Source organism: Trachemys scripta, chromosome 6 (assembly GCF_013100865.1).
Source record: "Trachemys scripta elegans isolate TJP31775 chromosome 6, CAS_Tse_1.0, whole genome shotgun sequence".
In the NCBI taxonomy this organism is placed as follows: Eukaryota; Metazoa; Chordata; order Testudines; family Emydidae; genus Trachemys; species Trachemys scripta.
In genome coordinates this window covers 10202623-10305833 of record NC_048303.1, presented here as the reverse complement: position 1 = coordinate 10305833, position 103211 = coordinate 10202623, and the positions used below count along the sequence as shown (strand labels likewise).

Sequence of the window (103211 nt, the reverse complement as noted above, 5' to 3'; positions counted from 1 at the left end):
AGTGTCTGCCAGCCGGAGACGTAGAGGCAATCCCCGGGGGGGCATTGGGAGCGCACAGCGGGGGGGGTGACAGCTTAGGGGGAAGTAGAGGCAATCCCCGGGGGGGCATTGGGAGCACACAGCGGGGAGTGACAGCTTAGGGGAAGCGGAGGCAAACCCCGGGGGTGGGGGGGAGCTGGAGGGGATAGCACAGGGGGGGGCAGAAGCGAACACGGGGGGAGGGAAGGCACGGGGAAGCCCGTGGGCGCACTGCGAGGAAGAGGTCAGAGGGCACTGGGGGCGCGCAGGGAGGAGGGGCCATGAGGCGGGGGGGGGATGGAGTATCCCGGCCGGGCGGACTCGGGCCGGACATGCCCCTCTCTGTGGGGGCAGCGCCCGCGCGGTGACCGTTACCCGTCTGAGCTTCTCCTCCATCCCGGCCTCCGCCGCCGCTTGGCGGATTGCGCCGCGTTGAATCCCGTCTCCTCCCGCCGCCTTCCCGTCATCCTCCGCGCACCGCTTCAGCCGGCACTGAGGGGACGAGGCGCACACAGATGACCTCAGTGCCGCGGCGCTTGCTGGGAGTTGTAGTTCGCAGCGGGTGTCCTTCTCTCAGACCCCGCCCCCTCCCTAAACCACGCCCAGAAGGGACTGACAGGCTGGTGGCCGCGCCCCTTGCCCTAGAGACGGCACACAAGGGGTCTGGGCTGTGTGACCCTCTGTCTGCAACGAGGGGCCTCGCCTTGCTCAGCCTGGGGCAAGAAGAATGTTGCAGAATTCACACCAAAAAAACATGTCACCTTACAGTACAGTAACCAAGTCCACAGTGGGCACCTGTCACTGTGATGATGTGGAGACACAGAGTTGTGAAATCTGTCACCATGTCAGGACATGGGTCCTCCGACCCCTCCGACCCCCCCAAAAACCCTCTGTTGTATCACGATGTATTGATGCTGTCAGGAAACCCATCACCATGTCCTGGCGTGGTGACATGGTGTCCCAAAATCTTGTGATTGTACCATAGTGTCATTGTCAGGAAAACCCATCATCATGTCTTATCCCAGTGGCACAGTGTCACTGTGTTGTCATGTCCTGCTGTGATGATATACTTTTGTTCTGAGATTAGGACATAGTGCAGTTAAAAACTTACCGTGTTAAAAATGTTGTTTAAAATGTTACCATGTAATGCCACTGCCACTTCCACGCAGTCTTAAAAAATAACCACTATGCTGTTATATGTGATGATTTAATTCCATAAAGAAATCATGTTGTGCAAAGATTACAAGAAAAAAGGAACTGTGATATCACTATGTATGCACACAAAGTAGTAAGATTGCTAAAACATGTTATCAGGTCACAATAAAATGGAAGGTTTCAGAGTAAAATGGAACAATGTCTTGAAAAATGTCATCATAATATAGGATTTGGACATCTTGAAGAAAATAGCATCACACCATGATATGATGATGCACATCTCCTCAGTAACACTAGCTGCTATGAACACATCAAACCCATCCTCCTCTCCCTGCACTGCCTTCCCATAGACTATCAAATGAAGTTCAAGGTCTTGCTCCTTCTCTTCAAGATGCTCAATGGCCTGGCTCAGGGTATCTGAAAGATCACGTAAAGTTCTGAGATGAGGACTGTTGTCAGAAACTTTGCTCCTCTGGTACAGAGAAACTTGACAGTGGAAAAGCTCATCTATGCAAGACACAAAGCTTTCTCTGAGGCTTGCCCAAGACTGTGGAATGAATGCCCCCAGCAATTAAAGACCATCATAAACCTCGCCACCTTCTGCTCTAGGTGCAAGGAGCATTTATTTGACCTTGCCTTCCCAACAAATGTATAACAACTTGTATATTTGTTATCAAAAAACATTTCCTAAACAAAACAGTCCACCGCATATACTTCTCCCCCTGAAGGGAGGATGAGACAACAAACCCATCACAGATGTTAGTCATGTGGCTTAATGCACTACTGGAAGGCACTCAGATACTACCTTGGTGGGTACAGTAAAGAACCTGAACAGAATACATTAGAATAGCATGTTTTACGGGTTTGGATATAATTTTATGACGGTAAAAAGATCTTTCACTATGCAGAATCGCCCCAGTAAAATCACGACAATCCCTTTAAAATTCCAGACAGGTGGCCACCCTGGTTTACTATCATACAGATAGATCATAGGTAGGGCTCCGGGTCTGTAAGTGGTTGTGGAAGTCATGAATTCCGTGACTTTCCATGATCTCTGTGACTTCTCAGCAGTCCCACAGCCAACTGCACCAGTGCTGCTTGGGTGGCCAGAGGCATCTGGGCCTGGGGACCGCCAAAGCCATAGGTGCCGACTTCCCCTCTTTTCTGTGGGTGCTCAACCCTCACCTCTGCCCCCGCCCCCCCTCCCCCCCTTCCATGAGGCTCCGCCCCTGCCTCACCCCTTCTCCGCCCCCATTCCAACCCCTTCCCCAAAGTCCCCGTCCCAACTCCGCTCCCTCCCTGCCCCATTCCAACTTCTTCCCCAAATCCCTGCCCCGGCCCTGCCTCTTCCCCTGCTCCTCCACTGAGCGCTCCACGTTCCTGCTCCTCCCCCACTCCTGGAGTGTGAAAACAGCTGTTTGGCAGCAGCCAGGCGGGCGGGAAGCGCTGGGAGGTAGGCGGAGGAGCAGGGACGCAGCATGCCCGGGGGGGAGGGGAGGAGAAGGAGGTGCAGTGGGGGGGGGAGGGGAGCTTGGGTGCCGGTGGGTGCCCCCCAAAGCAGCATTTCCCCCCACCCCCTCCCAGCTAAGATTTAGTCTGGGGTATATAGTAAAAGTCATTTTTGAATTTTAGTTTATTGCCTGTGACCTGTCCATGACTTTTACTAAAAATACCCATGACTAAATCGTAGCCTTAATCATAGGTACTGAGTAGGATAATAGATAGAAAGATAATACTTTGCTTTTCTGTTTAGAAGTCCTAAATCCTACGCTTTCAAAATGCATGAGTCAGGCCACCAAAAAAACCCATGAGATATCTTAAAAATACTGTGATTTAAAAATAATACATTTGGGGGGTTTTGTTTTGTTTTATGGTGTCTGAATCTTTAGGGTATGCCTTTCCAAGCTTTTCTCCGCAAACACAAGGGCTAGAAACTTACATTTTAAAAAAAATGGCATTTGAAATAATCATAGGACTCCTGTAATTAGGACTTAAAGAAAAAACACCCAATATTTTGAGATTCACGTTAAAATTGCAAGAGTAGGCATCACAAATCAGATTCTCATGTTTATTCTCAAAGTAGCTTTTGATGTTCTCTATTTCCCCTTTTCAGACTTTAGGAAGATCTTGTAGGTTTTTGCTTTTAGTTTTATTTAACATTTTTGGGTATGGAGAGAAAGTTTTCGCAGCATGCCAGTCTAATCCCTAGGGACTCATTTCATAGCCCAGACTTTCTCAGTTTAAAATGTGTATCTTTTGCTATCTTCATGCTGGACTTGGCAAATTTCATTGTCAAATAAAAGTGCAGCTGTGTAGCTGGACCATAGAGAGGCATGATGTAGCTGATATAGATCTGGATCTTTAGTTGCATCTTGTATATTGCCTGGGGTGGCCACTGCTGCATCCCCAGAATATAGGGTGACCAGATGAGATGAAGAAAATATCGGGACACGGGGGGGGAGGCAAAAAAAAAAAAGCCGAGTGCTGCCGGCCAGCTGAGCAAATTAAAAAAAAAGAGTGATCCCGGCGACGCAAAATATCGGGACAAAAATTGTGTCCCGACCAGAGATCGATCGGGACGCGGGACAAACAGTTCAAAATCGGGATGGTCCAGATTTTATTGGGATGTCTGGTCACCCTACCAGAATACCAGGCATTCCAGTACTTCTGGGAATGGCATAAGCCCACACTTGCCAGCTTGACCCTGATCCTGCCAGTGTGACCTTCCACACACTTGACCTCACATGTACTATGCAGGACCCCATTTTGAAGAGCATTTCCTACGACTCCCATGGACATGACCTTGCATGCACAAAGCATGCAAGTCACAGTGGTGGGAGGCTAAGTGGCGCTAGGGTGACCAGACATCCTGATATTATTAGGACCGTCCTGATATTAGTGGCTTTGTCTTACATATGCAACTATTTCCCCCCCGCCTCCCAAAAAGTTTCCCAATTTTTCACACTTGCTATCTGGTCACCGAGTGCTCTTCAGAATGGTGCCCCTCGTCCGTGATACCAGACAAAACCACGTCCAGTTTTGTCTCAGTACTAGAAAGGGACAAAACCATGGAAAAAGAGGACTGGTCGGCTTAAAACCAGATGAATGACCTGCCTAAAATTGCAGGCAATTTATGTAAAGACATTTCCACACAATACACAGTGGTTTTGCCATACAATTGTCACATTCCCCATGACAAAGAAGTACCTTCACCTGGTGCAACGGAGGAAGCCTTGATGGCCAAGTTTCTACAGAATTGCCAATGCCAAGCTTTCAAAAATCATTAGGCCCTGAAACATCATCAGATTGACTTAAAATTCAGAAAACTTTTTCTTTGCCTCCAACTTTTAGAATCTTTAGGGTGCTCTACGGGCTTTCAAGCTTTTTTTCCACAACCACAAGGGTCTAGAAACGATATAATGTGTGTGCACGCACACATATATAGTGTGTTTGTGTGTATGTACATACATATATCTAGTCTGTGTGTGCGTGCACATGTGAACGTGTGTATATGTATGGTGTGCTGTGTATATATATATAAATTAAAGCAGAGCTTCTTACAGAATCACATGACTCCAGGATCTGGAGTTCCAAGAAAACCACCAAACACTGGGATATTATTGTGAGAACTAGTGACACTGAGTAACAGTGCGGCATGGCCACTATCATGTTGGCTATGGGACAGGGTGGCAGGGGCCACAAGTTAGCCCTGCCCTCTGCCAGCCTGGACTGGCCCCACCCCTTGGATGCAGCCCTTTGCCTGCCTGGGGGAGGGGCAGCTGCCTCTGCTTCTGATGGGCGGGGCCATTTCAAGGGCAACTGACAATTTTTTTTTTTACAATTTCAAATTGTATTTTTTTTACAGGAAATGCCCTCAAAATGGTGAGAAACCCCCGAAATTGTGAAATGAAAAGTGTAAGATATCCCCCTGGGGCGGAGGGGCTGCAAGAACTACTTCCGGGTCAGGGCCTGTGCTTGCCCCGCCGCGGCGGGGTGGGGGCGTGACCTTCCCGCAGAAGGGGCGGAGCGGAAGCGGCCATTTTGTGCGGAGTGTGCAAGGCGCCGGCGGCAGCAGCAGGAGACACCCCCCGCTCGCCCCTCAGCCCAGCAAGATGCTCTCGGTCCGCGTGGCTGCCGCCCTCGCCCGCGCGCTGCCCCGGCAGGCCGGCCTGGTGAGAACGCGCTGGGCGCGGGGGGAGCCGGGCGCACCCGCCGCTGCCGCCATCTTGGAGTCCGGGCCTGGGGTGACATTGAGTGGGGCCCGCGGGGCTGCCTCCTCCCCGTAGCTGGAGCCGGACCCCCGCCATCGTCCTCCTCTGGCTGGGTGCTGCGGGGGGCTCGGCTCCAGCTAGGGCAGGCCCAACCCGGGTCTCTGGGGGGGGAGGAGACAGACTGGGGGCCAAGCGCGGGGCTGAGCTCCGGGCTGGGGTATCCCTGGCACCCTCCTACCCCGGAGCAGGCCACTTGGAAGCCTTGGGATCTCGGTGGGGGGTTGGGGTGGGAGTGCAGGGGTCTCTGAGGCTACTCAGCCCCAGGCAGTGACCCTGGTGAAGGTGAGTGTGGGAAGCCACCAAAGCCCCCGTCTTATTGGCCTGGCATTTGCTTGTGTTAACTTTTGTTTTTAGACAGTCCTCTGGAAGCCTTAGTGCTGCTTTCTGTTTTGTGCAGTTCGCCTTTGTGGCACTAGCTTTTTTGTTGTCGTCTTTTACCCGAACTCATGTTAATTGATCTCACTTATGAGGGTGAGAACTTCAGGAGGACACTCTCTGCTTAAATTGATTCCTTTTTTTTAAAAAAAATCCCAGTTTCTGATAGTGCCCTTCTTAAAATCCCTTTTTGAAAAAAAATCAAACCATCTTGTGGCTTAAAACCCGTTACAGAAAGTAATTAAACCCAAAGTGCTGTGAGTGGTAATCACCTTGAAAGCACTTCTGGAAGGTGCTCATATGCTACTGTGTTAAGGACAGTATAGAATCCGAATGTAAAATGCATTAAGTAAACTAAAAATAGGAACTCTTCACTAGCTACTTTTGATTATACTAATCTTGGGCCTGATCCTTCAAACTGTGTAGGAGGCCTTCTGTTGAAGTTAGTGGGGCTCTGCAGGGGGTATCGCCAGGAAGCAACTTGTGAAATTGAGGAATTAGGTGTTGGGTTTCTCTCTGGAAATTTTGTTCATGCAGATGGCTTTCAAGGTGGTGGTGTCCTTTAAAATATTGTGTTCCTCTTGCATGTTTTTACGCAGTCACTAGAAACCCAACATAAATTACTGACTCTTTAAACAAAATACTTTTTGTTGTTAGGTTTCCAGAAATGCCCTGGGTGCAACATTTGTTGCTACAAGGAACATCCATGCCTCCAAAACTAGTCTTCAAAAAGTTGGTGAGTCCAAAGAAACTTCTGAACATAAGACACATGCTGTTCATGCAAATTTGAATTTGCTAACCAAATGGAAATATTCACAGCAGATAGAAAGATGACCTTGCAAAATAAGTTCAACATTTCAGTTTGTAAATGTCTCCCATCTCCTTGTTTTGTGGAGATTTGTTTATATCAAATGGTCTTTTAGAGGTGTCATAGATATTAATATGTACCTTAGTTATTTTGTTTGAATTACTTGGTCAGTTGTCAATGGTATGCTCAAACTAGAGGGAATGGTATAGTAGTCTTAAGCATCAGATATAGGGTACCTAGACCACCTGGAACTGAAGGTTGAATTTAGCCCTTCTAAAAGAGATAAAGGGAGTACTATGCAGAAGAGCTTTAAAGTCTTAAGCCCCAGTTTCTTGTTGGTTCAGTATTCGTGCTAAAATCATGGCTTTCTCAAGAAGTGCTTGGGTTTGACCCTGTGTCCTTGGCCATAGTTTCCCTGTCCCTCCAGCAGTATGCTTTGTCTGCTTGGCTGTATTTTTCAGTGCTGCTGTATACGACTAGTCAAATGGTTTAAGACCTTTCAGGCTGAATGACATTTTATAAAATGTAAATGTCTTAACAGCATGGGCCTAGCTTGTCTGCCCTGCTGGTACAAGCTTTTGACCTTAGTTTGGCAGTGTATCATAACCAAGTTCTAATGGAGTAAGATACAGCTCGTTAGATTAACCATAAATTAAAACAAAGAACTAAGTAGACTAGATTAATCCAGTCTGTTTAGTTCTTTGTTTTAATTTTCCCTTGCTTTGCAATAATGAAAATAAACTGTTCAGTTTCTTCAGTTGTACTTCCATATGCTAATGCAGCACACTACTACAGTCTTTGAGTTGTGCGTTTTAGGAGAATGTTCACTTAAACTATCTGCCTTTTATGGGAACACTTCTCTGGCTTTTTTTATAAAACCTTGTTTCTGCATTTACAGAATTTTAATATTTACCTAATCCATGTGAATGCTATACTAGTCTAGCCACAGCAGAACTAAGTTTAGATTCTGCAACTGTATTAGACTAGATGCCCCCAAATGGAGCCCCATAGCATTTTGTCACTACCTATCCAGCTTCTAACCCCTCAATGGGTCCAAATCTAATGCTTTCATCCTTTTTGGAGAATTAAGCGGTTGTATCTTAATACACTTCAGCGAGCATCACTCCTGAATTCATCATGCTGCCTGACAGAGGCACTGTGTTGTTACGGTAACAGAAAATTCCCATTTAGATATGGGAGCAGTTATGGCTACCATGGGCTGTTTCTCCCCAGCAAGCTGTCGTTTTAAAGAACAGTTGTGCCTAAAATCTTGCATTATGCCTGGTTTAACTTGTATTTTCTTGAATTAACGCTACTAAATTCGTACAACTGCTTTAACAAGGTACTGTTCCAGTTTAAAATTATTTGTTCTTACCAGGCACTGCTGAGGTATCCTCTATTCTTGAGGAACGTATTCTGGGAACTGACACCTCCGTTGAGCTAGAAGAGACTGGGCGTGTGCTGTCAATTGGTGATGGTATTGCCCGTGTCTACGGCCTAAGGAATGTTCAAGCAGAAGAAATGGTCGAGTTCTCTTCTGGACTAAAGGTAAACTTGATACAACTAAAACTTTGTTTCAGTCTGAGGGTTTCTATGATGCTAAAAGTATCATTGGAACTTCTCTGAGATTCTGCTTGATAGCATACTATGTTCAGAAGCACTTATCCTCTACTTCGTATGGGAGTGCAGGGAATATTTTGAGTAACATTTGTTGTGGAGACCAGAATTTAAATTGCAATCGGAACAATAATGTTATGGTTTTTAGTGTTGGTATTTAGTCTCCCTTAGATGTATCACTATCTTGCTTTTTTATTTCTTCACATTTTCAATTACCAGATAAGCCTTAAGATGGAAACTAAACAGAACAGGTGAACTTGTGAGGGTCTGAAGGAGGGGCTTCCCTAGCTTCAGAGAATGTTCTTTAGTTCAGTGAAGGAACTTAAAGTAAAAAATTACCACAGCTGAATACAGTGCACAGTAATTAGCTGGATTCAGGAGTCAACAGTCCAATAGGAGCAAAGCAGTGAGCTGAGCATATTTTTCTGCTCCTCACAACACCTGTGAGTGCTTGGTTAGTAATTCCTAGTGTCTAGTAATTTCTGAGTGACTTTCGTTTTCTATATGACTTGCCTCCAAAATAATGGGAGGGCCCTTGAACTTGATACTAGAAGCCCATGGCTACTCTGTTTCAGGGAGTGAGGTGGTTCTTTTAATTTTGGCAAACCCCCTTCTCAAAGACTACACTTTCCAGGAAAAGAGTTCATTCAGTATGTGCACCAAAACTTTCTAAAGGGGGTGTTATTTACCCCTTTGAACTGAAGTTTCAGTTGTCATAGTGCTGATAAATTTCCCTCAAGGCAAATTATCAGTACATCTCAGAGCTAACAGTCTGTCACTTTTTTGCTATTCTTAATCCAGAATTGCTTGCTTAAGAACATAAGAATGGTCTGACCCAGCATGACCAATGCTGCATCTAGCCCAGTATCCTGCCTTCCGATTATGGCCGGTGCCAAGGGTTCAGAGTGAATGAATAGAGCAGGGCAATTATCCAATGATGCATCCCCTGTTGTCAAGCTCCAGATTTTGGCAGACAGAGGTTTAGAAGCAGTCAGAACATGGGGTTGCATCCCTGACCATAATGGCTAATTTCTTTTTTTAAACCCACTTATACTTTTGGCCTTTCTAATATTTCCCCCCCCCCCCCCCAAGGAGCTCTACAGGTTGACTGTGCGTTGTGTGAGGAAGCACCTTGATTTTTTTTAAACCTGCTGCCTATTAATTTCACCAGGTGACTTTTGGTTCTTGTGTTATGTGAAAAGGAGTAAATAACACTTGCTTTTCCCATAACATCCATCATTTCATAGACTTTTTTTATCATATTCTGCCTTAGTCATCTCTCTTCTAAGCTGAACAGTCCCATTTTCTTTAATCCTTCCTTTTATAGGAGTTGTCCTATATCCTAATCATTTTTGTTGCCCTTCTCTACCTTTTCCAATTCTAATATCTTTTTTAGAGATCGGGTGACAAGAATGGATTTATATAACGGCATTATATTTTCTGTCTTAGTCCTTATCCCTTTCCTAATGGTTCCTAACATTCTCTTAGCGTTATTGACCGCTGCTGCGCATTGAGCAAATGTTTTCAGAGAACTATCTACAATGACTGAGATCTTTCCTCTGTGGTAAGGGCTAACTTAGACCCCATCCATTTTATATGTATAGTTGAGGTGGCTTTCCAATATGCATAACTTTGTATTGTCTTAATGATTTGTCGCTTATTTAAAACATGCCTCTAGAGTTCCCTCTCCTTCTAGAAACAGCCTGACTAGAGATGCACAGCCTCAGTCTACCTGCTGTGGCAACTTCATCTATGGAGAACTCAAATGTTTTTAAGCCTCTTATCGTTCAGAATACCTTCATTTTTTTTCTAATTCTCTTAATATCTGGTTAAATTGTTGCAAGAACTAACTGAATTCCTGCCTGCATCATGTTGTTCCATAACGGCATCACCTCTGTTTTAGGGTATGTCCCTGAACTTGGAACCTGACAATGTTGGTGTTGTCGTGTTTGGTAACGACAGACTGATTAAGGAAGGGGACATTGTGAAGAGGACTGGTGCCATTGTGGATGTTCCAGTTGGTGATGAGCTCTTGGGCCGTGTCGTAGATGCGCTGGGTAATGCCATTGATGGAAAGGTAAATGTAGCAAACAAATATTTGTTTGCCTCTTAAATTATATAGTGACACATGCTTTGTGCAGAGCTACAAAACCTTTCTTTGCTTTCAAGGGTCCACTTGGTTCTAAGATACGTAGGAGAGTTGGTCTAAAGGCTCCTGGGATCATTCCCAGAATCTCTGTGCGTGAGCCTATGCAAACTGGCATCAAGGCTGTGGATAGTTTAGTACCTATTGGCCGTGGCCAACGTGAATTGATCATTGGTGACAGACAGACTGGGTAAGCAATCCGTGTCTTCTGAAGCGTACTGTTTAATGTCTAAGCTGCTAAGGAGCTGTTTCTTTATGGAAGAAAAGGTTGAATATACAAAGTTAATCTGTACATGTGGAGGGAAGAAAACAAAGTAACTTGGACAAATTAGCCCATCTGAGTTCTCACTTTCTACTACTTTGCAGCAAAACTTCAATTGCTATTGACACAATCATCAACCAAAAACGATTTAATGATGGAACTGATGAGAAAAAGAAACTATACTGTATATATGTCGCAATTGGTCAGAAGAGATCTACTGTTGCTCAGCTGGTGAAGAGGCTTACTGATGCAGGTATAAAGAGTTGGAGAAAACACTGCAATTCTCTAAAGTGACTTTCCAATTCAGCTTTTACACTAATACTATTCCTTCTGTACATTTAATAATGGGTTAACTGGTTCAACTTGATTAACTGGTGCAAATGAGTTAAATGTCATGGAAGTGCACAAATCTCCTTAAGAGCAAACTGTCTGCTGAATCTCTGATGCACAAGAAAAGAACCAGCTTGATTTCAGATCCCAATTTGTGTTTTGCAGTACTTCCAGTTGGCAGAAAAAGCACATTCTGTTGACAGGTGTTCTTTGGAAGTTGCTGAGGCAAGCATGGAACCTGACAGTGCTCTTGTCTGGGTAGCTTTTCAGAGTAGAACTACACCATTGATTTTAATTTCTAGCCAGCCCTTCTTTGGCAGTAGGCTTGTAACTATACCTGAAAAATGCTGTGCATTGTACACACTTCATAAAGTAGATACATTTCCTGTGTCTACACTTCATGTGCAGATGAGTTTGCACAAAATAAATGGGGCATTTTAAGAGTAATGATAGCAGGTGAGGCTGAAGGAAAGACCTTACTTGTAGTCTCATGGTTAGTAACTACAAATGTTCCCGGTCAAAAAGAAGGTTTTCCTTTGCTTACCTCTATTTTGAATTCAATAGTCTTTCACTGCTATTTGAAAATACCCAACACTGACCATGGAGCTGTATTGCTTTGCTTCATGGGCAAGTGGTGTCAACTTCTGGCAGGGGGAAAAAAGGTTGAACTCTGCTGTGATACGTTCTCATGCTAATGTGCTGTAGTCCCATGGAGCAAAGGGCAGTGATATAACTCTGCAGAAGCTGAGAAATTGTTGCCTTGGAGTCACCTGAAGAAGGAGCCTTAAGCTTATGTATATTTAAGCAGATAATGTAATACTATAGCAACAGCTTCATTTAAATTTAAACTATAAATGTATCTCCTTAGAGGGAGACCAAAACAGTGACTGAATTAGTGACAGACTTCATAGCTATTCTAATGGGTTTTTGTGGGATTTTATTTTCCTCTGTCCAGGGAAAAGTAAGCTTTTTTTACGAGATGTAGGCCAAAGATTGTTTTGCTTGCTGATCTGTGCATCTTAATTTAAGATTGGTAATTGTACTAAAGATTACAGTACATGTGAACATTTATCAGATGCAGTCCTTAAAGAAACGTATCCCGATACAAATTTTTCTGCAGCAAATTCCCTAACTGGGGAGTCAGTAACTGAATTGTCCTCCTTGTATTTGCCAAACAATTACTGTTCTAGTAATATGACCTCAGATGTCAATTTTTATATCCAACTGGGGTATGTAATCCAAGAGGAAGAGTCTAAAGGGGTTTTTAAACAAAATAACATTTATCAATAACTGTCTCAAACTCTTTTCAGATGCAATGAAGTACACTATTGTGGTTTCTGCAACAGCGTCGGATGCTGCTCCTCTTCAGTATCTGGCTCCTTATTCTGGTTGCTCCATGGGAGAGTATTTCCGAGACAATGGGAAACATGCTCTGATCATTTATGACGACTTATCCAAACAGGTAAAACGAAATATTCACTATTTCAAGAAACTGTGACATAGCCTTGAACTTAACACTGGAATTTAAACAGATGTACGATTTAGACTTGTCATTAAAAATAAGTTTCTAAACCTTTTTTCTTTATTTTTATACAGGCTGTTGCCTACCGTCAGATGTCTCTGCTGCTGAGACGTCCACCTGGTCGTGAGGCCTACCCTGGGGATGTGTTCTACCTACACTCTCGTCTCTTGGAGAGAGCAGCCAAAATGAATGACTCCTTTGGAGGTGGCTCCCTGACTGCCCTTCCTGTCATTGAGACTCAGGCCGGTGATGTGTCAGCCTACATTCCAACTAATGTAATCTCAATCACTGATGGACAGGTAGGATTTAAGGATCTATTCCTTGTGTGCTGGTGTAACTGGGTGATCTAATAAGTAATCAACGGTCACTATTAAAGTGCATAAAGTCTGTTAGTATCTCAGTAGAAACTCCAGAAATCTGTCTTCACAGATCTTTTTGGAAACTGAACTGTTCTACAAAGGCATCCGTCCAGCCATCAATGTTGGGCTGTCTGTTTCCCGCGTGGGTTCTGCTGCCCAGACCAGAGCCATGAAGCAGGTGAGCATAAAAGAACTTAAATGTTACTAGAACACTTACTGCTTAAAAACAAGGACCGTTAGGTCCTGTCCTATACTCCTTTTCACTTCCTTTTGCTAACATTTAAGATCATAGCTTGAAAAGTAACTGCACATTAAAACTGACTTCACTATTTATTTACATAAAGCCAGTTGTAAATAACTGTAAACGCTCAAAGAATAAACCTCAAGAAACGGACCTCAGCATTCTGATTTTGTAAATATTGGTGGAGTTATAGAAATCCCCCTCTCAATTTAGACATGAAATCCATTCGAAGTATCCAGACCTGAAGGTATTATCTCTGATCAGACTTGTGGTAATCTGTTTAATTGAAATATGAAGGTGGTTAATGTTAACTTTAGCTTTAATGTAAATTGCACAGTTATTCTCCACTGAAGAGTTTACTTCAGGATGCAACACAGCTCCACTACCTGAACTTCTGCTTACCCTCTCTCTCTCTCTCTCTCTCTCTCTCTCTCTCTCCTTCTTGATAGCCTGATTTCTTTTCTTCTCATCCTTACACCATTATGGTGCTCTTTATGCTTAAAAGTGAATTTAATATCCATCATATGGACCTGAAATGAGCTCGTGTTGCTCTGATAGCTTTCTAAGGAAAATAAGTTAGAGGATTTTAGCTGCTTGCAAAATGTGGCATATAACCAAACACAATAATTTTTCTTGTATTTTAGGTGGCCGGTACCATGAAGCTGGAATTGGCTCAGTATCGTGAAGTAGCTGCTTTTGCTCAATTTGGATCTGATCTAGATGCTGCTACTCAACAGCTGCTGAATCGTGGTGTGCGTCTGACTGAGCTTCTCAAACAAGGACAGTATTGTGAGTTCCCCGTCTTTATACAACACTTAACTAGCTGGGGAAGAAACAAGTCTGGGTCTATAGCAAGGTCGGACCGGCTGCAGCCAATGTGAAACGCTTCAGTCCTTTCGGGTGACTTCTGGTTCTGATATGGTGTTGCTAGGCCACTAGAACTTTCTGACTACTAATTATCAGGTCAGCTTCTGTGAGTAGAGCTACAGTAACTTGTTCACAACTACTCAGGTTTGTTATGTGCAGAATACACAGAATGCAGTCTTCATTATTTTTGAATCCTCTTCTCACAAATGTGCAGGAGTCCTTGCAAAGCTCACTGTATAACACTGAGCTATGTTCTGAGGCGAGAAATACAGATTGGCTAACACTACACTTTTCTGTGCAGCCCCCATGGCTATTGAGGAACAGGTTGCAGTCATCTATGCTGGTGTAAGAGGTTACTTGGACAAACTGGAGCCCAGCAAAATCACCAAATTTGAGAGTGCTTTCCTAGCCCATGTTCTGAGCCAGCAACAGACCCTTCTAGCCACAATCAGGTATGTGTCTTCAGTGTTCCCACTTTTATTTTAAAGGTGATGTATGCGTAAATACTCCAAACATAAAGACTAAGATTCTTATTGGTACGTAACAGGGAAGTCCTGAGCATTGAAATTGGATTTTTAATTGTGTAAGTAGTCGCCGTTAAACATATTAATCCCTTCCTTCTCTATTTGAAGGATAGCAATGGAGGGCACATGGCCTGGTCTTTAAAGCATATCTGAAGCATATTAGATTATATTGAAGTAAAGGTCACTGGCAACAAACAGAACCTCATTTAACCTAGATACTGAATTTGTGCCAGAAGTGTACTTTCATTCGCACCACAACTGAAGTCTTACTGATGTTTCCACAAAATATTACCTTCAGCAGTATACCTTAACCTTGCATTCCTGTTCACTCATTTGCTAGCCTGCCACAGACCTCCCACTTAATAGTTAGCAAGATTCTAGATAGCTGTTTTTTGTTTTGTGTCAAGAGGGAGGGGTTAGGGAATGATCTATTATTGGATCTGAAGTGTAATTCATGCCTGTCTTTTTCTAACAGGACTGATGGGAAGATCTCTGAACAAACAGATGCCAAGCTGAAAGAAGTAGTCACAAACTTCCTGGCTACTTTTGAAGCATAAACACTTAACTGTTCTAACATGCCACACTATTGGTCACTGAATTCTAGGGCTCTAACTCCATTCTTCAGAAGTTTAAAGTATGTGTGACTTGACTGTACAGATATCTCATTGAGAATAAAAGGTTCCATGTAAAAAAGTTCTAGACACTCAGTATAAACTGACACCTTTCTATCCAGGTATTCTAGGTGTGTATACAGAAACTACTAAAGCAACACAAATTTAAAAATATAACTCATAAAACTCCCTGAAACTTTCCCCACTCATTGAAGTGCTGTTTATAATCCTGAAAAGAATGTGGAAAATATCATAAGGCTAAAAATTGTCAATATTTAGATCAAATTTTGCTTAGTGTAAAAGTATTTTTCCAGGGATGGCAACGAGAATCTAAAGTCTTAAAAGCTAAACTGGGTCCTTCCTGGCTCACTTATCAATAGAAATAGATTCTGTAGCTGAAATGAGCTCAGATCCATGATGGGCTGGTGGCAGGTGCCCAGATCATAATGACCAGTACTGGAAACCACTTAAATCACACTTTGTCCTATAGCTGTACTGGCTCTGCCGCATAAAGTATCTGCTCGATGCATGTATTTGGAACCTGGTGAAGCATGCATTGAGTTAGGACTGTCTAGGAATCTTGAATATGAAGCTGTCGGTCTCCTGATCATCATCCCACTTTACAATCCTACCTTCTCCCACCCAGTAACCAAAAGCCTGTATAAATGGAGTTTGTAGCAAGTCATGAACTTGAATTGAGGCTGAGAATTTTATCAGCATCCCTATCTAACACTTTTTGGGACACTTCCTAGAACAAAGGGTTTCTGAATATAGAATATCAGGGTTGGAAGGGACCTCAGGAGGTCATCTAGTCCAGCCCCCTGCTCAAAGCAGGACCAACCCCAAAATATGTTCAATTCGCTAATGCAGAAAACTCAAGAGGGTAAAGGACCATTCTAAAACTCATGCATATGAAAGGCCCAGGAACTACTTATCCCCACTAAACACTGAAACACTAATTTCAGTTTGGGGGGGCAGGGTGTTTAGTAATTTTAACTGTCTCTTACACAAGGGAACTGCGTTTACTGTAAACTTGCGATTTCATAGTTGCTTTCAGCTGTGGCACTAACGGTTTCTACTGCTTGAGGTACAATACACACAGCATGTGCCAGTAGCTGGTTGCAGCTTCAAATCTGTATCATGTAATCTCTTCCACTTTTGTAAGAGTTGCTGTTTGAATCATGTCAAAACTAACAGCAAGCAGAGGAAGCAACCAGTAATAAGACTGAGATGATCTTAAGGGTGCTGTACCTGTCTTGTTGCACTATATCCACTCGGGAGTTCTGTGGGTAATGAAGAAACATGTCCTCCCACAGATTCTCTTGCCTTTCCAGCAGAAAAATGCTTCCCGTGGGGAAGCAAAGAGAAGCTGCCCTAATGCTTACTCACCCCTCCCTGGCAGCATGGGTAAGTCATGTTGTGGGGGCGGGAATGCCTAGGCTGCCGAGCAGCTGGGTCTGGGTCAGATCAACCCCCAGAAACTCCCCTAGCTCCAGGAAGCTCTGCACTATGGGTTGGGGTCCAAGGCTCAGCAGAGGGGTTGGGGGTGGGGGAGGGGAGGAGTCCAGGTGCACAGGGGTTGGACAGATGGGGGCAGCAGCTCAGTGGACAGTAACCCCTCCCCCCACTTGTCCCATTACTCCTCAGCCACAAGGGGAGCAGTCACTGTATGGGGAGCTGTTCTCTCCCCCCCCCCCCCCATCTACCCAACCCCGTGCACCTAGGCCCCACCCAGCTGTGCTCTGACTCCCAGCTGAGCGCTGCCCCACCCCCCACTGACCCTCTACCCACCCTTACCTGGACTCTGCTGCAGAGTCCCATTCCCCCTGCATCCAGAACCCCTTCACCCCAACAAGCTCCTGTGCACCCAAATCTTCCCTGTTCCCAGACCCCCCACTGACCTGCTTGTACCCATATTATGCCACACAGTATCCTGGTACTTCTGGGGGAATTCTGCACCAAAAAACTAAACTCTATACAATATTTTAAAACTCTGCTTATTTTTATTTTTCAGAACACCACCCTATAAATTGCACCATTTTCAACTATTTTGAAATTACAAAAGTATTTGGAAATGGTGTGATTTAGAGGGTGGTCTGACAAAATTTGCAGAATTTTAAAATATTGTATGCATAATTCCCTGAGGAGTAAACAACCGTCAACACTTTTCTCCAGGCATTGGTTCTGGATCACTGAGCAGCCTCGAGCTTTAATTTACAGTAGTATTTTAAGTGCCTCAATAGGCAGATAAATTACACTAAGCACCTACAGAAGCAGGTGAGTACGCAAGCTGACTACTGTAAATTCCACTAGAGGTCTGGATACTGACGTACTTAAATACGTTATGTAAAGTGCTACGTAACAGCAGTCCAACTCTTACTAATATGTGATTGTGGAACAAATTGCAGTAGAAGCAATCAGAGTTCCCTCTAACTTTCATCCATGTGCAGAATGAATTATGGCCATAACAAGGTCATGTGGATATGCCCCACCAGTAGAAACAAACCTAGATCTATATTTAAAAAGTTACTGTAGGGATAATTACTCCAGCTAGGACAGGTTAGGCATTTTAGAACTCACTACTCAGAATTAAATTTAAGCAAAAGAGATATAAAACTTATGAAAGGCATAGACCAGTCAAAAAACTAAATGTACTTTGAAAAGTGTCAAGTAACAACAACAATACAAGCTTGTGGTGGCAGGTGACTGTGAAAGACAATGTGTAGCTGAGAGAGATTGTGTGAGAGATTGACATATGCTGCCCATTTAAGTAGTTTTGCACTCAGCAGTCTGAAGCCTGCTTGTTTAGACACCGCAACAGATGTCAGCAAGCTCCCTCTCTCCTGAGTCCTGTCATGTCCCTTCCCCCTCTCCTGCTCTGTAGAGATGGGGTAGAGCGGTGAAGGGAGGGGGACACTGACATCAATGCCCCCCTTCTCCATTCCCCTCCACACACACACTGCACAGCAAGCAGGAGGCTCCCGGGAGCAGCTGGCTAGGGGCTCTAAGGCAGAGGGCAGGAGCAGCATGGCAGTGCAGGGAGGGACACCTGAAGTGCAAGGCACTTGGTAGCCTGCTAGGTGGCCGCCTGGCCACGCAGGTTAGTGGGAACTTAGGAAGCAATACTCTATTAAAATGGTTACATAAAATTACCACCTGTTTAAAATAGGATGGCTATAACGCACAATGCTCTCAAAGCAGCGTATCAATATGTAACTTTCAGGTATACTGTGCTTTCCTTGCATGTTATAAAAATGTAAGGGTCAACTACCAGTAACATCTTAGTCCATATTCTTCAAACTCTGGGCAAAAATATAACTGACCTAAAACTCTCAAAAGCAAGTATTTATTAACCATCAGGAATTTAATTTGTACTGCTGAAATAAATCATCCTACAAAAGAACCCTATTACACTTCAGACAAAACTACAGCCTTTAGCATCTTCATAAATAAAATTAAAAAAAAAAGAGCTCTTAAGTTCCTCATAGTTTGGTGAGTCCAATATTCTCAAGAATTTGCACCATAATATTCAACTGCTTCATCCTTTTGCACCACTAATTCATTGTAAAAGTTCTGTGTGGAGCAATACTCCACTATCTCAGCATGCTGGGATTCATGGCTGAAAGCTCTTAGAAGTGGAAAGGTGTGACTATTTATCTTGGTGAAGTAGTAACACAAACTACTAGGATTCTGTAGTCTGTTTTCGCTGTCAACTATCTTGTATGTTAGCATAATATAAATGTTTTGTCTACTGCAGGAAAATGCATTGGGACTGAATGTTCCCTAGGTTCTCACTGCACAGCAAGTGTCAATACCTGCCAGATGTAGCACGTGTCTTCAAAGTGCTTCACAAACATTAATCAATACAATATTCCTGAAAGACAAGTAGGTAATATCCCCTTTTATACAGTGTCTGAGGCTCATCTTAATTGAACAGATTTGCCCCAGTGCTAGGGTTAGGGTGTTCCTAGCTCCCAGATCTGTTCTCAGACTGCCAGACTTTATCCAGTTTCCACATTCTACAGAGACTAGTTGCAGAGCAAGTTGTTAGGGGGCTTATTTCTTCACCCTCTCACTTACTTGGTCCTTCTCGCATGAACAGAGAGCAACAATACCTGAAATCCGAAGGTGCAAACAATTCAATGTTTATTGGGGAGAACTTCCAGCAAGGATGATTGCAGTTTCCTTCTTCAGTGTACCCCATCCCAGCTCTGACACCAAGAGCATTGGCTGTGTCCCTGTCATGGTTGCCTGTTGATCTTTTACTCCAAAAATTTCAGTGGAATAGAGCAGACCTCTGTTATACTTTGTCCCAAACAAAATAAAACTTAATAAAAAACAAATCCAGAAACATTTTACGTAAGTATTTAAAGTACCCTTTATTAAAACTTTAGAAAAATAAAAGTGTGGAAAGGTGGGGGGAGCAGAGGGTGAAGAGGTGGAAAGAAACCAATTAAGCCTGCTAGGTCAGTTTAAAGTATAGGCTACCAGCAGCAAATTAAGTAAACTGAGAAAAGAAGAAAAGGATATAGTTAGCTCTGAACCAAGAGTAGGCTTCCTGGGTTGAAACAACCTGGGGGGAAGGGTTCCCAACTTTCATCCTGGCTCTGGGAGAAGAGTGGGGGTTGTTACCTGCTCCTGCAAACCCGGCCATTTTTCACTTTGAAACCTTTTCTTTTTTCCTCCACTCCCCCAGGTCCAAGTCCCAGCTCCGGTCTCTAAAGGTGGTCTGTTAACTCTGCTTTTGACTCTAAACCCTGTTGTGCCAGATTATCTTTAACCACCCCTTACTAATTTACCACCCTTCAGCAGCCCTTGCTGAAACAGCACCAAACTTGAAAGATTACTGGCAGCTTTCCATAATGCTGCCCTTACTTCAAACCTCTCACAAGTGGACTGAAGTGCCTCCTTTCCCTGGAAGGCATTTAGTTTCAATGGGCAGGGACCTTTTTTCACTACCCATATACCAAAGTAGGGTGGGCTCCTTAGCCAACCCCCGTCCCTCAGGGTCCCCAAACACTTCCTCCATTTCCTTTTTAATTTTATCCCAGGCTGACCCCTGCACCTGGTATGGGCCCTGGTTCTTATCCATTTATCCAAAAAATCCTTTGCCCTGGCTTGCCAGAACCTGCAACTACCATCATGAGAGTTTGCTATACCCCCTCCAAGCAGCTGCGCGGACTGTTGGGGAGGGGGACTTACAGGCTGCCACTCACCTATCCGATGCGATGTATCCGAGTCACGGCACCAAGATGTTAGGGGGTTTATTTCTTCACCCTCTCGCTTCCCTGGTCCTTGCATGAACAGAGAGCAACAATACTGGAAGTCCAAAGGTGCAAACAATTCAATGTTTATTGGGGTTAACTTCCAGCAAGCATGATTCCAGTTTCCTTCCTCAGTGTCCCCCTTCCCAGCTCTGACACCACAGAGCCTTGCCTGTCTCCCTGTTCCCATTCCCCCCCTTAGCAAAACATAATTTCAATTTCCCCATTCCCCCTCCCCTTACTTCCTGATTGACTGCGGACTATATAGTAAAAATTGAGTTTTGCTTAGCTATACCTTAACCAATCATTTTACTAAAATTTAACTAACCAATCCTAACATATTGTAACATGATTATTTAACCAATTATATCCCACCACCTTAATTGGTTTACACCCAGCAAAATTAATTATACAGCAGACAGAAACAATTACAGAACCAGACACAGATTATACAGACAAACTATAGGAAAGTGACGACTACAGTGATAGAACAATACAAAAATGAGGATTTCACATCCCAGCTATTAATAAGTAAGTTCTTGCCAGAGAGGATGCTATTAAACTAAGTTTCCTTTTACCTCTAGGCTCTTCCCTTTCTCTGGAGGTGATAAAAATATCAGGACAGGATTGTATTCCTAACAGCCCAAGAGCACCTGATTTCAATGTAACTAGTTTGGAATGTAAGGATGTAACCGTACATTTCCCAGTTTACGGCTGCCTTTGCTGCTTAGCCTTAGCCCAAGAACAAGGCCTCAGACTGTCACAGTACGAGAAGGCCCTTACACCGGCAGACAGTGATTTTAATTCTTTCTTTTATACCTCTATAACTAGCTAAGTAATAAAAATACACCTAAATTCTTAAAGTATAGGCCTTTGCAGACAGGCCTGAATATCTATATCCTAACACAATTTGTTACTGTAGGGTCTGTAGCTGTGACAGGATTTATTGACATTTTTTCACTAGGATCATTGGTGTATGTTGAGGTGTGTGCATCTCGTATATACAGTCTGGTGCACTGGTTCTCAACCTATTTACTATTGTGGGCCACATATGCATCTCTCTGTGTTACATGGGCTGCGTCCACACAATATATATACTACCTGTATGGCCCTGAGGATGTTACATGGGCCGCAGCTGTGTGCTGATTGGGCCGTGGGTTGAGAACCACTGGTCAGGTATATAGTAAGACTGGGGGCTAAGGTAAGAATTTTACCCCCTCTTAAATTCTAATGTTGTCCAAAGGCATGCCAATGGTAGACAAGTGTAAATTCTGTTTCCTCGTGATGATGAAGTAGGCACTAAGAGGCACACAAAAAATATAAGTTAGGACTTCCAAAAGGTTAGCTGGAAAGTGAAGTGACATGCTTTGACCAGAGGATGGTGCTAGATGATTAACAATGCTGTTATCAGGAGGAGTACTGGGCCTGGAGAAACTCTTTGGGCTTGTCTATACTTACGCACTGGTTCGGCGGCAGGCAATCGAACTTCTGGGTTCAATTTATTGCGTCTTGTCTGGACGCGATAAATCGAACCCAGAAGTGCTCCCCGTCGACTCCGTAATCCTGCTTAGCGCGAGGAGTACGCGGAGTCGACGGGGGAGCCTGCCTGCCACGTCTGGACCGCAGTAAGTTCGAACTAAGGTACGTCGACTTCAGCTATGTTATTCACGTAGCTGAAGTTGCATACCTTAGTTCGAATTGGGGGGTTAGTGTAGACCAGACCTTAGAAACAGGATTGCTGAACACAATGTGGTGACAGTTTTGATTCACAAATTGAGGATTCTCTCTCTTGTCTACACAGGGTGTTCATGCTCTCTCCGGATACTGGTATATAATCTTGAGCACCTATTGCATAAGGGGTGCTAGCAGACATACAAAAACTAAGGAACACATCTGAGAGGTTATCCATAAAGTCCTGTACAAGTATTAGACAAGACTCAACCCTAGGAATCAAATAGTGCTGAAGAGCAAACTATTTTTTATCTCTGCAGTGGACTAGATTTCACTGCACGGCAGGAATCTTGAGAAGTGCCCCAGAGGAGCCTGCCGGAACCTCCCCAGCTGTGTAAGACCTTGAACGCTGTCCAACTACCACTCTGAAAGGGGTAGTAACTGCTGTCAATAAGGTTGCAAAGCCATTTTCGTTACAAACTGCTGTTGTATTCAGCACAGTTCTCAAGAACAAAGTATAAAAGTACTCCGCAAATGCACTGTTCACCAAATGGTGTCATCTTGGTTACAACCGAGCAGCTTTGTTTCAGTAAAGGGGAAGATAAACAGGCTTTCAGCCCTCCTCTGTGTGAACATGCATTTGTTAGCCCACCGGGGTTTATCTCAGACTTGGTTGACATGTTTTTAGGAGCCCCTTGTTAAAGTATGGGCAGCACATCACGGCCAAGTTCAAGACCTTGGCAGGGACAAGAGGAACTGTCAGGAATAGGTCATCTGAACACAATGCAATGACTCTAATCTCATGAAAATTGTTAATGGCTTTGATTCATTGATGACCAACTAAGCACCATGAGCCTTCTCCCTTCCTTGTAGGGGAGAACTGATTTCTGAAATACCCAGCTGGAATTTCATATTGTTGCTGATGATGACAGAGGTGAATTAGTCCTCAAACTTACCGTAGTTGCACAACAGAGCATACCTTACCCATCACTGCCTACAAACTTGCTTAGTTTGGCTAATTTCATTCTGCCTGCTGAAATTCCCCTGCCGTTCCAATGGGCAGTGGTGGTCTTCAGTTTCTGTCCTTGACTGTTGTGCTGTGGGTAAACAGCTGTCACATTCCACTCGAGAGGTGGCTGCATCTCACTAGTGGGTGGAGTGATTCTCTGCAATGAATGGCATGCTATACATCTGCTATTTTTATTAAACCTAGTTAACTGTGCTCTTTCTGGAGTTAGTGGCCTAAAAAAGGATTGTGTGGCAATTCAAAGCTCTGCTTCTTAATATAAGCTTTGCTTTCCTCAGTTTCTCCATATGGAATTGCCCTTGGACCACACTGGAATCCCAGGTGCCTATGGTTATCAATTCCCCCAATGCTGTGGCATTTGTGTCCTCTCTAAGGTTAAGGATTGAAAGAATGACGACTGGAAACTTATTGGAGAAGAAGTGGAGGTCTCAGCACAGTCAACACTATAGAGAAGAATGAGCAGAAGTGACACATCGTAGACACAAGATCCAGAGGAGACAGAAATGGAAAAGACCCAGCAGGTCATAAAGTTCATCCACTCTGCAAAGGCAGGACGTGTGCATTCCATTCATGCCATGACATCCAGTCAGTATTTCCTTCATGAGCCTCGCCCTGTATCTCTACAGGACGTCAGGTGCTCCGAGAAGCTGCTTTTGGCTCTCGCCTGCATCCCGGCTTGTAGAACCAGAACCCAAGTCTGTTGGCATCTTTTTAGTCGTCTGTGAAAGGGGAGGAAGAGAGGACTAGATCTTAGCTAATGCTTTGGAACATGCCAAATGGAGGTTTTGATTAGATGACCCCCGTTTTCTCAGTTAAACCAGCAACATGAAATGTCATGCTAATTAGCAAGACCCACCTTGGGTCAGAAATTCAGGCTGCTTTAGAGCATGTTGACCACAAAGGACGATGGTTTCAAATTGGGTTTGGATAGCATTTAAATCGATTTTTTTGATTGCTTCATACAATTAGTCTTCTGTTTATGTTGTGACTTTCACCCCGAAGTGGATCTAGAGTCATAGACTTTAAGAGCAGAAGGGACCATTATGATCATCTAGTCTGACCTCCTGCAGGACGCAGGCCACAGAATCTCACCCACCCACTCCTGTAATAAACCCCTAACCTATGTCTGAGCTATTGAAGTCCTCAAATCATGGTTTAAAGACTTCAAGGTGCAGAGAATCCTCCAGCAAGTGCCCCGTGCCCCATGCTGCAGAGGAAGACGAAAACCCCCCAGGGCCTCTGCCAATCTGCCCTGGAGGAAAATTCCTTCCTGACCCCAAATATGGCGATCAGCTAAACCCTGAGCATGTGGGCAAGACTCAGCAGCCAGACACCCAAGAAAGAATTCTCTGTAGTAACTCAGATCCCACCTCATCTAACATCCCATCACAGGCCATTGGGCTTATTTACCACTAATAGTCAAAGATCAATTAATTGCCAAAATTAGGCTATCCCATCATACCATCCCCTCCATAAACGTATCAAGCTTAGTCTTGAAGCCAGATATGTCTTTTGCCCCCACTGCTCCCCTTGGAAGGCTGTTCCAGAACTTCACTCCTCTGATAGTTAGAAACCTTTGTCTAGATCTTTACAAACTTAAATGTGGGCGCACACATCACTTCATTTGTGCTCTTCGGCGCTGTCGTTTCCAGAGAGCAACACTCAGCAGTGTAGGGTGCAGTAGTGGTAGGGAAGAAGAGCACTCAGCAACTGGGGGGCAATGCAGGTGGGTAACTTCCATTGGCTTCAAAGGGAGGCACTGTGCAGGGGGGCCTCGGCCCTATGTGTATTAAGGGGGATTAAGGGCAGCTTTTGAGACTGAAAGTCAGTTCTGAACCAACATAGGTGGGGCACTTAGACATCTTTGTGGAGTCTGAAATCCTGCTAAGTGCTGAGCAGAGCTAATTAACCCACCCCCAACCATGCCCGACACAGCTGGCTAGGAGGTGTCTGCTCGGCCCCTGACCGTGCTGGGCACATTGTAACGGACTATTTCACTAAAACAGTAACAGATAAGAGCAACATAGGGAGGACAATAGAGACCCAGCTCCAATGGATTCCCATGTGAAGTGATAGAGTAAAGCCGAGGGGCAGTTCCTGTACCAAAATCTGGATGTCCATGATGGAAATCACTGCTGGCTGTAGAGGGCTGTTACACACACACACATATAAATGTGGTGCCTCTTTTAAAAGCAATGTAGAGAATTCTCCATTTCCCGGACACACTGAGAATCCGTCAGTGGAGCTCAGCCCGGCTCTGAAGTCAAGGGGAAAGACATTTTGCAACCAGATAGCTGCTTCCCTTCTAAAAGAGGACTTTGAATTCACAACCCAGTGCAAGGAAACAGGTGGCACAAATGCCTGGAGCATGAGGTGTATTTGTTGCTTTCATCAGCCTCACCCACTAACATTCAAGTTTCTGGCGGGCCTGCAGATATGATCATTATTTATTTGTATTGCGGTAGCACTCAGGAGTCTCAGTCATGAACCTGGATCCTGCTGTGCTAGGAGCTGCACAAACACAAGACAAAGACAATCCTTGCCTCAAAGAGCTTACAGTCAAAGTCTGAGGGATGATCCCTTATTGGGAGGATTTTTAAGACTCGTTTTTATTGTTGTATGTTCAGTGCCACTCACAAAAGAAACAGAGATCTGAACAACATTCTCAATTCCCTGACATAAATATACCTTGAGGGGGAAAAAACCTGATGGTCAGTATAGATTTGCTATATGTTGTATTTCCTTGCTCAATAATAATCAGTGGTTTGCACTTCTATGGAGTCGTTCATCTGAGGCTCTCTCAGCAATTCACAAACAATAAGCAAGCCTCACAATGCCCCTTTTAGGTATAAAAGGATACATAGAGGTCACTTTACCCACAATGGAAATGCAGCCACCTTTGGGGTGGAACATGGTGGCAACCACATTATTTTATCGTATCGTTTAACCTGGTTTCTTATGTAAATAAGTAAACCCCCTTAAAATACCACCTCTATTAAGAATGTACTGGTTATGCTCATGAAGAAAATAATTGTATGCCTGAGCATTTTCCATTGTATCTAATTACTGTCAGTCGCAAAAGCAATGTGTCTGGTGTATTCCACCCCCTTCCAATTAATTAGTTATATAGCACCCAAAATATACTAGAAACTTTACAGACCAATATACAAACAAGGCCCCTTCCCCAAAGTGTTTACAATCTTTGGCCGTGAGTCTGCATTCTCATCTTTCTGAGCAGATCCTTGTGCCTGAAGATATCTGCATAGAAGTCACTAAGTCAAGAGTCATCCCTCCCTTGGTGCAGGTGGGAATGATATTGTGGAAGTGGCTGAGTGGTGAAGTTAGCGCACAGCTATAGTGGACAGGTGAAACTATCTCCCAGAAGTCAATGGCAAAATTAATTGACTTCAAGAGGGCCAGGATTTCACACCCATATTTTTTGTTGTAGAGGGTTTTTTTATTTTAACTTGATTCTCAGATATTCATTTCCATGCCGAGTGATGGAGGCAAGTGCCTGCACCTAGTAACTCTATATGCATCCGAAGAAGTGGGCTGTAGTCCACGAAATCTTATGCTCTAATAAATTTGTTAGTCTCTAAGGTGCCACAAGTACTCCTGTTCTTTTTGCGGATACAGACTAACACGGCTGCTACTCTGAAACTAGTAACTTCTGTAAATTTCACTGATTTTTTTTTAAATCAGTGAAAATAGTGAATGGCAGTGGAATGGAGTTATTTCAAGATTGACTGTATGTTATTGATAAAAGTTCCCCACACAGATCTTCAATTTACTTTAATTTTATTTAACATAATTATTTTAGAAACATTAACAAATGCACTCTCCTGTGCAACAGCTTGTTTTAGCTGAGGAAAACGAGCATATAGTGATTAAGAGACTTGCACAAAGCCACAGAGATAATCAGTGTCAGAGCTGGAGCAGTTCTCAGCTCCCCATCCTGGGATCAGCTGACCAGACCAGGGTTTCTTGCCATAAACAGCACTGATTATAATAATTTAGAGACATAACAGTATTTCAGGATTGATAAATCTGGGGAAACAAAGCACAGAAAAGAAAAAGGGACAGTGAATCTTTAAAAATATGAGAAGTGGAAGTTTGCAGTAGCTAAGAATCGTAATTGCAAAACTAGGAAGGGACCGGATTGAGATTGCTTCATATGCACTAGCTGTTACAGTGACTTGAATCTCCCAATGGGGAAGGCATCTCTGTGACCTCACTTTGTCTTTTGCTAGCAAAAGACACATCAGCCCAGACTGGTTCCAGGTTGGCAGCATGAACGTTCTGTTTTGGGATACACAGGCCACCTTTTCTAGTTAACCTTTTTGTTGCCAGGCTGGCCAGAAACCTCACATCCAGCTGAAATGTCAGGGTTTGTTTGTTTTTGAGCTGCAGGGATTCTAAAGAGATGATCTTTTAAAGAGGATTAAAAGGCTTCTAAAATGACTTTGTCCCATTAGATTGAACATCTCCTTTTCATAGGGTTTCTTCATTTTCATTTGTCTATTCCCAAGCTTGCTTTTACCTTAACTTGCCCACTCAATAGGTTTCATAATGCCATAACAGAGTTTATTGTTAAACTTGGATCTTCCAGTTAGTGAGTTATACAGCACAGCCCACTCACTGCCTCCCACACTCACTACCTCCTTGAGGGTTGTATTAGTGCACTGTGATGGCTAGATGAATTTCAAGGCAAGGATTGTCTGTTGGGGGATTCAGGCACTATTGTACTATAAATATTTACTTATGCTATTACCAATGTGTGATGTTCCCCTCTGGTGTTATCTGGACCGGTGATCTGCTAGGTCACTCCAATCCTTGACTCTGGGAGCCAGCCTTACCCTGCTCTGCTGTGAGAACCCCCACTCCTGGGCTGTTCCCACACAGCCTCTGGCATGTGAGCTGCTTGGATTGTGCAACCGAATGATATTAGCCAATATCTCTGGTCCCAGACACAACCCTTGCAATGTCCAGTTATGCCTGCTGGACGCTGCAAGCTTATATGAGTTATATGAGTTTGTCAGTTTAACAAAGAAATTGAGGCTTGTTATCCCAAGGGGAGTCTCTGACACACAAGATTTCAAAAAGATTTTTTTAAATGGCAAACAAAAATGATAGTGCTATTTTTTTGCAAATATTTTGATTGAAAAAGAACTGTTTTTCAATTTCAAAAAAAAGTGTCATGAAAAATGTCAAGCTGGTCCATCCGCAAAGCACTTTGTGGGGATTGCTTACCAGGCTGGGACCCGGCAGGGTTCTGAAGGTGCAGAGAGTACCTGGTAGATGAAGACAGGCATGTGCTTTGGGGAGCGTGACAACAGAAAGGGGGAAAAGCAATGAAATTCCAGTCCATGTTGGTATGAATGTCTCTTGACTGATAGTTTTTTCCGCATCCCTATTAGCACATTTCCGTTCAGTGACACTCCTTGCAGATGGCTCAACAGGGACCGTGAGTTGTGCAGTTAGTTTCCACGCAGAAGCAATGCACGATCCTGGCTCTGTTTAACAGTAAATAGCCAAGGGCCATTTCCCTGGCAGGTGGATGTAGCTGAAACAAGAAGAAGCACTGTCAAGGTGGGAAGCTGAGCAGAAAGGCTAAAGAAAAGGCAGGGGCCTGTCCTACATGGTGAAAAAGAGGCCGTGTATTTCCCCATCGGTGGTAGCAATAGTGGAAGCTTCGTAGGGTAGTCAAAGTACGGTTAGATAACCCAATGCTAAAAACACCTGTGGTCTGTCTGGACTACAGCTTCTCCCAGGGTGACCACTAGTAGAGCTGCAGCATTGGAGGATTACAGGTGTGAATTTTGACTATGCAGATACAGCTAAGTCGGTAGTTAGGAATTGCCACCCAAAGTCAGGCCAATGGCCCAGCTAGTCTCCAGCAGTAGCCATTGCTGCTGCTTCAGAACAAGGCAAAGTCCCCCAAAATGCTCCTAATTTTGCAAGACTCGCCCGTGGATATTTTGACCAAGAATCTCAATGCACTTTTGATGCATTGATTAAAGCTCTCAGACAGACGGTATCAAAGTATTATTATCCTCATCTGATAGATAGGTCAGCTAAGGTTACGTGACTTGGCCAGGGTGAAACAGTAAGCCAATGGTAGCCTAGAGGCAGGGTGACCAGACTTTCTGATATCCGGGGCTTTGTCTTATATATGTAACTATACTCACCCTCCGCCTCCCCCAAAAAAGTATCCCAATTTTTCACACTTGCTATCTGGTCACCCTACTAGAGGTAGGAATAGAACCCAGGAGTCCTGATTTTCTATCTCTAGTACTACCCTGCCTCCTTAACAGAGAATATGGTGGTAACTGTTCCATATTAATAGTCTGACCTAGGTCCCCCTAACAAAGGGGTGAATACCCACTGCTACACCCTTCAGAGGAGTCTTCATATTCCCCCCCCCCATGCTGGTTCTGCTCCAGTGCCATTCATTTTAATGGTGGTTGGATCAGGGCCTAACAGAGGATAAGCAATTTTTGCTTGAAACTGCAAGTAGTAAACAGTGTAGCAATGTACAGGAAGTTGACCAGAAAATACACTATTACAGTAGTAATCCTCCCCACCAGCACAGACCACATGGCCCAGTGATTTGAGCACTAGCCAATGACTTGGGTTCAATTCCCTGCTCTGCCACAGACTTCCTGTATGACCTTAGGGCAAATCACTTAATCTCTCTATGCCTCAGTTCCATGGGGACAGTAATAGTTACCTGCCTCCCGGGGATGTTCTGAAGATAAATACATTGTAAAGTGCTTTGAGGTCTAGTGATAACACATGCTATATCAGAGCTATGTAATATTACTGTAGGATCACGATTGCTTGACTAGAAAAATATGTTTAGCTCAGAAATACAATATGATCTGGAGAGTAGATGTTGCAGCATGTACTGCATAAGCAAATTCTGATCTGTCGGGCTCTCTAGTGTTCTGAGACAGTTAAAGAAAATGAACACTCTTGTCATATTGATCTCAGATGGAAAAATGACATACAGTAGGTGGGTGAGCTGGGTTAGCCTCACGACACAACGTGCTCCAGAAAGGGCCACAAATCCACATGGTGTCCCTGTGCAATGGATGTAGCATTTGGAGTTGGAGCTGGCTGCCGGAGGTCATGTCTGAGGTGTGCCTACACCAGGCATTTAAACTGAAGGACAAAGTTGGCACAAAAACAAATTGGTACAAACTGGCCATGAATCAATTTAGGCTGAATTTAGAAGAGGGTGTCTAACATGAGAGGAGTGAGATTCTGGATCAGCCTCCCAATAGGAGTAGTGGGGGGCAAACAACCTAACTAGTTTTAAAATGAAACGTGATACATTTTTGAGTGGGATTATATGACAGGATTGTCTGCAGTGGCAGAGGACTGGACTTGATGACCCAGAAGGTCCTGTCTAGGGTGACCATATTTTCCCAAAGGGAAAAAGGGACACCACACTGGGCTGGCCTAAGGCCTGCCCCCCTGCCTCCCGTGAGCCCCCCCTCCAGCCCTCCCTGCCTCCTGCCTGTGCAGGGCTGGCCCGAGGCCCCCTTCTATCCCCTGCTCGCTTGGGAACAGCCGAGTCCCCCCTACACTCTGGATGCGGGGCTGACCCAAGACCCCATTGCCAGTCTGCACAAGGCTGGCCTGGCCCGAGCCGCTCTCTCGAACCCTCCCTCCAGTGCAGGTCTGGCATTGCTGCTTTCCCCCTCTCCCCCCCACATGGTCAGTTGGCAAGAGCAAAAGGGACAAATGACCAGTTTTGCCAAAAAAGTCAGGATGGCTAGGACAGGGCTTAAAAAAAAGGACTGTCCTGGCCAAAATGGGACATATGGTCACCCTAGTCCTGTCCTATGTCCCTATGCAGCCACATGGCTCTCTATTAGTATTGCATCTGAGCAGGCTCTGATGAAAGTTATTTGAACTACAGATTCAGTTACCTTTGCTCCTCCAGGAGGTGCACACCTACTGCTTGGGGGGTGGGAGGGAGAGTTGAGAGGAAGCAGCATGGTCCTGCCCCTTTGGGGTACTGCATACTCATCAGAGTGTACAGAGGAAGCAGTCCTTGCACTCAGGGACTGCAGTGTGTCTGGCTCTTACATGGGCTGCACAAGGACAGGAAGGTTCACCCATCCGCCCCATGTGCACAAGGGCCAGGCCCAGATCAGCTACTAAATGAAAGACATTGTCTCGTGCACTGAGGGCCTGTGACACCTGGGGCTCCCCATCACTGACTCTCTCTGTGGCCTGAGGATAACACGGCTTCCACGCCTCACAGAGGTGGTGAGGATGAATTAGCTGGGTTTGTGAAAGCACAGAGCTGCTCCATGGTGAGCGCTGAAGCTACTTCTCTGTAGCTACCCCGTGCCCAAATATCTCCTTCCCCCACCAGCTTTCCCAAGAATTAACCAATTCCCTTGGGATGTCACCGGTGCCCCTCATTTTCCAGGAAGCTGGGGATGCCAGACAAACAGTAAGTACTGATTTTGGTCAAATAAGTTCAAAGTCTGCAATGTTGGAGGTGGGAAAAGGGTTATTTATTGACTGAAAACAAACTAGAAATGCTAATGAACCAATAATAGCCCAGAGATTAACTTGAGGAACCACAAAGCCAGGGCTTTCAGCAGGGGACAGCTCTGACCCTGAGGCTGAGCTGTGACCAGCTGGCTCTCTACCCATTCCTAGCTTCCCGAGTGCTCAGTAAATAGCCTGCTTTCAAAGTAGCAGCTGTGTTAGTCTGTATCCGCAAAAAGAACAGGAGTACTTGTGGCACCTTAGAGACTAACAAATTTATTTCAGCATAAGCTTTCGTGGGTTACAGCCCACTTCTTCAGATGCATGGAGTGGAACACACAGACAGAAGATATTTATACATACAGAGAACATGAAAAGGTGGAAGTACGCATACCAATTGTAAGAGGCCAATCAATTGAGATGAGCTACCAGTAGCAGCAGAAGAAAAAACTTTGACGTGATAATCGAGATGACCCATAGAAGGTGTGAGGAGAACTTAACATGGGGGAAAAAAAATTCAATTAGTGTAATGAACCAACCATTCCCAGTCTCTGTTTAGGCCTAAGTTAATTGTGTCTAATTTGCATATTAATTCGAGTTCAGCAGTCTCTCTTTGGAGTCTGTTTTTGAAGTTTTTTTGTTGCAAAACTGACACCTTCAAGTCTGTCACTGAGTGATTAGAGAGGTTGAAGTGTTCTCCCACTGGTTTTTGAATGTTATGATTCCTGATGTCAGATTTGTGTCCATTAATTCTTTTGCGTAGAGACTGTCCAGTTTGGCCAATATACATGGCAGAGGAGCATTGCTGGCACATGATGGCATATATCACGTTGGTAGATGTGCAGGTGAAGGAGCCCCTGATGGTATGGCTGATGTGATTAGGTCCTATGATGGTGTCACTTGAATAGATATGTGGACAGAACTGGCATCGGGCTTTGTTGCAAGGATAGGTTCCTGGGTTAGTGTTTTTGTTGTATGGTGTGCGGTTGCTGGTGAGTATTTGCTTAAGGTTGGGAGGCTGTCTGTAAGCGAGGACTGGTCTGTCTCCCAATATCTGTGAGAGTGAGGGATCATCTTTCAGGATAGGTTGTAGATCTTTGATGATGCGCTGGAGAGGTTTCAGTTGGGGGCTGAAGGTGGCGGCTAGTGGCGTTCTGTTATTTTCTTTGTTGGGCCTGTCCTGTAGTAGGTGGTTTCTGGGTACTCTTCTGGCTCTGTCAATCTGGTTTTTTACTTCAGCAGGTGGGTACTGTAGTTTTAAGAATGCTTGATAGAGATCTTGTAGGTGTTTGTCTCTGTCTGAGGGATTGGAGCAAATGTGGTTGTATCTTAGAGCTTGGATGTAGACAATGGATTGTGTGGTGTGTCTGTTCTTTTTAGTAAATAGCCTGTTAAACAAGGTCCTACCCAATAGCTACATACTCTTGGGGAGGGGCATCATTTCAGGAAAATTGAGGGAGCAGTCGGGGGAGTTTGCTTATCTAATGACCGCTTCCAAAGTTGATGAATGGAGTGAAAGCATGGAGCGTACAGACCTATGAAAAGTTGGGGAGTGAGGGGGCTAGGGGGAAGCTGCCCCTCTTGCCCCATAGCAAATGACATGCCTGCTTTTGGGAGGCTAATGGGGTGGGGGTGGAGAAAGGGGCCTCACCTGTCTCCCTGGGAACTCTGCCCTCAGGGACTCTTGGACTGAGGCACAACAACAACCGAGTCCCACATCTCTGCTTTAAACTAGACCCCCTGGGGAATTGGTAATACATTCTACCCAAGCATTTCAGCCCTGACAGAGGATGGGTGCGTGCGTGTGTGTGCAGAGGACCAGGAGAAGCACAGGGGGACATGGTTGGGACGAGGAGGGGAACCGTGTGATAAATTATAAAGCCAGAAGGGACCATTCAGTCATCTAATCTGACCTCCTTTAAATCACAAGCCAGAGAATTTCACCCAGTTACTCCAGTCCTGAGCCCAAGAACTGGTAAGGCGGAGGTTACTGGAGGGTGATGGATAAATACATGCCAAAAGGTAGCCGTTCTAAAATATTTGTAAGGAAAGTGTCATTTTGGGCAGGACAGGGGCAAGGGGGAGGCTGTGGATTGTTAGCTGGATTCCATTGATTGACTTCAGTGGGATTAGTGGATGCTCAGCCCTTCTGAAAATCAGGTTTCAACCCACAGCCTCCCTCTCCCTCCATCCCCATCCTGCCCAAAATGACACTTCCCTTACAAATACTGAACTTAAAAATCAAGCCAAGCTGAGCAGCTATGTAATGTAGGCTCCTCTGTCCTTATCTGCACATGTAAGTAAAGAACACTTTCAACTGGTGACCCTTTTTTTCACAACTACCTTTCACACTCAGTTGTTACAAAAAACAATACAGGCTGGAGCTTCTTACCCACATATGGGCCAGAATGTGCAAACCAGGTGCCTCAACAGAAGTGGGGCCTCATCTGCAGAGGTGCTGAGCCCCCCACCCAGTTCCCCTGGACTTCCGTGGGATTTGTGGATCCCTTCACTTCTGAAAAATCAGGTTTCTTTACTTATGTAAAGATTCTCATTGACTTCAATGGCTTCGGATCAAGTCGTACGTACCTATCTTTCTAATCGAGTGTATTTTGCCATGCCCATAACTGAGCACGTTACGATCTTGTCTACACACAAAAATTGTAGTGCTTCATCTATACCAGTACAGTGGAAGCAGTACAATCCTCCAAGTGTGGACACAATTATACCAGCATAGAAGTGGTATATTTCATTCCCATATGGTATATACCAGAATATAAACACTTCTATGTTGGTATTAGTCCATACTTGGGTTAGAATAATAGAAATGAAGAGATGGAAGGGACCTCAAGAGGTCATCTAATCCAGCCCCCTTCGCTGAGGCAGGACAAAGTATATCTAGTCCATCCTTGACAGGTGTTTGTCTAACCTCTTCTTAAAAACCTCCAATGATAGAACCTCAATTCGAAGTCTGTTCCAGTGCTATCTGTCCTTATGTTAGAAAGTTTTTCCTAATATCTAATCCAAATCTCCCTTGCTGAAGATTAAGCCCATCACTACTTGTCATATGTTCAGAAGACATAGAACAATTGACCATTTTCTCCTTTATCACAGCGCTTAACATATTTGAAGACTCTTATCAGGTCCACCCTCAATCTTCTTTATAATTCAAGGCTGTGGACACAACCCAGGATTTCTAGGAATCCAGATATTTCTCTCCTTTCTGACTCAGAAGTTATTGGGGCAGATTATCAACTGGTGTAAATTATGGAGCTCCGACAAATTACACCATCTGATAATCCACTCCCTATACTTTTCTATCTTAGAGTTTTCATGCTGGTGCCTGTCACCATAGTATCAGAGCACCAGCCACAAAAAATCAATATCAACGGCAATGTCCGTATTGAATTCCATGGTGTCTTGGGAGGGATAGCTCAGTGGTTTGAGCATTGGCCTGCTAACCCCAGGGTTGTGAGTTCAATCTTTGAGGGGGCCACTTAGGGATCTGGGGCAAAATCAGTACTTGGTCCTGCTAGTGAAGGCAGGGGGCTGGACTCAATGACCTTTCAAGGTCCCTTCCAGTTCTAGGAGATAGGATATCTCCATTAATTTATTTAATTTATTCTCTTTTGGATTACAAACTTTGCTAGAGGTAAAGCTTTTGCTTTTTTAAAATGTTATTTATTTGTGGTTGGTTGGGGTTTGCTGGGCAGAAGAGTGCCAGTGGTGTGAGTTTCAGAGTAGCAGCCGGGTTAGTCTGTATCCGCAAAAAGAACAGGAGTACTTGTGGCACCTTAGAGACTAACAAATTTATTTCAGCATAAGCTTTCATGGGCTACAGCCCACTTCATTGGATGCATAGAATGGAGCATATAGTAAGGAGATATACAGTATATACACATACAGAGAACATGAAAAGGTGGGAGTTATCCTACAACTCTAATAGGCTAATTAATTAAAGGAAAAAACGTTTGTAGTGATAATCAAGATAGCTCAGTACAAACAGTTTGACAAGAGGTGTGAGAATACTTAACATGGGGAAATAGAGTATTTTTGTTCTTGTGGTGGAAAGGCCTTTTCAAAGAGGAAGGAAGACTTTAGGAAGTAACTTTTGCTGCCTTTGCAGGAACTGATCTGGTTTGAAGGTAACAGAAAGACTTCTTTCTGAAGCTTGTATCATCGTCAGCATAACACTAAGGACATATAAAGTGTCTTCAAAGTGTTTAACAAACATTAATTAAGTTTACAATCCTCTTATGAGGTAAGGAAGTATTCTCACCTCTGTTTTACTGTTGGGGAACTGAGGCACAGGAAGATTTAAGTATTGTAATGTACTCAAGGCTACACAATTAACCAGTGTCAGAGGCAGGGTTAGAACTCAGAAGTTCCTGGTTTCCAGTTTGGGGGGAGGGATAGCTCAGTGGTTTGAGCATGGGCCTCCTAAACTCAGGCTTGTGAGTTCAGCCCTTGAGGGGGCCACTTAGGGATCTGGGGCAAAATCAGTACTTGGTCCTGCTAGTGAAGGCAGGGGGCTGGACTCAAGGTCCTTTCCAGTTCTAGGAGATAGGATATCTCTATAAATTATTATTATTATTTGCTTTATGTTGAATGGAGTAGCCTAATTTTTCTTAAGTCCCTTCATGTATGTTTTCCATGCAGCTTTTGGACTTGACTATGTTTGAGCCACATTTTTGATTCTGTACTTTTGTGCATATCATGCAACTATATAAATCTGTGGAGACATTTCCCACGGGTTCACATGTCCCCAGACACCACCCCATGCTGGTGTTTGCCCTGCAGTGCCCCACCTACACGTACTCCACAGACTGCTCTGCTCTAGAACTACAGAACAGCGGCTCCTTCCTGGTACCTATGTTCATACCTGTTCCACGGGCTCTGCTAGTTGGGATGGTGCATCAGAGCTGGCAGGTGCTGAGAGAAGGAGAGACATGGAGTTCTTTTGGAATAGCTTTGCCCTAATAGAAAAACCTGTCTTCAAGGCAATGGCACCCCAGATGCAGGTAAGAATCTTTGGCTGTGTTTGGGGTGGGCGGGGGAAAAGTGTAATGCCCCCTGCCCACCAGCAAAATGAGTGAACTCTAGGGATAGTGATTGACTGATGGTTTTCCAAATGCATCGGTCACCTGTGTATGGCATGTATCTGAATGATAAAAGGAATGTGCAAAATTAGCCAGTTAGAGACAAGAGTGCCACAAATAGCTACAGGCAGAGGTTCCGGTAGGAGAGTGATTTTGTGGTTATGACACAGGACTCGGAGTTAGGAGATGGGGGTTCTGCTCCTGGCTCTGCCATGTGACCTCAGCCAAATCACTCTCCAACTCTCTGCCTCAGTTTCCCGACCTGTTCAGAGGGGGTGATAATACTTATCTACCTCGCAGGGACAGAGGCAGGTTTTAGGACACATGCAGACCACGGGATCCCACTGCTTTTAGAGACCAAGAAATATCGAGATATATTTCAGCCCCTCTCCTTGTGGAGCCCTGACAGCCTCAACCAATGGGAACTGATCATTTACGATGTTTCTGTGGTTTTCCCTGTAGATTCCCTGTAAACTACTGAGAGCAAAGGACAATAATGGGCTAATCTCAGCTCAATCACTGACTCCCTCTGTGGCTTTAGTCAAGTCACTTAGCATCTTTGCCTCAGTTTCCCCATATTTAAACCTGTGACGTGGATACTTTATCTGCCTGTGACAATTAACTAGCTAATGATTGTATAACTCTAGTCATATATATGCTCAAATTCACCAGAATGCATCCACATTCTCCGGTACCTAGCAGCCCCACAGCCTCAGTTCATTTGGAGGACAGTCCCTCAACTAACCTTTCTGAGAGCTGGCAATGATGGGCCGTCCCCAGCTTGTAGCTAGGCTCCACGTAGGCTCGGAAGCTGATGATTATTATTATTGTTTTATGGTGGTGCCTAGAGACGGCAATTGAGATCAGGACCCCATTGTGCCCAGCACTGTACATGCGGATAGAGAGAGTCAGACCCCATCCTGGCCAGCTTACAATATGCATAGATAAGACAACTGGACTGGGAGAAAGGAAGTACTTAGATTGTAAGCTCTTTGGGGCAGGAACCATCCTTCTGTTGTGTGTTTGTACAGCGTCTAGCACAATGGGGCTCTGATCCATGCCAGGGGCTCCTAGGCGCTATGGTAACATAAATCAGTAATAATATTGTTATCCTCATTTTACACTGAGAGACTAAGTGACTGGCCCAAGGTCACACAGGATGTCTGTGGCTGAACAGGGAACTGAACCTAGGTCACCTGAGTCCCAGGCCAGTGCCTTAAGCATAAAACCATCTGTGCCGGGAAGGGTGTGTCTACCCCGTTTGATAAACAATACGTCAGTTAAGTTTTGAGAAGCCCTAAAGGCTTCTCTGGAAATGATAAGTACGGAAATCTATTTCAGGTTCTCCTCCTCCTGGCAGCAGAGGGAGCTCTGCCTGTGATCATGGTTCCCCAGAACCATTGGCTTTGTGCATCTGTGTGAAAAATTGTTCTGTGGGCCTAAGGCTGGCTCTGCAAACTCTGCAAGCAGTGAGGCTAAGTCCATGAATGCTCCCAGAGCACCAGTAGATTCTTGGATGGGTACAAGTGCTCTTTCATTGTACACCCCCAAAGCTTGAGACAACATACGTGGAGAGTCATTATTCCATCGCTCTTGGGACAGGAATTAGGGAACCTCATGAGTTAATAGTTTTCATGCTGTTATTACTGAGCATGGAACGTTATCTCTTCAAACATACTTCATGGTGGGCAGCTTTTGTTCTCTCAAAGAGGCCAATCATACATCGGCATGTTAAACTGTACAAATATCCCTTCCCTAAGGATGCTGCAGACACTGTCTGTATCAGAGGAGAAAGAAACCCCATTAGGAGGAATTAATCAGATTGGTGCCTGCTGGTGTCACATTTAAAAACAGACAAATCTCTATGCATGGAGGACTGACCTGACCCAAAGCTTTCCTTATCTTTACCCTGAATAGAAAGGGAGACTAATGGATTTAATTATCATTCTCAACAGCCCCGCTTCCTGTTCCCGCTCTGAATCACAGGGTTATGTGACATAGAGCAGGAACCTGTTTTATTTTTCTCATCAACAGCAGAGTTATTCTTAGTAACTCGACAGGGCGGATTCATTGAAGCAACTGCCAGGTCTTTCTGCTTTTGTGGGATGTTAATGAACAAATGACATTGCTAATTGTTAGGTAGCTACTCAAAGCCTGTAATGAACAACGCTGAGTGCTCATTCCTCCTTCCACATGGTGTTCTCCGCTCCCGCCTCTTCATGCACGTTATTACCAGCGTGTGGCAGCTGAGGTTACTGTTGCCCTCTCCAGGATGGAATGGCAAGCGCTGCTCAAGTATTGATGACTACTATGTCATCTTCAAGTGGCTGGCCCAGAAATCATAAGAAATTACAAGCTCCCTCTCCTCGTCTAGATAGAAGCCTTGGTATTTTGGAGATGAATGGTGTGACGTCCATCTAGCACTGGGCAAATCTTGGTGGTTTCAGTTTGCATGGGGTCCCCAGCTCCAGCTCACACTCCTTGCTTTTGTGTCCTGCAAAGGACTAGAGATGATCCTTTGATGTTTTCAAGTAGAAGGGCCTATTTCCTCCAGGCTTCCTACTTGGGTTTAGATGGCACCTCACAACAACAACACAGGATGCATATTGACACGCTTTCATTCTGAAGGATCCCAACACACTTTGCAAGCTAAGGTCTGGATGATTCCATGCAGAGGGGACCCCGTACTCACGTGGAAAATATGGATAGCTGCCTTTATAGCAGAATCTTTCCCCATCCTGGGAGCTGGTGATATGTGCATCATCGCCCCTACTAACCTGCTGTCCTTTGAAAAGTAAATACAGTCTATGCAGCCATATTAAGTAGTTGACATGAACAGTGTTGCCAGGAAGCTAGAAATGGCTACGGTCCCTGGAGCCAATGCAGCCACATGGGGCCTTTGCACACAATGACGTGGCCTCCAGCAGATTCTCATTTTACCTCTAGATCGTTCCTCATGGGGACAACACTCTCCCGCCGTGGAGTGATTTGGGTTTACCTTGTTAGTTACAGTGTGTAATAAACCACGTAGACAGCTGCACGTCGACATTGCAACGTTAACCCAGGCTCTTACCCAGGTTTTAGCCCAACCCTCCCATCCACACACAAAAACCGTGTACCTGGATTGGGAGGTGCTTTTAACCCTGGCTAATCTTATGGGAGCATAGATTAGAACCCAGGCTCTGCTTCAACTTGGGCTGGAACCTGTCCACTTTCCAGTGTGGATGTAGGATAAATCACTTCAGTGCTGATAGTCCTCCAATGCCTTACCATGGTGCCTTCTGAAGAGTTCTCTCACTATTGAGTGGGAAAGAATCCTAGAGTGTCTCAGCACAAACAACCAGGGGTTGTAACCTCCAGCAACACATGGGGGAGTGCAGAAACAGTGAGGACACAGTAGTGCCGGTAATACGACTTTGCAGTATGGCTGCTCAGGTTCAGACGAGGTTAAAACTCAGGTGCCAATCGCCCAAGTTAACTTAACCCGAATGAGATCTGCCACCTTCTATTGCCTCTTTGTGGGAAGAAGCATTAGTAACTGACTGACAGCAAATATTACCCTAGGATACGCTGAGTTTCTGCAGGTTTTGGTTATCCAGTGGCTGAAAAGCAGCCATGAGACTGACTAATTCTAGGCTGTGTTTGATTAGTCAGATGTCAGTAAATGGACCTGCAGGTTCATGTCAGAAGGTTCTTGCTGACAGCAGTGCTTGTTACTAAAGCAAGGCGTTGGCTCTATGGAAAATAATCAGATGCATGCAGGGAAAGCAGCACTGTCTAGCAATTAGTAGGATAAAGCTTGGGTTCTCATCCTGGCAATGCTCCTCGCTCACTGTGTGACACTAGGGTCAAAGGCCCCCCATAGATTGCCCTACTGAGAGGGGGTCTGTCCTCCCTTAGGCTCAAAAGTGGGCACTAATTTTGGGTGTCCAACTTGAGACATCATTAAAGAGTCTGATTTTCTGAGGTGATGAGCAATCCTAGGGCGAGGTTTCCGGTCTACTGGAGGTCAGACTAGATGATCACAATGAACCCTCCTGCCTTGGAATCCATTAATGATCTAATCAGAGGAGAAATTCACACACACCTTGTGGGAATGCTGTACAGCCAGTTACACTGAACTAATGGTGTCCTCTGCCTGTTGGCAAACATGTAATGAAACTATGCCCACTCGGGGGAGGGATAGCTCAGTGATTTGAGTATTAGCCTGCTTAAACCTACCCTCATAAGTTCTATCCTTGAAGGGGCCATTTAGGGATCAGGGCAAAAAAAAATCTCTTAGGGACAGTACTTGGTCCTGCTAGTGAAGGCAGCAGACTGGACTCAATAACTTTTGGTTCATTCTAGCTCTATGAGGCAGGTATATCTCCATATATTATTTATTTGATGGTGGTTACCAGTGGGCAGTGATGACTGGTGGTGTTTCCCCCTCTTTCTCTGGGTATTTCCATTCTGCCCTTGAGTTACTCCTCACCCTCACCCCTTGATTCAGCCCTGCAAATAGCTGTTTGTGTTACAGATCATTAACTTGGAAAGGCTAAGGCCCATCCAGAACCAGTCATGGGCACTGAGCAATTCAAACATCTGGCCCCACATCATTCTTGACCATGTTCTTTGCCTCATAATGCTTTACAGCTGCAAAGGGTTGTACATGCATTAGCAATTTAACATAGGATTATTATTAATCATACTGCCTAGCTCTTACAGCTATGTTCATCAGTAGCTCTCAGAGCACTTTACAAAGGAGGTCAGTATCATTAATTATCTCCATTTTTAGAAGGGGAAACTGAGGCACAGAGAGTCACTTGCCTGAGGTCACCCTGCCGTCCTGCAGCAGAGCTGGGATTAGAGTCCTGGTCCCCTAAATCCCAGCCCAGTGCTCACTCCGCTAGGCCACACTGATTTGGGGCAGAGACTTGACCCATGATTTTGTAATCTGCTGCACGCATTAAGTAGCCTAGGGAGGAAACATCCAGCCAGGGGTGGACTTGCTGAGCCCTTCACTCCTAAAGCCCAGGCTCTCTCCATTCCTTGCCCTTCTTCCCCAAGAAAAGAGCCACTAAAAAGGAAACAAGCCCAGAAATGCAGGAGGAAAGTCCTGAAATCCCATGCAGATAATCGCTGGCTTGGCAGGGAGGAGGGGAGAAAGCAGGGTGGCTGGTTGCTTGCTCTGGGGTTTAGGACCCAGAGGAGCCAGCGGCAGGCACCAGGGATCGAGGAGGAACTAAAAAGTTATCGACTTTCAGTGTGGCTGGAGTGGCTCAGTCTCTGTGCAGCCTGGGGCGCTGGGGGACTCTGCTGCAGCTCTTCCTGCACCATGAAGGAGACTCTGTTCAAGGGGAACTTCTGGGTGAGAGGGGTCGCTGGCTGGGGCTGGGTGGGAGGTGTTGGGGGGACCAGCTGGCCTGGGGAAAGAGGGGCTGGAATGAAGCCAGCCCCCAATTGGGCTTTTCTGGATTCCCAAGAGCCTTTTTCTCTCTAAGGAGCAGCTTAATTCCCTGGGCTGGAGCTCCCGGCTTGTCCCAGCTTTTCTGACCCTGCTTTCCTTCTGCCGTGCCTCGGCTGGAGTAGGCTGGCTTCTGCTCCGGCGCCAGGGCAGCTGTTTGAATGCATGTCATCTTGGAGACCTCTGATGCACAGCAAGAGCGGAGCGCCAGGGTTTGTGTGGCTCAGAAAGTAAATAATGTTCGTGGTTCAAATGGCCTGCCTGGCAGTAACTGCAGCTGGCTGGTCCTCGCTGGCGTTTGGAGCCCATATGTAGCAGCTTTCCTTGGACGAGGTGTTCTTCACTTACTGTCTGTGTGGCTTTTGTTGTGTGCTGTCCTGCAGTGGCTGTGTGGCACCCCAGAAGTGGCTGCAGTTCTGTGGTGAGCGACACCATCCCTCTGTGTATGCACATGGGGTGACATGCTGGCCCCACGGAAAACAATGGGAGTTCTGCTGTTAACTTCCCTGGGGCCGGGGGGAGAGGGGGCTTGCAGGGTCAAATGCCCCCCCAGATTGCCCTGCTGGGAGAGAGAGGGGCTCTGTCCTCCTGCTGTGCCTGCCTGGGCCCCTATCCGTGTGGCTCAGGCAGGGAGTGGAAGGGGCAGGACCAGCTGCAATATATATATATATATGTTATATAGCACTTCTATGGCCCCGATCCTACCAGCTGCTCCGCAAGTCACATTCAGTCGCTCCTGTGAGTGTCTCTCCACTGCAGACAGGATGTAGTCAGTTGGGCTCGGTGCAGGGGTCTGCGTGCATGAAGTAACTTGCCGGGACAGGGTAGATGATGGAAACTGACTTTCTGGTCCTTGACATAGTCTAATCACAAGGGTAGGAACTAGACACTCTTGTGTTTGATTCTCTGTTCTTACACTAAATTGGTGTGTGATATTTAGGAAAGTCACTTGGGCCTGGATTTCTCCGCTGTCTTTGAGTTCCTTAATTTTTGGGTGCCCAAGTGCTGAGTGGGTACGACTCCAGTGAAAGGCAGTCGGAGCAGTGGGTATGCAGCACCTATGAAAATCCAGGTGCCTGGATCTGGACACCCTAATACTGAGGCACCCAAAATCGGAGGCCACTTCTGAAAATGTCGTCCTTAGCCTTTTGGTGCTGTCATTCCCTAGCTATAAAATGGGGCTAATGACGCCTCCCCTACCTCACGAGGATGTTCGCCGGACTGAGAAGCACAGAGCAGCCTCCCTGAAGTCTGTGCAGGGGTTGGCTGGATTAGCTGAATGTGACTGCTGTGGTTTGCAATGTGAGGTGTAAATGCTGAGTGTTGTAAGGGGTCTGTTGTCTCGGTCCGCAGCATGGCACAATCGGCATGCAAATACAAGGTACATATTGGAAAAAAGTATGAAAATAAGCATTGGTTCGTGCCTCGCCTCTGCTTTTCAGCATAAACGACACCCATTTTTATCTCTGCTGTTTTGGAGACGTGCCACAGAACTTCATCTGTAGGGAAGAAGGTCTGTGAGATCCAGGGCTGTGTGTTTAAAAAACGAACAGAAAAACAACCTCCTGAAAACTGTAAATTCAAGGCCCTCCTTATCTCTAGGATTTTAGAAAGGGTGTGTGTGTAGGGGTGTGTGTGTGAATGAGCCATCAAGTGCATGTGTAGGGAAAGTATTGGAGAGGTTTGAAAAAAATCTGCCTCTGAGCAGTTTGCCTGTCTCTGATGTCATTGTGGACTAAGGGGATGTCTTGACTCAAACTTACTTTGTGGTCATCTACAGTCAAGTTAGCTAGCTTGAGCGACGGTGGCGGGCCTACCGCAAAATAACCCAGATGGGTTGGATTAGCCACACAGAGCAGCTGCATTCCTTCTGCGTTATTTGCTTGAGCATCAGCAGCACTCAAGCTTCCTCACCACCCCTGTGACAGGCCAGCTACCTCGAATTTAACGCAGCACCTAACCCAAGCTAGAGATTTGTGTGTGTGGATGGGGGTCAGGTTAGGGGCAGTGCTCAAGTTATACCTTGAGCTAGCGCTGCAGTGGAGACAAGCCCTTAAGTTAAAAGTGGGGCATCAGATCATCCGCTCCCCATTTTGAAAAGCTGCAGGAGGGGGCTTTGTGGGAGGAAATCTCTAAATGGAGTCACCTCCTCTCTGCCTCCCCCAAACCTAGTTGGAAGAGCCAGGGCCGTCTTCTCAGAGGCCCTGTGTCTCTGGTCTTGGCTGGGCAGCCGTCTGCTTCCTGGCTTCATTGGAGTGCTGATAGTGTGTGTGTCTGTGTCCCCAGAGGGGCTGTGCAGGAAAGGCTGGGGGCTGAAATATCTTAAGGCCCTCAGAGGCCGAAGGAGCATGATGTATGTCTCTTCCCCTGCCACTTTCCCCACCCTACGAGATCCCCCAGCATGGAGTGTCCTCTACTCCAGTGACAGGAGGAAGGGTATCACAGCAGGGGCCGATCCTCCCTTTTGCATGGAGAAGGGGAAATCCATGCATGGAGGGCGCTCATGGTATTCATATAGCCCAGGGGGAGGTTTTTGTGGGCCAAGGGAAAATGCTGCGTAAACCTGCGTGCCTTCACACCCAAGGAAAATACAACAGAATGTCCCAAATTCCCTCCTCCCCCCCCACCCCCCCAGTCACACACTGCTCGCTCTCCCTCCCCGGTCTCAGGAAGGATTTACAAAACATCTCCACTGATGCTGGCTGAAAATTTTAAGCCAAAACTTTTTCCCCCAGAGAGCAAAGCTGCTTCGGCGACACTGGAATGTTTTTGGAATTCGTGTCTCGTTTCCGAATTGTTTAGTTACAAAGAAACCTGAAAGAAAAAATCCGATATTCGCACAGCTCTGGTTGGGAGGCCTCAGGTCTTGGGTGTCCAGCTTGAGATCGCCAAAGGCCTATTTTTCAGAGGTGCTCAGTGCTCTAAATCCCACTTGGAAACCAAGGGTGCTGCAAGTGCTGAATATCAGTGAAAACCAGGCCTGAGGAATGGGCGGGGGGGGGGGGGGGGGGGGGGGAGTTTGTCAGCTTTTGGGGGCAGCTTTTTGTTCTGTGTCTGTATAGTACTTAGCACAATGGGGTCCTGGTCCAAGACTGAGGCCCTTAAGTGCTACCACAGTACACATAATAAATAATAATAATGCTGGACCCTTCTGAAAATGTTGTCCCCATCTCCTTCCCCCTATGGATGAGTAAGAGTCCCTTAGTGATGAAAGAGCCTGCAGCACCAGTTTGGCAATGTGTTTTATATTGCCAGCTGGGGTACAGCTCCTCCCAAATAAGTTCTCAGCAGCAACCCCACCTGGCCTCTCCCTTCCCCCCTGCATTTTCAGAGAAGGAGTCAGGGGTTTTGTGGTTAGCAGCCAAGTGCTGTAGGGCAGTGGTTTTCAAACTGCGGGTTGCGACCCAGTCCTGGGTCGCGGAATGGAAGGACTGGGTTGCAGTGGCTCTGGTCAGCACTGCCGACCGGGCCGTTAAAAGTCCCGTTGGTGGTGCTGCCCAGCTAAGGCAGGCTAGTCCCTAACTGTTCTGACACCGCGCTCCGCCCCAGAAGCAGCCAGCAGCAGGTCCGGCTCCTAGGTGGGGGGGCCACAGGGCTCCATGCACTGCCCCCTGCCCCGAGCACTGGCTCTACACTCCCATTGGCCAGTTCCCGGCCAATAGGAGCTGGGGGGTGGTGGTGCCTGCGGGCGAGAGCCACACGGAGCCACTTGTGCACCTCCGCCTAGGAGCCGGATCTGCTGCTGGCTGCTTCTGGGGCGCAGTGCCAGGACAAGTGGGAAGCCTGCCTTAGCACCCCCATTGTGCTGCTGACCCGGAGCTGCCGGAGGTAAGCCCCTACCCCAACCCCACACTCCAACCCTCTGCCCCAGCCGAGAACCCTCACAAATCCGGAGCCCCCTCCTGCACCCCAAACCCCTCATCTCTGGCCCCACCCCAGAGCCTGCACCCCCAGCCCAGAGCCCTGACCCCCTCCTGTATCCCAACCCCCTGCCCCAGCCCAAAGTCCCCTCCAACATGAACCCCTCATTCCTGGCCCCACCCTGCAGCCCTCACCCCTGCACTCCAACTCTCTGCCCCAGCCCTGAGCCCCTCATCCCCAGCTCCATTGGGTCACAGTCATCAACAGTTTTCTTCAGCTGGGTCACCAGAAAAAAGGTTTGGAAACCACTGCTGTAGGAGTGTGTGTGTGTCTCTCTCATGAGAAATCTTTTGTTTCTTGGAGAAGATCTGTTGCAATTCAGTTAGGAAGTATCCTAAATGAATAAACCTAATCAATGGAGCTGGTGGGGGAAAGAGAAATAAATTTTGTGAAATATTTTGAAAGGACTGAAAAGAATTCATTTCATTTGAAATTTCCAGTCAGTTTTTTAAATGAAAATTTCTTGTATTTTCAGGTTTTGAAACAAAGCTTTTTGAAATTTTCAAATACTTAAAAAAAAAAAAAAAAAAAAAAAATCAAACAAAAAAAAAAAAACAATTAAAAATTTCATTTGTCAGCAGGGCAAAACCACCTTTTCCCCGCCCTTCTACTAGAATGATGGAGGGCGGGGTATAAAAAGTGAGTATTCTTCCCCCACCAAAACAAAACCTTCCCCCAAAATTTCAAAACTGTTTGTTTCTATTTTTTTTTTTTTTTTTGTAAAATACACACATCTAATTTTGGTTGAAATTTTGTGAGTGTGTGTGTGTGTGCGTGCAAGTTTTTGTTTTGGTCAAAAAGATAATTTTCCCTGGTGTGTGGGGGGGGAGTTCAACATCAAATTTTTGATAGGTTCGACTAGCCCACACATGTCAAAATAAAAAAAACTATAGAATCTCTTATGGCGCATGAGCCTTGTTCATTTGTGAATCATGCAGGGCCTGAGCCGGTCAGCACTTACGTCTGTGAGTTAGTCAGACCATGTGGGTGGTACCGTGGAATTCAGTGGCACTAGTCACAGGAGTAAAGTTACCCTCAGGCTACGTTTACAGCGGCCCAGCTGCAGTGTTTCAGTGTACACACTCACTGTAGTGACGGGAGTGGTTCTCTCATTCCTGTCATTAATCCACCTCCCTGGGAGGTGGTAGCTAGGTCGACAGAAGAATTCTTCCATCGACCTCGTGCTGTCTGTACAGGGGGTTAGGTTGGCATAGCTATGGGGTGGCCAGCCTGAGAAGGAGCCAAAATTTACCCATGTACATGGCCAAAGAGCCACCGTAATATGTCAGCAGCCCCCCATCAGCTCCCCCACCCGCTCCCAATGCCTCTCACCTACCGGCAGCCCTGCCAATCAGCGCCTCCCCCTCTCTCCCGCACCTCCCGATCAGCTGTTTTGTGGCGTGCAGGAGGTTCGGGGTGGCGGGGGGAGAGGAGCGAGGGAAGTGCAGGCTCAGGAGAAGGAGCGGGAAGGGGTGGAGTGGGGGCAGGGCCTGTGGCAGAGCCAGGGGTTGAGCAGTGAGCACCCCCCCCCCCCCCGGCACATTAGAAAGTTGGTGCCTGTAGCTCCAGCCCCAGAGTCGGTGCCTATGCAAGGAGCCGCACGTTAACTTCTGAAGAGCCACAGGTTGGTCACCCCGGGCATCGCTAGAACTCTCAGGGGTGTGGATTTTTCACACTGTTGAGAGTCGCAGCTTTGCCGATGTCAGTTTTCAGTGTAGACCGGCCCTCAGTCATATGTGTAGACAGGATCGGGCCCTGATTTGATTCGCATTAGTACTTGTGATTATTAGTCCATTCCACCCTCCTCATCCCCCTCCTCTTTCAAAATGTTCCAGTATATTGCTGACCCCTTTCAGCCTGGTGGGAAGTTTTATTGTGGGTTCTGAACACCTGAATGTCAAGGCTTGTAATGGACATGCAGCTAGATTCTTAATCCTGCTATTTATGGCACTTTACGAACAGGCTGGAAGAGATGGATTCTACCCCAGGATGCTTACAGTCTAATATGTGGGGGGAGGTGGAGGGGGGGTTGTTGATGTTTTGGGGTTTGGTTTGGCTTTTTAACTATTTCTATATTTAGGAAGTTTTCACAGGTGTGTCCTAGCCATGTAAATATCAGAGCCAATACAGTAATCATTACAACAGAGCTTTTGTTTAGAGAAACATTATACAGGACTATAATCACTGGATCTCTTCAGGGCTGCCCAGAGGATTCAGGGGGCCTGGGGCAAAGCGGGGGAGCTTGTACTCACCAGGCGGCGCTCCGAGTCTGCGGCGGCGGCATTTCGGCGGCGCGGGGCCCTTCAATTGTTCCATGTCTTCGGCAGCACTGAAGGACCCGCTGCCGAAGACCCGGAGCGACTGAAGGATCCCCCGTCGCTGAAATGCCACCGCCGCGGACTCAGAGCGCCGCCGGGTGAGGAAAGGGATTCTCAGCCAGGGTTCGTGGGGCCCAGGGCCTGGGGCAAATTGCCCCACTTGTCCCCCCCCTCTGGGCGGCCCTGGATCTCTTTATTTGACGTTTCTAGTGATTTGATTAAATTGAGTGAAATCTCTGATGACGTATTTAACAAGCCAGGCACATCTCTCAACTGTTAATATTCAAACTAATCAGACGGGTGTGCTGGGGTTTTTTGCCGGTGGATGTACGTGGCTTGAGTATTGAATAAATAGTAACCAACTATCTAAGCATCTATTTGTCCTCTGTCTGTTTGGCAGGCTACGAAATTGGTGCATTAATTTTTCAGTGTCAGTCACCTTTGTTTGAACCATTCCTCTAGAGTTGGACTATTTTTCTTTTTCCAGCCGGAGGCTATCAGAAGCTTATCAGCTACTAGCAGATAAGAGATTAATTCCTCATTTCCTTGTGTGTGACCATTTCTGGTGGGAAGCCCCAGTAGATTGCCAAAGGATCATTTGGTAATTAATATCCAATGATTTGTGATAGCTGGTTATAAATTGCATTCAGTACCCCCTAATGACTGCAGATGTCCACCATATATGTATAAAATCTCCTCATTTCCCCAACATTTATCCCCCTAATTTGCAGTTTTTCATTTGGCAAAACTCTCAGCGTAGTAAAGATGACAGGGTTGAGCTGAGGATTAAAGGGTTACAGTGCATTATTATTTATTTGGATTTGTGTTGTGGTCGTACCTAGAAGCGTCATTCAAGGATCAGGGCCCCTTTGTGCTAGGCTCACAGGGTGAAAAGACAGTCTGTGCTCCAAAGAGCTTATGATCTAAGTACTAACAACTGTTGATTGGCCAGGACTGCTTGGTGGGGGCGCAGATGGGTGGGGGCGCAGATGGGTGGGGGAGGGGAATGAGTGATGGAAGGAGAAGCCAACAAAGTAAGTTTAAAGAGGGATTTGGTTTTAGGTTCTCCCGACTTGGCTTCAGCAGGGTATCTGTGTATCGTTGCTGTGCTAGCTGTTGCATGCAGCGATAGAGCTCCAACTTCCTCCTTTCATTTTTTCCTCTTTGTTTACTGAAAAAAGCAAGAGGAAGAAGAGCTTTTCTCCCCTAAGCCTACTGACCATCCTTGTGTGAGCGATGAGGATGATACCATGGGAAAGTGAGAACTTCTCTGTCAGGCTGTGTCTGCACTGGGGAACTTGGTAGCTATGCTTCTCCACCGGTGTTAGCAAGGGTGGACTCTGTAGGGTAGACCAAGCATCATGGCTGGTGGGTTGGAAAGGGTTAACTGGGCGTAGGCAACACATTGGCTAAAAATAACAAAACCAAAGTCTGAGTCCTGTTCCTACTGGAGTTGCATTGATGGTAAATGATGATTACAGAAACAGTTTCTCCTCCCTTGGTGTTCACACCTCAACTGCTAGCAGAGCACCTCACCCTCCCTGATTGAACTAACCTCGTTATCTCCACACTGATATATACCTGTCTCTGGAGATTTCCATTACTTGCATCTGAAGAAGTGAGGTTCTGACCCACGAAAGCTTATGCTCCCAGTACTTCTGTTAGTCTCAAAGGTGCCACAGGACCCTCTGTTGCTTTTTGATGATTAGAGTTTCTTAGTTCAGACCAGTCTGAACCATCACCACTGAATGACCGCAGGTACAGTTGTGGATGCTGACTGTCCAAAGCCACGTTCGGATTGGCTGGTGGGGCCTGCTTGAGGTCACAGGTGTTCACCAATTTCCAGCTGTACTCAGCTAGGACCTTCTGGTTGATTTATTCAAGAAGTCCCTATTACCATTGTGGTAAAGGAAGAAAATGTTATGATGCTTCACTGATAAAGAACAGAAGGACAGTGAGTCCTTCAAAGTCACTGTACCTTGTTCACCAAGCTAACCAACTTCCATTTGATTTTGATCTGAACTGCTTCTTTTGTATCCCCATCTGTCTGTCTGCACTGATACTCTGGCGTGACATTAGAATTCAAACAGCTGCCATAGTAAGTCATTTACGTATTGTTTTCATCTGAAAAATAGCAGCTAGAGGTGTCAGATTAGGTGGATACTATAAATTTATTAGTAAACACAGTTCAGATCATGCAACCATCCCTTGTTACCTGGCCTCACAGTCCCATCCTGTTTCCAGTCTCATCCACTTGCTCCCCTGTCCATATGCTTTTCTTCTCTTCCCCTTTGTTCTTCATGCTTTTTTCTTCACCTTTGTTCTCACAATTTTTCTCCAAGTATTGTCACTGTAGCTTATAAGCAAAACATTTTAAGAGTGCAGCTCCTTCAAGATGCATGAATAACAAACCAACTTGAAAGATGCTGGCTAGGTGCGTGTGATGTGCCTCTCTTGTGGCTAACTTATAGAGGATAAGAGTCTACTACTGCTACCAGCTAATGAAGGCACTCCTTTAGGTCCAGTGGTAGAGGCCTGTGCTTTGAGGGTGAATGTCTCCGGCTTGCTCCTTGCTGGTGGACTTGTGGAGGGGATTGTTGCAAAAATCACATGATGTTATTTTCATTACCCTTCACTCCCACCTTGTTTATCACTTGACCTGTTAGGTCTAAACTTAGCTTGTAAACTTTATAGGGCAGAATGGTCTTTTGTCTCTAAAGTGCCATAATCCCCACAGGAATTGTAGACATAAGCTGTGTCAGAAATTCTTAGTTATGCTCTTCACTGAGTGACGCTCCAAGTCCAGAAGCAAAAGATCAGTTATTAATGTAAAGCTGCCTCTACAAATGGAACATAAATGGAAAAGAAACCTGCTGAAGACAATTTTTTCCCCATCCTTTTATTTCCTGTGGGCCTTTCCTGAAGCAATTGTTGCCAGTTGAGCAAGCAAAGTTTTTGCAACTTGTCATTTTCATCTCATATTGTTAGGCCTGTTCTTTTATTTATTTTTTTATCACTTCCTGAATTTCTGTGCCTGCTTCTTCCCACACCAGTTTCACTCCCCCACACCCTGACTATTTCAGGTAATTTGGCAGGCAAAACCCTTGGCTCCTAACTGGACATTAATTATTGTCTTGGGTGCCTGTAGATCAAACCAGCAATAAGAACAATGATTAAATTGCTATAAAACCGACAAAGGAGGACATATTGGAATGCAATCCTGAACCTTGAAAGCCGGGTTTTCGTCCTCTTGCTTTGCATGGATGGAAAAATGCTTTAGAAGAAGATGTTTTCAAATGTGCATAAGTGACTTAGGCTAGGTCGACACTACGGGGGGAGGGGAGAGTCGACCTAAGATACGCAACTTCAGCTACGTGAATAGCATAGCTGAAGTTGCGTATTTTAGGTCGACTTACCTGGCTGTGAGGACGGTGGCGAGTCGACCGCGGCTGTGCCGCCGTCGACTCCGCTTCTGCCTCTTGCCGCGGTGGATTTCCGGAGTCGACGGCAGAGCGATCAGGGATTGATTTTTATCGCGTCTTCGCTAGACGCGATAAGTCGATCCCCAATAGATCGATTGCGTGCCCTTAGGAGTCTAACTTTCCAAACAGCTCTGTACACGTGGAATATAGCAGATCTGGATGCTAGGTGCCCTCCAGTCATATTGGTAAATGGCTCCTTGCTGCTTGGAGCCCTTTGTGTGTGTGTGTGTGTGTGTGTGTGTGTGTGTGTGTGTGTGTGTTTGTTTTAAACTGGCTGAAATGTTAGTTTCCATTTGTTTGGAATCCTGTGCATCTTTTGCAGAATCTGGAAACATCAGCTGCTGCTTTGTCACCTTGAAATTGTTTGTTTAGCGTTTCGGTGGATAACACTGTTAAGCATTTCTGGGTTTCTGTTAACAGCTCTAGCAGAGAGCGAGGAAGGTGGTTGAGAGGTGAGAACTGAACTTGTGCTATATTAAGACTCCCTATATAGATTATACAAGATTTTGTGAAAAAAAACATTTCCCATCACGTGCTTGTTAGTTTACTTAGGAATTCAGGTCTTATCTGCCCTAGAAGACTTACTGCTGGGAAACTAGTAAAATTGTTTCAAACCAAGGGGCCGAGGGTGAAATCCTGGCTCTATTGAACTCGATGACAAATGACCCATTGGCTTGAATGGGGTAGGGTTTCACCTTGAGTTGAATTATTGAAGGTGGAAGGGATTTATAGTCATGCTTTTTAAAACTGATTTTCACACCCATTAAATTCCAGTGCATAATAAACACAAGGGAGAAAGAACATCATTGTTAAAGATGTACCACCTCTGCCCCTTCTTAAGGTGCCAGAGCTCCCAGTACTTATCTCTGAGAGCCCCAGAGGTCCTTTAGTAGAACTAGGGAAGACCAGACTTGACTTCCCTGATAGTTGTAAAGTTTACAAATAACCAAAAAATTCTCCTGTGCGACTTCCCCCCCAGGCCCCCCCCCCCCCCCAACAACAAAAAGCCGTTCAGGGTTCCTTCATTTATTGATAGCCCCCTTCATCCACAAATCCACCTCCTCTTCCGTCTTCCTGTTCCTCCTTGAAACTCTCCTTTGCTGTGACACCTTCCAAAACTTGACTGGGTTTTTTTGAGTCATATCAGCACTGTATTAATTTTTAAAAAAAAGCAACATTTGTACAGGAATCAGTCATTGATCCCACAGTAATTACAAGAATGGCTGTCATGAGTTAATAGGAAAAAACGAAACATAGGCCAAGCTGCTTTTAAAGTTTACATTGTTAGGCAGCAGGTGGGCTGAAACCACGGCCTGTCAGCTTTGTCTCATGGTTTCCTTGTGCTCCGCATCTCTCTCTCTTGTCTTAGGGGTTGTCTATGTGCAGACCTGCACTGGTTAAGTTAAAATAGTTAAATCAATGCAAATCCCACTGGGGCCTCTCTTAGTTCAGTTGAGTGGTTGGCTTTGGTTTAATTTAAACTGGTTCATAACTAACTTCAGATCAAATGGAAACAACCCTACTCTTATAATGGAACAGGAGTGTCCTGCCCAGGGATTTGCACCAGTTTAACTATGCTGGTTTAAATTCACGTTTAAGGCTATACTGGCAAAGCCTTATACTTACATTGGGGCAGGGACCATCTTTTTGTTCTGTGTTTGTACCGCACCTAGCACAGTGGGATTATTGCAATAAAAATAATAAGAATCATAAATAAGGAGGTAAAAAAACAAGACCGAGGCACCCTTTGCATGTCACCTTTAAAATAATCATGAGTGACCATAAGAACGGGCCATACTGGGTCAGACCAATCGTCATCTAGCCCAGTATCCTGTCTTCCGACAGTGGCCAACACCAGATGCTTCAGAGGAGATGGTACGATGAGATTGCCTACAATGGCATCTGGTCCATCGGCGGTTGCCAGTAGCAAAAATCCCCAACCGTGGGAGACAGGACACTAGATGGAGAGGGCTCTGAGTTACTACAGAGAATTATTTCAGGTAGTGGTGGGTCTTGCCCACATGCTCGGGGTCTAACTGATCACCATATTTGGGATCAGGAAGGAATTTCCCCCCTGGTTAAGATTGGCAGAGACCCTGGGGGGGCGGGGTTTCGCCTTCTTCTGCAGCATGGGGCATGGGTCATTTGTAGGTTTAAACTAGTGTAAATGATGAATTCTTGTAACTTGGTCTTTAAAGCATGATTTGAGGACGTCAGTAACTCAGCCAGAGGTTAGTGGTCTATTACAGGAGGGGGTGAGGTTCTGTGGCCTGCGATGTGCAGGAGATCAGACTAGGTGATCACGATGGTCTCTTCTGACCTTAAAGATGATGAGTCTATAACAACAAGCAATCATTGAGTGATCCATCCCCTGTTGTCCACTCCCAGCTTCTGCCAGTGAACTGTGGAGTCCCTACTCTCTGCCTTGCTTCATTTTATGTGCCCCTCTTTTCACCCACTCTTCTGTTTCTGGTATGTGACTCTTCTTGACTTTGATCCCCCTTTGGCTTTTCAGAGGGGTCGGATTCCTGGATCTGAGCCTGACCGTACAGCTTTGATTCTGGGTTGGATACAAAACCAGACAGAGCTTTTTTTTTGGTTGGTTTTGGTTCAGAAGCAGCCAAACTATCCTGCAAAAGAGCTCAAGAGACTTGAATCCAGTCTGCATCTGAATTTGGACCCCTCACGCTAATCTAGTCTGCATCTGAGTGCTGCTACTGCCTTGCCTCTCGTTCTAATATCCAGGGTGTTTTAATTCCTCTAAATGGCTCTATTATATTTTTACAACATACAGAACAGAGTACGGAGTTGGTGGTGATTAGGGGGAGGGGTGGGAATGTGTCATAACGAACCATTCAGGAGCTCAGAGGAAAATATTTCTAGCCATTGTGTCAAATCCTCTTTGAAATGACATACATTATTCATCTGACTTTGCTTCCGCAGATCTCTGTATTCAGCTTGTGAGAAGGGGAATTCTGAGGCTCTCTGCCCCATATAAGGGATGCAGTGGACAGGGCACTGGGCTGAGAACCAGAAGACCTAGGTTCTGTTCCTACTTCTGCCAGTAGCAAACACTCAGATATCAAATGTACATAACCTGCTGTGGCAAAAATGCTGCAGTCCTGAGCTGAACAGTGCTGGGGAGACAGAAACCAGGCCTGACTGGGGGACCTTCCCATTTCTTATTTCAGTGTCATGTCTCTGTAACGTGCACTGCTGAGTGGAGCTGGTGATAGGTGCTTACTGTTCTGTTTCTGGCATACGTGCAGAGAAGTCCGATAAAAACATAAATCACTCTTGCTGGAAGGTTGCAACATAACGCTGTTTGAGAATCCAGATCAAAAACAGACTATAACCAAAACCAGAGAGAGACAAAGCAGGCTACTCCCCAAGGCAGAGAGACACAGCTCACCCCACTGTTTTAGGCTAGCTATTTCCAGACTGCCTTTGATTGTGTGCTTTCCTACGGAGCCCCCGTCACTGGGAAGCAGGACCGGTAAACCCCTTACTATTTAAGGTGACAGCCTACAATTCCAACATAGTTTTCAAATACACCATCCCTCCATTGCGACTCCAGTCACTCAAAGGAGAGTTCTGGAGACCATCTGTGTCCCAGCCTCAAGGAAGATATTGCAGTCCTTAAAAATAATGGACTGTTATGTTTCCAGTGGGTTAGAAATTCTAGCTCCACTGCGTTCTGGCCCCACTAGTGGAACCCATATTGCTTTCAGTGAACTCTGCACCGAGCACAAACTCGCAAAACCTCTATCTGCAAAGCCAGAGATGACTTGACCTTATTTAAGTGCAAAAAAGTTCAGCACTGAATGAGCTCATGCTCTACAGAGAAACACAATTTCTGTGTAACTTGCTGAACACCTGGGCCTGGAACTGGGATCCTTTCAGCTATACCCTCCCCCAACCTCTACTATTTGAGAACTCCTCTATAGCAGGTCCCATATCCTCATTGTGGGCTAGCCAGCCACTGGAGGGCTAGCCATCCCTCAAACCTAGTACAGGCGTGGCCAACCTGTGGCTCCGGAGCCACGTGCGGCTCTTCAGAAGTTACTATGTGGCTCCTTGTATAGGCACCGACTCCGGGGCTGGAGCTACAGGCGCCAACTTTCCAATGTGCCGGGGGGTGCTCACTGCTCAACCCCTGGCTCTGCCACAGGCCCTGCCCCCACTCCACCCCTTCCTGCCCCTGGGGGAGGTGCTAATCGGCGGGGCTGCCGGTGGGCGGGAGGCGCTGGGAGCAGGTGAGGGGGAGCTGATGGGGGGGCTGCTGTTGTATGGGCGGGAGGCGCTGGGAACAGGGGGGAGGCTAATGAGGGGCTGCTGATGTACTACTGCGGTTCTTTGGCAATGTACATTGGTAAATTCTGGATATTTCTCAGGCTCAGGTTGGCCACCCCTGACCTAGTATGTTACAATAGGACCACGCTTCAGGCGTGCTGTCTTTCAGTCCGGGAAGCAGTGACTGGTTTTACTTTTCTTCCTCCTACCATAAGGGATGTGACTTAAACAGAAACGGCTTACGCAGATGCCAGGTCATCATGAAATAGGAAGCACTCACTAGTGGGGCTGGCCGCTGTCACACAGGCCTGCAATGACGCTTGCATGTGAATCAGAGATGTTTTTGGCACAAGGCAAGTTCTGGGCAGCTGCAGTTTTTGAATGTATCTTATTTCCCTGGAATTCTAGCAGCACAGCAAGAATCTTTGTGTAATACAGGCTTCTCTTTTGTTGGATGTTTTTAAAAAATGTAGCCTGCCCTTGTAAAGTAGCGTCTTTACATGAAGTGTGTACTGGGGCGGGGGAGGTGAGGAATGTTTTTATGACATCCCAACCCCGTCCTGCTTCCCTGGTTCTCACATCTCTGAATCAGGTACCCACCCTGGGTTGCCGTCCTCAGTTAGTTACATCAGTGTAAACCCTGAGCGACTTGGGAGTCAACCGTTGCCGGGGGTTGACATGGATGTAAACTGAGGCCAGATTTTTATCCGAGTCCATCACTGGCCTGTAATCAGAATGTGGCTGGCCATACTCTGCATACCCTCTCTCTTACCTAGCAGGATACTTGAAGATGAATACACCAGAGGCTGACACGCTGCCTCTGCAGGTAACTATTATACAGACTGTAGGCAACCGCTAGACTTCCACAGGCACTCAGCAAAGCTGCATCCTCATTGAGCTTCTTAGCAAGTTCATAAGGAAATATTAAAAAAAAAAAAAAGCAACAACCCTTTTTGTAAACAAGTCAAAAATGACAGGAAATATCTCTCTATAATCTCCCTGTGGCTATGGATTGCTGCTGCTAAGCAGTAATGTTTCCATGTTCTTCAAACTGCTTCTGAGCATGTTGTCGCAGTGAAAGCCTGTCTAGATGGTTTTCTAACGCATGTCCTTTTCTGGCAGCCAGCCTTTGGTGGTCATTGAGTTTGGTGCTTAGAATTCTGGGTTGGTATGTTTAAAAAGCTGGCAGTGTGTGGCTGTGTTCTTGTTAATAAGTAGTTCTTCTCCGTGGAAAGTCCTTTGGTTATTGACCAATTGATTTAAAAATCTTGCCGTAGCAAATCCTTCTCTGCAGAGGAGATTTTACACAACAGGAGAGCTCAACCCATGGGGCTCTGAAAAGCGATTGCCAAGCTCCCCGAACAGGAGAGGCAAATGGAGCTCGGATGCAGATGATGAGGATTCCTGAGCTCGCTGGCATTAACGAGGCCAGTAGCAGCAGTATCATAGCGTTAGCTGAATAACGCCACTGGAAGCCGACAGTTACTCTGGATTTACCCCAGCGTAACCGGACTTTTATCTGACTGCCCCCAGTGGCAGTGTAATCAGGGTATGCTGGTCATATCCTGCAATCCTCTTACAGGAGCTTACCATCTCAATTGTCACAGCATTCCAATTGCCTTCAGTATGCATCATAGATCTTATGATGTGCCAGTGAAAGTGTTTCCAGCCTTAAGTTTTGGTCAGCACACACAGCATGTCCCTTACATGCCTGAGTCCATCCCAAGACATCAGGAGGAATTTGGCTTCACTAACCTTTGATTAGAACCCAAACTCATCCAGGTCTTGCATGAAACCATCAATTGTGATGTTTTATTAGTGTGTAGTGGCAATAATGGCTCCTGATGCAGGGCCTTTAAGTTCTGTATCTCAAATCGAGTATCTGTTATAACCTTTGAGACCCCTTGGGCTAACCGCTAGCACAAACAGCCTCTCAAGATGAAAAGGGAAGGTGTATGGATTTGTGTTTGTGGGCACACAGGGCCTTTCTTGAGAACTAATTGTGGGCATGTTGATCTGGATCGTTGTGATGGGCTGTATGTATCTAGTGGGTCTGTCCTGTGTCCAGTACCATTCAATATTTTCATTAACAACTTGGATAATGGAGTGGAGAGTACGCTTGTAATATTTGCGGATGACACCCAGCTGAGAGGAGTTGCACGCACTTTGGGGGACAGGATTGGAATTCAAAATGACCTCAACAAATTAGAGAATTGGTCTGAAATCAACAAGATGAAATTTTAATAAAGATAAATGAGAAGTACTACACTTAAGAAGGAAAAATCAAATGCACAGCGACAAATGAGGAATAACTGGCTAGTTGACAGTTCTGCTGAAAAGGATCGGGGGCTATAGTGTCTATGAGTCAACAATGTGATGCAGTTGCAAAAAAAAGCTAGTATCATGTTGGGGTGTACTAACAGGAGTGTCACATGTAGGACACAGTAGGTGATTGTTCCCCTGTACTCGGTACTGGTAAGGCCTCAGCTGTGTCCCGTTGTGGGCACCACACTTTAGGAAAGATGAGGACAAATTGGAGAGAGTTCAGAGGAGAGCAACAAAAATGATAAATTTCAGAGTAGCAGCCGTGTTAGTCTGTATCCGCAAAAAGAACAGGAGTACTTGTGGCACCTTAGAGACTAACAAATTTATTAGAGCATAAGCTTTCGTGGACTACAGAAGTGGGCTGTAGTCCCTATGCATCCGAAGAAGTGGGCTGTAGTCCACGAAAGCTTATGCTCTAATAAATTTGTTAGTCTCTAAGGTGCCACAAGTACTCCTGTTCTTCTTTTTTAAAAATGATAAAAGGTGTAGCAAACCTGACTGTGACATCCTGCTGGTACGCAGGAGTGGGATAAAAGGCTGAAGAGAAGAACTTATTCCCAAATGAAGCTGCAGACCACAATCCCTCTTTTAAAAAAAGCAACAACCCAGAATACATTTTCAATTTTTAAATAACGGCCGTTGTGAAAAAATATTGTTGTGTATTTGGTTGTCGTGGTAATAGAACCTTATATTGCTATGGCAACTGAGTTAGATTATTAGGGGATAACCCAGCCAGCTTGGCTGGCTGTTGGTTAGTTCTGTGTGTGGAAATAAATGGCTGCTACAAGGTTTACAGCTCTCTGTGTCTCCAGTGATTCTTCCTAAAACTGTTGCCCCCAAGGATATAACAAATATATTTTTGTGAATGTTAATGTGTTTTTAATGTCGTGCCTTTGCTATTTTTCTGTTCCTGCCTGACATTCTACTGAAATCTATTTAGACACACCACACAGTTCCAATGAAATCCGCCCTGACTTTGCGACTTTGAGTGTCTGTGATGGAAGCTGGAGTGATCACTTGCAGAAGTGGCAACTCATCACAACTGGAAGTTCCCCTTTTGAGTTTGGAGGTTTTTAAGAACAGATTAAACAATGATGGAAATTCCACTATGGCCCCTGGAAGTCCATTCCAAGGCTTAAACTATCCTTCTAATTCAAGTTTTTCCTAATATCTAACCTAAAACTCCCCTGCTGCAGATTAAGCCCATTATTTCTTCTTCTATCTTCAGTGGACTTGGAGGACAATTGATCACCATCCCATTTATAACAGCCCTTAACATATTTGAAGAGTCTTCTCAGGTCTACCCTCAGTCTTCTTTCCTCAGGACTACACATGCCCAGAATTTTTAATCTTTCCTCATTGGTCAGTGGGACAGAATACACCTCTGTATTCACACCCTACACCATTGTAATAATCTTTGTACAATGTACACCTTGGAAGGTATCACCTGAAAGCTCATAATTTGTTGATCAGTATTGTCATGGTAAAATGTATGTGGCAACATTGTATGTGAAGTTATAAGATTCCCTGTACAATGTTATTAACACATGTGCCAACCCCCACAGCCCTGCCCAAACTAAGGTTGACAAACAGGTCTGTCCTAAACAACGGAATGTGTACTCTGCTTAACTTGCATGTAAGCAGTAAACGCAGCCATCAAGCAGGAAAGGAAACAAAAAAAAGCTCAAACAGGTGAGGAAAAGCCAGCAGGGAATATCCTTCCACATAGACTCTGTCTCCTAGTGCACATCTGGAAATGTTTTCAAGAGGGGGACTGAAACTATAAAAAGGACAGATAAAACACCCCAAGGGACCCCTTTCTTTCTCTCTCTCTCTCTCTGCCCATCACATTCACTGCACCTGAAAGGACAAAGAAAGCATTCATTGGACAATATGGGGAGGGGTCCTGACCTACAGGGTTTGGTCAGTAGGACTGCTGAAAGTATGTGGTGAGAAACTTGGCTTGAATCTAACACAGTTTGTCAGGTATTAGTAATTGTTTTATCTTTATTTTCCTTGTAACCATTTCTGATTTCTATGCCTCGTTGCTTGTACTCATTTAAAATCAACGTTTTCCAACACAAATCTGTTTCACTGGAAAGTTCCCAAACAGCTCCAAGGCTGACTCCCATGGCTTTACAGAGTGTGGTCTTTTAGGGTGTGAAATGGTGTCTCCAAAAGGTAGTGGTGGAAGCTCTGGGACTGCTAATGACTGGACAAAGCACAAGACAATGTGCTCGAGAGAGCAAATCTTTAGCGGCAGGGAGATGGGTTGGATAAGGGGCGTTGCCATCTCTAACGTCTACGATTTTGAACACTGAAAGTACTGGCTGACTGGCGTGCTTGATGCACAGTGATGTGCTGGCTTGGGCAGTGCGGTAGCGTGCTGGAGGGAGAACTGCTTTCCAGAACCTGGAGAAAGCGTGGCTGGCAGAGGATGTATCTGACTGAAAACTGGCTCCAGAGTGTATGGAGACTATTTCACCTCCATTAGGGTTGTACAAAAGAACATCTGTATTAAACAGCGTGGGTGGGGGGGTAGGTGTGGGTGTACGTATGTATTATTGGTTTGTATTACCCTAATGTCTGGAAGCCCTAGTCACAGACCAGAACAAAAAGACCGTCTCTGCTCCCAATGGGTTTACAATCTTAAGTAGAAGGCGAGAGGCAACAGATAAAGACAGACCGACAGGGGAGCAGAAGGAAACAGACAATATTTTTTAAGCCACTGGCTGTGTTTGGGGGGTAGGGTGGAGTGAGGAGAAGCCAAGCAGATGCAGGAGTCTGTAGAGGAATAGCCAGAATTGCTCTGTGAGGAAGAGTAGGCCCGAGTACGTGCTGGACTCGCTCTGCTGGCGCATGCTCATGGCCATGTTGATCTAAAGCATCCCCTGTCCTTTGCTGAGGCCTACCTAGTACCGGGCCTGGGCTCTCCAGGTGAGGTCAGAAGGAGCTTAGCTCCCTTTGTTCCTCTTCCCTGCCCCTTCTCTTGTACCTCCCCTGTAAATATACACTTGGGAGGGAGATTTCTGGGATCGGAACTTTCAGAGAGTTGCATGGGACCCCCTAAGTGCTGCCCCCCCAGTCTAATACATATGGGAACGGGAAAAGGTTCAGAGAAGGGTAACGAAGGTGATCAAGGGGACGTTGCAGCTTCCATACAGGGAGAGACTAAAAAGATTAGGTCTGTTCAGCTTAGAAAAGAGACGACTGAGAAGGGATATGAGGGAGGTCTATAAAATCATGAATGGTGGGGAGAAAGTGAATAGGGAAGTGTTATTTACCCTTTTCCACAATACAAAAACCAGGGGTCACCCAATGAAATTAGCATCCAGCAGATTTAATACAAAATCAAGAAGTTCTTCACACAATGTACAGCTAACCGGTGGAACTCATTGCCATGGGATGTTGTGATGGCCAAAAGTATAACTAGTCTCAAAAAAGAATGAGGTAAGTTCCTGGAGTTCCATCAATGGCTATTAGTTAAGATGGTCAGAGACACAACCCCATGCTTGAGGTGACCCTAAACCTGTAAGAGCCAGAAGCCAGGATGGGAACATGGGTGGATCACTCTAGCTGCCCTGATCTGTACACTCCCCCTGAAGTCTGATACTGACTGCTGTCAGAAGACAGGCTACTGGGCTAGATGAACCATTGATCTGACCCAGTATGGCTGGGCTTGTGTCCTTAATTTAGGCTCCATCTGCTTTTGCATGATTTTTGCTAGCTGGATGCAAATGCTATTTTACTGGCCAGAATCGACTGGGTAGAAACCTGTCTATAGGGTCTTATAAAAGCATGCTTTTGTAAAATGGCTTTGTGATGGGGTGTACAAACCCCAGACAAGTCAGGAAAGGTTAATGGGCTGCTCGGGGCCCAGGCAGTCCCACCCTACACCACCTCAAGGTGTCAGGCTTTGAGAGAGGAGCTAAAAAGAGAGAGCCTGGTCCAGTTGCTGTCTGGTTGGGATGGGGAGCAGATCTTGAACTCTAACTGTGGGAGAGATGGCTGGCTGGGGCCAGGAACCGGGGAAGGCTGCTGCCCATCGGGTCCTCCCTTAGTGAAGGGAAAAACATATGTTTCTTTGTGATTATTTTAGCCTTTGGGTATCTGGGGAGGGATGGAACTGTTACATGATCTAGCTGGAGGGTAACTCGCCTCAGCCCGGAAGGTGTTGGAGGCAGGGTGGAACAGCAAAAGGCTCGGAGGGAACCAGAGGCAGAGTTCTTGCTGCACTATGCTATGCCATCAGGGTGTGCAACCACAGGCTTATAAACCTGCTTCGTCCCCACCGGTGCTGGCCATAGACACTGTGCAGTCTTAGCACTTGGCTAGCCAGGACCGTGTTGAAATCTCACCCATTAAGGTTCTCCCTTTTGCGTCCGCTTACAGTTGCCTGGCACAGTTAGGGGATATTTGCATTCCAAGGTGTGCCTGTAGGTGGCACGGGACAGGGCAGCTGGGGATCTACCTCCGGTTGCAGGCCACTTTAAACTCATACAGAATCTCATGGGCCCTCCTGCTGTTTCAGCCCTAGTGTTCACCAGATCCACATGAAATTCCTCGCTCTCTATCCTCCGACTTTCACTTCCTTGACATACAGCGGTTAAGTCTGCAGTGCTGAAATCCTTGCTGTGCGCTGACAGCACTGCTGCAACTTCTCCTATTTCTCTGTCCTCCCTCTTGCACTTGTGTACAAACCCTCTAGAAATCCCCTTCCCCTCCAGTGATCTCTGACCATCTTGGTTTTGAACCATTTCCTGAATCTTAGTCCTGACATTATTCCTCTTTTCACTTAGGCTTCCTGTTATCTGTTTGACTGTGGCTTCCAGTTCCTTTCTGCAAGCTGCGTACTCATCCCTACCACTGCTTCCTTTTCCTACCGCTTGTGTCGATATGCTCTCTGCCCATATGTTTGACTCTTCTCAACCAGGTTAAACTCTCACGCACACAACACAGAGCTATTCTTTCAGCTGGGGACATCTTCCATTCAGATGTGGCTTGCGGCATCTGCTCCAGGCTTCTTATATAGAGGAAGGACAGTTTGGTGCTTAAAACACTAACCTGGGCCCACGGCCAGCGCAACCCATTAGGCGACCTAGGTCGCCTAGGGCACTACGATTTGGGGGGTGCCGAAATACCACCGCGGTTGCCGGCGGGACCTTCCCCGCCTCTGTGTGTGTGTGTGTGTTTGCGGGGAGGGGGGATTTCGGGGCAGGACCTTCCGCCGCCCAGGACAGCAAAAAAGTTGGCGGCGCTTCTGCCTGGGCCATGGGAAAGTCTGGTTTGATGCTTGCTCTGCCACAAACTTTTTGTGTGACCTTGGGCAAGTTCCTTAATCTGCCTGAGCCTCCGGTCCCTGTATGTAAAAGGGGTGTAATAGCACTGCTTTCCTTTACCGGGGTCCTGTGAGGGCATATACATTGAAGAGCATGAGGCACTGAGATAGGAATGTGATGGTGGCCATATAATTACCTTAGATAATTAGAGGTTTCACCTTTTGTGAGTTGAGAATGTTTCTATGATTTATACTCCAGGGGCGCCTACAAATCTCAGTCAAGATCAGGGCCCCATTGTGCAAGACTCTGCACTAGATCTCTGTAGTATTTAAGCCTGGTTGTTACGTTTTCCTGAAAGCCAGTATAGATCCATTGTCCTAGGTTTTCTCAAACTGAGACCTTCTCCAGTCCAGAATGAAGGGATCTCATTTTATATATTCTTCAGACACAGGAGAAAAAATGTTGGAAAGGAAACTAAGTATTAGAAACGGCTAAACTGTGAGCATCTTAAACTCCAAGTGGAGGTGGTGATATTGACAATGATCTGTCTTGATGCCCATGTGACGTGTTTTTTATTTGTGCTTGTAGAGTACCGATTTAACGAGCACAGTTGGCTACGACAGCATCATTCAACATCTGAATGATGGCAGGAAGAACTGCAAGGAATTTGAAGACTTTCTGAAGGAAAGGTACAGAGCTTTCTCTAAACGCCTAGTTAGTCATGACTAGGAAATGGTTTGGTAATATTTTGATCTGCTGTTCCACATCTGGTTTTTCTGTCTTTCACTGTCCACAGACGATGTAAACATCTTTCATGTTGAACTATATGGAACACGCATTTTTATGTTGCCTCTGGTACGAGGCTGATGCCGTGGGTGACCAGATGTCCCGAATTTATAGGGTCAGTCCCGATATTCGGGGCTTTGTCTTATATAGGTGCCTATTAGCCCCCACCTCCCTGTTCTGATATTTTTACACTTGCTATCTGATCACCCTATGTGTGTATTGTGCTTGAAATCCTGTGCCAATCAAATTTAATGTCCATTCCCAAGCCTCGTGTTCAATTCTGCAGCCATTACATGCCCGTAACTCCCACTGAAGTCAGTGGAAGGTTTTTCTGGGCATGGGGAGTTCAACCTATGATACCCACCGTTGTGAGGTGCTCAGATACTACAGTGATCATTGGATGTTTTTTCCTAAGAGATCTGCTCTAGGAAGTATTTTGGGGGTAGTTCGAGCGCCTGTGTTACACAGGAGGTCAGACTAGATGGTCACAGTGGTTCCTTCTGGCCTGGGAATCTATGACTCTTCAATGTGTGTAGCCCCCCAACACTCTTGTGAAGCGAGGAGGGACTGTTTTCTCTATTTTACATGTTCCCTATGGGGAACTGAGGCGACTTCTCAGGGTCCCACAGGAAGCAAGTGGTGGAGCAAGGAATTGAACCCAGGTCTTGGCATGATGCCCTAACCTCTAGACCATCCTTCCTCTCAGGTTAGGCCAGTTAGGCAGCTGGCATTTTATGGAAAACATTGGAAGGGAGAGGGGGCAAAAAAGTCTACTTGAAACTATTCTCACTATAGTCTTGCCCTGTGGCTTTGTGAAGTATTTCAACGTCGATCCACCAAAACAAATGAAAAATGTTTCTTATGCCAGCAGCTCAGGAGTACTTTGAACATGTAATCTGGATTTATGGCCGTTATTGTTTTGTTGACTGACGTGACGGAATCTCTGACCCCTGGCATGTGTGTTCCCATAAACTGGAGGTGTGTGACTCCCAGATTGCTTCGGAATGGTTGCTCTTTATTTTCCAGGGGCTCTCATGACTTTCTAATTGACAATCGGGAAAATTTTAGGGCCAATTTTTCACTGTTTCAGTTAAAAAAAAAAAAAAATTGGAATAGTGCCAATAGAGATTTTTTTTATTTTTCCTTAAAATCTTTCGGGGTGGGTGTTGGTACCTCTGCCTGGAGCACCCTTTACTCAACTACACTGGGGTTATTGGTCTTATGTTTGCTGAATTAGATGCCCTTAAGGTTGTATTTCAAAGTATACATGCACTTTGTGGAATAGCATATTTTTTTTTACAGGCTATTCAGCAAGCACTTTTTGGCATCATGCATCTCTGTGTCATTGTGCTCGAATGTGCAGGAGAAGCAGCATGGTCTAGTGCTTAAAGCAAGGGACCAAATTAGGTCTTTTTGTTTCTGTTCCTGACACTTACTTGTGGTGTGACCTTGGGTAAATCACGTAAATCTTTCTTGTCTCAGTTTCATCATCTAGAAGATGGGTCTAACACCGCCCTCCCTGAGGTGTGAGGCTTAAATAGGCATTTTGATCTTCTAGGATTAAATGGCTACAGAAGACGAGATTATAATTTAACACAAATAGAGTGTTGGCAAAAGGTGGTATATGGGCAGCCCTGGAGACCAAACTCCGCTAGTTATGCACAAGTACAGTCGAGTTACAAGACGAGCTTTCTCAACCCATTAATAGGTTTCAAACCTGACCTGGAAGGACCACATCTATGGAATAAGAATTAGTTCAGCCTCCATTCCAAGGGTGACGTCATGCTAGGAGTCTACTACAGGCCACCTAACCAGGTGGAAGGGGTGGATGAGGCTTTCTTTAAACAACTAACAAAATCATCCAAAGCCCAAGATTTGGTGGTGATGGGGGACTTCAACTGTCTGGATATATGTTGGGAAAATAACACAGCGGGGCACAGACTATCCAACAAATTCTTGGACTGCATTGGAGACAACTTTTTATTTCAGAAGGTTGAAAAAGCTACTGGGGGGGGGAAGCTGTTCTAGACTTGATTTTAACAAATAGGGAGGAACTCGTTGAGAATGTGAAAGTAGAAGGCAGCTTGGGTGAAAGGGATCATGAAATCATAGAGTTTGCAATTCTAAGGAAGGGTAGAAGGGAGTACAGCAAAATAGAGACAATGGATTTCAGGAAGGCAGATTTTGGTAAGCTCAGAGAGCTGATAGGTAAGGTCCCATGGGAATCAAGACTGAGGGGAAAAACAACAGGAGAGTTGGCAGTTTTTCAAAGGGACACTATTAAGGGCCCAAAAGCAAGCTATTCCGCTGGTTAGGAAAGATAGAAAATGTGGCAAAAGACCACCTTGGCTTAACCACGAGATCTTGCATGATCTAAAAAATAAAAAGGAGTCATATAAAAAATGGAAACTAGGACAGATTACAAAGGATGAATATAGGCAAACAACACAGGAATGCAGGGGCAAGATTAGAAAGGCAAAGGCACAAAATGAGCTCAAACTAGCTACAGGAATAAAGGGAAACAAGAAGACTTTTTATCAATACATTAGAAGCAAGAGGAAGACCAAAGACAGAGTAGGCCCACTGCTCAGTGAAGAGGGAGAAACAGTAACAGGAAACTTGGAAATGGCAGAGATGCTTAATGACTTCTTTGTTTCGGTTTTCACCGAGAAGTCTGAAGGAATGCCTAACATAGTGAATGCTAATGGGAAGGGGGTAGGTTTAGCAGATAAAATAAAAAAAGAACAAGTTAAAAATCACTTAGAAAAGTTGGATGCCTGCAAGTCACCAGGGCCTGATGAAATGCATCCTAGAATACTCAAGGAGCTAATAGAGGAGGTATCTGAGCCTCTAGCTATTATCTTTGGAAAATCATGGGAGACGGGAGAGATTCCAGAAGATTGGAAAAGGGCAAATATAGTGCCCATCTATAAAAAGGGAAATAAAAACAACCCAGGAAACTACAGACCAGTTAGTTTAACTTCTGTGCCAGGGAAGATAATGGAGCAAGTAATTAAGGAAATCATATACAAACACTTGGAAGGTGGTAAGGTGATAGGGAACAGCCAGCATGGATTTGTAAAGAACAAATCATGTCAAACCAATCTGATAGCTTTCTTTGATAGGATAACGAGTCTTGTGGATAAGGGAGAAGCCGTGGATGTGGTATACCTAGACTTTAGTAAGGCATTTGATACGGTCTCGCATGATATTCTTATCGATAAACTAGGCAAATACAATTTAGATGGGGCTACTATAAGGTGGGTGCATAACTGGCTGGATAACCGTACTCAGAGAGTTGTCATTAATGGTTCCCAATCCTGCTGGAAAGGCATAACGAGTGGGGTTCCACAGGGGTCTGTTTTGGGACCGGCTCTGTTCAATATCTTCATTAACAACTTAGATATTGGCATAGAAAGTACGCTTATTAAGTTTGCGGATGATACCAAACTGGGAGGGATTGCAACTACTTTGGAGGACAGGGTCATAATTCAAAATGATCTGGACCAATTGGAGAAATGGTCTGAGTTAAACAGGATGAAGTTTAACAAAGACAAATGTAAAGTGCTCCACTTAGGAAGGAACAATCAGTTTCACACATACAGAATGGGAAGAGACTGTCTAGGAAGGAGTACGGCAGAAAGGGATCTAGGGGTTATAGTGGACCACAAGCTAAATATGAGTCAACAGTGTGATGCTGTTGCAAAAAAAGCAAACATGATTCTGGGATGTATTAACAGGTGTGTTGTGAGCAAGACACGAGAAGTCATTCTTCTGCTCTACTCTGCTCTGGTTAGGCCTCAGCTGGAGTATTGTGTCCAGTTCTGGGCACCGCATTTCAAGAAAGATGTGGAGAAATTGGAAAGGGTCCAGAGAAGAGCAACAAGAATGATTAAAGGTCTTGAGAACATGACCTATGAAGGAAGGCTGAAAGAATTGGGTTTGTTTAGTTTGGAAAAGAGAAGACTGAGAGGGGACATAATAGCAGTTTTCAGGTATCTAAAAGGGTGTCATAAGGAGGAGGGAGAAAACTTGTTCACCTTAGCCTCTAAGGATAGAACAAGAAGCAATGGGCTTAAACTGCAGCAAGGGAGGACTAGGTTGGACATTAAAAAAAAGTTCCTAACTGTCAGGGTGGTTAAACACTGGAATAAATTGCCTAGGGAGGCTGTGGAATCTCCATCTCTGGAGATATTTAAGAGTAGGTTAGATAAATGTCTCTTTGTTGTTTTTATCGGGGATGGTCTAGACAGTATTTGGTCCTGCCATGTGGGCAGGGGACTGGACTCGATGACCTCTCGAGGTCCCTTCCAGTCCTTGAATCTATGAATCCATGGTCCAGTCAGTCCTCGGACCTAGTGCTGAGACTGCCAGAGAAATTGCCAACTGGTGCCTTTTAGTGATGGGGACACGTGCCCACTGGAAATCCTAGAATCCTAGAAATGTAGGTCTGGAAGGAAACTTGAAAGGTCATCTAGTTCAGCCACCTGCATAGAGGCAGGACCAAGTATCATTACACCATCCCTGACAGGCGTTTGTCCAGACTGTTCTTAAAAACCTCCAGTGATGGGGCTTCCACAACCTCCCTTGGAAACCTAGTCCAGAGCTTCACTACCCTGATGGTTAGAAAGTTTTTCCTGATATCTAACCTAAATCTCCCTTGCTGCAGATTAAAGCCCATTATTTCTTCTCATATCTTCAGTGGACATGGAGGACAATTGATCACCATTCTCTTTATAACAGCCCTTAACAGATTTCAAGATTCTTGTCCGGTCCCCACACAGTCTTCTTTTCTCAAGACTAAACATGCTCAGTTTTTGTTTTAACTTTCCTCATTGGTCAGGTTTTCTAAACCTTTTATCATTTTTGTTGCTCTCCTCTGGAATATCGCAAATTTGTCCACATCTTTCCTAAAGCGCGGTACCCGGAATTGGACACAGTACTCCAGCTGAGGCCTCACCAGTGGGGAGTAGAGCAGGACAATTACCTCCCATGTCTTATATACTATACAACACGCCTGTTATTACACCCCAGAATGATGATATCCTTTTTCACAACTGCATCACATTGTTGACTCATAGTCAATTTGTGGAAATGGGGTTGGTCTGGCATGATTTTTTTTCTTGACAAATCCATTCTGGCTATTCCTTATAACCCTATTATCTCCAGGTGTTTACAAATAGATTGTTCAATAATTTGTCCCAGTATCTTTCCTGTTATGGAAGTTAGGATGACTGATTGGTAATTCCCCAGGTCCTCTTTGCTTCTCCTTTTAAAGACAGGCACTATGTTTGCCCTTCTCCGGGGCATGTTCCAGAGAAGAGCGACAAAAATGATTAAAAGTCTAGAAAACATGACCTAGGAGGAAAGATTGGAAAAAAATGGGTTTGTTTAGTCTGAAAAAGAGATGACTGAGAGGTAGGATGACCAGATGTCCCGATTTTTGAGTCTTTTTCTTATATAGGCTCCTTTTACCCCCCCCCATCCCCGTCCCAATTTTTCACACTTGCTGTCTGGTCACCCTACTGAGAGGGGACATAACAGTTTTCAAGTATGTAAATAGTTGTTACAAGGAGGAGGAAGAAAAATTGTTCTTCTTAACCTCTGAGGATAGGACAAGAAGCAATAGTCTTAAATTGCAGCAAGGGAGGTTTAGGTTGGACATTAGGAAAAACTTCCTAACTATCAGGGTGGTTAAGCACTGGAATAAATTGCCTAGGGAGGTTGTGGAATCTCCAGCATTGGAGACTTTTAAGAGCAGGTTAGACAAACACCTGTCAGGAATGGTCTAGATAATGCTTAGTCCTGCCACAGGTGAAGGGGACCGGACTAGATGATCTCTCGAGGTCCCTTCCAGTTCTATGATTCTATGTTGACGCTTTAGAGAATATGCTACTATGCCAATGGGAGAACTTCTCCCATCCTCATAGTTAATCCATCTCCGCAAGAGGCGGTAGCTACCTTGACGGGAGAAACTCTCCCGTTGACATAGCGCTGTGTACATTGGGGGTGAGGTCGGTCTAATTGCCTCTCTCAGGGGTGTGGATTTTTCACAGCACTGAGCCATATAGTTATACTGATATAAGTTCATAGTATAGACCTGTCCCCAGTCTCCTGGGATCACACCCATCCTTGAGGAGTTTTCAAAGATAGTTCAGGGAGCGGGGAGCCAGGAGCTCTCAGGGCTCTCAGCCCCCCACACCGGTCCTTTTAAGTCGGTGGAAGTGCTCCTGGTGAGGACGCGCACCACTGACCGAACGAGGGTAGTGGATGTGAACCACTGCAGTAATTACTGCAGTGGCTGTAAATCGACCTATGTTAGGTCGACTTAAGTTTGTAGTGTAGACATGCCCTCATTTACCTTAGGATGAATTTCATCAGGCCCTGCTGACTTGAATACATCTAACGTGGCTAAATATTCTTTAACCCATTCTTTCCCTAGTTTGGCTTGCGTTCCTTCCCCTTTGTTGCTAATATTGTGTTACGTATCTGGTCACTATTAACCTTTTTGGTGAAGCCTGAAGCAAAATAGGCATTAAACCCCTCCGCTTTCTTTCTGAGATGATCAGTTATTTGCTCTCCTTCCCCACTAAGTAGAGGACCTACACTTTCCTTCATAAAAAGAACAGGAGTACTTCTGGCACCTTAGAGACTAACAAATTTATTAGAGCATAAGCTTTCGTGGACTACAGCCCATGTTATGCATCCGAAGATGTAGGCTGTAGTCCACGAAAGCTTATGCTCTAATAAATGTTAATCTCTAAGGTGCCACAAGTACTCCTGTTCTTTTTGCGGATACAGACTAACATGGCTGCTACTCTGAAAACTTTCCTTCATCTTTCTCTTGCTCCTAATGTATTTATAGAACCTCTTCTTATTGCCTTTTCTGTCCCTTGGTAGGTATAACTCATTTTATGCCTTAGCCTTTTTGATTTTTTTTCCTACTTGCTTGTGTTATTCTTTTGTACTCCTCCTTAGCAATTTGTCCATGCTTCCACGTTTTGTAGGATTCCTTTTTGATTTTCAGGTCATTAAAGAGCTCCTGATGGTGCCATATTGGCCTCTTACTATTCTTCCTATCTTTCCTTTTCATCGGAATAGTTTGCAGTTATGCCTTTAGTGTTGTTTTCTTGAGGAACTGCCAGCTCTCTCGAACTTCTTTTTCCTGTATATTTTCTTCCCATGGGACCTGACCTACCAGTTCTCTGAGTTTATTGCAGTCTGCTTTTTCTGAAGTTCATTGTCCTTTATCTGCTGCTCTCACTCTTTCCTTTCCTTAAAATCATGAAATCTATCCGTTTGTGATCCCATTCAGCCAAATAGCCTTCCACCTTCCGATTCATTACCAATTCCTGCTTGTTGGTTAGAATCCAGTCTAAAATGGCTGTCCCCCTGGTTGTGTCCTCCACTTTCTGGAACAAAAAGTGATCCCCGATACAGCCCTCGAACGTACTGGAATGGAAATCCGAGATTCATTTCACATAGGCCACCAAATGGTGGTCAGATAGTAACAGTTCTCTTTCGCCACTAACCCGATCTGCAGTCAAGCTTGATGATTTAGAGGTGGAAAGTGTTACTCCATGTACCGAAGGATAACAGAGTTGTTCTTGGTGTTGGTCAGTATTTCTCCTCATTCTTCAATTCATCAGCCCAGCCTGGCCGATGTAATAAGATAGACTTTTTGCACGTCTATATCATGCACATCATTGTTCCAATTAACTACTGTGAGCCATTCTGTTTCCCCCTCCTCCTTATATTTACTATCACAGCAGGTTTTCACTGTACTGTCCTTTCAGGGGAAGATTGTTGCAGAAGTGAGTCTGAAAACAATTCTGATATTTAGCCCTCTGTACACATAGTTCTTCATGAACACTTTGATCACTGTGTGGTACCCATCACACTGGCGTTTCCTGATGGTTTTAGACTCCCCATTCAAGAGGATATTAAAGATGACAGATATTGTAAGGACACAGCTTTGGCAGACTTTAGGATAAATATAAATAGCTGCCTAATTTTCAGTGGGTCTTTACATTTTTATTACACTTGGGGCATGTGTATTGATTTCATAGCAATTGTAAATGTTCATTTGGGCTTAGAATAAGGTGACCAAACACTACTACTGTGGTCTAGCCATGGGTTCGAATTCTGTCTTCCTCCAGAGAGAAGAGGCTAGTGTGATATCTCAGAAGTGCCACGTAGCCTCTGGGACATGCCATATTTAACAGCTGACTTGGTGGGTGACAACTCTAGGACTAAGGTCCTGCTTCAGATGTTGTTTTTAAAACTTTTGTTTTATTCCAAAGATCCCTTACAGACCTTGATCCATGGAAAACTCCCACTGGAGCTTAAAGGCCAAATTTTCCATCCACTTAACAGAGGTAGCCCTTATATACTTCACCAGGGTAATCCCAAATATAGGAGGAGCTGTCCTTAGAGCTTCAAAGGAGGCAAAGTCTGAACACAGGTCTGGGAGCCAGGAACTCGCAAATAGCATTGGGTGATCTTTGTTTTGTTTTTGACAGATTGTTGTTTCACTGAAAAATGCATTTTGGGGGGTCCGTTGGGTAAACAGCGACACTATAATCTTAGCTGCTGCTCTTTTGGACTAACCACTTGCAGCCTGTCTGTAGCAGCTGGCTGGAAACCTGGGAGGTGAAAGGGTGAAATTCACAATACTTCATTTCCATTTTTGGCCAAACCTCAGCTATTAGCCCTCTGGTGGTTCAGGCCTGGTAGAGTAGTTAGCAGTCCCTTTCACGACCCCTTAGGCCAGGTCAGGACTCAGCTCGACACCATATGGCAGTATGAGGCAGTTTGTGTGTAGTTGGTTTGGGAGCTACATTTCATTCTAGCACCCTCTCCTTCCAGCCTTTACCCTTCTAGCAAGCACCTTGCAGATCTGCATGGCATGTGAGTTTCTCCTAACCTCCTCTCTTTCCACAACAGGGCAACTATAGAAGAAAAATATGGCAAAGAGCTCATTAACCTGACAAAGAAGAAGCCCTGTGGGCAGACAGAATTGAAGTAAGTTTAGATCCTTGTGTGTGTTCTCATTCCTATTTGTGTTCATAACAAAAGCTACCTTGACTTGGAACGCTGATGGTGGGGGCTAATGTCGAATCCAAAAAAGGGAGTGCAAGTTAGAAGGAGGCTGAAATTAGTATTGATATGACTGGAAAAAGACTGGCTAAAATCAGAGTCTTGTGTATGAGAGACATGCCAGTAATTGTAATTCATTGATGTTAGCATCCCACTAAACCAACGTCCTATGATCAGAAATTAACGCTACTTAAAGGAAGTCAACACTAGCTGTTGTGGTCTAGTGTAGAGGACTGGGAATCGTGAGAGCTGGGTTCTCTTCCTGACTTCATGCGTGGCCTTGGACACATCTCTTCACTTCCCTAAGCTGCGGAGTGTGGTTGCATGTGAAAGGCTGTATTCTCTACTTGCTTGCATCTTCCTGCATCTGGGGGTTGTATAGAATGGAAATAAGATCTCCTCTACATTTCAGCACTGAAATTCACTGTCCAAAAGAGTCCAATTTCTTGGGACACATTTCAACATGTGTATGTTAGGGGTGGTGAAGGGGTGTTTAGGTTGAACCTGCTATGCTCTGAAAGACACTGCAAATGCAAGAGAACATATAACTAGCTTTCTTTATGCTAATTCCACTTCCTCTTAGGGTACCCTAGAACTAGGCTGCAAATGAAGGTGTAGTTAGATCCCAGGTAGGCATATCTGTGCTAGCCGGGTAACAGTGGGTCTGTCTCCATAGCCCGTGGCAGTGAGCCTCCCAGCACTGGTCTGCACACTTGGGCTTGCGCCAGCACTGTAAAAATAGCTGCACTCTGAAGTTGCGGCTTGAGCTGGAGCTCACACTCAGAAGCCTCCCCTCTGCCCCCCCAGCACCTTAGGCTTCTGAGCCTGAGCCACAACCTCTACCAGCTATGTTTAGGGCTGTAGTGCAAGCCCACGTCTGCAGACCTGGGCTGGGAGGCTTGGTGCTGTGGGCAGCGTAAATATACTCTGGGGCAGTGTAGACTTGGTTGCATGGGCTTCCGTGCAGGCCAGAAACCCAAATGCTTACCCAGGGTCCCCGACGGGTGGCTAGCCCACGCTGAAGTCTGTGCCTACACTGCTACTGTGACCTGTGCTAGCTAGATTGCCGCCTACCCTTGCTACAGTCACAGAAAAGGAAGTGGAATGAAAGCAAACAAGCTAGTTTTATGTTCTTTTGCGTTTGTAATGTCTGTCAGAGCACCTCAGCTCCATCTGCAAAATGGGGATCATCTCTCTTTCTTTGCCCGTCTTGTCTGTTTAGACAGTCCCCGCCCTAAACACAGAAAGAGGCCGTGTTTATGTACGGTGCCTAAACCAGTGGGACCCAATCTTGGTTGGAGCCTCTAGGTCCTACTGTAATACCAACAAATATTAATGATGATGATAATATAAGCGTGGGTTAAAGCTGCCCCGGGTGTCACAGGAATGTCATCCTGAACTGCCTAATTGGTTGGCATATGCAGTGATGTTAAGTGTCTCCTGTCCCCACCGTCTGTGCTGCTGCATAGGGGCATGAAATCTTGTCCTTGAATGACAGAACGGTGAAAAGCCCAAATCTCCGTTTGAGCCTGACTGTGTGTGTGTGTGTGTGTGTACATACACGTACAACCCATTAGTGATCTCGAAAGATGGACTGAGTGGGCATGAGCAGTATGTGAAAAGGTTAGAGCGAAGGGGGAATCTTGCCCTTGTCAGCGAAGCCATCATTACATGCCAGGGGCAATCTGACAATTCTATCACTTACCCTGTAACTCTGTGCCTGTGTTTTTCAGCACCCTGAAGAGAGCTCTTGAAGTGTTTAAGCAACGTAAGTAACTGCTTAACATCATTCTTCGTATTTGTCAAGAAATCCGGCTGCATTGGCGACTGTGGACGACAGTTTGAAAAAAGTATATACAAAAGTCTGCAAACCTGTACAGTCGTTTGCCTTAGAAATAGACTGTAAAATCAGATTAGCTGGGGGTACAGTGAGCTATTCCCATTTTACATTCGTTTGTTTTCATCTCCTTGGCAGTTACTTTCACTCCATACTTTCTAGGAGCATAGTGCCATTATAGAATGCACAGCGCTGTTACCTTCAGAGCATTTTACAAACCTTAACCAATGAAGCCTCACAAAGACGCCCTGTGGGCAGATCAGAGAGGGAAGTGTAATCTATGGTTCATAAACTGTGAAGCTGTTGCAGAGAGAGATGAACTGACTTGCTTAAACCCCCCGTCAGTTGGAAGCATTGTTAGTCATAGAGTCCCTCCCCTCCCCCCATCCCCCCCCCCCAAAAAAAAAATCCACGTAATTTGCATTATACTTACTGGGTCCCTGAGAAGCTAAACATCTAAATAGATCAGATAAAGTCCTGGAGGGAAGAGTCTAAGAAGGGATTTGGAGGAGATGTATTAGTGCTATATTCAAAGTGCCTCCACTTCTGTATTCTGTTCAGCTTCATATCTCCTCCTGGTTGTCTGTATTTATATTTGTGGCTGTGCTCGGTTGTTCCATTTTGGCCCAAATATTTCGTGTCTTTCTCTGGCCTGCACCTAACCCCTTATCACCCTGTATGTAACAGCTCAATGTATTGCTTCGTCTGGTGGTGGAAAGAGAGAACTTGCTTACTGTGGTGGTTAATTTTTAACACTAGAGAAATAACTGATCTGATATGAGAAGAAGAGCTCTGCGTAAGCACCAAAGTTGATCTCTCTCTCACCAACAGAAGCTGTCCCAGTAAAAGATATTACCTCACCCACCTTGTCTCTCTTCTAGCCCTGTCAGTCCCAGGACACAATAACGAGGCATGATTTGATAGGAAACATTTCTTTCGCGTATCAAAGAGACTAGTTAAACTACAGTGAAGTGCTGATTGGAAATTTTCTGATGAAACCAAAGTTTAGTTGGAAAATAACAATTCAGCAGACTGAAGTGTTTAACCAGCCCTATTACAGGTTAGATGAAACTTTCATAGGGACACGGGGAGCTTTCTACTGGAAACCTGCCTGTTTTCCTGCTGGGCTGCTGGGAAGCCCTTGCTCCAGGGTCCACAGCTCTGGGACAATCCCACCACGCAGACTGCTCAGGGCCTACTGGGCTCCACACTATGTGACAGAGACTCAGGCAGCCTTGTGAGTCCCAGCTGGAGCCAAGGACTCCAAGGTCCCCGCTGTGGAGCGGGGAGTCAACAACTCAAGAGCCTGGGCTCCAGCGACCACTTTGGGACAGCCCCTCCATGTCAGGCCTTCCAGGCTCCCTGCTTGGAGCCAGGAATATGAAAACGCTTGGTGCTGTGGGTCTAGCAGCAGTGTGGTTCCCAGCTCCACAGCTTGGAAGCCCTGAGAACCATGGCTCTAGGTGGGGCTCATCAGGGCTTCTAGGCTTCCTGCCGCAGACCTGGGAGCCTGCAATTCCTGGAACCAGCTTCCAGTGTCGGTGGCTCTGGGGCAGATGGCTTGGGCTTGGGCTGAAGAGCCCAGGGCTTCCAGACTCCTGGGTCAACTGGCTCCCTGGGCTGCCCTCCCTGAATAGCACCTGTTTTGTATCTAAAAGGCCACATTTCAGTGTTTCCCAGATGCAGGTATTTGTGGTTTGTCAGTTAGCAAAATATCTCAGTAAATTCTGAATCGGAGAGAAACAAAATTCCCAAATACCAAAACTTTTTGTGATCTGAAACCCAGAGTTTTGGCCAGCTCTCATGCTGTTTACTGTTAAGTTGTTTTCCTTGTGTGTGTCCAATGGGCCTGGTTGGCATTCCATTTAACAATCGTATAAAATCAGGGGTAACTCCCTCGACTTCAGTGATGTTACACCAGTGGGAAAACTGGAGTGACAGGTTAGAGAATTGAACAGTAAAGTTGACCCTACAGGAAGGTTTTTGGTGTACTTCATGCTGCTCCGTTCTAAGCACATTCCAACCACTACTGGAGAGCTTGAAAGTCTCTTTCTAGAGACAAACTTGTCTCTTAAGAACAGTTGAGGTTAATTCGAAGTAACTGGCCTGATAGAGCCACTAATGCAGCCTTGGGGTCCTAACGTGCATTTTAAAACTGGCTGGCACCAGGTGGACAGTGCAGTTATTGTCGTGATAACTGTTTCTTTCCCGGCAGATACTCTGAAAGGGAGGAAGCTGGTGGCGCAAGAATAGCAGTGCTGGCATTTCAACACCCATTATTAGAAGTGAAAGAGGCTGAAAAGAATGTGACAACACAATAGTGTTGCCGGAAATCTGTGGTGCTCTAGGAACGGCATGCTTGTCACTATGCTGCAGGCGCTCGGCGTGTCATGGCGTCCGTAGGGCGAGAGCTCCAAGCAAGCTGGCGTCTGGTAGAGCAGGGCAGGGAAAGGCAATTCTGTTTTGTGGGAGATTTTTGATATTTTGAAACTTGTTTCTGCATCAGAATGAAACCAAAACAGAAATTTTGAAATTTGCTGCCAAACGGAATGGAGCGCCAGCCTCCAGGCGGGCTGCAGATCCTGGAGGCTGAGTTCCCCAGCAGCCCACCAGCTGGGTTGCAGAGGGGCCAGATGGGGGAAGCTGGCAGAAAATCGGGCAGGTTTCTGTCGTCACTTTGTTGAAATCAAACCGTGTCTGTGAAATGTTTAGATAAATCTTCAAATTCTGATGAAAAAAATGTTTTGTCAGCCTCTTCCTGACCAGCTCTCCTGCCTATGACTAGGAGCCTACCAAATTCAGGGTCCATTTTGATCAATTTCACTGCTGGAGGGTTTTCAAATTGGTCAGTTTCACGTTTTCAGATGTTTACATCTGAAATGTCATGGTGTTGTAATGGTGAGGTTCCTGACTGAAAAGGAGGTTATTGGGGAAGGGGAGGTCACAAAGCTTATATAGGGGGGTCATGGGATTGCCACCCTCACTTCTTCTCTGCTGCCTCCAGAGCTGGGCTCGGAAGGTACAGCCATGGAGCTTCCTGCAGCCAGGGGAGGTACCCAGAGGTGGGTCTGATCTCCCCCCGAGAGCGGCCATGCAGGGGACGAGGAAGTCCCACCCCTCTCCAGGCCGGTGGACTAGTAGCTGGAGCAGCTGAACAGTAGAAGCCCCTCCAATAGCTAGATTTATGGGGGAGGTCTGATTTCATGGTCCGTGATGTGTTTTTCACGGCTGTGAATTTGGTAGGGCCCTACCTATGACACACAGATGCACAATGCTGATTGCATCCAATAGAGGGCAGTGGCGCCCCCCCCCCAAGCCAGGTCATTGTAATGTCTTCATAGAGGCTAGTGCTGCTGTCATGTAGCATGCTGGCCTTTCAACATTTTCCTGGTTTTGAACTGCACTGGGTGAAAAATCTAAGGAGGCAGCAATTCACTTGGAAACAATTACATCCAATTATGTCAGTTAAAACCCAGCCTTTGTGGTCCACCCCGGGCTGTTTTGTTCATCAGTCTAAAGCAGTGATACTCAGACCTCAGTGGACCAGGAGCCAAATTAGGGTTCAACATTGCCCAAAAGAGCCACAGTCGTGTGAATTCATTGTTTCGTTTACTATAGTACTATTCATATGCAAACATGACGACAGGGAAATATTTAGTTTATATATAGATATTTATTCTCACAGCAAATAAGTTGATAACTTAGTGCAAGTTAATCACTTGATTGGTTTAATGACACAGTAAAAGCATCCTGATTGATAATTAAATGACACAGTGATTTAATATCATGTGTTGCAAAGAGCCACAGGAGACACATTAAAGAGCCGCTCGCGAGGCGCAGCTTGTGTATCGCAGTCTTACCCTAACTTCCCACAAAACTCTGCCGGTGCACCTGGCTCCTGACCCGTTGCGCCCCCGACTCTTCCAGTCCTGGAAGTCTTGAACAGAAGCTGTCAATTGTCAGAGTTCTGGGTGTAGTTCTGTATAGTGCCCTGTGGGACAAAACAAAACTTTCATCTAAACAACAAGGAGTCCGGTGGCACCTTAAAGACGAACAGATTTATTTGGGCATAAGCTTTCGTGGGTAAAAAAAAAACACTTCTTCAGATGCATGGCGTGAAAGTTACAGACTCAGGCATCATATACTGACACATGAAGAGAAGGGAGTTACCTCACAAGTGGAGAACCAGTGTTGACAGGGCCAATTCGATCAGAGTGGATGTAGTCCACTCCCAATAATAGATGAGGAGGTATCAATTCCAGGAGAGGCAAAGCTGCTTCTGTAATGAGCCAGCCACTCCCAATCCCTATTGAAGCCCAAATTAATGGAATAAAATTTGCAAATGAATTTTAGTTCTGCTGTTTCTCTTTGAAGTCTGTTTCTGAAGGTTTTGTTTGTTTGTTTTTTGTTCAAGAATAGTGACTTTTAAATCTGTTATAGAATGTCCAGGGACATTGAAGTCTTCACCTACTGGCTTTTGTATGTTACCATTCCCGATGTCCGACTTGTGTCCATTTATTCTTTTACGTAGGGCTTTCACCTGTAAGCCAGGTGACCTCTAACCCCAGGCAAGGCCAATACCCAGTCAAGGGGGTTCATAATAAAATGAAACCCATCTTGAGTCTTTTATTTTCTGATTCAGGGTTCATCAATGGGAGCTGTGGGTGCTCAAAGCATCTGAAAATCAGGTGCTAGGTGTTTCAAATTGGGCCCTTTCAAATCCGTGGACACCACTCTAAAGGGCTGGTGTTCACTGCAGCTTGAGGTATAACTCAAGTGTTGCCTCTAACTGGACTCCTGTTCATATACAACAGTCTCTAGCTGAGTTAGGTGGTGCCATTTAGCTGGCCTGCAAGAGGGCATGGGTGACGCTTGAGTAATGTAGTGGGGACACAGCTCCTGGCTACAGCTCAATTTTTAGCATAGGTTATCACTCTGCTAATGCAGTTGCTCTGCACTGTTAATCAGATCTTGAGTGTTATTTCGCAGTGTGTGGCTGCTCTTGCTTGAGCTAGGCTAACTTGAGAGGAGTAACTCAAGCTAACTGTTGCCGTTATCTAAATCTAGTCCTTCGCCTGTCTCTGTGCCTCAGTTTATCGATCTGTAAAGTGGGCGTAATAGGCTGACCTACCTTACAGGGATGTTCCTAGGGTTTGATGTCTATGAAGCATGGTGCAGCTAAAGCTGGGCAAATAACTGATTTTTCAGTTTATTGGCAGTTACAAAAAAAAAAAAAAAAATTCAGACCGAATCTGAAAATTTCCAAAAAAAGTCAGCAAATTGAAAAAGTCCACAAAAATGCCACTGTGGGTTGAACTAAATGTTTTGTTCAACCCAGAATGAACTGGTTCATTTCCGGGCACATTGTCCATGTAAAAAGCAAAGGAAACGAAGGGTTAGATTCACCAAACAACTTGCCCGTTGGTCAGGTTGGAACAGGGATACAAACTTGGGTCTCACAGGTAAGTGCTCCAATCACCAGCTGTTGAGTTAGTCTCACTTCTTCTCTCTCTCTGGCCCAGTGACTATTCATGTATTTTATACACAGTAACAGTTTCAACAGAGGAGATTGAGAAAGCCCCACACTACGCTGTCCCAAACCCAGTAGTTGGGGCACTCCCCTACAGTGTGGGAGACCTACATTAAACTCTCTTCTCCACATCAGCAGAGGGGGGGATTTGAACCTGTCTCCCACATCCCAGGTGATTGCAATTTACCTGAAAAACTTTGCTTGGCTCTAGTTGAAACTCTCCGAGAAGGTGTTTTAGAAATGCTGCCTAGTGTTGTGGTAGATAACACAAGTGACTCCAGTCAAGACCGTCTTTGTGAGCATGTGGGTTTTTTGTTTTTTTCCCCTCACTTGCAGAGGTAGATGGCGTAGGGCAGAGTCACATTCAGCTGGCCCAGACCCTTCGGGAAGAGGCAAGGAAGATGGAGGACTTCAGGGAAAAGCAAAAACGTCATCAGAAAAAGGTCAGGAGTTGGGAAGGCGTCCTGTGATTCTGTGAGCTGGAATCTGGCCAGAATGCCAGGATTAAAACCTTGACTTCTGCAAATGGTGCTGTGGGATCTTTAATGACGCCAAACGGCCAGCTCCTTAGCTTTCCACCTGGGCCTGGGAGCTGTGAAAGAGCCCAAGCTTTCCTGTTCGGTGTATATGCTGGCTGCTAGGGTAAGGGTTTTCTTTCTCTGACCCTCCCCTTCCCTCGCCCGTGAACTCCCTGCTGCTCTGGGAAGTCCAGAGTTCATTCCTAAATGCTGTCACTGCATCAGAGTGCATGAGTGTGGTGACTTACAACTTCCTCATTCAAGCTGCATGTGTTTGCCTTTGGGTTCCTACGCTTCTTTTTAGGAAAAATAGATCCTTTTTGTATTTTCTGTCCATCGAAAGCTGCACCTGGGCCCTTTCTGCTCCCTGAGCTTCAGATCTTGGCAAGAGATCTTTACAACGTACGATTGCTTTTAATGGGGCAGCTGTGGTCTCTGGCCAGGTTTTCAGACACACACAGTACCCAGTAGTTGCCTTTGTTCTCACTGTGGGCTGGAATACATCTAGGGTGACCAGACAGCAAGTGTGAAAAATCGGGACAGGGAGTGGAAGGTAATAGGAGCCTATATACGAAAAAGACCCAAAAATCGGGACTGTCCCTATAAAATCGGGACATCTGGTCACCCTAAATACATCTGAAAATCAAGCCCTTACTGGGCTGTATTATGTGCAGAATCCAGGGAAGCTGGGTTCTATTCCTGATTCTTTCTTGTGGGGCTTTGGGCCAAGCCTCTTAACTTCTCTGTGTCTTAGTTTCTCCTCTGTCTGTAAAAGGAAGGATAACAATAGTTAATCAGTAGTTAAAGTTTATACCAAACAGGAGGGAGAGGGCTCACCGAGGTTGCCAGACCTCGTGAATAGGGCCCTACCAAATTCACAGTCCATTTTGGTCAATTTCATGACTTCAGCTATTTAAATCTGAAATGTCAGGGTGCTGTAATTGTAGGGAACCTGACCCAAAAAGGAGTTGGGGAGGGGGCGGGGTTTTGCAATGTTATTGCGGGGGGGGGGGAGAGGGGGTTGCAGTATAGCTACTCTTACTTCTGCGCTGCTGGTGGTGGTGGCGCTGCCTTCAGAGCTGGGCAGCTGGAGAGCGGTGGTGGCTGGCCAGGAGCCCAGCTCTGAAGGCAGCGCAGAAATAAGGGTGGCATTACCGTGACCACCCTAAAATAACCTTGCAAACCACCCCACCCCCCCGCAACTCCCTTTTGGGTCAGGAGCCCCAATTTGAGAAACGCTGGTCTTCCCTGTGAAATCTGTATAATATAGGGTAAAAGCACACAAAAGACCAGCTTTCATGGGGGGAGACCAGATTTCATGGTCCGTGACACATTTTTCCTGGCCGTGAACTTGGTAGGGCCCTAGTCATGAAGGGTGTTGGTCATGTGATGCAGTATATTGTTATGAGATTTGCTGGTCTCACATTGCTGAGATGTTGTCTGACACACACAAGGCAGGACTTGAACTGGGAACCTATCACCTGTCCTAGCCGCTAAGCTCCTCGGCAGCTTTCGTCCTTGCGGGGCTCCTGGGGCTGGAGGGTGCACTAATGCAGGTGTTGTTCCCTTCACAGCTGGAGCTTGTGATGGATGCTATTCATAAAAATAGGAATTTGCAGTACAAGAAAACAGTGGAGGTAAGTGGCTCCTATCATCTGGTTCTTACAGGCCACAGATCTGTAGCATGCAGGCACATTAGAAATAGAACACTGTCTGTGTTACCTACAATAGTTTTGTGTTTGAATGGTTAAACAGTGGGAATCGTATTTGCATGAGCACACGTCCTGTGTCCGAGCACTGAAGCTGACTAAGCCACCAAATCTTTTCATTGTCTTTGTATTTACTGTATTTTTGTTCTGCACCTGGCGAGTGACGTGCTGACCAGGAGCTACAGAGCAAATGCAAAGAGTGTGGGAGGAAAATGAATGTGGGGCCAGCTGTGTTATTCAGGCTGTGATGTGGGTAATCAAATCTCATGCTTCAGGACATAAACTAATCTCGGGTCAGGAAGGAAAGGTGTCCTTATATACGCAGCATTGCACAGTTGGCTGCCTTCATTTGAGGGGCTTGTCTTCCTTTGAAGCATCAGTTGTTGGTGGCTACCGGAGGCAGGATACTGAACTGAAGTTCCAGTAATGTATGTGGCAGATCCTGTAGAATCCTTAACGTGAGTGCAGGATTTGATCCAACAGTTTAGTGTGTGTGTGTGTGTTGTGTTGTGTTTCCTACTCGCTTACATACCCACCTCTCTCCTAGGCAAAGAGGCTGTATGAGCAGCGATGCAGGGATAAAGATGAAGCGGAACAGGCCGTGCACCGCAATGCAAACCTTGTAACACAAAAGCAACAAGAAAAGGTAACACAGGGAGGGTGAAAGGAAGGCACTTTTCCTGTCCTGCTTTAGGTACTGTTCAACAACTAAATCACCTCCAGGAAAAAATACTATTAAGAAGATAAGAACGGCCATACTGGGTCAGACCAAAGGTCTATCTAGCCCAGTATTCTGTCTACCGACAGTGGCCAATGCCAGGTGCCCCAGGGGGAATGAACAGAACTGGTAATCACCAAGAGATCCATTCCCTGTCGCTCATTCCCAGCCTCTGGCAAACAGAGGCTAGGGACACCATCCTGGCTAATAGCCATTGATGTACCTATCCTCCATGAACTTATCTAGTTCTTTTTTGAACCCTGTTATAGTCATTTTAGAACTAAAGATAGTGGCTACAGTTTCTAAGAAACCTGCCAAACAGGGACCCTGAACCTGCAGTGGGATTTACACAGGAGAGCCCCCTTTCACTGCACGGAAGCTCTGATAGCAGAATCACCAGGAGTTCAAAGGTGGTTCTGGGTACTTGGTAGCTAGCTGAAGGCCTGATGGTTGACAGCCAGCATGGAATACTTGAACAACTAGTGAGGAATCACTGACACAGAGCTTGGGGGGAAAAAATCTGGGTTGGTGGTTTGACTTCACCCACTGGTTAAGGATGGATTTGCAGGATAGAAATGAGGCCCAACCTTACTGTCTCTACAGTGTTTGTGGGTTGAGCTGTTGTCTCACAATGACCTCTTTATCTTTCTGTTTTTCAGCTGTTTGTAAAGTTGGCTCAGAGCAAGTCAGCTCTGGAAGATTCTGGTGAGTGCTGATAACATGGAGTATCTGTTACATTTGGAGGGGCTGGGTCACGCTGGGCGCCGCAGGTAGGGGATGGGATGGAGAGGAACCCATTACACAAGTGCTGTATTGGGGTGACTGGCATAGACCTCCCTTTCCTAACACAGTGGGTCGCACAGTTATACGCTGGATACATTTGCCCCAGGAAGTCAAACGTTATGTCTTGATGGCTCATTGTCTCCTTATGATGAGACCATGTCCCAGTTAGCGCTGATTGGAAATGTTTAGTTGAAACTTTTTTTTGATGGAAAATGCCATTTGTGTCATACTGGGAATAATTTTGGAGTAACTGTTTTATTTGATTGTGACAAATATTTCAGCAGAAAAAAAATATTTTGAAATAAAAAGATTTCCATTTTGGAATATGTTTGTCTTGGAAAATGCCAAGAGTTTCTTGTTTGTGCGGCATTGTCTGGACTAGGACTGGCTGCAACTTGGAATTCCTGGTTTGCAGAAAATTTCAACACCTCGATTTCTTTTTGTTCTGATTCAAAAGGAAAACAGATATTTTTGAAATTTCCCACCAAATGGAATTTCTCAAAAATTTCAGTTTGGGGATTTTTTTTGTTATTTCATTTTGGAATTTCAAAATATCATTTAGTATTTTGAGTTTTGAATATTTGTATAATGTTGTTTCATGACACGTCAGTGAAAGTAGTGCGTAATATTCACTACCACTGCTGTCATGTCATAATATGATATGATGTAATTGAAATATTCTATTTGTATTTGATTTTTCTTTTAACAATTAAGAGCAGCTGCTACTTAGAACTGGTTGAAAGATCTTCGCTTTTCTAGGTGAAAGTGTCTCTGTTATAATTTAAACAATTTGATCCTTTGAAATGAGTTTGAAACAGGATACTGGGCTAGATGGACCTTTGGTCTGACCCGGTATGGCCTTTCTTATGTAAACTCATTTTACATGCTGTAGACCCAAATTAAACCCAGGGTCCAACATATTCTGATCACAGTGTTTAGAATTGTTTACCTGAGTCTTTCATGCATCCAGACCTGTGTGTTGTACATGTGATCAAATTGCTGTTGGATTTCCCTATCAGACAGGCAATATCAGCTGAATGTTGGTGCGCTTGAGAAGATCAGGGAAGAATGGCAGAATGAACACACCAAAGCCTGCGAGGTAACACACCAAAGCCTGCCATCCATCCTAGAGATAATGGAGGATCTTAATGCTGCAACACTCTGTCTTTGAAATTGGGATTTCATTTCCTTCACTGCCAATGCTAGTGAGGGACCACAGTTGGCCTCTTCTGTTTCCTTATTGGTAAAACTTCCAGACGCTTCCCAATTAAACTTGCATGTGTCTGCCTCTTAGTGTCTGGATACAAAGCCCCCAGAATTGGCATTTAAAAGTAGGGAAATATATTGGAAAGCCTTCAAGTGTCAGCGTGCAAAATAGTGGCATTTTTTTGCGCTGGCGTCTTTGTATGCAAAGTGCTGCCATCTACTGGACGGAACCTTAGCTTATATAATACAATAATGGACAGGCTCAGGGAGATGAAGATTTGCCTTTATTACTTTATTTCTCTGAGCAGCCCATAAACTCTTTCCATATTCTATTCAAAGAAATGAGCTGCTTGGTCTTATTGCTGTCACCTTTGTACTTTCCCTGAGGCTTGATGGCACTCCTTGTCAGGTCATATCTTGCCTTACACTGCAAACCTTCTCAGCCAGGGATGTTTGACCTGTTTCTCCTCTCACTTAGACTGGTATAAAATCAGGAGTAGCTCCTACAGCAGCATAACACATGTGTCAGTGAGAGGAGAATCAGGTCCTTTGCCTGTAAAGCACCACATGCATTTACGATGAGAGAGATGGATGGCACCAGACCGAGACTCATATCTAAGTTCTATCCCCAATTCAGCCAAGAACTCCGTGCGTCATCTTGGGCAAAGCTTGAGGTTTCCGACACACTTATGATCCTGTCACGTTGCTTAAGCATCAATATATTGCATTTTCTATCGGTGACACTGCTGTTCTAGGCAGAGCAGCTGGGTTCTATTCCCTTCTCTGCCACTGGCCTCCTGGGTGGCCTTGGGCACGTCGTGCCATCGCGCTGTGCTTCAGTTTCCCATCTGTAAAATAGGGATGATGATACTGATGTCCTTTGTACAGTGCTCTGCGATCTCTGGATTAAAAAGGGCTCTAAAAGGGAGGTACTATTATGAGTTCAGCTCAGCCCATTCCCTAATGCTGACCCCTTCTGCTCGTTCTTCCATTTTGCTTTGGTTTCTTAAGATGAAATGACCTGCCTGCGTGTGCTTTGCCCATCCAAAACTTGTCAATGGCTCAGTGTAATGAAAACCCATCGGCTGATAGTGAGGAGTGGTAAACAAAGATACACTTCCTCACATCAGTCAGGTTGTGTTGATTAGGCGCGCCAAGTACGGATGTTCTGCCGCAGGTCCATTACAAAAGGTCCTGCCGATTAAATGTGTGCTCTTGGTGAGAGGTTACTTGTTGTCCGTGGAAATGTGAAAAGGACTCTTCCTGGTGGAATGAATACATCTTGAAGGGCAGATGTCAGAAGGTTTGGGCTCTGAGGAGCATCCAGACTGTTCCATGCGCATCGAAATGATCCAAATGTGGGTGTGGGTCTGGGTGTAGGGATGAGAGCAGTGGCCTGGGATCACTAAATCAAGGGGTGGCTAGCTGGCTTGCCTCCCCACCGTCCGCAGGTGTCAGCGTCTGGAGTCAGTCCTCCCACCATGGTGCAACAGGACCTAATCACCTGACTGAGCTTCCCTTTTAAGTTTAGCCTGCAACTTTTGGCCGTCCAATGTTTTAGGAAGGATGATCTCACTTAAGGTGGGCTGTGTGTGGATGAGATGGGGCCAAAGGGAAAGTTGAAGACTCATCTGGAGGGGAAGGGGTCCCTTCAGAAAATGTGCAAATCCTGAGGGAGCAGAGTGCCGGGACCAACTGGACCTGGTGGATCCTGCCTTGATACAGGCTTCTGTTTAATACCATGTAGTGCTGGCTGTTAATCTGTTTTTCTCATAAAGAATCAAGGATGGTAGCAGTTAGAGATGGAAAAGACTCATTAGACTAAGGCCAGCCCCATATGAAGGTAGGATAGACTCCCCCAGAGAGGGATGATTAAGGCCAAAATGCCAAAGAAGTGGTGAAGTTAGACCCAAGGTCAGGTCATTGCTTAGAACATTTGAAAGGACTAGCAAAGCACTAGGATGGGTCCAATATGGCCCAAACCTGTATTGGCAGGGAGGTCGCCTAGATGATGTATGTCTTCCCCTTTTCCAACTTCCACGATTAATCCCAGCTGGCTGGGAACGTGGCCGTTAGTTATTTTGTTAACATACCCTGACTTGCCTCCCTGTATCTCTTCAGTTCCTTGAGAGCCAGGAGTACGAACGGATAAACTACTTCCGCAATGCGCTGTGGCTACACCTTAACCAGCTCTCTCAGGAGTGTGTCCAGAGTGATGAGGTAGGTCTGAAAAACCCAAGACCCTCCAAACCTTTTATTTGCCGAGCAGAAGGGGAAGGTTCTTCACTCGCATTGCACTGTCTTCACTGCTGTTGTTACCTGGGCTTGCTATCTTCAAGCTAGTTCAGATAGGGTGGTCTGCGCACAGCTTTAGCTTTGTTGATATTCTCATAGATAATCCAACAGATAGCAATAACGAACACCCAGTCAATAGTATGGAACAGGATTTGAAATCCTGTCTCCAATGAAGTCAATGGCAAAAGCTCCCATTGCTTTTATTGGGCCCAAGATTTTCACCTCTTGTATTATTGACACTTATTTTGCTGATGCAAATTATATACTTTCTTTCTTTCCAGAAATACGAATTAATTTTTGTTTCTGCACTTCATGCTTTTTAAAAAAAAAACAACTTTTTTTTTTCCTTTTTACAGAGATACGAAGAAACCCGGAGGAGTCTAGAAATGTGCAGCATCGAGAAGGATATCGAATTTTTTGTCAATTTCCGTAAAACCGGAAGTATGCCCCCAGGTAACTGCTTGATGTAGGTTTTCTAACCGGTGTGGCCATCAGCATTCTGTACAGCTTCTCGGCTCTAGTAAGGGTATGGGTTTTATTAAACAAAGCTTGGTGCAGAAAGCAAGCACGCTTGATGGTTCTGGTTCTGTGTTGGTCTCAAAATGAAGCCTGTTTCTAGAGTGGCATCCTTGCACCGGGATAGCAGGCAATTGCCACCAGACCCTGAAGAGAACTCAAACCTCATTTCTGGAGGCTTTGGTTTCTAATAATACAGTTTTTTTCAGTGTGGAAGGGATGGAGCTGAAAAAGGAATTTGCATCTCCCATTGTGCAGATGTGATGCTGTACATTGCATGACAACGGCTCACAAAAACATTTTTTACAGTTGACTTGTATTTCCACCCCCCCAGCTCCTGTGGTCTATGAAAATTACTATAACACACAAAGAAATACAACTTCAACAAGAAATCAGGCCCCAGCACCTGGGATAGGGAGGTAAGAATAAATAAACCCACCACAAACCAAATAATAAAAACAATGGCCTGGCTATTGGGAACCTATAGGTTAAAAATGGGTGTTGCTTCTTTAAGTCTTTTGGAACTGTTTGGATCTTAGGTTCTTTCAGGGTCCCATAGAAGTTGGTGGGAGTTGGGGTATATGGTTAGTTGGGAATTTTGCCTGGATTGAGTCCCCCTCTGTACCAGGAAACCCTCTGAGATCTTGGGCACTGGTTTGCCACCTCCTTTGCTCCCTAGCCCGTCCCTGCTGCTGGAAACCTTCCTGTATTCCTTGCATGGCTCCCTTCTCCCCATGTTTGTCTGGGGAGGGCTGGATCATCTAAGAACCCATGCTCATGTGGGCAAAGGAGAGAACCTAAATCAGCTGCACTGGGAGAGCAAGGGAATCTGCTGACCAAAGAGGGGAGTTGGGCTCTGGATGAAGGACGGGTCTGCTGTGGGGAGAGAAAAGGAACTGAGAGCACCCTTGTCATCACTGAAGACTAATGTCCATGGCTGCTCTGCAGTAGGAGTCAGTCACAATAATGACTATCTGATAGCTGGGGTTGGAATACTGAACTGTTTAAATTATGGCATGTTTGTGCGTGAAGCCCCACGGTTCACGCTGTGAAGGGCTGTGGCTAGCCACTGCTTTTCTTCCCCACCCCACCACAAAAACTACCCTCTGGTGGGATGGGGGCTGCCTGGTTCTTGCGTCTTGTCCGCTGCTAATGACATTGCAAGAGATTAATAATATGGCACACTTTGAAACTGGACATTGCAAACCTCAAACCAGCCAAAGTTCTCGGCACTCACAATCTACCAGAAATGCCATGTGGGGCCGGGCAAGAATTGAATAATATGAAAGAATCAGATTATTTAGCAACAAAGAGACAAGTGTTGTCTTGTTTGTTTTTGTGCAGGAGGGGGCCATTACCAATCCCTGTGAGTGGGCCAGGTGAGTTACACCAAGTCATTCTAGAAATCACACATTTTAAAGCATTTTTTTGTGCAATCCTCTCTGTATTTCCATTTTTGCGGGTGTTGCAGGTTCTGTGTGTAATTCCACTGCCATGTAAATATTGGTGATCTTGCCTAGTTCTCATATCCCCCTGATCATTCTAGCCATTGGGGGGAGAGATAGCTCAGTGGTTTGAGCATTGGCCTGCTGAACTCAGGGTTGTGAGTTCAATCTTTGAGGGGGTCATTTAGGGATCTGGGGCAAAAATCTGTCTGGGGATTGGTCCTTCTTTGAGCAGGGGTTTGGACTAGATGATCTCTGAGGTCCCTTCCAACCCTGATATTCTATGATATCTCTGAAAATGTTGTTCCAGGCACCTGTAAGCTTCTGTTAGAAATAGAAGGTGACATCATGGCTCCATTGAAGTCAATTAGAGTTTCGCCACTGATTTCAATGGGGCCAGGAGTTCACCCAGCAAGAAGTTCCAACCAAAATCCTGGATAGGGACAGTCCTGAACTTTGAGAAGGCAAGATCTGGACCTGAAAGGCTGCAGCTTGGGCTCTTCTCTACTTGGGAACCATCAGTTTTGTTATTTGCAGTGTGGCCTAGTAGATAGGGCCCTGGACTGGGACTCAGAAGACCTGGGTTCTGTTCTTGGCTCTGCCACTTCCTACTGGGTGACCTAGATCAAGCGCTTTATCTCTGTCTGCTTCTGTTTCCCCAACTGTAAAAATGGGGATAATGCTAGCAACCTCTTTTGTAAAGTGCTCTGAGCTTTATGGATGAAAAGGGCTATGTAACAGCCAAGTGTTCCTATTGTGATTTCTATATTACAGGTGACCCTGATTACGCTACGATTGATGGTTACAGTTTAATACATCACTAGCCTGAGCTGTAAGTATTTTCATTCTGAAAAGGAATTACTTGGGGCCTGCGTTAGCCCCACCAGTGAGGTGTAGGGTCTAGTCCTCGCCAGCATGTTGCGCACTAACTGCCCCGGGGAGACCCTGCTAGTGTGCACTCAGAGGTCCCTAATGTGTTAATGTAGTCCGGTTTCAACTATGTCAGTGCTCACTAGGGAACTTTTAGTGCGTGTCAGCAGGGTCCACACAGCCCAGTTAGTGCACGTCACACTTGTGCGGACTGACACGCTGCACAGACAAAGTGCAGGACACAGTTGTATAGTTAGGAGAGACAGTTAGGAAAGAGAAATCTAGGCTGGATATCTGGGGAAAACTTCCCAAAGGTGAGATTGCATAGGTTGTGGAATAGTGTCCCATGGGAAGAATTGAAGGTCCCATCCTTTGGTATTTTAAAAGCCGCTCGGACGCCCGCCCGAACTGCCGAAGCAAAAAACCAAAAGCGCTCCTCCTGCCGCGCACCCCCAAGGATCCCATTGCGCACTCCCCTTTGGAGACCACTGCTGTAGTGGAACAATCCTGCCTAGGTTGGGAGGGGGACTGGATGATCTAGCTGGCTGCTTTTCCTCCCATCATTACATTTGTCTACGTTTCTTTCACTGAAATATTGACTCTTACAATTCCATCCTCTTCTCCAGGGTCTCAAAACTGCTTGCCCAGTAGTGCCACTGAGTGCAAAAATTAGTCATCTGATCCACCCATCCGAGACCGTGTATTCAGTTGCAATTCCAGCATCGGGCCCAGTGATACAGCATGGAACTGTTTCTTCTTTTAAAAAATATTTTGAAACTTTAGGGTAATTATTTTGTATGTTTTGAGGATCCACATGAGGTCCAACAAGGTCCCTCTTCCTTCACGGCGACAAACTACGCGGGCTGATGTCCTATTTTCAAGGTCAAAAAGGAGGACATTGAATCTCTGAATAATATTCGCTGATCCAATGGAATCTCCCCTATCAATAAGAGAGGCTTGTGTTCTGGTGTTGGTGGCAGTTCTTTGTGATGTGCAAACCTCAACATCTGTGTGGAAGACTCTAAAGGATTTAAAAAAAAAAAAAAGAATCTCTGCTCACCATGACGACTGAGAATTCACATGTGCCACCGTCGTGCTGCCAATGGGAATCATGTGCAGTGCTTTGGGCATGCCGGGGCGTGTGCATAGTACACAGGTCACAGTAAGGTTTGTGTCTGGTACGCTTGATTTTCACCAGGGTGATTAAGATCATAGCCTAGCCCTAATTGTGGGAGTGCTCATTAGACTGCTTACTCATGGCAACGCTGAGAGTTAGAACTCGAGAGGTATTTATATGGCTGTACTGTGCATTTGCTCCAGGCTACGCAGTGATGTTGGAAGAAGTTGATTCATATCCTGTCTCTATCTATCACGCTTCAGGAGCCTGTTTGGATGACATGAATGGTCCATTGACTTCAGTATGGGTTCTGATGAGAGGAAGGTGAACAAGTTATGGCCCTTCAGTAGTTACCTACCTCCCTTCCCTGGTTCTACTGTGGCATAGCAGTACAATACAAAACCATCCTTGCAGGTCCAGGCTGGTGCCCTCTCCATTCTTCTTGAATAACTGGAGGACATGAGCTGGCCCCCCGGAGAGGTACATCCGAAGGCAGGGCTTGCCGCTCTTCAGCTACCCACCACTTAGCCTGCTCTCGACAGATTCTGCAAACTCCAATCAGGCTAATCTGTGTGAGCAGCTGGACTCTTGGGTGTATTTTTTTGACCAGCACCCAGAGTCAGAACCTCCTGAGGTTTCCTCCATTGGAGGACAGTGTCAGCTGCTTCTTCTATCTTTTGTGTTCCACTGTCCAATACGCTTGAAAATAAAAGAAATAATATTTTCTTATTGCCTTTTCCTGTCTCCATTTAGCAAACCTTTCCCCACGCCCCCCATTTCTTGGGGTCTGATCCTGCTCCCATTGAAGTCAATGGCAGAATTCCCATTTGTTATCAATGTTGTGGGATCTGGCTCTTTCGTTTCTAATAAAGCACAAACTAACTCGGTTACTGTTGTTGGCCTAGCTGCAAAGCTCATTTCCTGACCAGAACTTCCCCAGCCTTCATGTCCATGTCCATGTCCATCTCCATTGGCTGTTACCTGTCAAGTGCACAGACACTGATGAAGTCTGCCCATTTGTGTGTGGCTCTTGATGCGAGCGTGTACAGGTTTCAATTTCTTGCCGTAGAGGAACAGGGATGATTCTGCATCAAATTGTGTCTGAGCTATGTGTGATTTTGTACAAACCTAGGGAATGTCGCTTTGTTTCCTTGTGTGGGAAAGACCCCAATGTGATAAGTGAGATTTGAATTCTGCCCTGCTACATTTTAATGATCTGTATGAAATGCACAATTAGAGGAATACGTTGTCTTATAAAAAAAAACTTTAAATATCCTGATATAATTTTATATTGTAGATTATTTTTAATCTCAGTCTCCCTCTCTATATATATTTATTTCAGATTTGAGGCTTGCATACTGAACATGTAATTATATATACTCTAAAATAAACTTCAAGCTGGGGGGTGAATTTGCTCCTCCGTCCTGCATGTAAAGGCCTGGACAGATGGGTTATAACCACAAGTACAATGTGCAGGCAGGAGGCATTGAAGATTACAGAGCTCTGCTTCTGCAACTGTTTTCCTGATCTAACCTCTCTCTGCTCTGCCAGTCCCACTCCTCCCTTTGGATCTTGGTCCTACACTACAGCCCACTACTCTTTCAAATCTCACCCCCCCCCCCAAGAGTTATAAATTAATGGAGATATCCCATCTCCTAGAACTGGAAGGGACCTTGAAAGGTCATCAAGTCCAGCCCCCTGCCTTCACTAGCAGGACCAAGTACTGATTTTGCCCCAGATCCCTAAGTGGCCCCCTCAAGGATTGAGCTCACAACCCTGGGTTTAGCAGGCCAATGCTCAAACCACTGAGCTATCCCTCCCCCCATCAATGTTTCCCAACCCAATCGATCTGAAGTATTAATTGAGCGCTGGTCATTGTAGCATGTAAGTGCTGGTCTGTGTTCCTCTTCTGCTGGGCCTTTGATGCAAACTTGCCAATGCAGCACAACCCTCTATGCTATTCCAGTCCTGGGTCTCCAAAACCATTCGGCCAGTGCACCTCAATGCTCACCTTGAGCTTGTTGGGGTATAGACTTCTGCTTTCCTCCCGTTCTGGAATGCGAAGCCACTAGCACATATACTGTGTCTATTCCAGTGCAAGACCACCTACAGATGTATGGAACTTCAGTGACTGGATCTCCATATATGATGGCCCATTGGGCAGACTCTGTTTTTTCTCTTGCCTCCGTTTGGGGAGGGAGTGGGGGTGGGAAACTGATACCACAGGTTCCTGTAAATGCAAGTGAAGCCCTGACTTTAATGTGGTTGAAAATGATGATATAACACTCATTGAATTTAAACAGTGGTTCTCACTCTTTTCCATCCTAGGCCTCCTTCCCATCTAGCTGAAATCTCCATTTAGCAACATGGGAAGGATGGGGTGATGGTGATCCCAACATTTGTTTGTGACAGTCCCTATCCCTGTTCTAGTAGTTGCAACTCCCAAGATGAGAACCCCTTATTTAAAAGAAGCCAGAAGCTGATCAAGCCTGGATTTCATTTGTAAATCCAGACCACAGAGCATTAAAAGAACAAACAGGTAAAGTGCAAATGAGAAAATATATCCTTTATCATTGTATTGTTACAAATGCACATCAGAATAGCTGATACCACCTAGCACTTATGTAGTGCTTTTTCATCATTTGTTCTCAAAGTGCTTAACTAAGGAGATCAGTATAATTATTCCCATAACAACTTGATCAGTCACCTAGCAGGTCAGTGGTACAGACAGGACTAGAATCTAGGTCTCCTGAGTTCTAGTCCTGCATTCTCTCCACTAGGCCACACAGTCTCAGCATGAGAGAGCATTGGTAGTAGTGACCAAATGTTACTTCCATCTGAAAGATGTAGCAAGAGAATTGACCCCAGATCTACAGCTAGGGCCTTTCATTAGAGATTACTGGGATTGCAGAATAGTAAGGTCAGGAGCATAGTATAAGAACTAGTACTCAGAAGCATATTGTACAAGAAGCTCCTTTTCTCTGCTGGGATTTCCAGGTTGACTCAGGGCAGTAGATGGTCTTCGTTTGTTTCTTGCCTCCAAAAACTGCAGCTCAATAACTTTCAAAGTGGTGCACTGCGTTTTAGGCACATAACTCACCATAACTTTAATGGAAGTCATGCAGCTAAACCCACGTGCATCACTTGAAAAATGGAGGGGTTAAAATGCAGCCCCATATTAGTTGCCCAGGAGTGACGCTCCTATCTCAGTTCTGAGAGTAGGGAGAGCGATTTATTTACTTATTTAGTTGACAGCAGGACTCCAATAAAGAAGTGCTTTTCAAAAGGATCTTTTGAGTTCAGAGTGTAGTTAATCACAGGGCAATGTCATGCACATTTGAAATGTGGATCGCTTCACTGTATTTGCTCTCTGATTTAAAGAAGCCAGTCCTGAAAGCAAAAGCAAAAAGTACGAGTATTCTGCCCAGCCAATCTTAAAGAGAAAGAAAGCAAGCTGCCACCAAAAATCAAGGTTCTTCTCTGAGTTGTCTTAGAGAGTGTCTAAAATCACTTCAAAATCACTAGGTCAGTACTCCGTAGGTAAAAGAGGAAGGTGTGAAACCACTAGCAATGCAATATTGAGTTCAGTTTTTCAGGAGGTGAATTAGGATGGTGGTAGGCATGTGGAAATACTTTCATTTGTAGCCTGATGTTTTCAGTTTCTAAAGGAGTCTGGAAAGGCAGATGGTTTCAAACCGTAAAATGTTAATGATAAAAATGCCAAGTGTGGTCAGTGGCTATTGGAAAAGCTTTTTATTATTGTGATTAGAGCAATCGTATGTAAAAGTGTGGAGGTAAATTTGGATCATACCTGAATTTATTAAGAGTTTAGTACAACTGGGCTAAAGTGAAAGTTCACAAGCAAGTGGTAGAAGGAAGCTTTCAATCTGGGGCCGCAGAACTCCACTGACACCCCCCCCCAGCCCTGCAGCTGCAGTAGGCTGCAGAGTTACAAGTGATACATCACCAGAAAAAACAATGAGGAGTCCTTGTGGCACCTTAGAGACTAACAAATGTATTTGGGCATAAGCTTTCGTGGGCTAAAACCCACTTCATCAGATGCATGGAGTGGAAAATACTGTAGGGAAGTATAAATATACAGCACATGAAAAGATGGGAGTCACCAGAAAAAATTCTCATTGGATGATTGTTTTCAAGGCATGACATTTGCTAGCTGCTTTTGGAAACAGTAACTTTTATACAAATTAAACCTCCTGTGAATATCCTGCTGTATTTTTCTGTGCACTTGCAGCACAGAGATTGCTGCGTTCTATGTTAAAGCTGTTAACTGAATGAAAAGAGAATTTGAGCTAATTTGGAAATTAAAGGCAAAACTCTGTTATCTGCGCTGCAAATTGCAATTGTATCTTTGCTACTCGTTGTGTGAACTGTCATTGACACCAGTAGACTTGCCAATGTTGTAACCAATACAACAGAGCCCTGCAGGGCAGGTAAGTGATCTGTATGTGTGACTCAGATGGAGAGAACATTAGTTAGCGGCAATCAGAATTTTAGGGTAGCTAAGCTGTTGTGGTACAGAATAGGACATCAGTTAATGTGTCACAAAGATATGACTCACCACTGCAGTAAAAGAGAGGGAAAAAAAGCTTGAAGTAAATTAGTGGAAGTTATATTTGCCTATCTTTAATGGGCTTCCTAACCAGGATTTTGGTGCAATGACAAAAGACACAAATACGCCATATCCCTTAAAGACTCCGAGGTCTTTGAATTATACCCATTGCATGGTGCCCTAGGATTTTAAGGCTTTGTATCCATAGACCTTGCTGCAGATTTTAGCAACCATGCATCCACAGTTTAACCTGTGCCTGAACACCATGTGGTAGGTCAGTGTGGCTAGATCCAACGCTGCTAGAATGCTGGGGTTGGGGAAAGGGGGAAATGGGCTATCCAGTAACATCACAACTACCTACTGTCTCATTGCTTGGAAAACGCAGCAGAACTGCTTGTTTGCAGAGACATCCTTACAACATACTTGTACAGAACTGTTTTTTGCTAATAGAAAACGAATGAGTTTTGACTGTTAAATTATCTGTGTGATGAGATTTGTCTGTGCTGAGTAAGATGCGCAGTGCTATAAAAATAACAAACGGGTGCTGAAGGGGCTGCTTTGGCATTTTATTGGATTGTTTTGTAAACTTGTAATGATTTGTTTGTCATGTTAATTAAGAGCTAGCAGTTCCCTGCTATCATTTTTCTGAATAGTTAATAAAATGGCCATGATACATGTCTGTGTGAAGTTGTTCATCACTTATCAAGGTGATCAAAACTCCTTTGGTCTAGTGTAACCTGTCAGGGTGGTTGTGTGTGCTGTTGCAGGGCAGGGTGTACTTGGAGTTGCAAGGATTTGGATGTGTGCGAGTGCCTGGGATCGTGTTAGGGGTCATGTGCCTGGCATTGCTGCTGGCAGGTGTTGATGGGGGCGTGACCAGGCTCTTGGTGATGGAGATGGCAGGGGTTGGCGGTGTGTGAGGTGGCTGGCAGGTATCAAGGCGGGCAGGGCTGGCTTTAGGAAGTGCCGGGCCCAATTTGAACATTTTAGGTGGGGCCCCAACAGGGATGACTAAAAAAAACCCACGTAAAAAACGCCCTTTTATTTCTTCGAGGGGACAACAATGGTCCGTCGCCCGGTGTGCTTGGCACCAATAAAGACACCGAGGGGAGAAAGCAAGCCAAGTTTATTTCAGAGCTCTGAAATGGCACTAGGAGACCAGCATGTCTGAAATCCAGTGCCACAAATACAAACAAATTTTACCTTTTATACTCCAAACTGTTTGCATACATCTCTTTGTCTGGCTGTTCCCCCTTACCCCTCCCTTCCAGACAACTGTTACAATAAGCTCTACATAAGCTTGTGAGAAAACTTTCCCAGTCTTTGCGACCTTGAGTTAGACGCCTGCAAACTAACTACCCCTCCTTTCCCCCGCTCCTTATCTCTATTATTTCTGCTAGTGTGAGTGAAACTGCAGCCATCTGCTAAACAGCTGACGTTACATTTCTGCTTCAGCCTACTTCAGAGCATGTAAGCAGTTAGCATAGAAATAGGTGAGAGTTCCCAAGATGGAGTCACTGTGGTTCACAGACCCAGAGCAAAAGAGCTTCATCGGCACTTTTGGCCTTCCACTCTCCCGAGTTACCTGGTAGCTATGCCTAGTGGACCCCAACAATCTCTCTAGACCCGCTGAGTGGGGGGAACCTACTGGGTCAGGACCTGGCACCCGGAGCAGTAGGGCTCTGCTGGAGGACGGCTGATCTCTAGCCCAGGTGTGCCCCTTCCTGGCAGCAGGAGTCTGGGGAGGAGCGAGAGAACATGGGAATATTTCTGTGAACAAGCTGTGTGACTCAGTTTACCTGCCCATTTTGTGTCCCTGTCCACCGGGCAGCACCAGAGCGAGAAGACGGATTCCAAGAAGTCATGGCGGAGATTGGTAGATTCCCAGGCCAGGAGGGACCAAGGCTGAGCTCCTGGATAACAGGCCAGAGAACTGCCCCCAGTTAATTCCTGGTTGAACGAGAGCAGATCTCTTAGAAACACATCCCACCTCGAGGGAGAATCCACCGCACTCCTTGGTACATTGTTCCCATGGTTAATTCCCCTCCCTGGTAAACACGGATATCTTCTTTCCAGGCTGAATGTGTCCAGCTTCAACTTCCAGCCATGTGGTCACGTTAGAGCTTTCTCTGCTAGCCTGAAGAGCCCATTATGAAATATTTGATCCCCGTGTAGGTGCTTCTAGACTGGAGTCAAGTCACCCGGGGAGGTGGGAGCTTCTCTTTGCTAAGCTAAACAGCTTGAGCTCCTGGGGTCTATCACTCCAGGCCACGTTTTGTAATCCTTTAACCATTCGCTTGGCCCCCCTCTGCCCCCTCTCCAATATATTCACATCCTTCTTGGACTGCTCCGGAACTGGACACAGGACCCCAGCAGCGGTCGCACCAGCGCCAAATCCAGAGGTAAACTGACCTCTCTGCTTCTACGCGCGATTCCCCTGTTTGGGCATCCTTAGCTCCTTTGGCCACACTGTCGTACGGGGGCTCACGTCCAGCTGATTATCCCCCATGGCCCCCTGCACACTGTCAGTGTCTCTGCGTCCCTGGAGAGACACCCACTCCCCCACCCCTCCGCCAGGCTGGGAGCATGGCCGACGCTCTTTGGCCGTATCACAGCACGTGTTGTTGGCTTGTGCCCAGCCTACCCTAGCGCTGGGGCTGTTGGTGACACTGGACTTTTCTCTGCTGCCTACGGCCTGGCAGACAGCATGTGCCAGGGGCTAATCACTGGCAGTGCCACGCCCAGCAGGGGCACAAGCCTCTGAGAGGAGTTTGATCTCAGTCCGACTCGCTGCCGAGGGCAGCTGGGGAGACACAGGGGCTCCTGGAGCCCGAGTCCGGGAGGCACCGAGCTCGGCCGTAGGAAAGGCCACGCTCAGGGCCTAACCAGGAAGTAGCTTCCTTCCCATCATGCAGTGAGCTGGGTGCTGACTGGCCGAGCTTTCCTCCAGCTGGCGTGAGAGCAAATTCACCCTCTCACCCCCACAGAGCCCTGGGCATTGGGTGGGGGAAACTGAGGCACAGAAAAGGGAAAGAACATGCCCTGGCCCAACCCCACTCCCCTAACGCTGGGCTCTAGTCCTGGAGCACCAAAGTCTCCTCTTTTTCTGCTGGAGACTCCCCAGTTTCCCACCCTGGGATCCCTCCCAGCCACCGATGGGCCCCAAAGGGGACTGGCTCTATCTGTCCTACCATCAGTGATGTCTTCTGAGTAAGCACCAGGGCCGGCCCAATTCGTTTTTTCATCCTAAGTGGACACCCCCTTCCCCCCAGTCAAGATAGAAGATGGGAATTTTGTTTCCCTCCCTCTTTGGACGAAATCTATCAGGATTTCATCCACCAAAAAGTTGCCAGATTCACAGGGCAGTTGGGGTTTTCCTGCAATCCCCAGCTGCTGGAGGCATGGGATTGCTGCGCTGTGATAAGGCAAAGCAGTGCGCATCACACGCACAAACTAACCCACGGAAAGAGCCAACCCCCTAAAAAAGAGGGGTTCTATATATTTGCTTGCTGGTCTTTGGAGCCCCTTTTCCAGCTTCTCCCTCCAGTGGCAAGGGCTGGAAAAGCGGCTCCAAAGACCGGCAAGCAAATATATAGAACCCCTCGTTTTTGTGTGTGTGTGTGGGGGGTGAACATCTGAGGGGCCGGCTCTCCTTCTATAGATTAGCTTGTGCCTGTAAGTGTCCCGATCGCGGCTAACGCAAGACAAGCCACTGTTCTGGGGGATTCCACAGGCCCAAGGGTTTGCCCGGGTTTTAGCTGGTTGAACTGGTCAGAGTTTGACAGTGTTTCAAATCATGCCAGGAGTCAGACCAGCGTTAGGGGTAGATTAGCCGCTGTCTGAGCCAGACAGAGGGCTGGACAGAGAGCAAGGTCCGAACTGACCCTGTCCCACCCCCCCACTCCCAGCTGCTGGGAATTTCTGCCCCACAGAGAGCCAGGACTTATCATGTGACTTGGCAATGCCCTAGCACAGTTAGGGCGGGTGAAACATGGGGAACAAGCAAGGACGATCCTACTCCAGGGGCAGGGCCGGCTTTAGCAAGAGCGGGGCCCGATTCCTGGGGGCGGGGCTTGCTGCAAGCCCCGCCCCCAGGAATCGAGCCACGCTCCGGCCGGGGTTGCCAGGCTTGGGTCCAAACCGACCCGAGCCGGGACGGGGGAGACCCGAGCCACGCCGGGGGGGGGACGGGGGAGACCCGCGCCGCGGGGGCCGAGCCGGAGCCAAGCCGGGCCAGAGCCGCTGAGGCCTGCGGGAACGGGCCGCGCCTCCCCGGAGCCCTTCTCGCACCCCCACCACCCCAGCTTACCTTGTGCTGCCGGCCCACCCCTGCTTCTTTTCAGACTTTCCGCGAATCTCTGATTCGCGGGAAGCAGGGGAGGGGGCAGAGCATTCAGGGGAGGGGAGGAGGGGGAAGTGAGCTGGGGGCGGGGTGGAGAGCTGCAGCGCGGGGCCCTCTTGGGGCGGGGCCCAATTCAGCCAAATCGGCTGAATCGGCCTAAAGCCGGCCCTGCCCATGGGTGGGGCATAGACTGCAGGGGACAATCCTGCAACCTGGGGGAATAGAGCAGAGGGGACGATCCTGCCCCTTGGCGGGGGAGGGGGGAGGGAGGAGGGGGATAGAGTGGGGGGGACAATTCTGCTCCTTGCGGGGGGATGGGTCCAGACACCCTCTGCCTCCTGCTCTTACCCGGCCAAATCTCCGCTTCTCTCCGTGCAGGCAAAATTTTGTCTGAGAAACAAAAGCGTAACTCCCTGTGTCTTATCCTTCCAGCAGCCCAGCTGGCGGGGGTTTGAAGGTGGGTGGGGCGGCCCTGCTCTCACATTGTAGTGCGAGGGGGTGGGAGGCAGAGTGCGTGTGGGAGGGGAGCACAGAGAGGCTCGGAGAGATGGGGCCAGGCTGGAAAAGCTAGTGATAGAGACTGGAGGGTGCAGAGAATCTTCATTCCCCAGATCCCCCCATGGGCTCTTTGGAGCAGCAGGGTCTGGAAGTGCACATGCTTTAAAAGGCACTGTGATCAACTTGGGGGGCTGGACAGCTTGGCCAGAGATACACCCCCTAGTGGATTTCTGGATGTGACCACTGCCTCTCTGTCCAGAAATGACATCCTAACAGCCTCTTCTCAGAAATGAGGCATTTCTTAGAACTGAAAACAAAAACCCTTAGCAAATATTGAACTCTTTCCACTGCTGGGTAATGGGGCTGAGATGCAGTCCCCTCTGGGGTGGAACAGCAGCACAGCAACACTACATGGGGATGGCTCGCCCAGCACTGAGATGCAGCTGTCTCTGGGGTGGCTTCTTCAGATAACGTGATCTTATGAATTGGTCCTTTTGTCTTTGGAACTCACTGCCACATGAGCCCTGCTATGTATCCTGGAGCTCTTTGCTGAGGCTTTTTACTGCTTTTTACTCCTGTTTGATGGTCTCCTGTCTGGTATTTCCCAGGTTTTGGTTCTTTAGATTAAGGGTGAACCACTCAATAAGACTCATAGACGTTAAGGTCAGAAGGTCATCTAGTCTGACCTCCTGTACATTGAAGGCCACAGAACCTCACCACCCACTGCTGTAATAGACCCCGAACCTCTGGCTGAGTTACTGAAGTCCTCCAGTCGTGGTTTAAGGACTTCAAGTTACAGAGAATCCACCATTGACACTAGTTTAAACCTGCAAGTGACCTGTGCCGCGTGCTGCAGAGGAAGGCGACCCCTCCCCTCAGGTCTCTGCCAATCTGACCTGGGGGAAATTCCTTCCTAGTCCCAAATATGGTGATCAGTTAGAACCTGAGCTTGTGGGGGAGACCCAGCAGCCAGACACTTGAGAATGAGTTACTATAGAGAATTCTGAGCCCTCCCCATCTAGTGTCCCATCACCGCTTGTTGGAGATTTTTGCTGCTAGCAGTTACAGATCGGCTACATGCCATGGTGGGCAGTCTCGTCATACCATCCCCTCCATAAACTTATCAAGCTCAATCTTGAAGCCAGTTAGGTTTTTTGCCCTCACTGCTCCTCTTAGAAGGCTGTTCCAGAACAAACTAACTTCTGCCTGAGTCTGTAGTGGGCCTCACACAACAGCTATCAGAGGGGGTGGGGGGGGGCGAGCTGGCCTCAGTCCATCTCAATGTGGTGCTAACTCTGAACCCTACTAATGGCAAGCCACTTCTCAACACCCCACATCTTCACTTTGGATCTCAGGCTGGGAGGCAGGAAGGCAGTGATCAGACAATGAAAAGTTACACAGCCAGCTGTGAATGCTGTTGGGTTTTCTCAGAGTGCATCACGGCCGTGACACCCTCCACTCTGCATTGGGTTTGTTTCCTGTCTGACGCAGGTGGAAATCGAAAGAAACATGGGAATGGCTCTTTCTGGGAAAGAAAAGATTTAGCAGATTTTATCTGCTGTCTAGGCATGCAGCCAGCATGAAGCCACTCAAAAAGCACTGAGTTGCAGCTGATGCTGGGGTGGGACAG

At 45.9% G+C, this 103211-nt stretch overlaps 3 protein-coding genes across 3 annotated transcripts in view; 2 read left to right on the top strand and 1 right to left on the bottom strand.

The window, feature by feature from the left end:
- The window catches only part of HAUS1 (HAUS augmin like complex subunit 1), a 21184-nt gene extending 20662 nt beyond the window's left edge, over window positions 1-522 (bottom strand). The window contains exon 1 of the mRNA XM_034774591.1: window positions 394-522. Coding sequence (XP_034630482.1) covers window positions 394-414 — 21 coding nt within the window. The 5' untranslated portion in view covers window positions 415-522. The remainder of the gene's footprint in view (window positions 1-393) is intronic.
- A 4738-nt stretch (window positions 523-5260) lies between these two features.
- On the top strand, window positions 5261-15196 carry ATP5F1A (ATP synthase F1 subunit alpha; the record flags this gene model as incomplete). Its single annotated transcript, XM_034773939.1, is given in 12 exon segments — window positions 5261-5345; window positions 6477-6555; window positions 8006-8175; window positions 10148-10321; window positions 10414-10580; window positions 10757-10905; window positions 12293-12444; window positions 12579-12803; window positions 12934-13041; window positions 13749-13893; window positions 14273-14423; window positions 14971-15196. Coding segments are annotated over 12 exon segments (1687 nt in total), but the record flags the coding sequence as incomplete, so codon positions are not given.
- Window positions 15197-41898: 26702 nt separating this feature from the next.
- PSTPIP2 (proline-serine-threonine phosphatase interacting protein 2) lies at window positions 41899-95758 on the top strand. Its single transcript, XM_034774045.1, has 15 exons — window positions 41899-42028; window positions 64331-64431; window positions 73475-73552; window positions 75361-75395; window positions 81331-81437; window positions 83087-83149; window positions 83769-83867; window positions 84599-84644; window positions 85742-85821; window positions 88050-88148; window positions 88580-88676; window positions 89074-89158; window positions 90084-90118; window positions 90959-91016; window positions 91681-95758. Exons 1-14 carry the CDS (start codon window positions 41996-41998, stop codon window positions 91006-91008), a joined length of 1008 nt encoding a protein of 335 aa, XP_034629936.1. The 5' UTR covers window positions 41899-41995; the 3' UTR covers window positions 91009-91016; window positions 91681-95758.
- The last annotated feature ends 7453 nt before the right edge of the window (window positions 95759-103211 follow it).

What these genes read in the sequence shown, in the direction of transcription:
- PSTPIP2 (XM_034774045.1), top strand. Translation starts at nt 41,996, where the DNA reads ATGAAGGAGACTCTGTTCAAGGGGAACTTCTGG. An exon ending in GAAGACTTTCTGAAGGAAAG is followed by an intron (nt 64,432 to 73,474) that starts GTACAGAGCTTT and finishes TTTCCACAACAG; the next exon opens with GGCAACTATAGAAGAAAAAT. An exon ending in AGTGTGTCCAGAGTGATGAG is followed by an intron (nt 88,149 to 88,579) that starts GTAGGTCTGAAA and finishes TCCTTTTTACAG; the next exon opens with AGATACGAAGAAACCCGGAG.